Raw genomic sequence first — 121,896 nt, forward strand, 5'->3', positions numbered from 1 at the left:
CCAATCCTCTGGCTTCCCGCTACTCTTTACAAATAAATCCATTGTTTAATTGTTAAATAGGTCGGTATCGGCATTGCAACATGCTATACAGACAGGTTCTCCCAGGTTCTGAACACCTGACTTATTGACAACCCGTATACATGAACGAGCATTTGGATGAATGAATCCAGTGGGATGAATTGCCAGCTGCTGAGGGGCATCAGGCATCTTCTCGGTTGGGAGCATTATTATGTGCCTTCTCTACCCACCATCCGTCCCAGCTGCAATAACTGAGCCAAGCAGTTCTCGGATCGCCGAACAGACTCACTCCCCGAGTCAGTGAAACCGGCTAGCAGCCGCGCTTCCAGCACTTGCTCAGATCCTGAAGAAACGAAACCCATCATAACCTCGAGAGGACATGTAATAATGAAGGCATAAATTGGTCTTCAATTATATGGTCTGTTTGGAGGCCAGGTTGATGGAAACTTACGTAGGTGGTGATCCGTCTATCTGTTGTTGGCACTTGCCATTGTGCAAATAATGTGAGCATTCCTACAAACACATGTTCAGAAGTTGATAGTGGGGGTCCTACCCATCTGCATAAACATCTTGCTCCCCGGTCTCAATGACAATACCTAATCACCATCCTGCTGCCCCTCAAACATCCCAGTTCCCAGGAACCATGCCACCTTTAGTACCATCAGTAGATGTTGCTTACCTAAATTTTCAGACAGCCTTTGATAAGGTGCCACACATGAGGCTGCTAAGGAAGATGAGAGCCCATGGTATCAAAGGGCAGATGCTAGCATGGACTGCAGGTTGGCTGGATGGCAAAAGGCAAAGAGTGGCAATAAAGGGTGCTTTTTCTGGTTGTCCGCCAGTGACTAGTGTAGGTCTGCAGGGGTCGGTGCTGGGCCCGCTACTCTTCACGTTGTGTATTAATGATTTGGATGAGGGGATTGAAGGCTTTGTGGCCAAGTTTGCAAATGAAACAAAAATAGGTGCCGGGGCAGGTAGTGTGGAGAAAGCAGGGACTCTGCAGAAGGACTTGGACAGGTTGGGAGAGTGGGCAGAGAAATGGCAGATGGGATATAGTGTAGCAAAGTGTGCTGTCATGCATTTTGGTAGCAGGAATAAAGGCATAGACTATTTTCTAAATGGGGAGAGAATCCATGAATCGGAGGTGCAAAGGGACTTGGGAGTGCTGGTGCAGGATTCCAAAACGTTAATCTGCAAATTAATCATGTACATATATTTACATTGAATTTCATCAGAAAATTTTCACTCTATAATCAGGGCTAGTTTTCACTGGTGACTTATTTTAGCAGTATGAAGGATTTCAACATGTTCAGATAGCACAAAGTGACCTCTGTTATTTTTTAAAACATTCTGTTAAATTGTGAACCTGAACATTGAAACTCCAGGTTTGGAAACATACTGGAACCAGCAGAAAGGGGCAAGGGAATTTACAGATGAATCATCCTGAGGTGGCTGATTGTGGGAGTAGATCCCATGTTTGAACAAAAAAAAAATCCAAGAAACAAAATTTGAAGAAACAGAAGTGGAAGAAATTCTAAGGGGGAATAAGGATATGGCAAAGGAATTAAACAAATACTTTGTGTCTACGACTAATTCCCCTTGTGAAGTGGAGCTTATTTACAAACTTGAACTGGTTATATTTCCACAGTACAGTTGTGAAGGGGAGGAGTAGATCATTTCAAATTAATGTCAACAAAGGACCATTAATATATTTCTGGGGCAGGGTGGTGTACGCCTTGGAGTGAAGCATGCAGGTAATGATGTTCCCTTGCACGTGATGTTCCTCTCCTTCCCAGTAGCAGAGGTATCGGGTTTGGGAAGTGCTGTTGGACAGCCTCGGGGAGCAACAGAAATACGTTACGTAGATGACAGACGCTGCAGCAACTTTGTCGATGCTGGAGTCAATTAATTTTTGGGGTGTTGGATGGGGTCGTAATCAAGGGAGCTGCTTTTTGCTGCTTTTTGTGGGCAGTGTTAACATTATTGGGTGTTGGTGACCAGAAATTCAACTGGACTGGCTGGTAAAGCAGGTCAGAAGTTGATTATCCAGTGACACAGGTTTGCTAGTATTACACGGGTGTGTTTAAACTAGATTGGCAGGGGTGTGGCTATGCTTGTATACATTGGAATTTAGAAGGATGACAGGGGATCTTATCGAAACATATAAGATTATTAAGGGGTTGGACACGTTAGGGGCAGGAAACATGTTCCCAATGTTGGGGGAGTCCAGAACCAGGGGTAGGGTTTAAGAGTAAGGGGTAGGCCATTTAGAACGGAGATGAGGAAAAACTTTTTCAGTCAGAGAGTTGTAAATCTGTGGAATTCTCTGCCTCAGAAGGCAGTGGAAGCCAATTCTCTGAATGCATTCAAGAGAGAGCTTGATAGAGCTATTAAGGATAGCGGGGTCAGGGGGTATGGGGAGAAGGCAGGAATGGGGTACTGATTGAGAATGATTCAGCCATGATCACCTTGAATGGTAGTGCTGGCTCGAAGGGCCGAATGGCCTCCTCCTGCACCTATTGCCTATTATCCAGTGCAGGTGAGGCTCAAAGTTGGTATGGAAGGCGATTAAAGAAAATTCAGTGGACAGGCAGGAGCACAGTGGGATTAAATTGCATGTATTTTAATGCAGGTGGCGTAACAGACAAGATGGATGAACTCTCTCTGGATAGATATGTATGACTGGGATGTTGTAGCTGTTATGTAAACCAAGCTAAGGCAGGACTGACGGTTTAACCAGGGCGGCCCGGTGGCGCAGCGGTAGAGTTGCTGCCTTACAGCGAATGCAGCGCTGGAGATCCTGACTACGGGCGCCGTCTGTACGGAGTTTGTACGTTCTCTCCGAGATCTTCGGTTTCCTCCCACACTCCAAAGACGTACAGGTATGTAGGTTAATTGACTGGGTAAAATGTAAAAATTGTCCCTAGTGTGTATAGGATAGTGTTAATGTGCGGGGATCGTTGGGTGGCACGGACTCGGTGGGCCGAAGGGCCTGTTTCCACGCTGTATCTCTAAATCTAAATCTAAAATAATTTAACGTGCCAGGGTACAGGTGCGATGGAAGTGGAGGTTAGAAAGGAGGGATGTTGCTTTATTGATTAAGAAGAATTTCACTGTTACAATTTGTTTCGTTGGGTTGCTGTTGTTTAAATTAACTAAATTATTGCATCGTATGGGAAGTGCATTCCCAATATATAAAGATATATTGTATTGTACTGTATTGTAGTCTGAGATTATATTACCGATATCAATCAAGCTATTTGGGTGGAACTGAGAAATATAAAGGAGATGATCATCTTGTTGAGAGTGTACGATAGGCCTCCAAATAGTGGGAATTAGAAGAAAAAATATAGGCCTGGGGATTACATGCAGCTGTAAGACAAATGGGGTTGTCATAGGGGATTTAAAATTTCCCAATACAGATTGGAACTGTCATATTTAGTATGGGCAAGTGACTGATGTGTCCATGGGTGTGCCATTTGGGACCAGTGACAATCATTCTATTAGTTTTTAAATAGTTATGGAGAAGGCCACAAGTTAAAATTCTGAATTGGGGAAAGGCCAACTTTAATGGTATGAGACAGGATCTTGTTAAAGTTGATTGGAGTAGGTTGTTTGAGGGCAAAGGAAAGTGGGATGCTTTTAAAAGTGTGATGACGAGTTCAGGGCATGCATGTTCTGCTTAAGGTAAAGGGAAAGGCAGGCAGGGTTAAGCAAGATTGGATGTCGAGAAACTGAGGCTCTGGTCAGGAAAAACAAGGAAACCCGGCACAGGTAGAGACAATGGGGCACACGTGTGGCCTTGGAGGATTTTTAGGAACTGAGGAGCATAATACGTAAGGAATCAGAGGGCAAAAAAGGGGTCGGGGATGGCTCTGGCAGATAATAAGGAAAATTTGTGATGAATCAGGAATTTATTGCTAGAGATGGCAGTGGAGGCCAAGTCTTTGGGTATTTTTAAAACAGAGATTGACAGGTTCTTGATTAGTAAGGGTGTCGAAGGTTGTGGGGAGAAGGCAGGAGAATGGGGTTGAGAGGGAAAGATAGATCAGCCATGATTGAATGCCGGAGTAGACAAGAAGGGCCAAATGGCCTAATTCTGCTCCTATGTCTTATGACCCCTTATCTTATGAAAATCCTAAGAGACTTTATAAGTACGTTAAAGGAAAGAGGGTAACTAGAGAGAGAATAGGGCCCCTTGGAAATCAAAGTGGTCACCTCAATGTGGAGCTGCAGGAGTTGGGCCAGGTCGTCAATGAGTATTTCTCATTTCCGTGGAGAAAGAAATGATTGGGGAACCTAGCACAGTTAATGGAGATGTCTTGAGGCCTATCTGTATTACGGTCGAGGAGGTGTTGGATGTCTTGTGACATATGAGGGTAGATAAATCTCCTGAACCTGATCAGGTATATCAGTAGACACGGTGGGAGGCTAGAGAAGAAATTACAGGCGCCCTGGGTGAGATATATGAATCATAATTTGACGTGGATGAGGTGCCGGACGATTGGAGGGTGGCTAACATTGTGCCTCTATTTAAGAAGGGCTGCAATGAAAATCCAGAAACTATAGATCAGTGAGCCTAACATATGTGGTAGGCAAGTTACTCGAGAGGATTCTGAGGAATAAGATATATATGCATTTGGATAAACATGGGTGATTAGGGATAGTCAGTATAGTTTTGTATGTGGGTGATCGTGTTTTATTAATTTAGTTGAGTTTTTCGAAGAAGTAACCAAAAAGGTTGACAAAGGCAAAGCTGTAGGGGTGTTGCCTATATGGACTTGAGCAAGGTATTCGATAAGGTTCGCAAGGTAGGCTGCTCTGGAAGGTTAGATCGTATGGGAACCAGGGCGAACTAGCCGACTGGATAGAGAATTGGTTTCATGGAAGGAAGTGGAAAGTGATGGTTGTTTTTTCGGCCTGTGGCTGTGGGGATGTCTCGGGGATCGGTATTGGATCCATTGCTGTTGTGATTGATATCAATGATTTGGATGGAATGCAGAAGGCATGATTAGCAAGTTTGCAGATGTCATTGAAGTGGGTGGTATTGTAGATTTCGATCTACATTCCGATTTTGCCTCGCATTTTTCCGCGAAAAGAGTCGGTAATTGCAATTTGTCAATTCGGCCGCTAGAGGTTCCACGAGAAATCACAGAGTAGAGATGAAAAAAAAGGGGGGGGGGGGTTGGTAACAGCTAAAACTGGAGAATTCAAAGTTCATACCATTGGGTTGTAAGCTATCCAAGTGGAATATGAGGTGCTGTTCCTCCAGTTTGTGTGTGGCCTCACTCTGCTGAACTTTCTAAGCCTCTGAAGGAAGTAGAGACGTTAGTGTGCTTTTGTGGCCATTGCTTTGATGTGGCTGGTTCGGGATAAGTTATTGATGATATTTACTCTGAAGAACTTTAAGCTTACAACCATCTCTACTTCAGCGCCATCAATTTGAATGAATACTTTGTCACATATTACAAGTCACAGTGAAATTCTTTACTTGGGTATGCAAATAGTCGCCACATGAAAGGCACTGGCAAAGTTACAAAGTATCCCCCCCAAGTTCCTCCTTTGTTCTCCCCGCTCCGCCCCCCTCCATGCCGGGTCCTCCTTTGTTTTCCTCTCCCTCCTTCCCCTCAAAGCAGTCCCCATACCAGGGTACATGTATCACTTTGCTTGCTGAAGTCGGTCAATCTCCTTTGGCTTGCTGACATTGAGGGAAAGGTTGTTGTCTTGGCACTAGGTTACGAGGTTGTCAATCTCCTTCCTATACTCTGTCTCGTCATTATTTGGTATCTGACTCCTCTACGATGTCGTCTACAAATGAGTAAATTGAGTTGGATTTGCATTTGGCTGCGCAGTTCTAGGCGTATATGGAGTGAACAAGGGGGCCGAGGATGCCTCTTTGCGGGGCATCGGTGTTGTTGAGGATTATCGTAGAGGATGATTTGTCACATGTCCTCACTGCTTGTGATCTGTTGGCTGATAGCGAGGTTGGAAGCCAGTTGACTCCAACTTCCACGAGTTTGTAGATGAGCTTGAATAGGATAAAAGTATTGAAAGCAGAGCTGTTATCTACAAATAGAAATCTGATTTTCCAGATGGTTAGGTAGATGCCATATTGTGTCTGTACTGAAACAGCCTGGCTAAACATGCAACCAGTTCTGGTAAAGATTTCACCCACTACATGCAGATTGTTATATAAGAAAATAACTGCAGATGTTGGAAGAAATCGAAGGTATTTATTCACAAAGTGCTGGAGTAACTCAGCAGGTCGGGCAGCATCTCGGGAGAGAAGGAATGGGTGACGTTTCGGGTCGAGACCCCTCTTCAGACATGCAGATTGTTGACAGTTTCCATGTCATGAACCGAGCTGGCAAAGCCTAAGGCGCACTAAAGTGCTGGAGTAACTCAGCTGGTCAGGCAGCATCTCTGGAAGAAAAGCGAGATGTCGCTTGTGAAAAGAGTGAAGGTATCTCTGGAGGACGTGGATGGGCAACGTTGGATGTCCGCACCCTTGCCTTGGTCGGAAACCGTTAACGGACGGCCGCGCTCTCACTGCAGGCCTGGAGCGCGCGTGCGCGTCACGTGACGGCAGCCCCGGGTCCAGGCCAAAGGCACTAGAGGAACAAGACGGACCACTCCGTCGAAATCGCCTATACCGAAGTGCGTAGTACGCAAAGGAGCCATTTTAGTAAGCAACGCCGGCAGTCCGTCCGTTATGCCTCGCAGTTCAATCAGTGTTTTGGGGGGGAACAGTATGTGTGATGATTATACCATTAAAATGCAGAATATATCTCATCTATCAATTTCACAGATTTTTGTTATTTTTCTTTTTAAATGTTTCTGCAAGTTTCTACCTACTAAAATGGCGCCATGATATACTACGCGACACGGTTTTTAAGGTCGAGTGGTCTACATTGTTCCTGTGGTATCTTTGGTCCAGGGCGCGCGGACTTTGCTGTTGGAAGTGGTCTCGAGCAGAGGCGGTTCCTTCCTTCGTTCGTCGCCACCACCACCTGGCGCCCACCTACAGTAGCGGGCCATGATTGAGAACACCGTCACAGGGCTGGGAGAAGCAATGAAAAGGTGGCAGGGTGACCGGTATGTACAATCACGGAAACCTCGTATTATCTGCGAGCCCACCCCGAAAGACTGAGAGTGCGCAGGCACATCGAGACGGTTTTATCCTGGTTTGAAGTAGGTCGGGGCCAGCTGCTGTTCAGGTTCAGGTCAGTCACATTTCTGTACCAAAAAAATAATTTAAGTGAATTGCATTCAGTTACTAATAGCTTCATAACTTATCACCACTCACTGAGCACCTGTAGTTTCTTGCTTTTGGGTAGCCGGCCATTTCCGCCGACAGTTACATGAATTGATACACACAACATTTCATATGAGGCTGATTGAGAGACAGAGTTTTCGTTTTACTAGAAGGCAGACTCAACATCCCTTGCATTTGAATCGGTATTTCGGCTGAGAGAGATGTAACTCTGGTCTCCGGACGACAATACCCCAATTCAATTCAGCTTCGCAGCAAATTGTTGCCCCGCATGATGCAGGACCTCAGTAACATTCAGGAATGGACTGACAGGTGGCATATAATATTTGTGCTGCCAAAGTGTTGGAAAATAAGAGAGTCTAACTTCCTGAGACTATTTTGCTGATCAATATCAGCACCATCAATATCCTGCCATCATGATTTGACCAGAAATTCAACTGGACTGGCTGGTAAAGCAGGTTAGAAGTTGATTATCCAGTGACACAGGTTTGCTAGTATTACACGGGCGTGTTTAAACTAGATTGGCAGGGGTGTGGCTATGCTTGTATACATTGGAATTTAGAAGGATGACAGGGGATCTTATCGAAACATATAAGATTATTAAGGGGCTGGACACGTTAGAGGCAGGAAACATGTTCCCAATGTTGGGGGAGTCCAGAACCAGGGGCCACAGTTTAAGAGTAAGGGGTAGGCCATTTAGAATGGAGATGAGGAAAAACTTTTTCAGTCAGAGAGTTGTAAATCTGTGGAATTCTCTGCCTCAGAAGGCAGTGGAGGCCAATTCTCTGAATGCATTCAAGAGAGAGCTTAGAGCTCTTAAGGATTGCGGTGTCAGGGGGTATGGGGAGAAGGCAGGAACGGGGTACTGATTGAGAATGATCAGCCATGATCACATTGAATGGTAGTGCTGGCTCGAAGGGCCGAATGGCCTACTCCTGCACATATTGTCTATTGTCCAGTGCAGGTGAGAGGCTCAAAGTTGGTATGGAAGTCGATTAAAGAAAATCCAGTGGACAGGCAGGAGCACAATGGGGTAAATTGCATGTATTTTAATGCAGGTTGCGTAACAGACAAGATGGATGAACTCTCATAGAAACATAGAAAATAGGTGCAGGAGTAGGCCATTCGGCCCTTCGAGCCTGCACCGCCATTCAATATGATCATGGCTGATCATCCAGCTCAGTAAACTGTACCTGCCTTCTCTCCATACCCCCTGATCCCTTTAGCAAAAAGGGCCACATCTAACTCCCTCTTAAATATAGCCAATGAACTGGCCTCAACTACCTTCTGTGGCAGAGAATTCCACAGACTCACCACTCTCTGTGTGAAGAAATGTTTTCTCATCTCGGTCCTAAAAGACTTCCCCCTTATCCTTAAGCTGTGACCCCTGGTTCTGGACTCCCCCAACATCGGGAACAATCTTCCCGCATCTAGCCTCTCCAACCCCTTAAGAATTTTATATGTTTCTATAAGATCCCCCCTCAGTCTTCTAAATTCCAGCGAGTACAAGCCTAGTCTATCCAGTCTTTCTTCATATGAAAGTCCCGCCATCCCAGGGATCAATCTAGTGAACCTTCTCTGTACTCCCTCTCTCTGGATAGGTATGTGTGACTGGGATGTTGTAGCTGTTATGTAAACCAAGCTAAGGCAGGACCGGCGGTTTAACCAGGGCGGCACGGTGGCACAGCGGTAGAGTTGTTGCCTTACAGCGAATGCAGCGCCGGAGACTCAGGTTCGATCCTGACTACAGGCGCCATCTACGGAGTTTGTACGTTCTCCCCGTGACCTGCGTGGGTTTTCTCCGAGATCTTCAGTTTCCTCCCACACTCCAAAGACGTACAGGTATGTAGGTTAATTGACTGAGTAAAATGTAAAAATTGTCCCTAGTGTGTGTAGGATAGTGTTAATGTGTGGGGATCGCTGGGCGGCGCGGACTCGGTGGGCCGAAGGGCCTGTTTCCGCGCTGTATCTCTAAATTTAATTTTTTTTTAAATGTAACGTTCCAGGGTACAGGTGCGATGGAAGCGGAGGTTAGAGAGGAGGGGTGTTGCTTTATTGATTAAGAAGAATTTCACGGCAGTAGTCTGAGACGATATTATCGATATCAATCAAGCTATTTGTGTGGAACTGAGAAATATAAAGGAGATGATCATCTTGTTGAGAGTATACGATAGGCCTCCAAATAGTGGGAATTAGAAGAAAAAATATAGGCCTGGGGATTACATGCAGCTGTAAGACAAATGGGGTTGTCATAGGGCATTTAAAATTTCCCAATACAGATTGGAACTGTCATATTTAGTATGGGCAAGTGACTGATGTGTCCATGGGTGTGCCATTTGGGACCAGTGACAATCATTGTATTAGTTTTTAAATAGTAATGGAGAAGGCCACAAGTTAAAATTCCAAATTGGGGAAAGGCCAACTTTAATGATATGAGACAGCATCTTGTTAAACTTGATTGGAGTAGGTTGTTTGAAGGCAAAGGAAAATGGGATGCTTTTAAAAGTGTGATGACGAGTTCAGGGCATGCATGTTCTGCTCAAGGGAAAGGCAGGCAGGACGTCGAGAGAAATTGAGGCTCTGGTCAGGAAAAACAAGGAAGTCCGGGACAGGTAGAGACAGTGGGGCACACGTGTGTCCTTGGAGGATTTTTGGGAACTGAGGAGCATACGTAAGGAATCGGAGGGCACAAAAGGGGTCGGGGATGGCTCTGGCAGATAATAAGGAAAATTTGTGAAGAATCTGGAATTTATTGCTAGAGATGGCAGTGGAGGCCAAGTCTTTGGGTATTTTTAAAGCCGAGGTTCTTGATTAGTAAGGGTGTCAAAGGTTGTGGGGAGAAGGCAGAAGAATGGGGTTGAGAGGGAAAGATAGATCAGCCATGATTGAATGCTGGAGTAGACAAGAAGGGCCAAATGGCCTAATTCTGCTCCTATGTCTTATGACCCCTTATCTTATGAAAACGCTAAGAAACTTTATAAGTACGTTAAAGGAAAGAGGGTAACTAGAGAGAGAATAGGGCCCCTTGGAAATCAAAGTGGTCACCTCAATGTGGAGCTACAGGAGTTGGGCCAGGTCGTCAATGAGTATTTCTCATTTCTCATTGCCGTGGAGAAAAAAATGATTGGGGAACCTAGCACAGTTAATGGAGATGTCTTGAGGCCTATCTGTATTTCGGTCGAGGAGGTGTTGGATGTCTTGAGACATATGAGGGTAGATAAATCTCCTGAACCTGAACAGGTATATCAGTGGACACGGTGGAGGCTGGAGAAGAAATTGCAGGCGCCCTGAGTGAGATATATGACTCATCATTTGACGTGGATGAGGTGCTGGAAGATTGGAGGGTGGCTAACATTGTGCCTCTATTTAAGAAGGGCTGCAATGAAAATCCAGAAACTATAGATCAGTGAGCCTAACATCTGTGGTAGGCAAGTTACCCGAGAGGATTCTGAGGAATAAGATATATGCATTTGGATAAACATGGGTGATTAGGGATAGTCAGTATGGTTTTGTATGTGGGTGATCGTGTTTTATTAATCTAGTTGAGTTTTTCGAAGAAGTAACCAAAAAGGTTAACAAAGGAAAAGCTGTAGGGGTGTTGCCTATATGGACTTGAGCAAGGTATTCGATAAGGTTCGCAGGGTAGGCTGCTCTGGAAGGTTAGATCGTATGGGAACCAGGGCGAACTAGCCGACTGGATAGAGAATTGGTTTCATGGAAGGAAGTGGAAAGTGATGGTTGTTTTTTTGGCCTGTGGCTGTGGGGATGTCTCGGGGAACGGTATTGGATCCATTGCTGTTGTGATTGATATCAATGATTTGGATGGAATGCAGAAGGCATGATTAGCAAGTTTGCAGATGTCATTGAAGTGGGTGGTATTGTAGATAGTGAAGATGGTTGTCAAAAAATCATGGCAGGATCACGATCATCTGGGCAAGTGGGCTGAGGAATGCACCCCTCACAACCCTTCCGAATTTGGCAGAAAGTTTCCGCTTTCATATTCCATATCCCCATTCCGATTTTGCCTCACATTTTTCCGCAAAAACAGTCGATAATTGCAATTTGTCAATTCGGCCGCTAGAGGTCGTTAGGGGTTCCACGAGAAATCCACCCCGCCCTGGAAGTCTCCCCGAAAATGTGGCACCTAGGCTGGGCAAGGCAACCAATCTCGACCTCATCGGGACTTCCATTGCCAATTTGTCAATTTGGCTGCTAGAGGTCGCTAGGGGTTCCACGAGAAATCCCCTCACCCTGGAAGTCTCCCAAAAAATGTGGCACCTAGGCTGGGCAAGGCAGCCAATCTCGACCTCATCGGGGCTTCCATGGCTGATCGGAAGGTTGAATTTGCAACCTGCGGCCGGGGCTCTGGAACTCCAGCCCAGCAGGAGCCAGCACATCTATCCCCATAGCCGACTTCCTCGGCCAGCTGGATAAACCAGCAAAGCTCTTGAACCAAGATTGCCAGAAAATCCGTGGTGGAACTGTAATGAGTAAATATTAAATTTAAGTGCAAGATTATATAACTATATCAATAACTATATCAGTCAGTAAAGGTCGGGAGTGCAGCAGCAAAGAAGACCGTTGGCTGAGAGAAAGTAAGTTAATTGCAGGTTAAAGTCCGTTTAAAAAGAGCGCCAAAAGGACGCTAGCAGGCAATCAGTGAAGCGCATACCTCCAAACTCGTCAGTGGAAGGCAGGATAGAAGTGAGTAAATGGATTGGCTGATCAATTAAATTAGAAGTTTGGTAAATTGGCCAATTAGGCAATTTAGTGACTGATATAAACAAGGCTTGCACAAGCGGTGCGGCCCTGTCGAGGAAAGTGCCCTGTCGAGGAAAGTGCCCTGTCGAGAAAAGTGCGAGTCTTTGGCTGCGAGTCTTTGGCAAGGAGGCTGAGGTGAGAAGGTTACAGTTGTGTTTGAGCCTGATTTGTTTTTAGACAATAAAGTAATGGCCGATAAGTTGGTGCAGTGTGTTTCCTGCAGGATGTGGGAAGGTAGGGACACAGCTGGAGCTTCTGGGAGCAACACCTGCAAGAACTGTGTCCAGGTGCAGCTCCTGAATGGACGTGTGGTGGAGTTGGAAAAGCAGCTGGATGACCTCAGGGCCATCCGGGAATGTGAGAGTTTCCTAGACAGGACCTACTGTGAGGCTGTCACGCCAAGGGTCCAGGTTGAGCGAAGGTGGGAGACCATTTCAAGGGGGAGTGAACGTGGACTGCAGGAGACCCCGGTGGCTGTGCCTATTGCAAACAGGTACACCCTCTTGGGAGCTGTTAGGGCAGAAGATGCTTCCAGTCCGAGCAGCGGACAGGTTGGTGGCTCTAATCCAGGCAAGGAGACTCGACCGGGGAGACCGAAGTCAGGAAGAGCCATAGTAGTAGGTGACTCCATTGTCCGAGGTCCGGACAGTAGATTCTGTGGCGGCAGGCGGGACTTGAGGATGATCTGTTGCCTCCCTGGTGCCAGGGTTCAAGACATCACGGACCGGCTTCAGAACATCCTAGCGAGGGAAGGCGATCAACCGGAGGTATTTGTGCACGTGGGCACGAACGACATCGGGAGGAAGAGGAAGGAGATACTGCAACGTGAGTTTAGAGTTAGGAAGAAGACTGAGAAGTAGGACGTCGAGGGTGGTTATCTCTGGACTGTTCGTGCTGGTGAGGGCAGTAACAGAGAGATCAGGGATATGAATGTATGGCTGAGGGGCTGGTGCAGGGAACAGGGATTTAGATTTCTAGACCACTGGGATCTCTTCTGGGGTAGGGGTGACCTGTACAAAAGGGACGGGTTGCACCTTAACAGCAGGGGGACCAACATTCTGGCAGGCAGGTTTGCTAGTGCTACACGTGTGGCTTTAAACTAAGTAGTGGGGGGGAGGGGTTGACAAATTGGGAATATGAAGATGGAGTTAAAGGGGAAGCGAATACAGGAGAAATTGCAAAGGACTCTAGATGGGATAAGAGAGTAAGGTCAGGGCAGATTGTGACCGGTGTGAGAGGGGAGGTGAATACCGAAGTGAAAGTGTTGTATTTAAATGCGCAAAGTATGAAAAATAAAGTGGATGAGCTTGAGGCTCAGTTAGACATTGGCAAGTATGATGTTGTGGGAATCACAGAGACATGGCTACAAGAGGACCAGGGCTGGGAACTGAATATTCAGGGGTACACAACGTATAGAAAAGACAGACAGGTGGGCAGAGGGGGTGGGGTCGCTCCATTGGTAAGGAATGATATTCACTCCCTTACAAGGGGTGACATAGAATCAGGAGATGTAGAATCAGTATGGATAGAAATGAGGAATTGTAAGGGTAAAAAGACCCTAATGGGAGTTATCTATAGGCCCCCAAACAGTAGTCTCGACATAAGGTGCAAGTTGAATCAAGAGCTAAAATTGGCATGTCGCAAATGTAATGCCACGGTGGTTGTGGGAGATTTCAACATGCAGGTAGACTGGGAAAATCAGGTTGGTAATGGACCCCAGGAAGGAGAGTTTCTGGAGTGCCTCTGAGATGGATTCTTTGAACAGCTTGTACTGGAGCCTACCAGGGAGAAGGCAATTCTGGATTTAGTGTTGTGTAATGAACCTGATAAGATAAGGGGACTCGAGGTAAAAGAGCCATTAGGATGCAGTGATCACAATATGATAAGTTTTACTCTACAAATTGAAAGGGAGAAGGGAAAATCGGAAGTGTCAATATTACAGTATAGCAAAGGGGATTACAGAGGCAGGAGCTGGCCAGTTTTGACTGGAAGGAGGCCCTAGCAGGGAAGATGGTGGAACAGCAATGGCAGGTATTCCTGGGAACAATGCAGAAGTTGCAGGATCAATTTATCCCAAAGAGGAGGAAAGATTCTAAGGGGAGTAAGAGGCACCCGTGGCTGACAAGGGCAGTCAAGGACAGCATAAAAATAAAAGAGAAGTATAACATAGCAAAGAAGAGTGGGAAGCCAGATGATTGGGACACTTTTAAAGAGCAACAGAAGATAACTAAAAAGGCAATACGGGGAGAAAAGATGAGGTACGAGGGTAAGCTAGCCAATAATATAGAGGAGGATAGTAAAAGCTTTTTTAGGTATGTGAAGAGGAAAAAAATAGTCAAGGCAAATGTGGGGCTCTTGAAGTCAGAAGCAGGGGAATCTATTATGGGGAACAAGGAAATGGCAGACGAGTTGAACCGGTACTTTGTTTGTATCTTCCGTAGTGAAGACAGATCCAATCTCCCAGATGTTCTAGTGGCCAGAGATCCTAGGGTGACGGAGGAACTGAAGGAGATTCACATTAAGCAGGAAATGGTGCTGGGTAGACTGATGGGACTGAAGGCTGATAAATCCCCAGGGCCTGATGGTCTGCATCCCAGGGTACTTAAGGAGGTGGCTCTAGAAATTGTGGACGCATTGGTGATCATTTTCCAATGTTCTATAGATTCAGGATCAGTTTCTGTGGATTGGAGGGTAGCTAATGTTATCCCACTTTTTAAGAAAGGAGGGAGAGAGAAAACGGGAAATTATAGACCAGTTAGTCTGACATCAGTGGTGGGGAAGATGCTGGAGTCAATTATAAAAGACGAAATTGCGGAGCATTTGGATAGCAGTAACAGGATTGTTCCGAGTCAGCATACATTTACGATGGGGAAATCATGCTTGACTAATCTGTAATTTTTTGAGGATGTAACTAGGAAAATTGACAGGGGATGCCGGTGGATGTGGTGTACCTCGACTTACAGAAAGCCTTCGACAAGGTCCCACATAGATTATTGGGCAAAATTAGAGCACATGGTATTGGGGGTAGGGTACTTACATGGATAGAAAATTGGTTGACAGACAGAAAGCAAAGAGTGGGGATAAATGGCAGGCAGTGACTAGTGGGGTACCGCAAGGCTCGGTGCTGGGACCGCAGCTATATACAATATACATTAATGACTTGGATGAAGGGATTAAAAGTACCATTAGCAAATTTGCAGATGATACAAAGCTGGGGGGTAGTGTGAGGTGTGAGGAAGATGCTATGAGGTTGCAGGGTGACTTGGACAGGTTGTGTGAGTGGGCAGATGCTTGGCAGATGCAGTTTAATGTGGATAAGTGTGAGGTTATCCACTTTAGTGGTAAGAATAAGAAGGCAGTGTGGCGGATCAGGCCACTCCTTGGGTCAGCCCCCTCGTTACGTGACGGACAGGCGTAAGGGGTTAAAAGCCAGACCATGGGGAGGCGTGGCTCATCCCTAGGTGGACTACGCTGTGGGCAGGAGCTCATTATCTGAATGGTGTCAAGTTAGGAAAAGGGGCTGTACAACGAGATCTGGGTGTCCTAGTGCATCAGTCACTGAAAGTAAGCATGCAGGTACAGCAGGCAGTGAAGAAAGCCAATGGAATGTTGGCCTTCATAACAAGAGGAGTTGAGTATAGGAGCAAAGAGGTCCTTCTGCAGTTGTATAGGGCCCGTGTGAGACCGCACCTGGAGTACTGTGCAGTTTTGGTCTCCAAATTTGAGGAAGGATATTCTTGCTATTGAGGGCGTGCAGCGTAGGTTTACTAGGTTAATTCCCGGAATGGCGGGACTGTCATATGTTGAAAGACTGGAGCGGCTAGGCTTGTATACACGGAATTTAGAAGGATGAGAGGGGATCTTATCGAAAAGTATAAGATTATTAAGGGGCTCGACACGTTAGAGGCAGGAAACATGTTCCCAATGTTGGGGGAGTCCAGAACAAGGGGCCACAGTTTAAGAATAAGGGATAGGCCATTTAGAACGGAGATGAGGAAGAACTTTTTCAGTCAGAGAGTGGTGAAGGTGTGGAATTCTCTGCCTCAGAAGGCAGTGGAGGCAAGTTCGTTGGATGCTTTCAAGAGAGAGCTGGATAGAGCTCTTAAGGATAGCAGAGTGAGGGGGTATGGAGAGAAGGCAGGAACGGGGTACTGATTGAGAGTGATCAGCCATGATCGCATTGAATGGCGGTGCTGGCTCGAAATCCGTTTGTTATACTTTGTAATCGAATATTGCTGCCGCAATAAACTTCTTTAACAAAGAACAAGCTTCTGGACTCGCCAGAGGGTTAAAATATAAAGCACAGCAGAAAAGCTAATTACCACCTTTTTGGGATGATTATCATTTAATGTGCAAATTTACTTCAAGTACTTCTGTATGCTTGGTCGAGTCGCATATATCAACTTTTTCTTCATAACTTAGTCATACATTTATGACCATTGTTCTTTTAGTCAATACCAAGAGAATTGGGATGTGTAAGGAAAAAGTAAAATAGAATAAACAAAACAATTTTTTCTTTGTTGCAAAAAGTATCTCTGTTCAATAACCTTTCTATAAATAGCAAAATATACATATGGTAGGTCTGACATTGTACATTTAGTCCAAAAACTACAGACTGTTGGAAATAATAGTTGTTTTTCACACATGAATGTAGCACAACATGTATGCGCATTTGGTGTGCATACATTTTTTGGCTGAAAAGTTGCAATATCATGAATTTTGATGTAAAATTCTGAATTTTGGACATAAATTATGAATTTGCAAAATCAAATGTTGGGAGATCTGGGAATGGTTTATGGAGTTTATTGTGGATAAGTGCGAGGTGTTGCATTTTGGGAAATCAAATCTGGGCAGGAGTTTCACTATGAATGGCAAGTCTCCGAGTGTGGTGGAGCAGAGGGATCTAGGAATGCAGGTATATAGTTCCTGAAAATGGTGTGGATGGAGTGGTCATGAAGGCTTTCATCCGTCATGGTATTAAGTATACGCATTGGGTTATTATGTTACAATTACATTGATGAGGCCACATTTGGAGTATTTTGTTCAGTTTTGGTCACCCTGCTATAGCCAGGATGTCGTTAAGCTAGAAATAGTGCAGAGAAGATTTACAAGGATGTTGCCAGGACTGAGCTATAGGACGAAGTTGGGCAGGCCAGGACTTTATTCCTTGGAGTGCAGGAGGCTGAGAGGTGATCCTATAGAGGTTTATAAAATCATGTGAAGACTAGATAGGGTGAATGCACAGTGTCTTTTACCCAGAGTAGGGGAAATCATGAACCAGAGGACATGGGTGAAAGAGTTTTAGAACTGAAAGGGTTAAGGGTGTACATTGCAGAGGAATGACTCGGGCAAGAAATATGTGGAAACAAGATAAAATGCTGTGATTAGCTGAAATTGCGATGTCAGACAATTGTGGTGCATGACAAAAAAAAACTGATTCAAGGTGTTGTGACTAAAAAGATAAGACGCCTGACCGATTGTTAAGTAAAACCAGACAGAAAGACAAGTCTCATCCAGCCAAGATAAGAACTGGTGCAGAAAAGATAAGAACTAACAGAGGAATGTGCTGAGGAATGTACTGACTGTGATAAACTACCCGTGAATACTCGGGTATTAATGTACTGTTTATGCACAATTCAACTGAGTGGGACCATGAGGGACAGCGAGTATGTTGCCATACTCGGGGTTGCTCTCCCACTCCTGCATGCGTGAATAAAAATGTATTGTTTCATTCTTAAGGTGACTAATGTAGTTTGTTGTCTGATAGCGCCGATAGAACTTTAACATGGGTTTAAGGTGGGATGGGAAATACTTACCTGTGGCATTGTTTAAGTCATTTGGTCTATTTTCATTGTCACATTATTCTTTCCTTTACTAGATAATGAAATATGTTTGGATACTGCAATTCGTGAGAGGCAGCTATTGTAGTAATTCCTACAAAATAAAACCAACTATTAGAAGACTGCTCACTTCAGGTACAGTATTGTATGGTACAACTTCACCTTTTTGAACTAATGAAAAATGATATATGGTTTGTTAATTTTTTTAAGCTATTTAATGACATCTTGCAACATAATCAATTTTAATTAATAAATCCGCTAAAAGGAATGAGAAGACGCTGTTAAACCATCCACAATTTTCACTGTTCATTTACACCCCTCCCAACCCTTCTGAATTTGGCGGAAAGTTTCCACTTTCTTATTTCATTTCCGCCATTCCGATTTCGCTTCACATTTTTCCGCAAAACAGTCGGTAATTGCAATTTGTCAACTCAGCCGCTAGAGGTTGCTAGGAGTTTTGCGAGAAATCCCCCCCGCCCTGGAAGTCTCCCCGAAAATGTGGCACTTAGGCTGGGCAAGGCAGCCAATCTCGGCCTCATTGGGACTTCCACAGCTAATCGGTGGATTGAATTTGCAACCTGCGGCCTGGGCTCTGGAACTCCAGCCCAGCTGGAGCCAACACATCTATCCCCATAGTCGACTTCCTTGGCTGGCTGGATAAACCAGCAAAGCTCTGGAACCAAAAGTGCCAGAGAATCAGTGGTGGAACTGTAATGAGTAAATATTAAATTTAAGTGCAAGATTATATAACTAAATTAATTAAAATAAAGAAAATGTTATTAGTATACAGTGACATATTCACATTATTTTGTAATGGCTATTTTTTGAAATGCAGTAAAAGAGGCTTGAAACAGGTAATTTTGTGTAATTTTTCAGATTTTTGATCCCGCAAGCGCGCGGCTCTTTTCCTCTTTTTTTACCTCACTCAGAGCTGTCATTTGGGAAAAGGCACATCGTAAATGTAAGGTGCTGCAGACTAGCTTATTGTTTGTAATGTACACAAATGTAATTATGCTATTGAGTTAGAATCTATAGTGGAAGATAATTTTTTTAATGGGTGATTTTAAAATCTATATTGTGCATGCTTAAAGGAACTATTGCTATTATATGGATATTCCCATGGATATTTGTTCTTTAAATTTAGGTAGAGCAATGAATAATCGTCCCAGTGTGGCACCGATAATTAAAGCTGAGCCAACAAGGGGGCTTGTGGATGAACCAGTCAAGCTTGAGATTGGACATTTAGTTCCAAACCAGCGGTTTACATTGCACTCGCAGCTTCTGTCTGAGGATAACGATTGGTGGATGGCATATGCCCACTACATCAGTGATTCAGAGGGGATCGTCCGAGGTTCGTACGGTTAAATGACACCATTCGCCTTTTACCCTTTTCTGAGGAATTTTGTATTGCTAATATTTGGGGGACAATGCTATGCTCAAGACAGATATTTTGAGCATAGAGAGGAAATAATATTTTTCCTGAATCCCCCTGGTTTTATCAGAGGTGGCAAGAACCTGTTTCTTTGATCTATGGTTCTTGCTTTTGCAATATTATGTAATAGATATGCAACTAAATAGATAAACATTTTTGTGATAAGCCTGGTGTGACTTCTCAGACTAAAACACTACACACAATCAAAGTAGTTTGTTCTTGTGAGTTTTATGGTGAAATGGATGAAAGATGAAGGGAGGAAAGAAAATAAGTTTTCATTTGATTTTTATCTGTTTCCAAGTCAATTTGAAAATGATCATCTGATCCTATCATTAAACTTTGTAACGTTCAACTTTGTAATACGGCCTGGCTTTGTGGAAAAAAAATAATTATTACATCAATAAATAAATCGTGTACATCCACCCAGTATAAACATTTTCATCTGGATGGAAGTGTTGTTAGTAACACTCTGGTAAGTTTTTTTTAAATGTTATTTTTGACAGTCAGCAAAGATAAATCATTGGGAGGCACCTACACTGGTCAAGAGTCAATGGGCTTAATCTGGAGCATGAAGCTTGCACCTGATAATCGTCCAGCAATGAGGTATTGTTTTTTATGATGACATAAAGGATGGAACATGGAGTTATTATGTTTATGTTTCTATACTATACTCCTTACATATTTGAAGCATAAATTCTCTACTATTATATTCAATTTTCCAAGTAATAAACAAAAATAATTGGTCAGCTTTCCTAATTATTTGCTGAAGCTGAAACTTAAGGCTTTTTAATATAATGTACAAGAATACTTGGATACCTCAGCATTTAGGTGATGTTATTTATTTTTCATAAAGATAGATAATTTTACACTTTCCAGCACAATTCTCCATTTACCAGATCTTTGTCCACTCACTTAACTTATCTTTGTAGCATCCCTGAGTACTCTTCGCAACTTATGTGCCTGTTGTGTCATCTTTAAAACTACCCACTTGTTGCATCTTGCCAATCAGAAAGAGACCTATTTATCTTGCTTTCTTTTTTCTATGAGCCAACCAATCCTCTATTTGTGCCTATATATTTTCTCTGAGACTATGACTTATTTTTTGCAATAACTTGATTATCAAATGCATTATCGAATGCCTCCTTCGAATTCAAATATAATACCTCTACTAGTTCCTTTTTATCCACAGGATATGTTACAACTTTAAGGAACGGCAAAAGAATAGTTTTATACAATTCCTCACTCGCCCTCGTTCCCATTTTAAACTTTTACTTTGATGTTCAGATACAGGTTTTATGTCTTAAATTTTCCAATTTACCTTTTAGGTTAAGGAAGAAGGATATGACCACCCCGCTTACAGTAACTGTTTCAGTACATGATGGGTGGATTTCCAGTAATTTTGACAAGGATGTAGTTCTGGCATCAGTTGTATTGGAACGCTTTTATATGGCCCCAGGCACCACCAGGTTAGAGTTCAGAGAGGGCCGTGTTGTTGGAACACTATTCTTTCCACCAGGTAATGGACAGGACAAAAATATTCCATCGTTTGTCTTTATTTCCTTTCCCCTAGCATTCCTTGTGGAATTTACTGCAATTATTCTCAAACCCTAATGTTATTTCCTTTCTTGTCGCTACCTGATTCCATACCATGAAAAATACAGAAAAAAATGATGTTATGTAGTTTAGTATGTATTCATGTATACCAAGGTGGCTTGAATTCAGTGAATTACATTGAAGGATGTTTACTAGCAAGAAATCTAGGCTGGGGAACCCTAAGTCCCTGCCATAGAAAGAGGTAAATAATGATCCCTCAAAGTGGCAACATCTTGGAGGATGCAATTTATTCTCACTAATGATTCAGATGATATACTTGTTCTCTCAAGTAAAGCTTAAGTTTCAACCTGTTTGTGGAGACACAGGCACATTGCCTCAAAATTTTGACCTCTGAAATAGTGTTGATGTACTAACTGACTATCATGCATTTTGCATTTTACCCTTATCATTCAAAATCCAGTAAAAGTTTATTCCTAGAGCAAGATTATTCTAAGCATTCAGATCTTGGAATGGAATGGAATGGAATGGAATAATTTATTGTCACATGTGACTAGGCACAGTGAAATTCTTTGCTTGCATACCCAATGTATTTTTAAAATGGGAAAGGGAGGTTGGAGAAGGATTAGTAATGTGTGATTAATTCAATTTAATTTCATATGTGTTACATTACCCCAGTATTCAGAGCTGACAGATTTCATGGCATCTGGGTCTCTATTATGGTATATTTTGTTGTGGTGTCCTCTAAAATTTCCTCTTGTTGTTTCTGAGCACATTCTTCCTCTTCCCAGGGTCCCCAATGTATTGAAATTAATGCTCTACAGAAAGCCTCATTCTTCACTCTCAATTTCCCAAGATTTCAATACCCCCAATCCGTCCTTCCTTCCTTCTGATGACACCGTATCATTTTAATGTGTATGTCTTCAGTTTTACTCTTTTCAACTTTAATATGATATTGTTTAATGAGTTTAAGTTCCTAACTTGATGAATTCATTAATATTAACGTATGTTTTCTTAACAATGTCTAACATCAAGGCTAACAAGGGTCATTCATATATTCTAAAGTGAATCCCTGTTAACAGCCATCTCAATCACCCTCTGCCCCTGGGTAATCCAAAATTGGGTGTGAAGATTTTTCAGTTCAACAAGCTTTCTGGAATGTTATAAATCAGTTCTTGGGCTTGACAGAAGTCAAAGTTTTCAATAGCTTTATAAATTGCCTTGTGATATAAAAATATGTTGTTTTTTAAAAAAAAGTACAATTGCAATGAATGGAAAAACGTGACAAAATCAATCCTGGAGATTCCAACTTAATTTTTAATTCCCTTCCAAAGTCATAAAACCCAGAACAATTAATGTAATATTTGAATGCATGATCTGGACATGTACAAAGTATTCACATAGATTATATGTTATTCATTTACTCTTTTGACTCTGATATGCTATTGCATTATAAGGTTGAGTTCTTTAGGGGATCAATGGTATTAACATACAAATTATTACAATCATTGTTTTAGTGATGTGGTCTAGTGATGTTACCTTCCATGTCCATGTTCATCTTTTCATGAATGTCACGTTTAATCCCTGCAATTGGATGTATTCTCATGCCACAGCACTGAAACATTGATGTCCTTTGTAACTTTGATAACAGTAATGTGATGCTGCCAGGAATAGATTATCCCTCTTTATTCTTCTTGACTCACCACGATTCTTCGGTCGATTTAATTACATCATTTTTATTGTTGTTCTGTTATATGAAACTGCACCCAAGATCAGAATCCCTGCATTGATTTTTATTCCAGCTCCCCCACCACACTGTTTTGGTGCCTTTAATGTCATGAGGTCTTACAGTGTGGAAACAGGCGTTTCAGCCATCTTACCCTCATCGGCCAACATGTCCCGTCTACATTGGGTCCACCTGCCTGCGTTTGGCCCATATCCCTCTAAACCTGTCCTATCCATGTACCTGTCTAAATGTTTCTTAAACATTGCAACAGCACCTGCCTCAACTACCTCCACTCTTCATCCACGTCATTGAAGGATTAATGCCTGGCCCCTTCCAAAGGCTTGCAAAACCAACAAAATGTTTCATTACAGTGATTCAACCTCATTCTCAACCCCATCATCTTTCAATTGCCCATCTGCTTGTCTGACATCCAGTCACAGACGAGCAGATATTTTCTCCAATTATTTGCAAGTCCAAAGTCACTCAACTGAGCCATCAAAGTGCTTAGAATTTGGATCACTTCATACTATCGCCTTAGAATTCTTTAAAAATGCCCGATATCAGCAAAATAGAAAACAAGCACCTGCAGATACAAAATTCGCAATACTAGGCAATAATTTTTACTTAAAAAATGTAACAGTTTTATTACATGGGAAGTAAAACCCACTAGCATGAATTACAATTCCGTCATGCAGCAATTGATGATTGAGAGCTTCTGCATGGAAATTGGCTGCAGCATTATTCATATTACAATAATTTAACTTAAACATGATTAGAGGTAGGAGGAGGCTTAAACAGCCCATGTATACTCAGTCAATCAATACATTCATGGACTTGGCTTAATTTTCCTATCTATTTTCAATAACTGATGATGTCCCTGAAAACCAAACATCTATCTTGGCCTCCAATATTTATTGGTAAAAGAGTGCCAGAAATTCAAAAACACTCAAGAAATTCCCCTTCATCTTTCTTACATGGATGCCTCTCATTCTACTTGTTTTAGATGTTGCCACCACCAGGAGAATTAATTTCTCAACATCTAATTTTTCTCTCTTTCTTCTAAACCTCTTTGAGCATAGGCCGAAGTTGCTTGACCTTTCCTCGGCACTCAGTTCCTACATCCCATTAATTGACAGTGAACCTACCCTAGACTGTCCCTATTGCACATATATTCCTCAAATCAGAAGAACAAAATTGTACAAAATATGCCATGCATACGTCTCTACTTCATACACTGAAGTATTTTAAGGTATCACAAAATGTTGGAGTAACTCAGCAGGTCAGGCATCCTCTAGGAGAGAGGGAATGGGTGACGTTTCGGGTCGAGACCCTTCTTCAGACTGCAGTATTTTAGGGCATAGGTTGAGTTATGTAAAATGTTTGGATGTTTTTCTGAAGGGTCTTTAGGTGCTATATAAATGGATGTTTTTCACTAAATTTACTTTGAGCGCAGAAATCATGATTAAGATGCTGCACACAATGTTCTATATTCGAACAATCTGTTGGCTGCATTTCAGAACTGCATATCCTAATATATTTATTAGGCCCTGGTCCATTTCCTGCAATCCTGGACATTTGGGGTGGTGGAGGAGGTCTTATTGAATACCGAGCAGCTCTACTTGCATCCAGAGGATATGCAGTGCTCGCCTTGGCATACACAGGACAAAAAGATGTTCCACCGTCAAAAGAAGTCTTTGACCCAAAACTTTCTTACTTCGAGGTAAGAAAGGTAAAATGTGGCAAAGTCAGGCACAGGCAAAGCTTGGCAGAAGTCATGTTGGCCTGTCAAGATTCCAGTATCAAAACAATTTAAGTGTTTGATGTTTACTATTGTTGGATTTGGTGATGTTGCTGTTAAATAACAAGAAACTGCAATATATTTTTCACTGACATACAGGAGGCCTTTGTTGCCTTGAATAACCATCCAAAGGTTGCCCAAGGCAAGGTTGCCCTTGTAGGGCTTTCACTTGGAGTCACAATTGCACTCTTAATGGCATCAGAGCTCACAAATATCCAGGTATGTTCATCAACAATGAAAACAACTTGCAAAAAAAAAAGTTAAGTTTTGCATCTCATTGATACTTTGTAGAAGATTGGTACAAATGACATGGGTAGAAAACGGGATGAGGTCATGCAGAGTGAGTGAGTATAGGGAATTAGGCAAAAGGTTACAAAGCAGGACCTTGAGGGTGGTCATTTCTAGATTATGCTTGGTACCAATGAGGGTAATGGCTAGGAAGAGGAAAATAAAACAAGTGTGACACTGAGGAGTTTGAGTGGCTGAGGAGTTGGCACAGATTTAGATTTTTGGACCATTAGATTTTTTTCAGGACAAGAGGAACAGATTGTTCTTGAACTGAAGGGGACCCAATATCCTTGCAGGAAGGTTGGCTAATCTACTTGGGAGGGGTTAAACTAGAGTGGCATGGGGTGGATACCTGAGCATGTCTGCAAATGGAAGGACTGACAGGAAGGTGCAGGTTTGACCAGTAAGTCTCAAAGAAGGATCGGCAGGGAGAGGTTAAGGAATATGGTGAAATTAATGGGCTGAAGTTTGTTGATTTCCACAGCATGTTGTGGGTAAAGCAGATGAACTTACAACCTGGATCAGTGCTCAGAATTGTGTAGTTGTAGCCTTTGCAGAGACTTTGTTGTGAGGGACAGGACTGATACTGAACATTCCAGGGTTTCAATGTTTCAATGTTTCAGACATGATAGTGAGGAAGGTTAAAGAGGCAGAGAAGTTTAGTTTAGAGATAGAGCATGGAAACAGACACTTTGTCCACACCACACCTGTTTGTACTAGTTCTATGTTAACCCAGTTTCATTCAGGGCAGTTTATTGAGGCCACTAAGGGCAATTTATTGATGCCAATTAACCTACAAACCTGCACGTCTTTGGAATGTGGGAGAAAACCGGAGCACCCAGAGGAATCCCACGCAGCTACAGGAAGAATGTGCAAACTCCACACGAACAGCACTCATAGTCTGGATTGACTCCCAGATCTCGGGCGCTTTGTGTCCACAGCTCTACCGTTGTGCCGCTACTAGTTCGATACTGTTCCGGGAGACTGTCACACGGCACTCAGTGAGCACCTGCTGGAGAGTTTATTCACTATGCAGGGCTCTACCACTCACTATGAATATCCTGCCCTGATTTGACTCCCCAAAGTGCAATACCGTGCGCTTCTCTTCATTAAACTCCATTAACTATTCCTCAGCCCACTTGCCCATTTGATCAAGGACCTGCTGTAAAGATCTATGATAACTGTCTTCACTATCTATGATGCCACCTAATTTAGTTTTGCATGCAAACTTACTGTTATTGAGCAAGTCGACATCTGACGTGGAAGTCGTGTTTGATCTGAGTTCAGGAATGACATGTTCCAGTGAGGAGGAGAGATAAGGTTTGCAAGTTAAGGGAACCTTGGATGATCAAAGAGGTTGTAAATTTGGTCAAAAAGAAAGGGGGAGCATATGTAAGGTTTATAAAGATGAAATCAGAAAGGACAATACAGTATTTTAAGTCTTACGGTATTTTAGGTATTATTGCGAGATCTAATCTGTTCATTATTGTTTAGAGATCCATTCCAGTTTATTTTTGAAACATAGGGCTGAATATAGTGTATGTAAGAAATTTACAGTGTTGTGGGTCAATCTGAAAATTGGTAGATTTAAATTTTCTTTCAGATTGTTTTTCTGTAGCCTTAAACTAAAATTCTATGCACTTTGAAAAGGAAATTTATTTATTAGGCCTTGCTTTTGCAAAGCAATTAAACTTCTGGCAAAAGGATATTTTCCCAATTAAATGAGACTGTCTCCTAATTCGGAGCTTGTGTGCAATGTTATTAAATGTTCTACGATCATGACTGCTCAGTGTAATTGATACCAGCAGTGGATTCATTTGCTGGAAATTGGCATTGTTCACCTGTTACTTGGCTTTGAGTTTCATTTTTTACAAAGTATAAAAATTCTTCTGCTGATGTCAATGGTTCATCCACTGCACCTCTTGCACTTTTTCTTCAGCCGAAATGCATAACTTGCATCAGTGGAAGTCATCTAAACATTATCTGGAATGGAAATATTGATCTATTTGAAGGTGGGAATGAGTAAGTTGATATAATTTCTTGGAATTTTCCTTTTATGTATAATTGTCGTTCTTTAATGGGTATTCCCTCCTGAGGGTGAAGACCATGATGTGAGTGTGGTGTATTTAAATATCAGGGAGAATTGGTTGCCTTCTGAAAAAATATTTCAAATCTTGACAGTTTACAAATGCGAATTGGCAAGTTATGTAAACCTATATTAATTTCAATAAACAAAGGGTTTTATCAGAATAAAGTATTATTTTGGGCTTTATTAACTAATCTGCTTTTTCTTTTCTCTGCTTTTTCACCTAGAGCCACAGATAAAATTAGGTTTACAGAAGATGGTGTTATGATATGGAAATACATTTCCCTTCCATTCCCGAAAGCTTCAAAGTTCATTGTGCCGGTAAAATATTTTACTAACTACAGGAATAATAAATTAGCGGTGCCATAAAATACTTAGCATAAAAATAGGTTTTACCATAAAATCAGGCAAGTTATGGATGTTGAAGGAGAGTGCTCCTTTGGAGGGGGTGATGTCAATAAATTGTATTTTATTAATGTGCCTTATTTTAGTGCAGCAATTGTATTTGTAATTCAAATGCTTAAATTTCAATAGTTTCTTCATAGGATGGCTAATGTAGAGAAAGTTCTAAGTTAAAATAATGGCAAATGGCTATTTGTAGATTTATTTCTACATGCTCATGCTTTCATAATTTTACTTTAGATAAAATTACTGATAATAAATATAAATTTATTATAAATTATAAATTTATTTATAATCATAAATTTACTAAGACGTTCTTGCCTTAGAGGGAGTACAGAGAAGGTTCACCAGATTGATCCCTGGGATGGCGGGACTTTCATATGAGGATAGACTGGGCTTGTACTCGCTGGAATTTAGAAGACTGAGGGGGGATCTTATAGAAACATATAAAATTCTTAAGGGGTTGGAGAGGCTAGATGCGGGAAGATTGTTCCCGATGTTGGAGTCCAGAACCAGGGGTCACAGATAAGGATACGGGGGAAGTCTTTTAGGACCGAGATGAGAAAACATTTCTTCACACAGAGAATGGTGAGTCTGTGGAATTCTCTGCCACAGAAGGTAGTTGAGGCCAGTTCATTGGCTATATTTAAGAGGGAGTTAGATGTGACCCTTTTTGCTAAAGGGATCAGGGGGTATGGAGAGAAGGCAGGTACAGGCTACTGAGCTGGATGATCAGCCATGATATATTGAATGGCGGTGCAGGCTTGAAGGGCCGAATGGCCTACTCCTGCACCGATTTTCTATGTTTCTATAATGTCATGTTAATTATTCACCCACATAAATTCTTGTCTTTCATTGAAAGGTTGATAAAATCAGATGCCCCTTAATGATTATCTGTGGTGAAGATGATCAAAACTGCCCTGCAGTGGAATCTGCTGATGAGGTAAGTGCATATTATCTCACGTGCATGTGAGATTTTGTGATTTTTAGCCAGAGGTGTTCGTAGGTTAAAACCTGTTTTGATTTTTTTTCTCTCAGATAAAGAAAATGATGAAGGCTGCAGGAAATGATCACTTGCTCACAACAATCTCGTATCCTCAGACTGGACATCTAATTGAGCCTCCATATAGTCCACATTTCAGGATAACCAAGTTTAAGATACAATCATTAAATAAAACAGGTGAGCTCATTAGCTGAAGTGTCACTTTATCTCATGAATCCTGATGCACATTTGCAATAATTAGACTAGAGGTGTGTTTCGTGTTGCAATATAAAGTTGTACTGGCAGTGAGCCCCTTATGAAGTTGAATATAAATTTGAATGTGCATTTCTAATCATTGAAAGATGGAACATTGATACAGTTAGAGAGCTACTCTACCGTGACCCAGATTCAGTCCTAACTTTTGGTACTATCTGATGGGTGTTTGTATCTTTCCCTGTGACTCCTTGTTTCTCCCACGTGCTTCAGTCTCCTCTCTCATCCCAAAGACCTGCAGGTTGGTAGATTAATTGATCACTATCAATTGACCCTAGTGTCTAGATGGGGAAATTGATGGAAATTTGGGGATTGCTGTTGGATTAGAATTAGTGGGTGTTTGATGTTCAGCATAGATTTGGGAGGATGTTTCCATCTTTTATAAGCGTACTTAAGCTTTTGCCTTTGGATCTATTATTTTCCATTCATGCATCTGCTGGTTCTTCAGTAACATTTGTTGGGTGTGTTATTTGAAACCAAATCTTTAGATATGTGAAAAGGAAAAGATTAGTGAAGGCAAATAAAGGCCCCTTACAGTCAGAAACAGGTGAATTTATAATGGGGAAACGAGGAAATGGCAGACCAGTTATACGAGTACTTTGGTTCTGTCTTCACAAAGGAAGACATAAACAACCTGCCAGAAATACTAGGGGACTGAGGATCTCGTGGGAGGGAGGAACTGAAGGGAATCCACATTAGTCAGGAAATTGTGTTAGATAAACTGTTGGGACTGAAGGCAGATAAATCCGCAGGGCCTGATGGTCTGCAGCCCAGAGTACTCAAGGAGGTGGCCCTAGAAATCGTAGATGCATTGGTGATCATTTTCCAATGTTCTATAGACTGGATCAGTCCCTGCAGACTGGAGGATAGCCAATGTAGCCCCTCTTTTTAAGAAAGGAGGGAGAGAGAAAATGGGGAATTATAAACCAGTTACCCGTACAACGGTTTATTCACAAAATGCTGGAGTAACTCAGCAGGTCAGGCAGCATCTCGGAGAGAAGGAATGGGTGACGTTTCGGGTCCCGTACAACGGTAGTGGGGAAGATGCTTGAGTCAATTATTAAAGATGTAATAGCAGCGCATTTGGAAGCAGTGACCGGATCGGTCAAAATTAGCATGGATTTATGAAGGGGAAATCATGCTTGACTAATTTTCTGGAATTTTTTGAGGATGTAACAAGTAGAATGGTTAAGGGAGAGCCAGTGGATATGGTGTATCCGGACTTTCAAAAGCCTTTGACAAGGTCCCACACAAGAGATAAGTGTGCAAAATTAGAGCACGTGGTATTGGGGGTAGGGTATTGACATGGATAGACAACTAGTTGGGAGGCAGGAAGCAAAGAGTAGGAATTAACGGGGCCTTTTCAGAATGGTAGGCAGTGACTAGTGGGGTGCAGCAAGGCTCAATGCTGGGATCCCAGTTATTTATAATATTAACGATCTAGACGAAGGAATTAAATGAAACATCTCCAAGTTTGTGGATGACACAAAGCTGTGGCAGAGTGAGCTGCGAGGAGGATGCTATGAGGCTGCAGGGTGACTTGGATAAGTTGGGTGAGTGGGCAGATGCATGGCAGATGTAGTATAATGTGGATAATTATGGTTATCCACTTTGGTGCCAAGAACAGGAAGTCAGATTGTTATCTGAATGGTGTCAGATTCGGAAAAGGGGAGGTGCAATGAGACCTGGTGTCCTTGTACATCAGTCGCTAAGTAAGCATGCAGGTACAGCAGGCAATGAAAAAAGCTAATGGCATGTTGGTCTTCATTGCGAGAGGATTTGAGGTCAGGAGCAAGGAGGTCCTACTGCAATTGTATAGGGCCCTGGTGAGAACACACCTAGAGTATTGTGTGTAGTTTTGGTCTCCTAATTTGAGGAAGGACATTCTTGCTATTGAGGGAGTGCAGCGTAGGTTCACCAGGTTAATTCTCAGGATAGCGGGACTGACATATGAAGAGAGAATGGGTTGACTGGGTTTGTATTCACTGGGATTTAGAAGGATTAGAGGGGATCTTAAAAAATATATAAAATTCTTAAGGGATTGGACAGGCTTATGCAGGAAAAATGTTCCCCATGTTGGGGGAGTCCAGAACCAGGGGTCACAGTTTAAGAATAAGGGGCAGGCCATTTAAGACTGAGATGAGGAAAGACATTTTGACCCAGAGAGTTGTGAATCTGTGGAATTCTCTGCCACAGAAGGCAGTGGAGGCCAATTCACTGGATGATTTCAAGAGAGTTAGATTTAGTTCTTGGGGCAAACGGAATCAATGGATATGGGAAAAAAGCAGGAACTGGGATGATCAGCCATGATCATATTGAATGGTGGTGCTGGCTCGAAGAGGTGAATGGCCTACTGCACCTATTTTTTATGTTTCTTTGTTTAATATCTGACATTTTACTTCAGGGATATTATCAAAATAAGCAATTGATTTCCTGAAAGATTTTTTGAATTATAGGTTGTATTGGATAAAATAGGAAAACATTTATTTTGCAATTTAATCCCGAAGCATGAAATCAAAAAGAATACCTTGCCCCCTAGAAGTTTCTATAATTGGCTTACAATATCTTTTGACCACTTTTATTGCATAAGGGGGCAATTTAAAAAAAAATGTAAGCCACTTGTGCACTGAAGCCTGGTACTCCACTAAATAAGATCACGCTAATCTGATTGCAACCTCATTACTATATCAGTAGCTGCTCTTCCTCCTTGTTTATCAAATATCTAACCACTTCTGCCTTAGAAATATTCAAACTTTGCTTCTACACCCTTTCAATAAGAGTTCCAAAGGCTCTCAAATTAAAATGCAGTCATCCTGAATTGGAACTTGGTCCAGTTGCTATTATGTAGATACAAGGAACTGTTATTAGTTATGTCACATATTCCAATGTGACCTTGCAGCCAACAAATGTCAGTTTGTTTTCATTGTGTGCTTTCATTGTTAAAACATTGTTAAAAACACATCAGTGCTTTCATTGTTAAAACTAGCATTGCTACCACCATCAAACACCTCCACTTTGTGGGCAGAATGTGATAGGAGGGGAAATCAGTTGTGAGGCTTTGAGCCCAGCTAATTTAAAAAAAAAAAATTATTTGGGGTATTTTTCCTTGCATTCCCTCCATCGGTGTTGTTATGTAAAGCCTGCTGCCAAAATCCCTCCCTGCCCCTTTCAGTGTCATGTACTTCCCTCCAACATCATTTGAAAGGCACAAAGAAAATGAATATAGTCTTGTGTACATTTAAAACCATAATTCCTAAATATGCAAGTAATGTGCATCACTTTACAGTTTTTGGTTGTTTCATTCTCACCTGTATAGAGAAATCTGCACGTTTAAAAAAAAATGTTCCTGGTATCTGAACTTCCCTGGCAAAGCCTCATTTATTGTTGATCTCAGGTTAGCGTTGCAAGGTATGATCTTCACTGGCAAATCCTGATTGCCAATCTCAAATTGGCATGACAGAAAAATAGGCCTGCCTGTATTGTCATATCCCATTACATTTCATGATAAGTGTGTTGTATGCTTTTTGAGTTGAAGTTTGGTGATAATCCCTTATGCACCCAAGCCTCTCCCTATCAGCACGAAAAAAGGCTCTTTCAATTTGTTACTGACCTGTTTCTGTAAAGTTTACATGGGAAGGCGATAAGGAGCGACGAGGAAGGAAAGTGAGATTTTTTTAAATGAGTTTAGATCAGCTTGTACTTGTAGATTGGCAGTTCTGAAACTCCAGTACTCGTATCTCTTTCATCTAAATGAGACCTGCCTTGTTGTTTCGGGGGACAATTGGGAAAATCTAGAAAATTAGGTTGGCTTGTTTAATTAATTGATGACAGATTGAGGATCTATTCTAGGAATCATTAATTATTACTTAATTCTTCGCACCATCTTAATTCAATGGTACAGAAATATGGATAGAATGAACCATTATGTAGAATTGAGTAGAGAGCACTCAAAATGTTTGCTTTCTTGGCAGCCTTGTGAAAGCTGCTACTTTGCAGATAGAATGAACAGAAATTGACCAAATTTCAGGAAGTTGTTTTGCTCTGTTCATGAACGAAGGGTTATTTTCTAATAAATTGTGAGAATTGCACGAATTGAGCTGTTGGACTCAAGCAGTAATGTAGAGTTGGAAATGATACTTAATCTAATTTTTTTTTTTGTAATGCCTTTTCTTCTTGCAGTTAGATTTTTGTGGGGAGGAACAACTAAACCTCATGCAGATGCTCAGGAGGATTCCTGGAAAAAGATTCTTGCATTTTTAGAAAAGCATCTTGTAAATGAACACCCTGCTGTAATCCAGTCCAATCAGTAATTTTCTGCAAAATTACCAATCGTGCCTTCAAAAGAAGCAACTTTGTTGCCTACCTTTTTTAGTACAGTTAATTAATACCTGAGGTTGGATGATAAAGCTGTGAATGGAAGGGGACGTTTCAAGCCTTTAATCCCCAGGATCAAACATTTAAAACAAGAGATGGATAAATGCATTAAAGATTTATGAATCAATGTTTTTTTTCCCCAGAAGGCTGTTGGTATTTGGCCATTGAGAATATTTCTTGCTAACTGTAATGATATAACACTATATTCTGTACTCCTGTATTTTTCTCTTTGCATTACCTGTTGTACATGTATACGAATTGATTGTACTCGTGTATAGTATGATTTTAACTGTATTGCACGCAAACAAGGTTTTTCACTATTTGTTAGTACAAGTGATAATAATAAACCAATATATTCATGAATCAGGTCAAAATAATTTAGTTTCATAAGATGTTGCTCAGGAAAGTACACATTTTTGTCATTTGGGTGGCAAGCTGGGTAAAGATTTAACTCTTGTTTCAGTGAATAAAGACTACTTGCCAGTAGTGTTCCACAAGGATTGGTGCCAATCCTTTGCTTTCTATGTTTTTTTTAAAAAAAAGTGATTTAGATTAAAATGTTGAAGCCATATTTATTTTGTAGATGATGGAAAAATTAGTTGCATTGGAATATGAGTAAAAAACCTGCAGTGGAGCAGATACTTATACTGCATTTAGTGTTAAACATTTTATAGCATATCTGCTGTTCTTAAGTATGGTTTTGAGGTATCTTTCAAAATACTGTAACAAAAATGTTGTGTGAAAAAGTTGCCACTCTTTCTCATTCCATCTTAAACCCATGCATTCAAGTTCTTGATTCCCATCCACTGAGGAGCTCTCCAAGTGGGCAGAAAGAGCCAGAAACATCTAGGAGGAAGTTTCAGAAGCATGTACGAGGAAAGGGATCGTTACAACTCAATAGGCCATAGATTTGATTTTGATACGAGGTCTTGATCTTAAAGCATTTTGTTCCTTGCCAATTCAAAGGCTGTGCTCTCATGACTTTTCCAGTGCCTCATCTGACTCGTTTATTGTTGAAAGGCTGTTTTACAGTAGGCAATTGTTGGGAAGGGATCATTGTTTTATGGCTCTTTAGGGTAAAGCCTATTCTCTTACTTTAGTAACTTGATGATTTGAAGCTCAGCCTCTGGCTGTAAACAAATGTCATATGCTATTGGAGTATAACAGCAAGCTGGAGCGATGTGGGTTCTGCAGTGAATATATTGTGGTTTAAATGGTTTCCCAAGTGTGTAGATTGGCTCCATAGAAGCAGGAGTTAGTGCATCAAGTGCATCAAAATTGAGATGAGTTCAACCAATACCACAGCTGTGCTCTGTATTCAAAAGGAATTTCAAGGCCCAACTTACAGGAATGATGCAGGATGGGCTAGTGGCAGATTTATAATGCAATGGTGCCACCTAGTGCTGGCAGACTCCATTCTTGGATATAAACCAGTCAATAAATTCAGTTGGAGACACAAACTGCAAATGCTGTATTCTTGAACAAAAATAAACGTGCTCAAGGAACTCTGGGTCAGTCAATATCTTTGGACAGAATGGACAAACAATGTTTTGGAGCTGGATCCTCCTTCAGTCCATCTATCCATTACTGCCACAGATGCTTCACCCACTAAATTCCTCCAACACTTTGTTTTTTGCTCAATAAATTCAGCTTCCCACTACATTTCTCACCTTTGAGAGGAATTAGTTTTTTAGAGGGGGAGTGGTGGCAAAAGGAGTTGAGCAATATCCCTGTACTTATTGCACATCTTAATTGGCTTTAAGACAATGGTCATGAGCCACCTTGAGCCACAGAGGTTTACATAACGCAGGTGTTAGGTTGTTCCGGAATTTTGACCCAACAAAGAGGGAGATTGTTCTATTTCCAAGCTGGAATCACATGAGACCTGGAGAGAAGTTTGGAGAAGTTGGCCAGATAGAGGAAATTACATGGTTGGCCATCCATCAACGACATGCTTTGACCACTGTTTGGTGGGGGGTGGAGGTGGGGAGATGGTTGAGGCGATAGTGATGTGTGGAGTAAAGTAAGGGAAGCAATGGGTGTTGGTTAGTGGGTTCAGAGGGAGGAAACTAGCTGCAACTGCTGTGATGGTGGCATTGATGCCTTTAATGTAATTTTAGAAAAAATGCATATTGAACCTGCTGTGCAAGGCAAGCTTGATTTTTTATTCTTTGAGATTGCAGCTCTGAATGATGTTAGATGCCAGAAACTCGATGTGAGTGACAAGAATTTATGGACGGAACTGATCGAATGCCAGCCTTGTTTTATTACGAACTAAAATTAACTGAAACTATTCCTGTTTCATAAAATGTTTGAAGTTAGCTAAAAATGTTGCTGGTATTCCATTCTAAGAACAACAAATGTAATGTACCTTCTCTAAGAGCACAATCAATGCAGTCAGCTCTTTATTCAATGTGTTGGATTTTTTTTCACGACCAAATTCAAGTTTTGCTGTGTGTTACACACTGCTAGTAAGAAATATTTAGGAGAGTTTCAAAATATTTTTTAAACTTGTAATGCAAAAAAGTATTTATGAAATGATAGCAATTTGTACACCACCCCATCTCTGCTTTCTCCAAATTCTACCTCTGGTTCAGAGGTACGACAGATGTAGAATAACATTAAAATTCGGATAATATGGCACCCTTGGAGCCAACAGGTTTGCTGGACTATTGTTTTCTACTTGTATTAATTAATACCCAAATATTTTCATTTTACTTAACATGTAGTCTCTTTTTTGCTCTGGTTCTAAACTTCCACATGTTTAGGAAGTAATGTTGTATCCTTATTGTTTTGATGTGGTTATGCTTTATTCTTAATTGTTAACTATATGTTTGTGTTGTCATTTGTGAGCAGAGCACCAAGGCACATTCCTTGTATATGCATACTTGGCTAATAAACTTATTCATTCATTCATTGAAGGATCTGCTGCTAATGTTTTGGTCCAGATACCGCAGGCCACCTTCAGGGGTCTTGGAGACTCCGAGCCTCGGCGGGTCGGCGCTGTTTTGGCGGCACACGGAGGACCAACAGCATATTTGGCAGGTGGTCAGAAGATTTAGGGTGTATGTAAATTAGTCATTTCATCTTCGGGAAACAAATATACAATTGCCAATGTTCAAGATGGTTTGAAATTAAAGTAAGAGCAAACAAGTTGGTAACCCACATCAATCTCTTCATGTCCATTCAACACAAGCAGTACTAACAACAGTAGATTCACATCAATTTTGCCAGGATTCAATTTAAGTGGTACATTTAATGCAATTCACAACACATGAATTTACACAAAAAATCAAAGAACGCAATGCTGGAAGAACTCAGTGGGTCAAGCAGCATCAGCGGATGCAAAAGGTGTAAGTTCACATTTTGGCTGAATCAGGACTGATTCAGGGTCTCAACAATGCTGACTTACATTGTTCCTCCACGGATGTTGCTTGACCACTGACTTCATGCATACCATTTTTAGATTTAGAGATACAGCGCGGAAACAGGCCCTTCGGCCCACTGAGACCGCGCCGCCCAGCGATCCCCGCATATTAACACTATCCTACACACACTAGGGACAATTTTTACATTTGCCCAGCCAATTAACCTACATACCTGTACGTCTTTGGAGTGTGGGAGGAAACTGAAGATCTCGGAGAAAACCCACGCAGGTCACGGGGAGAACGTACAAACTCCGTACAGACGGCACCCGTAGTCAGGATCGAACCTGAATCTCCGGCGCTGCATTGGCTGTAAGGCAGCAACTCTACCGCTGCGCCACACTGCCGCGAAGGTTGTGGGCTAACCTTCACATGCAGAATCTTTTTGTTCAGACAGGCATAAACCATTTAAACTGGAGTCTTGCCAAATTGTCCCCCAGAAAAGACAATCAGACTGATAAGTTTACACAAAACCACCATAACTTGTACCCCAGTAACTGTGTTGATTTAACCATCCATCCATTTAAAAGCAGCTAGGAAGAGTTGGAAGAAATTTGAAAAAGATTCTGTTTGGGATCTGGAGTAGCACTTTGTATGAATTACTCCCCATTACTTTTAGAACACTTCTGTTTCCCCCCCGTTCCTAGTGGTGGTGAACACTTGTGATAATTCTTTGCACAAGGGTGGCAGAATTCATTTTTGTTGTAGGAATCCCATTGTGCTTTCTGAAGGAAAAAGAAGAGTTGGAGTATAATCAGGTATGAAATTTCTTAAAGGAATAGTTGAGTGTCTCACCACCTGCATTCTTTCAAATTACATCAGGTCGAGTTGTATCACATTGCATTCAAATCAACTCCGATATAGGACAAAATACTGGAAGAATTCAGTCAAATCTGCATCGTCCTCAGAACAGTTCACATGTTGTTTAACTTGTAGAGTTCTTCCAGCATTTCTGTTTTGCATATACAGTTTTATTTGTTTTCCAAAGCAGATCAGTTCAGTCTAATTCCAATATGATACTTTATTATCCTTTGCAAAGGATACGTATAAAGGAAATGGATTTTCCTCGCATCTAACTCATGCATTATAACATTCACTTTGTTTGTCCTTCAACAAGAATGAGTTGTTAGCTGCTCCATGTTTGCTTGTAACTCCAATCTTGCTCTCTTTACGTATAATTTTTGACAAGATAATACTTGCCTTAACGACGTTGCATTTATATCCTATTTTTAAAACAAGAAATGTCCCCTCTAAATGTAGGATAAATAAATAGATTGAAATGCATTTTGAGTTTTAAAATGGACTAGGATTTTTTTTGACATTACATAGTTAATTTCATTTAAGCTGAACTCTGAGGTGTGGCTGCAAAGTGTACAACAGGTTTGAATATAAAGATGTGGTGAACCAATCAACTTGAACTCTGGCCTGACTCATAGATAACGTTGAGAAGACTGAGGTACCTGAAGGAACATGGAGGCTAATGATGAAGCTGATAAGATGTATTTTTGAAAGTGCATTTGGTGATCTTAACCTCGTTAACCACTGAGTATAGAAGTAGGGAGATCATGTTGTAGTTGTATAAGACGTTGGTGAGGCCACATTTAGAGTATTGTTTTCAGTTCTGGGCACCATGTTATACAGTGCATTCAGGAAGTATTCAGACCCCTTCACTTTTTCCACATTTTGTTATGTTACAGCCTTATTTTAAAATGGATTTTAAAAAAAATTATCACAGACTACCCCAGAATAAAGAAGGGAAAACATGTGTTTCGAAATTTTTGCAAAGTAATTAAAAAGAAATAACTGAAATATCATATTTACATAAGTATTCAGACCCTTTGCTATGACACTCAAAATTGAGCTAATGTTCATCCTGTTTCCATTGATTATCCTTGAGATGTTTCTACAACTTGATTGGAGTCCACCAGTAGTAAATTAAATTGATTGGACATGATTTGGAAAGGCACACACCTGTCTACATAAGGTCCCACAGTTGACAGTGCATGTCAGAGCAAAAACCAAGCTCTGAAGACAAAGGAATTGTCCGTAGACCTCCAAGACAGGATTGTGTTGAGACACAGATCTGTGGAAGAGTATAAAATAATTTCTGGAGCATTGCAGGTCCTGAAGAGCACAGTGGCCCCCGTCATTCTTCAATGGAAGAACTTTGGAACCACCAGGACTCTTCATAGAGCTGGCCGCCCGGCCAAACTGAACAATCGGGGGAGAAGGACCTTGGTCAGGGAAGTGACCAAGAACCCGATGGTCTCTCTGACAGAGCTCCAGAGTTCCTCTGTGAAGATGGGAGAACCTTCCAGAAGGACAACTATATCTGCAGCACTCCACCAATCAGGCCTTTATGGTAGAGTGGCCAGACGGAAGCCACTCCTCAGTAAAAAGCACATGACAGCCCGCTTGTAGTTTGCCAAAAGGTACTTAAAGGACTCTTGGACCATGAGAAACATGATTATCTGGTCTGATGAAACCAAGATTGAACTCTTTGGCCTGAATGCCAAGCGGCACTGCTTATCACATGGCCAATACCATACCTATGGTGAAGCATGGTGGTGGCAGTATCATGCTGTGGGGATGTTTTTCGGTGGCAGGATCAGGGAGACTAGTCTGGCTGGAAGGGCCGAATGGCCTACTCCTGCACCTATTGTCTATTGTCTAAGAGATGCAGCTCAATATTAGATTATGGGTGCTGGCAGTAAGATCAGTCCACAAAGTGGTAGCCTTGAAGCCCGGAATCTCCAGCATTCATTTTTAATCTGCTTATGTGGGCCATTGAATTTACCCTTTGAAATCTCACTTTTACTTGTTTTTATGCCAGTTTATTAGGCTTATATGATTGGAAAATCAGGCTTCCTCTTTTAAATTCATTTACCCCATCACTGATGCCTGGAAATTCCAATATTATCGTTTCCTCATGTATCTGTGATGGAACAACGTACAACATTCAACTAGTTGATTGGGGAAAGTTTACATGCTGTACAGACTAAGCTTTTAAGGTTGTGAAAATGCCTGAGGTCTTTAAACAAAACAACAACAGCAGAATTATCACTGTCCACAATTATACATAGTTTTGTGATATTCCACCATGTTGTTCTTTAGTGAGGAAGGAGACAAGGCAAGCAGATTTTGTATCTATATATGTAAACTGGAATTGAAAATGTAATCAGGTAGATCTATTAGTGGCATTTAAGAGGCTTTAAGATTGGCACATGGACATGCAGGGAATGGAGAGATGTTGTGTGCTTGCAGGCTAAGGAGATTAGCATGACTTGGCATCATGTTTACCATGGACATTGTGGGGTGAAGGGCCTGCCCCTGTGATGGATTGCTCCATGTTCTGTAACCACAATTTCTGAAGCAATGACAATAATTCCAACTGGCAGCAAAATAAGCTTGAAACTGCCATGTAAAAGCTCCAGAATTCCCCAAACCTAGACAAGCTTCATTAAAATGCTGGTTCTGTGAATTACCAAGTGCTATCAGCTGCACAGAAGCATGAAAGGGCAAAAACAATAAAACCGTTTTGAAAGTTAAATCCAGTACCTTAAAACGCAAATTTAAGCCAAGTATTCTGTTTCCACAATCAGTTTTTACATGTATACAATAAACTAAATGGTGGATGACTAATTTAACTTCCAAACTACTCTTGCAGTGCAAGTGAGGTGAGGAGAGAAGGCCACAAATAGTTTAGTTTAATTTAGTTTAGTTTAGTTTATTGTCACGTGTACTGAGGTATAGAAAATCTTTTGTTGCATGCTAACTAGTCAGCAGAAAGACAATGCATGATTACAATCGAGCCACTGAGACCACTGAAGTTTTGGATATAATTAGAAATTGTGCTCTTGCAGGTAACTAAGGACAGAAGATATCTCAGTCATACAACATACTGCATACAACATCACTTACCTGGACTAAATGTGAAGCAAAAGTAAAAAATGAATATCTGTTGAATCAAAATGTTCAACATTCTATGTGATATCTTTAATCTCCTGCAGGAGATATGCAACAGAAGGATAATAAAAATGATAATTCTTCAAAGTGAGGATGCATTATCACCTGACATGTGGATAGCATCCATCAGGATAAATATGTACTTCATATTCTCTCGTTATGAAGGCCAACATGCCAATAGTTTTCTTCGCTGCCTGCTGTACCTGCACGCTTACTTTCAGTGACTGGTGTACAAGGACACCCGGGTCTCGTTGCACTTCCCCTTTACCTAATCTGACACCATTGAGATAATCATCTGCTTCCTTATTTTTGCCGCCAAAGTGGATAGATAACCTCACATTTATCTACATTATACTGCATCTGCCTTGCATCAGCCCACTCACTCAACCTGTCTAAGTCACCCTGCAACCTCCTAACATCCTCTTCGCAGTTCACACTGCCACCCAGCTTTGTGTCATCTGCAAACTTGCTAGTTCTTGCAAGCCCTCTTGCAAACCCTCTCCTTGCAAACTTGCAAACCCTCTCCTTCGACAAACACATCAAACACATCACCAAGACAGCCTTCTTCCACCTCAAAAACATCGCCCGTCTCCGTCCGTCCCTCTCCTTCACAGCTGCAGAAACCCTCATCCACGCCTTCATCACCTCCCGTCTGGACTACTGTAACAGCCTCCTCTATGGTTCACCCTCAAAAAATCATCAATAAACTCCAATACATCCAGAACTCCACTGCCCGTCTACTCACCCACTCCCCGACCCGTGACCATATCACCCCTGTCCTTTACAAGCTCCACTGGCTCCCCATCCCCCAGAGAATCCAGTACAAAATCCTCCTCATGACCTACAAAGCCCTCCATAACCTGGCCCCATCCTACCTGACTGACCTCCTCCACAGACACACTCCCACCCGTACCCTCCGCTCTGCTGCTGCTAACCTCCTGTCCCGTCCCCCCATCCGGACCAAACTCAGATCCTGGGGGACAGGGCTTTCTCCATCGCTGCTCCCACCGTCTGGAACTCACTACTTCAAACCATCAGAGACTCCTCCTCACTCACCACATTCAAAACATCACTGAAGTCTCACCTGTTCAACACTGCCTTCAACCACTGACCGTCACCTCACCTTATTTTTCCTTTTCTGTTTGTTTACTTATTTATCTAATTTTTTCTATGTTTTTGTAAACCCTGTAAAGCGTCTTTGAGTTTTTAGAAAAGCGCTATACAAATGTAATGCATTATTATTATTATTAGTGTTACTTCTAATTCCATCATCCAAATCATTTATATTGTAAATAATTGCAGCCCCAGCACCGAGCCTTGCAGCACTCCACTCGCCACTGCCTGCATTCTGAAAAGGCCCTGTTTATTCCTACTCTTTGCTTCCTGTCTGCTAACCAATTCTCTATCAATGTCAATACCCTGCCCCCAATACCATGTGCTCTAATTTTGCTCACCAATCTCCCATGTGGGACCATGTCAAAGGCTTTCTGAGTCTAGATACACTACATCCACTGGCTCTCCTTCATCCATTTTACTTGTCACATCCTCAAAAAATTCCAGATTAGTCAAGCAGGATTTCCCCTTCATAAATCTATGCTGACTTGGACCAATCCTTTTACTGCTATCCAAATGCGCCATTATTACCTCTTTAATAATTGACTCCAGCATCTTCCCCACCACCGATGTCAGGCTAACTGTTCTATAATTCCCCGTTTTCTCACTTTCGCTCCTTTCTTGAAAAGTGGGATATCATTAGCTACCCTCCAATCCACAGGAACTGAACCTGAATCTATTGAATATTGGAAAATGATCACCAATGCGTGCACGATTTCTCAAGGCACCTCCTAGAATACCCTGGGATTCAGACCATCAGGCTCTGGGGATTTATCAGCCTTCAGTCTACCCAATACTATTTCTCGCCTAATGCAAATTTCTTTCAGTTCCTCTGTCTCACTAGATCCTCTGGGAGATTGTTTGTGTCATCCGTAGTGAAGACAGATCCGAAGTACTTATTCAACTCTTCTGCCATTTCCTTGTTACCCATAATAATTTCCCTCATTTCTGCCTTCAAGGGACCCACATTTGCCTTTACTAATCGTTTTCTCTTAACATACGTAAAGAAGCTTTTACTGTCCTTCTTTATACTCTTGGCCAGCTTCCCCTCGTACTTCATCTTTTCAGCCCGTATTGCCCTTTTTGTTACCTTCTGTTGTCCTTTGAATGTTTCCAATCCTCTGGCTTCCCGCTACTCTTTACAAATAAATCCATTGTTTAATTGTTAAATGGGTCAGTATCGGCATTGCAACATGTTATACAGACAGGTTCTCCCAGGTTCTGAACACCTGACTTATTGACAACCCGTATACATGAACGAGCATTTGGATGAATGAATCCAGTGGGATGAATTGCCAGCTGCTGAGGGGCATCAGGCATCTTCTCGGTTGGGAGCATTATTATGTGCCTTCTCTACCCACCATCCGTCCCAGCTGCAATAACTGAGCCAAGCAGTTCTCGGATCGCCGAACAGACTCACTCCCCGAGTCAGTGAAACCGGCTAGCAGCCGCGCTTCCAGCACTCGCTCAGATCCTGAAGAATGGAAACCCATCATAACCTCGAGAGGACATGTAATAGTGAAGGCATAAATTGGTCTTCAATTATATGGTCTGTTTGGAGGCCAGGTTGATGGAAACTTACGTAGGTGGTGATCCGTCTAGCTGTTGTTGGCACTTGCCATTGTGCAAATAATGTGAGCATTCCTACAAACACATGTTCAGAAGATGATAGTGGGGGTCCCACCCATCTGCATAAACATCTTGCTCCCCGGTCTCAATGACAATACCTAATCACCATCCTGCTGCCCCTCAAACATCCCAGTTCCCAGGAACCATGCCACCTTTAGTACCATCAGTAGATGTTGCTTACCTAAATTTTCAGACAGCCTTTGATAAGGTGCCACACATGAGGCTGCTAAGGAAGATGAGAGCCCATGGTATAAAAGGGCAGATGCTAGCATGGACTGCAGGTTGGCTGGATGGCAAAAGGCAAAGAGTGGCAATAAAGGGTGCTTTTTCTGGTTGTCCGCCAGTGACTAGTGTAGGTCTGCAGGGGTCGGTGCTGGGCCCGCTACTCTTCACGTTGTGTATTAATGATTTGGATGAGGGGATTGAAAGCTTTGTGGCCAAGTTTGCAAATGAAATGAAAATAGGTGCCGGGGCAGGTAGTGTGGAGAAAGCAGGGACTCTGCAGAAGGACTTGGACAGGTTGGGAGAGTGGGCAGAGAAATGGCAGATGGAATATAGTGTAGCAAAGTGTGCAGTCATGCATTTTGGTAGCAGGAATAAAGGCATAGACTATTTTCTAAATAGGGAGAGAACCCATGAATCGGACTTGGGAGTGCTTGGTACCCATGCAAAGGGACTTGGGAGTGCTGGTACAGGATTCCAAAACGTTAAACTGCAAATTAATCATGTACATATATTTACATTGAATTTCATCAGAAAACTTTCACTCTATAATCAGGGCTAGTTTTCACTGGTGACTTATTTTAGCAGTATGAAGGATTTCAACATGTTCAGATAACACAAAGTGACCTCTGTTATTTTAAAAAACATTCTGTTAAATTGTGAACCTGAACATTGAAACTCCAGGTTTGGAAACGTACTGGAACCAGCAGAAAGGGGCAAGGGAATTTACAGATGAATCATCCTGAGGTGGCTGATTGTGGGAGTAGATCCCATGTTTGAACAAAAAAAAAATCCAAGAAACAGAATTTGAAGAAACAGAAGTGGAAGAAATTCTAAGGGGGAATAAGGATATGGCAAAGGAATTAAACAAATACTTTGTGTCTACGACTAATTCCCCTTGTGAAGTGGAGCTTATTTACAAACTTGAACTGGTTATATTTCCACAGTACAGTTGTGAAGGGGAGGAGTAGATCATTTCAAATTAATGTCAACAAAGGACCATTAATATATTTCTGGGGCAGGATGGTGTACGCCTTGGAGTGAAGCATGCAGGTAATGATGTTCCCTTGCACGTGATGCTCCTCTCCTTCCCAGTAGCAGAGTTATCGGGTTTGGGAAGTGCTGTTGGACAGCCTCGGGGAGCAACAGAAATACGTTACGTAGATGACACACGCTGCAGCAACTTTGTCGATGCTGGAGTCAATTAATTTTCGTAATCAAGGGAGCTGGTTTTTGTGGGCAGTGTTAACATTATTGGGTGTTGGTGGAACTGCCGTCATCAAGACAAGTGGAGAGTATTCCATCACATATATCTGACATGTCTTCCAGATGGTGGAAAAACTTTGTCATGCTATTGTAACCACAGTATTTTTATGACCAAATCATTTTAGTTACTGGTAGGTAGTAATCGCGAGGAGGTTGATGGTAAGCCACTCAGCAATGGGAAAATCAATGGTAAATAATTGGAACCTCTTGCTGAAGAACACAATGGACTTGCACTTTTGGCACAAATGTTACTTGCACTCATCAGTTTATGTCTAATGTTGCTCAGATTTGCAGCATGCAGGCATGGACTAATTCACTTGTCAGGAAGCTGTGAATGAAATTGTAAATTGTATGACCAGAAGGGAACATCCTCACCTCTGAGCTTGTCATGGAAGGAAAATATTTGCTGAAGCAGCTGATGATGGGACTAGGACACAGACTTGAGGAACATCTGCACTGTTGACTTCAATTTTACTAGAGCTCGTAGTTCCCACATTCAGTAAAATGCTGTCTTGATATTAAGGGTGAAGATAGATACAAAAGGCTGGAGTAACTCAGCATCTCTTGGAGAAAAGGAATAGGTGACGTTTCAGGTCGAGACCCTTCTTCAGATATTAAGGGCTGTCACTTATACCCTGATGCATATAATTTAGATCTTTGGGTTATGTTTTGATCAAAGACTGGAGACAACTGTTTCAGTTAAACTTAAATTTGGATGAAGTGAGATGGCATTTGGAGAGTAACTGTGCTTGATTAAAAAAGACACAAAGTGCTGGAGCAACTCAGTGTATTTTTGGTAACATAGATATGTGATGTTTCAGGTTGGGACCCTTATTCAGACTGATTTTGGAATGAGTTAGGGGAGGTGGGGGAAAAAAACTGGAAGAGAGGAAGAGCATGGCAAATGATAGGTGGATACAGGTGAGGAGGGATTTGGATAGGCAGATGACTGGACAAAGGCCAGAGATAATAAGTCTAAAGGTGTGAGGTAGGAATTACAAATTGTGAAGCCACAAGCAGGAATGTAGGTGGAAGGGGAGGGGAATGGGGAGAAAAAAAGTGTGAGTCCAGGTAAAGCACAGGGTAGAGAGGAAAAAAAAAAGGGGGGGGGGTTGGTAACAGCTAAAACTGGAGAATTCAAAGTTCATACCATTGGGTTGTAAGCTATCCAAGTGGAATATGAGGTGCTGTTCCTCCAGTTTGTGTGTGGCCTCACTCTGCTGAACTTTCTAAGCCTCCGAAGGAAGTAGAGACGTTAGTGTGCTTTTGTGGCCATTGCTTTGATGTGGCTGGTCCGGGATAAGTTATTGATGATATTTACTCTGAAGAACTTTAAGCTTACAACCATCTCTACTTCAGCGCCATCAATTTGAATGAATACTTTGACACATATGACAAGTCACAGTGAAATTCTTTACTTGGGTATGCAAATAGTCGCCACATGAAAGGCACTGGCAAAGTTACAAAGTATCCCGCCCAAGTTCCTCCTTTGTTCTCCCCCCTCCGCCCCCCTCCATGCCGGGTCCTCCTTTGTTTTCCTCTCCCTCCTTCCCCTCACACCAGTCCCCATACTGATGGTGGATACAGGTGAGGAGGATGGCGGCGCGCACGGACGCAGCGGCTCACAGCTCTCCCTTTCGGTGTGTTTTATGTGTGTTATCCGTGTTATGTCTGTTAGTCAATTTTAGTCATGCAAATCAGGCAAATCCTACTTACAACCGCAAGGATCTTCTGATCATAGGATTCCAGTGCAATCGGGACCTTATGCGCGAATTTCCACACCCGCAAAATATACCGGAACAGATAGCCAGGACACCGGGCTCTCTGTGGATAGTTGTCGGCGCGAACATGCGTCGCAGGCGGAGGAGAAACAGGAAGCAAAAGCGAGGACGCCGGTCCGGTATACTTGCCAAGCTAAAGAGACAGCCACACAAACCACCGCTACCTAGCATGTTTCTCACCAACGCCAGATCCATCATCAACAAAATGGACGAATTAAAACTACAGATATCAGCAAACAAACTCGTGGAGGACTGTTGCATTCTCTTAGTAACAGAGACATGGCTTCATCCACTTATCCCAGACGGAGCCATTGAGCTAGCCGGGCATACAGCGTTTCGTTGGGACAGAAACATCGACTCCGGTAAGAGCAAGGGGGGGGGGGGGGGGGGGGTTATGCATTTACGTGCACAACAACTGGTGCACTAACATCCAAATCATGGATAGCCATTGTTCTCCTGATCTGGAGTTCCTAACAGTTAAATGCAGGCCTTTTTACCTTCCCCGTGAATTTACAGGGGTTATAGTAACAGCAGTCTACATCCCACCGAATGCTAACGCTAGCACAGCTTTAGGCTACCTGCTCGGTGCAATAAACTCACAACAGAGCACATATCCAGAAGCAGCCCACATCATAGCCGGGGACTTCAATCATGCAGACCTAAAGTCAGTTCTCCCGAAACTTGAACAACACATAAGATGTGCTACCAGGGGGAAAAACACACTAGACAAGGTTTATTCAAATATTAAGAAGGGTTTCAGGTCAGCACCACTACCACACCTGGGGCAGTCAGATCACCTGTCCATATTCTTAACTCCAGCATACACCCCACTCAGGAGGAAAGCTCCAGTCACCATAAAGACTGTTAAGACATGGCCTGAAGGAGCTTCCTCGCAGCTGCAGGATTGCTTCGAAAGGACCAACTGGGATATTTTTGAGGATCAGGACTTAGAGGAGTATACATCAACTGTACTCTGCTACATCCAAAACTGTGTTGACAATGTCACCGTCGACAAACGTATCCGGTTGTATCCCAATTAGAAGCCCTGGATGACAAAGGATGTCAGGTCTCTCCTCAAGGACCGTAACACTGCCTTCAGGTCTAGTGATAGAGCTCTATACAGTGCTGCTAGAACCAACCTGAAGAGAGGCATCAAGGATGCCAAAGCGTCCTACAAGAGGAAGATTGAGGACCACTTTACCAACAATGACCCACGGTGGGTATGGCAAGGCATCCAGCACATCACCAACTACAAGACCAGCAACCGCACGACTGCCGACGGCGACGCCTCGCTGGCAGAGGAACTTAACTGTTTCTTTGCTCGTTTCGAGGTGAAAGCTGCAGTGGCAGACATAACACCCTCTCCAGCACCTGACAGCAACACCTTCACTGTGCAGGAGTATGATGTTAAGCGCGTGCTCAGAGCAGTGAATCCCAGGAAAGCTGCAGGCCCCGATGGTGTGACGGGCAGAGTGCTGAGGGAATGTGCAGACCAATTATCTGAGGTCTTCACAAAAATCTTCAACCTGTCCCTTTTAAAATCCACCATCCCTCCCTGCCTGAAGTCCGCCACAATCATCCCACTGCTGAAAAAGTCTGTCATCAGCGGCCTTAACGACTACCGTCCGGTAGCACTCACACCGGTCATCACAAAGTGCTTCGAGAGACTGGTCCTGCAGCACATCAAAGCCAGCCTCCCACCCACCTTCGACCCACACCAGTTTGCCTACAGAGCAAATAGGTCTACAGGGGATGCCATCGACACTGCTCTTCACACTGCACTGACCCACCTTGAACACCAGGGGAGCTACGTGAGGATGCTCTTCCTCGACTTCAGCTCTGCCTTTAACACGGTCATCCCGAGCAGGCTGGTCACCAAACTTTCTGACCTTGGATTTTCCCAAACCATCTGCCAATGGATCAAGGACTTCCTGACCAACCGCCCCCAGACCGTCAAAATAGGCCCTCACCTCTCCTCCACCATTACACTGAGCACCGGCTCACCACAGGGCTGTGTGTTGAGCCCCATCCTTTACTCCCTCTACACTCACGACTGCGCCCCCACCCATCCCACCAACACCATCATCAAGTTCGCGGATGACACGACTGTGGTTGGACTCATCTCAGAAGGAGATGAGACAGCCTATAGGGATGAAATCCAAAGGCTGGCAGCATGGTGTTCAGTGAACAATCTTGTCCTGAACTCCTCCAAAACAAAGGAACTTATAATTGACTTCAGGAAAACCAGTGTAGAATACGACCCACTCTACATCAATGGGGTCTGTGTGGAAAGGGTACCCGCTTTCAGGTTCCTGGGTACGTACATCGCAGAGGATCTTACCTGGTCTACCAACACCATCACCACAGTAAAGAAGGCACAGCAGAGACTCCACTTCCTGAGGATCCTCAGGAAAACCAACCTGCAGGAGAAGCTCATGATGTCCTTCTATCGCTGCTCCATCGAGAGTGTGCTGGCATACTGTATAACCACATGGTATGCCAGCTGCTCAGAAAAGGACAGGAAGGCCCTTCAGAGGGTCATCACAACGGCCCAGAAGATCATCGGCTGCTCACTGCCCTCCCTGGAGCACCTGTTCAGCCTACGCTGCCTCAGTAGAGCAGGCAAAATAATAAAAGATCCATCCCACCCCGGCCACCGTCTGTTTGTTCATCTGCCCTCTGGTCGACGTTTCAGGTCGATCAAATCCCGAACAAACAGACTTAAGAACAGTTTTTACCCCAGGGCCATACGAGAACTGAACACTACCTTCTGCACTACGCAACACTGTTAAAAATTCTTTGTACTTAATATAATTGTATTTATTTGTTTTTGCATTTATTGCATATATGTTTGTACGCACCGTCAGGATTGGCTATTTTTTAATTTCGTTGTACTCGTTGCAATGACAATAAATGAATATTATTATTATTATTATACCAGGGTATATGTATCACTTTGCTTGCTGAAGTCGGTCAATCTCCTTTGGCTTGCTGACATTGAGGGAAAGGTTGTTGTCTTGGCACTAGGTTACGAGGTTGTCAATCTCCTTCCTATACTCTGTCTCGTCATTATTTGGTATCTGACTCCTCTACGATGTCGTCTACAAATGAGTAAATTGAGTTGGATTTGCATTTGGCTGCGCAGTTCTAGGCGTATATGGAGTGAACAAGGGGGCCGAGGATGCCTCTTTGCGGGGCATCGGTGTTGTTGAGGATTATCGTAGAGGATGATTTGTCACATGTCCTCACTGCTTGTGATCTGTTGGCTGATAGCGAGGTTGGAAGCCAGTTGACTCCAACTTCCACGAGTTTGTAATTGAGCTTGAATAGGATAAAGGTATTGAAAGCGGAACTGTTGTCTACAAATAGAAATCTGATTTTCCAGATGGTTAGGTAGATGCCATATTGTGTCTGTACAGAAACAGCCTGGCTAAACATGTGACCAGTTCTGAAGTAAAGATTTCACCCACTACATGCAGATTGTTATATAAGAAAATAACTGCAGATGTTGGTAGAAATCGAAGGTATTTATTCACAAAGTGCTGGAGTAACTCAGCAGGTCGGGCAGCATCTCGGGAGAGAAGGAATGGGTGACGTTTCGGGTCGAGACCCCTCTTCAGACATGCAGATTGTTGACAGTTTCCATGTCATGAACCGAGCTGGCAAAGCCTAAGGCGCACTAAAGTGCTGGAGTAACTCAGCTGGTCAGGCAGCATCTCTGGAAGAAAAGCGAGATGTCGCTTGTGAAAAGAGTGAAGGTATCTCTGGAGGACGTGGATGGGCAACGTTGGATGTCTGCACCCTTGCCTTGGTCGGAAACAGTTAACGGACGGCCGCGCTCTCACTGCAGGCCTGGAGCGCGCGGGCGCGTCACGTGACGGCCGCCCCGGGTCCAGGCCAAAGGCACTAGAGGAACAAGACGGACCACTCCGTCGAAATCGCCTATACCGAAGTGCGTAGTACGCAAAGGAGCCATTTTAGTAAGCAACGCCGGCCGTCCGTCCGTTATGCCTCTCGCAGTTCAATCAGTGTTTTGGGGGGGGGGAACAGTATGTGTGATGATTATACCATTAAAATGCAGAATATATCTCATCTATCAATTTCACAGATTTTTGTTATTTTTCTTTTTAAATGTTTCTGCAAGTTTCTACCTACTAAAATGGCGCCATGATATACTACGCGACACGGTTTTTAAGGTCGAGTGGTCTACATTGTTCCTGTGGTATCTTTGGTCCAGGGCGCGCGGACTTTGCTGTTGGAAGTGGTCTCGAGCAGAGGCGGTTCCTTCCTTCCTTCGTTCGTCGCCGCCACCACCCGGCGCCCACCTACAGTAGCGGGCCATGATTGAGAACACCGTCACAGGGCTGGGAGAAGCAATGAAAAGGTGGCAGGGTGCCCGGTATGTACAATCACGGAAACCTCGTATTATCTGCGAGCCCACCCCGAAAGACTGAGAGTGCGCAGGCACATCGAGACGGTTTTATCCTGGTTTGAAGTCGGTCGGGGCCAGCTGCTGTAAGGGGAGGTTCAGGTCAGTCACATTTCTGTACCAAAAAAATAATTTAAGTGAATTGTATTCAGTTACTAATAGCTTCATAACTTATCACCACTCACTGAGCACCTGTAGTTTCTTGCTTTTGGGTAGCCGGCCATTTCCGCCGACAGTTACATGAATTGATACACACAACATTTCATATGAGGCTGATTGAGAGACAGAGTTTTCGTTTTACTAGAAGGCAGACTCAACATCCCTTGCATTTGAATCGGTATTTCGGCTGAGAGAGATGTAACTCTGGTCTCCGGACGACAATACCCCAATTCAATTCAGCTTCGCAGCAAATTGTTGCCCCGCATGATGCAGGACCTCAGTAACATTCAGGAATGGGCTGACAGGTGGCATATAATATTTGTGCTGCCAAAGTGTTGGAAAATAAGAGAGTCTAACTTCCTGAGACTATTTTTCTGATCAATATCAGCACCATCAATATCCTGCCATCATGATTTGACCAGAAATTCAACTGGACTGGCTGGTAAAGCAGGTTAGAAGTTGATTATCCAGTGACACAGGTTTGCTAGTGTGAGATGCAAATGTGAGTGCTCACAATCACGATGCTCGAGACAATCTAGAGAAACAAGTATAGTTTATTTGCAAGTCTATAGAGTTTGGTGTCTCCCCTGTCGAGACACACCAAGGTCGGGAAAATACCCTCTTTTTATTCACTTCATTTTACAATTGTTACACCTGTAATTCCTCCCCTTCGGGCTCCTTCCAATCGGAGCACTGAGGTGCACAATCTACCGTCACAGCCCCTGTTGTCTACCACATCATACAGTAATATTCATTTATTTCATTTGGCAAGCACAGTACAGAGTAGTTCATGCCCTCCCCCTCTCCTAGCTCTCTGATTATTTTGGCCTTCCTCCCAGTTCCCTGATTATCTTCTAACACTTGTCCTTGGTCTGTCACTATTTGTTCTTACGGTTTTTTTTCTAGCCGAGCACTGTCTGGTCAGTTATTTCTCAGGGTCGTATTGTCGAGTCAGCTATTTCTCAGGATCCTTAGTCTAAATCAATGATCCCTTTTTACCCCTTTCTCACAATCCACCCTTTTTCTTATGCTACGCTACTTTGATTTATACTATTTCCTCCTTTTCTAGTGCCAGCAGCAGAGCCTTTGCCTCTCTATATTCCTCCTGCTGGTCATGCTGTGCTCTAAAGGCCATCATGGCAATGTCGTTCTTTGTCAGAGCTGCCTCTATCAATCTCTGAGACAACCCCCGTATGCAGGGAATGATGCAACATCCGAATAGACACAGCAACCCCATCATAACTATCACTGATGTTAGGGCTGATGTAAAGATGTGCTTCCATTTCCCAAACCAGGAGTCTAGAAACTTGGTCCAGGAGGTGTCTACTCCTGAGTTCTCGGCCAATTCGATAGACAAGGAGGTGAGACTCGTTAGGGCCCTTGACACGGACCCATCAGGAGCAGTGTTGTTGGGGATGTAGGTGCAACATTGTTCCCCAAACATTACGCACACCCCCCCTTTTTGTTGTGTAAGGGTACAGGTTCCTGTCCATGACTCTGGTAGCCGGGGCCACAGGGTATCCTCTCCGCACCACCACCAGACATCGGCTCTACTGACTATCTGCTTTATCAGCCAGGAGCTACTGAACAGTGACCCCTGTTCCTCAGCTGTTATGTTATACGTCTGATTGCAGTTTAGCACCTCCCCCATTTCCTGGCCATCTAGGTTATATCTTGTATAGCACTCAAATCCCTCCTCCCCTAGGGGAATGGTGAATGGGGGAGGTCGAGGGTCTTTCCTTTGACCCTTCGTGTTGATATTGCTAGCCGGGAATAGGTAATGGTAGCTCTGGCAGGTCTCATTCTTTGGTAGTATGGGATTCGTGAATAGTTGTAGTATACATGACATAGCCCCAGGTGTCCTACTCCAATTCAGGGGAAATGGTACTGGGACCAGCTGAGACTTAGCTCCGGCGCAGGCGTAGCAATTGGTTTGTTGCATACTTCTGGCCGTGTACATCATCCAGGTAAGCCAGGTGTTGGTTCCCTTTTCCCCTGTTGGTATTCCCTCCTCATATAATTGCCTTAATTCTATCTCTCCTGTTACTATCATTATCTTCAAATCCTTAGGCTCATATACCGTGGTGACATTGCTGACTACCGGTGGTGCTGGGGTTGCCCAGGTATCCCTACTCTGACTGTCATCTATCTGGAACATTTCCCCCTTATCCTCATATTTTACTATATATCCGTCCCGGTCTACCTCTATTTCAAACCTCAGGCATGCATCCTTCCCTGTTCTGTCTGCACATATCCAATACCTACCACTTTCCTTTATTTGAACCCTCTGTATGCTTACATATACACGTCCTGGCAATCCCTTGTTTGGGTTTTGATATACTCTCCACCTATCAGTTTGATAGGTGGACTTTTGCCACCCTTCTCTGGATGAAGTGAATACCTCGCGCCAATTTTTACAGGGATGGGTGCATACATACATTCTATAACCACACCATGATTTTCCTTTACATACATCAAATGGGATGGTGGTGGCCCTTCTATTCTGTGGTATAGTGATTTTTATACATGCTACATTACTCACAAGCTGGGTAACCACCCAGCACCCGATCCACCAGCACGAAGTCTTCATTTTCCGTGCGGGGTCTTGGTGAATACCAAAGTCAATGGTTCCTTTCCTCCACGTACCGTCCACGGGCTGATATTGTCTGGTGGGGCCTCCACGGGACCCTTAAATCGACTTGCGTGTGTCCACCCTTTTTCTTTTGTTCGTACTGCTGTCTCGGTGGTTAATAACACAAGGTAGGGTCCAGTCCATCTAGGTTGCAACTTTTCTTCCTTCCACGTTTTTATTAGTACCCAGTCTCCAGCCTTGACTGAGTGAATCGGAAAATCCAGTGGCGGGCTCTGGGCCAGTAATCCTTTAGTTTTTAGTTCTGCAAGAGATTGGGATACTGCCAGTAAATAGTTTCTTAGGAACACGTCGTTCCCTGGTATTGTTGGGATCCCTTCTATCTTTCCTAAGTACGGGAGCCCGAATAACATCTCATATGGTGATACCCCTATGTCTTTCCGAGGTGCCGTTCGGATTCTTAACAAGGCTATCGGAAGGCACTTAGTCCAGGGGAGTCTCGTTTCCTCTATTAACTTGGTGATTTGGGTTTTCAAGGTGCCATTCATTCTTTCCACCTTTCCGGAACTATGAGGAAAGACTAGATAGACTGGGCTTGTACTCGCTGGAATTTAGAAGACTGAGGGGGGATCTTATAGAAACATATAAAATTCTTAAGGGGTTGGAGAGGCTAGATGCGGGAAAATTGTTCCCGATGTTGGGGGAGTCCAGAACCAGGGGTCACAGCTTAAGGATAAGGGGGAAGTCTTTTAGGACCGAGATGAGAAAACATTTCTTCACACAGAGAGTGGTGAGTCTGTGGAATTCTCTGCCACAGAAGGTAGTTGAGGCCAGTTCATTGGCTATATTTAAGAGGGAGTTAGATGTGGCCCTTTTTGCTAAAGGGATCAGGGGGTATGGAGTGAAGGCAGGTACAGGCTACTGAGCTGAGTGATCAGCCATGATCATATTGAATGGCGGTGCAGGCTCGAAGGGCCGAATGGCCTACTCCTGCACCTATTTTCTATGTTTCTAACTCTGGGGATGCCATGGTGTATGCAATTTCCATTCTATCCCTAATGCTTCACATATCATTTTATGTGTTTTGGAGGCAAAATGGGTCCCTCTATCTGAGTCTATTGTTTCCACAATCCCATATCTGGGTATAATTTGCTCCAATAATACCTTGGCTCCCGACTGTGAGGTGGCAGTTACTGTAGGGAATGCTTCTACCCATCTAGTGAAATGGTCCACTACCACTAACAGGTATTTCCATCTCTGTATTTGGGGCAACTCGGTGAAGTCTATCTGTATTCTTTGGAAGGGCCTTATTGCTAATGGTTGTCCTCCTCCTGGGACTGCTCTCATGATTTTTTTGTTGATTTGCTGACATATTACACAACCCCCTATGACTTGTTTGGCCATGGTATACATCCCACGGCAAGCGTAGGTCCTGAGGAGGGTATCACAGAGGGCTTGGGTTCCCCAATGGCTTTGCCCGTGCAGCCTCCCTAATAACTCCCTCATAATTTCTTTGTTCAATAGCTGCTTTCCATCCGGTGTCCACCATTTCCCATTTGGGGTACGCCGGGCTCCCATTTCTCTCATGTGTTCCTGCTCTTTTTCACCAAAGATAGGTATCTTTTCCTCTGGTTCCCTTAAAGGTATCTGACATCATTTCTACCGTCTGATCTGTGGCCGCTCTCTTTGCCACCTCATCCGCTGTCCTATTTCCTCGGGCTTCCAGGGTGTTACCCTTCTGATGCCCTGACACATGTGCTATGGCTACCCGTTCTGGTTTCTGCAAGGCCTCCAGTGTCTGTCCTATCAATTGCTCATGCGCTAATTCTTTCCCCCGAGCTGTTATCATTCCTCGCTCTTTCCGGATCTTCCCAAAGGTGTGTACCACCCCAAAGGCGTATTTTGAGTCGGTATACACTGTTCCTTCCTTTCCCTCCAATAGTTCCAAAGCTCTCATTATTACGTATAATTCACAAGATTGGGCTGACCAACTACCAGGCAGCCTGCCACTTTCAATTTCCTCCATAGTTTCCCCATTCACTATACCGTATCCACTATGTCTTTTTCCATCTATACATCTGGAGGACCCGTCTGTAAACCACCGGCTACCCTCAGCCAGAGGTTGTTCTTCCAAGTCTTCTCTACTTTTTGTCTGTAAATCTATTATATCACTACAGCAGTGTTCTGGCTTCCCTGTCTCGTTTTCTCTTTCTTCGGGCGGGTACAGAAACTGAGATGGGTTTAAATTTTTGTCTGTAATCATGGTCAAATCGTCCTTTTCCAACAGGATAGCTTCATATTTTAAAATTCTAGAGTCCGTTAACCATCTGTTGGATTTCTGAGCCAATATTGTTCTCACCGTATGTGGGGTGGAGACCACCAAAACCCCCCCAAAGGTCAATTTCCTGCTCTCCTCTACTAGGACCGCCGTGGCTGCCACTGCCTGTATACAAGAGGGGATGTTCAACGAGATCTGGGTGTCCTAGTGCATCAGTCACTAGTGCATGCAGGTACAACAGGCAATGAAGAAAGCCAATGGAATGTTGGCCTTCATAACAAGAGGAGTTGAGTATAGGAGCAAAGAGGTCCTTCTACAGTTGTACCGGGCCCTGGTGAGACCGCACCTGGAGAACTGTGTGCAGTTTTGGTCTCCAAATTAGGGGATTGGGCACATTAGAGGCAGGAAACATGTTCCCAATGTTGGGGGAGTCCAGAACAAGGGGCCACAGGTTAAGAATAAGGGGTAGGCCATTTAAAACGGAGATGAGGAAGAACTTTTTCAGTCAGAGAGTGGTGAAGGTGTGGAATTCTCTGCCTCAGAAGGCAGTGGAGGCCAGTTCGTTGGATGCTTTCAAGAGAGAGCTGGATAGAGCTCTTAAGGATAGCGGAGTGAGGGGGTATGGGGAGAAGGCAGGAACGGGGTACTGATTGAGAGTGATCAGCCATGATCACATTGAATGGCGGTGCTGGCTCGAAGGGCTGAATGGCCTACTCCTGCACCTATTGCCTATTGTCTACAGACAGGCCATCCTCGTGACACTGGGTCCAATATTTTTGATAAAAATGCCACGGGCTGCCGGTTTCCCCCCTCCTTTGAGTCAATATCCCGAAGGCTATCCCATTTTCCGCATTTACAAACAGATGTTGGGCAAGGCGTTTCTCAGCCCCTCTAGGTCTCGGGTCGCCCAAGGAATATACTGGGTTTGTCCTGCCTTTTTCAAAAGTAATGGCATCATTCTCCCCCTCAGCTCCTGTCTCTCGTTCACCATCTCCTGTTGTGGTTCTATCTGTATACTTTCCCACCTCATTCTTCTCTGGGCGTACCCCTGGCTTTCCTTTCTTTTCTTTCCATATCTTTTTCCATCCCCCTTATCTCTATCTCTAAGCGCTTTATGGATGCCTCTATTTCCCTTCTACACTCCCTTGTTCTTTCCCCATCACTTTCTAATTCTGCTTCATTCTCACAGTTTTGCCTTATCTCTGATGCCTGCTGATTACTCGCCTGTGTTTCTGTGTTGCTGTTTCCCTCATACTCCTCATTTGCTGCCTGACGGGTCCCATAAATCTTGAGGTCCCTGAGGTCCTGCAGCCTTTTGATGTCTGCTTCTAGTTCCCGTGCTTCTTGCTTCATCCTTTCCTTTTCTCGCTGCCCCCTTCTCTGTCTATATTCCTTTATGTCTTGCTCATCGTTCCAAGTTGTGACTTCTCCCTCTATCTCCACTATTCCCTTTTACCAAAGGGCACTGCTTTGTTCCGTCCTGGCCGGAATAGGGAGGGGGATACCCAGGGTCCCATAGGCTGGGGTACAGAGTTGATTTTTTTCTCCTGAAGCTCCTGACTTTCATGCTGTTTTGGGGGTCTTTCACCCTTGTTTGGGGTGGTATTCTTTTCCTGCTATGCTTTCCTCAGCCTTTCTCCTTCTATTCTAAACAATTTAAGTACGTCTAGTTCTTTTTCCTTTTTCGTTACTCGGGTTTCTGATTTATCCTTAGGCTTATAGTTCTTAATTAACACTCCCATTTCATCACACATGTTTATATCAAAATTTATATCATATTTATATCATTTCGTGGGCCATTTCGTAACCAATTTTTTTCATCCTTTTTTTTCCCCATTTCTTAGAGTGTTTTTTTTAATATCCTCTTTGGATACGGGGAACTTCCTACTTAGTAGTTCAACTGCAGTTATTTTAATAATAATAATAATAATAATGCATTACATTTATATAGCGCTTTTCAAACACTCAAAGACGCTTTACAGGGATTTCTAGAACATAGAGAAGTGAATAAATAGATAAATAAGTAAACGAACAGAGAAAGGAGACAGAAGGTGAGGTGACCTTCAGTGGTTGAAGGCAATGCTGTATTATTCATTGTATTCGTCTTATGTTATGTTAGTGCACTTGGTCAGTCAGTTTAAGTGCAGTTTTTTGTTTTCTCCAATCCCTGGGTTTTTCCCTGCCCCCAGTGGCTCAGCATTCGCCCCAACGGACTATCAGGCGGAATGCGGGGGTCGGGCTTACCGTCCTTCCCCTCCCCTTTGGGCTTTCCGTTTTCACTGCCCATCCTCCCGATCGGAAATTCCCCTCCGATCTTATCCCGATCGGAATTCCTTATTATTTTTTATTTTTATTTTTTTTTTTTTTATTCCCTCCGATCTTAGCTGTAATCGCCCGAGTAGTACTTAATAGTCAGTTTTCTTACCCGGGTCCTGTGCACAAGAATCACTCGATTTAGCTCCTCGCGATTTCCTGGTCCTCCCACTTGTTTCTCGAGTCTCTGGTCCAGGTATCACTCGCTCAAACCGCTGACGGCAAGCAAGGAGTCTGAGACCGCTGAACTCAGCGGGGTGCACCTTCCCTTCTTCCGTATACTCCCGTCAGCCGGCCGGAGTGGCGATCCCGGACGAGCCCCCAAGTTTGTGAGATGCAAATGTGAGTGCTCACAATCACGATGCTCGAGACAATCTAGAGAAACAAGTATAGTTTATTTGCAAGTCTATAGAGTTGGGTGTCTCCCCTGTCGAGACACACCGATGTCGGGAAAATACCCTCTTTTTATTCACTTCATTTTACAATTGTTACACCTGTAATTCCTCCCCTTCGGGCTCCTTCCAATCGGAGCACTGAGGTGCACAATCTACCGTCACCGCCCCTGTTGCCTTCCACATCATACAGTAATATTCATTTATTTCATTAGGCAAGCACAGTACAGAGTAGTTCATGCCCTCCCCCTCTCCTAGCTCTCTGATTATTTTGGCCTTCCTCCCAGTTCTCTGATTATCTTCTAACACTTGTCCTTGGTCTGTCACTATTTGTTCTTACGGTTTTTTTTCTAGCCGAGCACTGTCTGGTCAGTTATTTCTCAGGGTCGTATTGTCGAGTCAGCTATTTCTCAGAATCCTTAGTCTAAATCAATTATCCCTTTTTACCCCTTTCTCACACTAGTATTACACGGGTGTGTTTAAACTAGATTGGCAGGGGTGTGGCTATGCTTGTATACATTGGAATTTAGAAGGATGACTGGGGATCTTATCGAAACATATAAGATTATTAAGGGGTTGGACACGTTAGAGGCAGGAAACATGTTCCCAATGTTGGGGGAGTCCAGAACCAGGGGCCACAGTTTAAGAGTAAGGGGTAGGCCATTTAGAATGGAGATGAGGAAAAACTTTTTCAGTCAGAGAGTTGTAAATCTGTGGAATTCTCTGCCTCAGAAGATAGTGGAGGCCAATTCTCTGAATGCATTCAAGAGAGAGCTTGATAGAGCTATTAAGCTCTTCCACTGCTTCGCCGATGATATCCAGCTCCTCATCTCCACCAAGTCAATCTCCACCACCACACACTCTACACTGACAAACTGCATCACTGAAATAAAATCTTGGCTTCAATCAAATTTCCTCAAACTCAACTGCAACAAATCTGAAATCATCATCATAGGTCCAAAAACGCTCACCAAATCCACCCAAAACTTCATCCTCAATATTGATGGTCTCCCAGTATCCACCTCCCCTCACATCCGGAATCTTGGAATCATCTTTGATCAAACCCTCTCCTTCGACAAACACATCAAACACATCACAAAGACAGCCTTCTTCCACCTCAAAAACATCGCCCGTCTCCGTCCATCCCTCTCCTCCACAGCTGCAGAAACCCTCATCCACGCCTTCATCACCTCCCGTCTGGACTACTGCAACAGCCTCCTCTATGGCTCACCCTCAAAAATCATCAGTAAACTTCAATACATTCAAAACTCCGCTGCCCGTCTACTCACCCACTCCCCGATCCGTGACCATATCACCCCCGTCCTTTACAAGCTCCACTGGCTCCCCATCCCCCACAGAATCCAGTACAAAATCCTCCTCATGACCTACAAAGCCCTCCATAACCTGGCCCCATCCTATCTGACTGACCTCCTCCACAGGCACACTCCCACCTGCACCCTCCGCTCTACTGCTGCCAACCTCCTGTCCCCCCCCATCCGGACCAAACTCAGATCCTGGGGGGACAGGGCTATCTCCATCGCTGCTCCCACCCTCTGGAACTCACTACCCCAAACCGTCAGAGACTCCTCCTCACTCACCACATTCAAAACATCACTGAAGTCTCACCTGTTCAGCACTGCCTTCAACCACTGACCGTCACCTCACCTTCTGTCTCCTTTTTCTGTTCGTTTACTTATTTATCCATTTATTTTCTTCTCTATGTTCTAGTAATCCCTGTAAAGCGTCTTTGAGTGTATGAAAAGCGCTATATAAATGTAATGCATTATTATTATTATTATTAAGGATAGCGGAGTCAGGGGGTATGGGGAGAAGGCAGGAATGGGGTACTGATTGAGAATGATTCAGCCATAATCACATTGAATGGTAGTGCTGGCTCGAAGGGCCGAATGGCCTCCTCCTGCACCTATTGTCTATTGTCTATTATCCAGTGCAGGTGAGAGGCCCAAAGTTGGTATGGAAGGCGATTAAAGAAAATTCAGTGGACAGGCAGGAGCACAGTGGGATTAAATTGCATGTATTTTAATGCAGGTGGAGTAACAGACAAGATGGATGAACTCTCTCTGGATAGGTATGTGTGACTGGGATGTTGTAGCTGTTATGTAAACCAAGCTAAGGCAGGACTGGCGGTTTAACCAGGGCGGCACGGTGGCGCAGCGGTAGAGTTGCTGCCTTACAGCGAATGCAGCGCTGGAGATCCTGACTATGGGCGCCGTCTGTTCGGAGTTTGTACGTTCTCCCCGTGACCTGCGTGGGGTTTCTCCAAGATCTTCGGTTTCCTCCCACACTCCAAAGACGTACAGGTATGTAGGTTAATTGACTGGGTAAAATGTAAAAATTGTCCCTAGTGTGTATAGGATAGTGTTAATGTGCGGGGATCGCTGGGCGGCACGGACTCGGTGGGCCGAAGGGCCTGTTTCCACGCTGTATATCTAAATCTAAAATAATTTAACGTGCCAGGGTACAGGTGCGATGGAAGTGGAGGTTAGAAAGGAGGGGTGTTGCTTTATTGATTAAGAAGAATGTCACTGTTACAATTTGTTTCGTTGGGTTGCTGTTGTTTAAATTAACTAAATTATTGCATCGTATGGGAGGCGCATTCCCAATATATAAAGATATATTGTATTGTACTGTATTGTAGTCTGAGATTATATTACCGATATCAATCAAGCTATTTGGGTAGAACTGAGAAATATAAAGGAGATGATCATCTTGTTGAGAGTGTACGATAGGCCTCCAAATAGTGGGAATTAGAAGAAAAAATATAGGCCTGGGGATTACATGCAACTGTAAGACAAATGGGGTTGTCATAGGGGATTTAAAATTCCCCAATACAGATTGGAACTGTCATATTTAGTATGGGCAAGTGACTGATGTGTCCATGGGTGTGCCATTTGGGACCAGTGACAATCATTCTATTAGTTTTTAAATAGTTATGGAGAAGGCCACAAGTTAAAATTCTGAATTGGGGAAAGGCCAACTTTAATGGTATGAGACAGGATCTTGTTAAAGTTGATTGGAGTAGGTTGTTTGAGGGCAAAGGAAAGTGGGATGCTTTTAAAAGTGTGATGACGAGTTCAGGGCATGCATGTTCTGCTTAAGGTAAAGGGAAAGGCAGGCAGGATTAAGCACGCTTGGATGTCGAGAAACTGAAGCTCTGGTCAGGAAAAACAAGGAAACCCGGCACAGGTAGAGACAGTGGGGCACACGTGTGTCCTTGGAGGATTTTTAGGAACTGAGGAGCATAATACGTAAGGAATCAGAGGGCAAAAAAGGGGTCGGGGATGGCTCTGGCAGATAATAAGGAAAATTTGTGATGAATCAGGAATTTATTGCTAGAGATGGCAGTGGAGGCCAAGTCTTTGGGTATTTTTAAAACAGAGATTGACAGGTTCTTGATTAGTAAGGGTGTCGGTTGTGGGGAGAAGGCAGGAGAATGGGGTTGAGAGGGAAAGATAGATCAGCCATGATTGAATGCCGGAGTAGACAAGAAGGGCCAAATGGCCTAATTCTGCTCCTATGTCTTATGACCCCTTATCTTATGAAAACCCTAAGAGACTTTATAAGTACGTTAAAGGAAAGAGGGTAACTAGAGAGAGAATAGGGCCCCTTGGAAATCAAAGTGGTCACCTCAATGTGGAGCTGCAGGAGTTGGGCCAGGTCGTCAATGAGTATTTCTCATTTCCGTGGAGAAAGAAGTGATTGGGGAACCTAGCACAGTTAATGGAGATGTCTTGAGGCCTATCTGTATTACGGTCGAGGAGGTGTTGGATGTCTTGAGACATATGAGGGTAGATAAATCTCCTGAACCTGATCAGGTATATCAGTATATCAGGGAGGCTAGAGAAGAAATTACAGGCGCCCTGGGTGAGATATATGAATCATAATTTGACGTGGATGAGGTGCCGGACGATTGGAGGGTGGCTAACATTGTGCCTCTATTTAAGAAGGGCTGCAATGAAAATCCAGAAACTATAGATCAGTGAGCCTAACATATGTGGTAGGCAAGTTACTCGAGAGGATTCTGAGGAATAAGATATATATGCATTTGGATAAACATGGGTGATTAGGGATAGTCAGTATGGTTTTGTATGTGGGTGATCGTGTTTTATTAATTTAGTTGAGTTTTTCGAAGAAGTAACCAAAAAGGTTGACAAAGGCAAAGCTGTAGGGGTGTTGCCTATATGGACTTGAGCAAGGTATTCGATAAGGTTCGCAGGGGAGGCTGCTCTGGAAGGTTAGATCGTATGGGAACCAGGGCGAACTAGCCGACTGGATAGAGAATTGGTTTCATGGAAGGAAGTGGAAAGTGATGGTTGTTTTTTTGGCCTGTGGCTGTGGGGATGTCTCGGGGATCGGTATTGGATCCATTGCTGTTGTGATTGATATCAATGATTTGGATGGAATGCAGAAGGCATGATTAGCAAGTTTGCAGATGTCATTGAAGTGGGTGGTATTGTAGATTTCGATCTACATTCCGATTTTGCCTCGCATTTGTCCGCGAAAACAGTCGGTAATTGCAATTTGTCAATTCGGCCGCTAGAGGTTCCACGAGAAATCAACCCCGCCCTGGAAGTCTCCCTGAAAATGTGGCACCTAGGCTGGGCAAGGCAGCCAATCTCGACCTCATTGGGACTTCCAGGGCCAATTTGTCTATTTGGCTGCTAGAGGTCGCTAGGGGTTCCACGAGAAATCCCCCCGCCCCGGAAGTCTCACAAAAAATGTGGCACCTAGGCTGGGCAACGTAGCCAATCTCGACCTCATCGGGACTTCCATGGCTGATCGGAGGGTTGAATTTTCAACCTGCGGCCGGGGCTCTGGAACTCCAGCCCAGCAGGAGCCAGCACATCTATCCCCATAGCCGACTTCCTTGGCCAGCTGGATAAACCAGCAAAGCTCTGGAACCAAGATTGCCAGAAAATCCGTGGTGGAACTGTAATGAGTAAATATTAAATTTAAGTGCAAGATTATATAACTATATCAGTCGAGTAAAGGTCGGGAGTGCAGCAGCAAAGAAGACTGTTGGCTGAGAGAAAGTAAGTGTTAATTGCAGGTTAAAGTCCGTTTAAAAAGAGCGCCAAAAGGACGCTAGCAGGCAATCAGTGAAGCGCATACCTCCAAGCTTGTCAGTGGAAGGCAGGATAGAAGTGAGTACATGGATTGGCTGATCAATTAAAGTAGAAGTTTGGTAAATTGGCCAATTAGGCAATTTAGTGACGGATATAAACAAGGCTTGCACAAGGGGTGGGGCCCTGTCGAGGGAAGTGCCCTGTGAGAAAAGTGCGAGTCTTTGGCTGCAAGTCTCAAGTGCCCTGTGAGAAAAGTGCGAATCTTTGGTTGCGAGTCTTTGGTTGCGAGTCTTTGGTTGCGAGTCTTTGGTTGCGAGTCTTTGGTTGCGAGTCTTTGGTTGCGAGTCTTTGGTTGCGAGTCTTTGGTTGCGAGTCTTTGGTTGCGAGTCTTTGGCTGCGAGTCTTTGGCGAGGAGGCTGAGGTGAGAAGGTTACAGTTGTTTTTGAGCCTGATTTGTTTTTAGACAATAAAGTAATGGCTGATAAGTTGGTGCAGTGTGTTTCCTGCAGGATGTGGGAAGGTAGGGACACAGCTGGAGCTTCTGGGAGCAACACCTGCAAGAACTGTGTCCAGGTGCAGCTCCTGAATGGACGTGTGGTGGAGTTGGAAAAGCAGCTGGATGACCTCAGGGCCATCCGGGAATGTGAGAGTTTCCTGGACAGGACCTACTGTGAGGCTGTCACGCCAAGGGTCCAGGTTGAGCGAAGGTGGGAGACCATTTCAAGGGGGAGTGAACGTGGACTGCAGGAGACCCCGGTGGCTGTGCTTATTGCAAACAGGTACACCCTCTTGGGAGCTGTTGGGGCAGAAGGTGCTTCCAGTCCGAGCAGCGGACAGGTTGGTGGCTTTAATCCAGGCAAGGAGACTCGACCGGGGAGACCGAAGTCAGGAAGAGCCATAGTAGTAGGTGACTCCATTGTCCGAGGTACAGACAGTAGATTCTGTGGCGGCAGGCGGGACTTGAAGATGATCAGTTGCCTCCCTGGTGCCAGGGGTCAAGGCATCACGGACCGGCTTCAGAACATCCTAGCGAGGGAAGGCGATCGACCGGAGGTATTTGTGCACGTGGGCACGAACGACATCGGGAGGAAGAGGAAGGAGATACTGCAACGTGAGTTTAGAGTTAGGAAGAAGACTGAGAAGTAGGACGTCGAGGGTGGTTATCTCTGGACTGTTCGTGCTGGTGAGGGCAGTAACAGAGAGATCAGGGATATGAATGTATGGCTGAGGGGCTGGTGCAGGGAACAGGGATTTAGATTTCTAGACCACTGGGATCTCTTCTGGGGTAGGGGTGACCTGTACAAAAGGGACGGGTTGCACCTTAACAGCAGGGGGACCAACATTCTGGCAGGCAGGTTTGCTAGTGCTACACGTGTGGCTTTAAACTAAGTAGTGGGGGGGAGGGTTTGACAAATTGGGAATATGAAGATGGAGTTAAAGGGGAAGCGAATACAGGAGAAATTGCAAAGGACTCTAGATGGGATAAGAGAGTAAGGTCAGGGCCAATTGTGATCGGTGTGAGAGGGGAGGTGAATACCGAAGTGAAAGTGTTGTATTTAAATGCGCAAAGTATGAAAAATAAAGTGGATGAGCTTGAGGCTCAGTTAGACATTGGCAAGTATGATGTTGTGGGAATCACAGAGACATGGCTACAAGAGGACCAGGGCTGGGAACTGAATATTCAGGGGTACACAACGTATAGAAAAGACAGAGGTGGGCAGAGGGGGTGGGGTCGCTCCGTTGGTAAGGAATGATATTCACTCCCTTACAAGGGGTGACATAGAATCAGGAGATGTAGAATCAGTATGGATAGAAATGAGGAATTGTAAGGGTAAAAAGACCCTAATGGGAGTTATCTATAGGCCCCCAAACAGTAGTCTCGACATAAGGTGCAAGTGGAATCAAGAGCTAAAATTGGCATGTCGCAAATGTAATGCCACGATGGTTGTGGGAGATTTCAACATGCAGGTAGACTGGGAAAATCAGGTTGGTAATGGACCCCAGGAAAGAGAGTTTCTGGAGTGCCTCTGAGATGGATTCTTTGAACAGCTTGTACTGGAGCCTACCAGGGAGAAGGCAATTCTGGATTTAGTGTTGTGTAATGAACCTGATCTGATAAGGGGACTCAAGGTAAAAGAGCCATTAGGATGCAGTGATCATAATATGATAAGTTTTACTCTACAAATTGAGAGGGAGAAGGGAAAATCGGAAGTGTTAATATTACAGTATAGCAAAGGGGATTACAGAGGCAGGAGCTGGCCAGATTTGACTGGAAGGAGGCCCTAGCAGGGAAGATGGTGGAACAGCAATGGCAGGTATTCCTGGGAACAATGCAGAAGTTGCAGGATCAATTTATCCCAAAGAGGAGGAAAGATTCTAAGGGGAGTAAAAGGCACCCGTGGCTGACAAGGGCAGTCAAGGACAGTATAAAAATAAAAGAGAAGTATAACATAGCAAAGAAGAGTAGGAAGCCAGATGATTGGGACTCTTTTAAAGAGTAACAGAAGATAACTAAAAAGGCAATACGGGGAGAAAAGATGAGGTACGAGGGTAAGCTAGCCAATAATATAAAGGAGGATAGTAAAAGCTTTTTTAGGTATGTGAAGAGGAAAGAAATAGTCAAGGCGAATGTGGGTCTCTTGAAGTCAGAAGCAGGGGAATCTATTATGGGGAACAAGGAAATGGCAGACGAGTTGAACCGGTACTTTGTTTGTATCTTCCGTAGTGAAGACAGATCCAATCTCCCAAATGTTCTAGTGGCCAGAGATCCTAGGGTGACGGAGGAACTGAAGGAGATTCACATTAGGCAGGAAATGGTGCTGGGTAGACTGATGGGACTGAAGGCTGATAAATCCCCAGGGCCTGATGGTCTGCATCCCAGGGTACAAGGAGGTGGCTCTAGGAAATTGTGGACGCATTGGTGATCATTTTCCAATGTTCTATAGATTCAGGATCAGTTCCTGTGGATTGGAGGGTAGCTAATGTTATCCCACTTTTTAAGAAAGGAGGGAGAGAGAAAACGGAAAATTATAGACCAGTGAGTCTGACATCAGTGGTGGGGAAGATGCTGGAGTCAATTATAAAAGACGAAATTGCGGAGCATTTGGATAGCAGTAACAGGATTGTTCCGAGTCAGCATGCATTTACGATGGGGAAATCATGCTTGACTAATCTTCTGGAATTTTTTGAGGATGTAACTAGGAAAATTGACAGGGGAGAGCTGGTGGATGTGGTGTACCTCGACTTACAGAAAGCCTTCGACAAGGTCCCACATAGATTAGTGGGCAAAATTAAAGCACATGGTATTGGGGGTAGGGTACTTACATGGATAGAAAATTGGTTGACAGACAGAAAGCAAAGAGTGGGGATAAATGGCAGGCAGACTAGTGGGGTACCGCAAGGCTCGGTGCTGGGACCGCAGCTATTTACAATATACATTAATGACTTGGATGAAGGGATTAAAAGTACCATTAGCAAATTTGCAGATGATTCAAAGCTGGGGGGTAGTGTGAGGTGTGAGGAAGATGCTATGAGGTTGCAGGGTGACTTGGACAGGTTGTTTGAGTGGGCAGATGCTTGGCAGATGCAGTTTAATGTGGATAAGTGTGAGGTTATCCACTTTAGTGGTAAGAATAAGAAGGCAGATTATTATCTGAATGGTGTCAAGTTAGGAAAAGGGAACGTACAACGAGATCTGGGTGTCCTAGTGCATCGGTCACTGAAAGTAAGCATGCAGGTACAGCAGGCATTGAAGAAAGCCAATGGAATGTTGGCCTTCATAACAAGAGGAGTTGAGTATAGGAGCAAAGAGGTTCTTCTGCAGTTGTATAGGGCCCGTGTGAGACCGCACCTGGAGTACTGTGTGCAGTTTTGGTCTCCAAATTTGAGGAAGGATATTCTTGCTATTGAGGGCGTGCAGCGTAGGTTTACTAGGTTAATTCCCGGAATGGCGGGACTGTCATATGTTGAAAGACTGGAGCGGCTAGGCTTGTATACACTGAATTTAGAAGGATGAGAGGGGATCTTATCGAAACGTATAAGATTATTAAGGGGCTGGACACGTTAGAGGCAGGAAACATGTTCCTAATGTTGGGGGAGTCCAGAACAAGGGGCCACAGTTTAAGAATAAGGGGTAGGCCATTTAGAACGGAGATGAGGAAAAATGTTTTCAGTCAGAGAGTTGTAAATCTGAGGAATTCATTGCCTCAGAAGGCAGTGGAGGCCAATTCTCTGAATGCATTCAAGAGAGAGCTAGATAGAGCTCTTAAGGATAGCGGAGTCAGGGGGTATGGGGAGAAGGCAGGAACGGGGTACTGATTGAGAATGATCAGCCATGATCACATTGAATGATGGTGCTGGTTCAAAGGGCTGAATGGCCTACTCCTGCACCTATTGTCTATTGTCTAATTAATTAAGATGGGGTTGTAGCCTCGGATTGGCCAGCTGGGTCAGGTGGTGGTTTTGGCACCCAAAACCAGTCAGTGGGAAGAGAACTTCGAAGCGGACAGTTTGATTTAATGGTTGTCTGTAAATCTGTTTGTTATACTTTGTAATCGAATATTGCTGCCGCAATAAACTTCTTTAACAAAGAACAAGCTTCCAGACTCGCCATAGGGTTAAAATATAAAGCACAGCAGAAAAGCTAATTACCACCTTTTTGGGATGATTATCAATTAATGTTCAAATTTACTTCAAGTACTTCTGTAAGCTTGGTCGAGTCGCATATATCAACTTTTTCTTCATAACTTAGTCATACATTTATGACCATTGTTCTTTTAGTCAATACCAAGAGAATTGGGATGTGTAAGGAAAAAGTAAAATAGAAAAAACAAAACAATTTTTTCTTTGTTGCAAAAAGTATCTCTGTTCAATAACCTTTCTATAAATAGCAAAATATACATATGGTAGGTCTGACATTGTACATTTAGTCCAAGAACTACGGACTGTTGGAAATAATAGTTGTTTTTCACACATGAATGTAGCACAACATGTATGCGCATTTGGTGTGCATACACTTTTTTGGCTGAAAAGTTGCAATATCATGGATTTTGATGTAAAATTCTGAATTTTGGACATATATTATGAATTTGCAAAATCAAATGTTGGGAGATCTGGGAATGGTTTATGGAGTTTATTGTGGATAAGTGCGAGGTGTTGCATTTTGGGAAATCAAATCTGGGCAGGAGTTTCACTATGAATGGCAAGTCTCCGAGTGTGGTGGAGCAGAGGGATCTAGGAATGCAGGTATATAGTTCCTGAAAATGGTGTGGATGGAGTGGTCATGAAGGCTTTAAGTACATGGGCTTTCGTCCGTCATGGTATTAAGTATACGCATTGGGTTATTATGTTACAATTACATTGATGAGGCCACATTTGGAGTATTGTGTTCAGTTTTGGTCACCCTGCTATAGCCAGGATGTCGTTGAGCTAGAAAGAGTGCAGAGAAGATTTACAAGGAAGCATCAAGATTCAAGCTGAAATTAGAACCATAGAGAGCAGCTACGTTTATAAAATGTCAAAGCTTAATGCTCTATCTGAATGCATGTGGCGTTTGGAACAAGATAGACAAGTTGAGGGCATTATTAGAAATAAATGAGTTTTATTTTATAGCAATTACAGAGAGTTGGATTACCATGGTTACCAGAATAGCTAACTCAATGTTCCAGTTCATTTGATAGCCCAAAAACAAAAATAGGAGGTTTGGCATTGTCACTTGATAAAGGAATAATTATGGGTAGTGAGTAAAGATTATAGTGCAGTGGATTGGGATTGGTTGATTATTGTTATGTGCATCAGGGTACAGTGAGAAACCTCTGTTTGCGTGCAATCCAATTAAATCAGACTATACTATACGTGGGTACAATCAAACCTTAGACAAGTATACCAGGCATTACCAATAGGCATTGAAGAGTGGACGGGGAGAATAAGCAAATGATATTGAAACAGCAAGAGGTTTTTTTTTTTTTAAAGGAAGAGGCTAGTGAAATTTGGGATGCCTGGAAAAACACACACTTGGGGGCCCCTATATTCATCTAATATTTTGAGTAATCTCTCACTTTCCATTCTTTATTGCACCTACCCAAACACAGAACATAAGAATACGCACACATGGCCACGGACCTAGTGCTGGAAGAGGGCATTGCGCTGGATAATCTATTGACTGGCGCAGAGCCTACATTTTGTTGTAATTTTTAAATGATTCCATGAAAGGATGAGGAGAAGAGCAAAGAAGTGATGTTGGAAGACAGGAAGGAATTGGTGTCTAAAGGAATTATGGTGTAATATGAAAGATGGTTAATGGCACAAATCAAGAAAGAAATGTCTAGACGAGGTAGGTTGGAATAGCAGAATCATAATTTGTATTGAAGTCTTGATTATCAAAAAAGTACTGTCCTTCAACTTGTGGAAGACAACGGCTAAGAAGTCAAAATGGGAGTAGCAATGAGATCAAAAATGAAAGCAAAAGGCAGGTCGCAATGCAGGCTGAATAGAGATGTTCTGCTGAATGCTTTTCCCCTGGCATTGAGGAAATGATACAGGAGGTAACATGTAGACAACTAACTTGAAAGAAGTATAAATAAAGTGTTTTCATGTGGAAAACATATTTGGACTTTGAATAATGTGGCTCGGTGTTTAGCTTAATTGGTAATGATTGAATGGCTGAAACGAGGTAGATTCGTAGATGAGTAATTCATCCTTGGCATGAACTTAGTTGAAGAGTCTGATAACAATGGAAAGAGGTTGTTCTTAAATCTGGTAGAACATGGTTTTGTATCTTCTGCCCAATAGGGGTGAAGAGAGAATTTCTGGGGTATGAGTGGTTCTTGAATATGTTGGTTACTTTCCCAAGGCAGTGTGAAGTGTAGACGGAGATGGAGTTTAATGCTGATAAGTGTGAGGTGCTGCATTTTGGTAGGACAAATCAAAATAGGACGTACAGGGTAAATGGTAGGGAATTGAGGAATGCAGTGGAACAGAGGGATCTGGGAATAACTGTGCATTGTTCCCTGAAGGTGGAATCTCATGTGGATAGGGTGGTGAAGAAGGCGTTTGGTATGCTTGCCTTTATAAATCAGAGCATCGAGTATAGAAGTTGGGATGTAATGTTGAAATTGTACAGGGCATTGGTGAGGCCGAATCTGGAGTATGGTGTGCAGTTCTGATCGCCAAATTATAGGAAGGATGTCGACAAAATGGAGAGGGTACAGAGGAGATTTACTAGAATGTTGCCTGGGTTTCAGCACTTAGGCTACAGAGAGAGGTTGAACAGGTTGGGTCTTTATTCTTTGGAGCGTAGAAGGTTGAGGGGGGACTTGATAGAGGTTTTTAAAATTTTGAGAGGGACGGACAGAGTTGACGTGGGTAGGCTTTTCCCTTTGAGAGTGGGGAAGATTCCAACAAGGGGACATAGCTTCAGAATTGAGGGACAAAGGTTTAGGGGTAACATGAGGGGGAACTTCTTTACTCAGAGGGTTGTGGCTGTATGGAATGGGCTTCCGGTGGAAGTGGTGGAGGCTGGCTCGATTTTATTATTTAAGAGTAAATTGGATAGGTATATGGATAAGAGGGGATTAGAGGGTTATGGTCTGAGTGCAGGTAGATGAGACTAGGTCAGGGAGAATGGTCGGCGTGGACTGGTAGGGCCGGACAGGCCTGTTTCCATGCTGTAGTTGTTATATGTTATATGTTCAAGACCCCTTTGAGACTGACATTCCATGGATTTTGCAAATACATATTCAATGTTATATGTTATATGCTGGTTTGTGTGATGGCCAGGGATGTGATCATGCCTCTCTGTATTTTCTTGCAGTCTTGGGTAGAGAAGTGGCCACATCAAACTGTGATCCGACAGCACAGTGTACCTGTAGAGGTAGACTCATTGGAGACATGCTAAATTTCCTTAGCCTTCTGAGGAAGGAGGCGCATTGGTGTGCGTTCATGACTGCAGCATCAATGCGTTTTGCACCAGGACAAATTATTTACCCCTAGGAGCTTGAAGCTCTCAACCATTTCTACCTCAGCACCATCGATGCTGATTAGGGAGTGCATTCCATCCCACTTTCTGAAATCGATGAGCATCTCCTTCATGTTGATGATGTTGATTATTGTTTGATACCTTCTTCCAGTACCCCAATTTGTCATTGGTTGAGTTCCAACCCGCTACAGTGGTATCATATGCAAACTTGTAAATGGAGTTAAAGCATAATTTAGCTGTATAGTCATAAGTGTATAGGGAATATAATGGGCTGATTACACAGCTTTGTGGGACACCAGTGTTGAGAATTATCATGGAGGAGTGTCACCTATCCTTGCTAATTACAGCCCGTGGAACAGGAAATCAAGAATCCAGTTGCAGAGGGCAGTGCTGTGCCTGGGCCCAAGGAGTTTGGAGATTAGTTTGGTTGGAATTATTGTGTTGAAGACAGAACTAGTCATTGAGTCATAGAGTGATACAGTGTGGAAACAGGCCCTTCGGCTCAACTTGCCCACACCGGCCAACATGTCCCAGCTACACTAGTCCCACCTGCTTGCGCTTAGTCCATATCCCTCCAAACCTGTCCTATCCATGTACCTGTCTTAACTGTTTCTTAAACGTTGGGATTGTCCCAGCCTCAACTGCATCCTCTGGCAGCCTGTTCCATACACCCACCACTCTTTGTGTGAAAAAGTTACCCCTCAGATTCCTATTAAACCTTTTCCCCTTCATCTTGAATCTATGTCCTCTAGAAACAATAAAGTCTGGCATAGGCCAGATGTTCCACGGATGAGTGTAGGACCAGGGAGGTGGCATCTGCTCTATACTTGCTGCAGTGGTGGGTAAATTGCAGTGAGATTAAGGCTGCCTAGGAAGCTGGAGTTGATGTTTTCCATGACCAACCTCTCAAAGCACTTGATAATGACGGATGTCAGAGCTGTCATTTGGGAAAAGGCACATCGTAAATGTAAGGTGCTGCAGACTAGCTTATTGTTTGTAATGTACACAAATGTAATTACGCTATTGAGTTAGAATCTATAGTGGAAGATAATTTTTTTTAATGGGTGATTTTAAAATCTATATTGTGCATGTTTAATGGAACTATTGCTATTATATGGATATTCCCATTGATATTTTTTCTTTAAATTTAGGTAGAGCAATGAATAATCGTCCCAGTGTGGCACCGATAATTAAAGCTGAGCCAACAAGGGGGCTTGTGGATGAACCAGTCAAGCTTGAGATTGGACATTTAGTTCCAAACCAGCGGGTTACATTGCACTCACAGCTTCTGTCTGAGGATGACGATAGGTGGATGGCATATGCCCACTACATCAGTGATTCAGAGGGGATCGTCCGAGGTTCGTACAGTTAAATTACACCATTCACCTTTTACCCTTTTCTGAGGAATTTTGTATTGCTAATATTTGGGGGACAATGCTATGTTCAAGACAGATATTTTGAGCATAGAGAGGAAATAATATGTTTCCTAAATCCCCCTGGTTTTATCAGAGGTGGCAAGAACCTGTTTCTCTGATCTATGGTTCTTGTTTTTGCAATATTATGTAATAGATATGCAACTAAATAGATAAACATTTTTGTGATAAGCCTGGTGTGACTTCTCAGACAAAACACTACACACAATCAAAGTAGTTTGTTCTTGTGAGTTTTATGGTGAAATGGATGAAAGATGAAGGGAGGAAAGAAAATAAGTTTTCATTTGATTTTTATCTGTTTCCAAGTCAATTTGAAAATGATCATCTAATCCTATCATTAAACTTTGTAACGTTAAACTTTGTAATACGGCCTGGCTTTGTGGAAAAAAAAATATTATTACATCAATAAATAAATCGTGTACATCCACCCAGTATAAACATTTTCATCTGAATGGAAGTGTTGTTAGTAACACTTTGGTAAGTTTTTTAAAATGTTATTTTTGACAGTCAGCAAAGATAAATCATTGGGAGGCACCTACACTGGTCAAGAGTCAATGGGCTTAATCTGGAGCATGAAGCTTGCACCTGATAATCGTCCAGCAATGAGGTATTGTTTTTTATGATGAAGTAATGGATGGAACATGGAGTTATTATGTTTATGTTTCTATACTATACTCCTTGCATATTTGAAGCATAAATTCTCTATTATTCTATTCAATTTTCCAAGTAATAAACAAAAATAATTGGTCAGCTTTCCTAATTATTTGCTGGAGCTGAAACTTAAGGCTTTTTAATATAATGTACAAGAATACTTGGATACCTCAGCATTTAGGTAATGTTATTTATTTTTCATAAAGATGGATAATTTTACACTTTCCAGCACAATTCTCCATTTACCAGATCTTTGTCCACTCACTTAACTTATCTATATCTTTGTAGCATCCCTGCGTACTCTTCGCAACTTATGTGCCTGTTGTGTCATCTTTAAAACTATCCACTTATTGCATCTTGCCAATCAGAAAAAGACCTATTTATCTTGCTTTCTTTTTTCTCTGAGCCAACCAATCCTCTATTTGTGCCTATATATTTTCTCTGAGACTATGACTTATTTTTTGCAATAACTGGACTATCAAATGCATTATCGAATACCTCCTTCGAATTCAAATATAATACCTCTACTAGTTCCTTTTTATCCACAGGATATGTTACAACTTTAAGGAACGGCAAAAGAATAGTTTTATACAATTCCTCACTCACCCTCGTTCCCATTTTAAACTTTTACTTTGATGTTCAGATACAGGTCTTATGTCTTAAATTTTCCAATTTACCTTTTAGGTTAAGGAAGAAGGATATGACCACCCCGCTTACAGTAACTGTTTCAGTACATGATGGGTGGATTTCCAGTAATTTTGACAAGAATGTAGTTCTGGCATCAGTTGTATTGGAACGCTTTTATATGGCCCCAGGCACCACCAGGTTAGAGTTCAGAGAGGGCCGTGTTGTTGGAACACTATTCTTTCCACCAGGTAATGGAATGCAGTGCTGTAGAGTGATAATATTCCATCATTTATCTTTATTTCCTTTCCTCTAGCATTCCTCGTGGAATTTACTGCAATTATTCTCAAACCTTTATGTTATTTTCTTTCTTGTCGCTACCTGATTCCATATCATGAAAAATACAGGAAAAAATGATGTTATGTAGTTTAGTATGTATTCATGTATACCAAGGTGGCTTGAATTCAGTGAATTACATTGAAGGATGTTTACTGTTATTTAGGAAAATGCATCAAACAGTTCTTCTATAGCAAGATCGTGTGTTCAGATTTTTGTATTTTTTGGCCAAAATGTTTCTGTTGGTGATGCAGCCTAGCAAGAAATCTAGGCTGGGGAACCCTAAGTCCCAGCCATAGAAAGAGGTAAATAATGATCCCTCAAAGTGGCAACATCTTGGAGGTTGCAATTTATTCTCACTAATGATTCAGATGATATACTTCTTGTTCTCTCAAGTAAAGCTTAGGTTTCAACCTGTTTGTGGAGACACGGGTGCATTGCCTCAAATTTTTGACCTCTGAAATAGTGTTGATGTACTAACTGACTATCATGCATTTTGCATTTTACCCTTATCATTCAAAATCCAGTAAAAGTTTATTCCTAGAGCAAGATTATTCTAAGCATTCCGTTCTTGGAATGGAATGGAATAATTTATTGTCACATGTGACTAGGCACAGTGAAATTCTTTGCTTGCATACCCAATGTATTTTTTAAATGGGAAAGGGAGGTTGGAGAAGGATTAGTAATGTGTGATTAATTCAATTAATTTCATATGCGTTACATTACCCCAGTATTCAGAGTTGACAGATTTCATGGCATCTTGGTCTCTATTATGGTATATTTTGTTGTGGTGTCCTCTAAAAAATTCCTCTTGTTGTTTCTGAGCTCCAGAAAGAGCCATCAGCACATTCTTCCTCTTCCCAGGGTCCCCAATGTATTGAAATTAATGCTCTACAGAAAGCCTCATTCTTCACTCTCAATTTCCCAAGATTTCAATACCCCCAATCCGTCCTTCCTTCCTTCTGATGACACCGTATCATTTTAATGTGTATGTCTTCAGTTTTACTCTTTTCAACTTTAATATGATATTGTTTAATTTTAAGTTCCTAACTTGATGAATTCATTAATATTAACGTATGTTTTCTTAACAATGTCTAACATCAAGGCTAACAAGGGTCATTCATATATTCTAAAGTGAATCCCTGTTAACAGCCATCTCAATCACCCTCTGCCCCTGGGTAATCCAAAATTGGGTGTGAAGATTTTTCAGCTCAACAAGCTTTCTGGAATGTTATAAATCAGTTCTTGGGCTTGACAGAAGTCAAAGTTTTCAATAGCTTTATAAATTGCCTTGTGATATAAAAATATGTTTGTTTTTTTAAAAAGTACAATTGCAATGAATGGAAAAACGTGACAAAATCAATCCTGGAGATTCCAACTTAATTTTTAATTCCCTTCCAAAGTCATAAAACCCAGAACAATTAATGTAATATTTGAATGCATGATCTGGACATGTACAAAGTATTCACATAGATTATATGTTATTCATTTACTCTTTTGACTCTGATATGCTATTGCATTATAAGGTTGAGTTCTTTAGGGGATCAATGGTATTAACATACAAATTATTACAATCATTGTTTTAGTGATGTGGTCTAGTGATGTTACCTTCCATGTCCATGTTCATCTTTTCATGAATGTCACGTTTAATCCCTGCAATTGGATGTATTCTCATGCCACAGCACTGAAACATTGATGTCCTTTGTAACTTTGATAACAGTAATGTGATGCTGCCAGGAATAGATTATCCCTCTTTATTCTTCTTGACTCACCACGATTCTTCGGTCGATTTAATTACATCATTTTTATTGTTGTTCTGTTATATGAAACTGCACCCAAGATCAGAATCCCTGCATTGATTTTTATTCCAGCTCCCCCACCACACTGTTTTGGTGCCTTTAATGTCATGAGGTCTTACAGTGTGGAAACAGGCGTTTCAGCCCATCTTACCCTCATCGGCCAACATGTCCCATCTACATTGGGTCCACCTGCCTGCGTTTGGCCCATATCCCTCTAAACCTGTCCTATCCATGTACCTGTCTAAATGTTTCTTAAACATTGCAACAGCACCTGCCTCAACTGCCTCCATTCTTCATCCATGTCATTGAAGGATTAATGCCTGGCCCCTTCCAAAGGCTTGCAAAACCAACAAAACGTTTCATTACAGTGATTCAACCTCATTCTCAACCCCATCATCTTTCAATTGCCCATCTGCTTGTCTGACATCCAGTCACAGACGAGCAGATATTTTCTCCAATTATTTGCAAGTCCAAAGTCACTCAACTGAGCCATCAAAGTGCTTAGAATTTGGATCACTTCATACTATCGCCTTAGAATTCTTTAAAAATGCCCGATATCAGCAAAATAGAAAACAAGCACCTGCAGATGCAAAATTAGCAATACTAGGCAATAATTTTTACTTAAAAAATGTAACAGTTTTATTACATGGGAAGTAAAACCCACCAGCATGAATTACAATTCCGTCATGCAGCAATTGATGATTGAGAGCTGCTGCATGGAAATTGGCTGCAGCAATATTCATATTACAATAATTTAACTTAAACATGATTAGAGGTAGGAGGAGGCTTATACAGCCCATGTATACTCAGTCAATCAATACATTCATGGACTTGGCTTAATTTTCCTATCTATTTCCAATAACTGATGATGTCCCTGAAAACCAAACATCTATCTTGGCCTCCAATATTTATCGGTAAGAGTGCCAGAAATTCAAAAACACTCAAGAAATTCCCCTTCATCTTTCTTACATGGATGCCTCTCATTCTACTTGTTTTAGATGTTGCCACCACCAGGAGAATTAATTTCTCAACATCTAATTTTCCTCTCTTTCTTCTAAACCTCTTTGAGCATAGGCCGAAGTTGCTTGACCTTTCCTCGGCACTCAGTTCCTACATCCCATTAATTGACAGTGAACCTACCCTAGACTGTCTCTATTGCACATATATTCCTCAAATCAGAACAAAATTGTACAAAATATGCCATGCATACGTCTCTACTTCATACACTGAAGTATTTTAAGGTATCACAAAATGCTGGAGTAACTCAGCAGGTCAGGCATCATCTAGGAGAGAGGGAATGGGTGACGTTTCGGGTCGAGACCCTTCAGACTGCAGTATTTTAGGGCATAGGTTGAGTTATGTAAAATGTTTGGATGTTTTTCTGAAGGGTCTTTAGGTGCTATATAAATGGATGTTTTTCACTAAATTTACTTTGAGCGCAGAAATCATGATTAAGATGCTGCACACAATGTTCTATATTCGAACAATCTGTTGGCTGCATTTCAGAACTGCATATCCTAATGTATTTATTAGGCCCTGGTCCATTTCCTGCAATCCTGGACATGTGGGGTGGTGGAGGAGGTCTTATTGAATACCGAGCAGCTCTATTTGCATCCAGAGGATATGCAGTGCTCGCCTTGGCATACACAGGACAAAAAGATGTTCCACCGTCAAAAGAAGTATTTGACCCAAAACTTTCTTACTTCGAGGTAAGAAAGGTAAAATGTGGCAAAGTCAGGCACAGGCAAAGCTTGGCAGAAGTCATGTTGGCCTGTCAAGATTCCAGGATCAAAACAATTTAAGTGTTTGATGTTTACTATTGTTGGATTTGGTGATGTTGCTGTTAAATAACAAGAAACTGCAATATATTTTTCACTGACATACAGGAGGCCTTTGTTGCCTTGAATAACCATCCAAAGGTTGCCCAAGGCAAGGTTGCCCTTGTAGGGCTTTCACTTGGAGTCACAATTGCACTCTTAATGGCATCAGAGCTCACAAATATTCAGGTATGTTCATCAACAATGAAAACAACTTGCAAAAAAAAAGTTTTGCATCTCATTGATACTTTGTATTGGTACAAATGACATGGGTAGAAAACGGGATGAGGTCATGCAGAGTGAGTATAGGGAATTAGGCAAAAGGTTACAAAGCAGGACCTTGAGGGTGGTCATTTCTAGATTATGCTGGGTACCAATGAGGGTAATGGCTAGGAAGAGGAAAATAAAACAAGTGTGACACTGAGGAGTTTGAGTGGCTGAGGAGTTGGCACAGATTTTTGGACCATTAGGTTTTTTTCAGGACAAGAGGAACAGATTGTTCTTGAACTGAAGGGGACCCAATATCCTTGCAGGAAGGTTGGCTAATGCTACTTGGGAGGGTTTAAACTAGAGTGGCATGGGGTGGGAACCTGAGCAGGTCAGCAAATGGAAGGACTGACAGGAAGGTACAGGTTTGACCAGTAAGTCTCAAAGAAGGATCGGCAGGGAGAGGTTAAGGAATATGGTGAAATTAATGGGCTGGTTTGTTGATTTCCACAGCATGTTGTGGGTAAAGCAGATGAACTTACAACCTGGATCAGTGCTCAGAATTGTGTAGTTGTAGCCTTTGCAGAGACTTGGTTGTGAGGGACAGGACTGATACTGAACATTCCAGGGTTTCAATGTTTCAGACATGATAGTGAGGAAGGTTAAAGAGGCAGAGAAGTTTAGTTTAGAGATAGAGCATGGAAACAGACACTTTGCCCACACCAACCAACGATCACCTGTTTGTACTAGTTCTATGTTAACCCAGTTTCATTCAGGGCAGTTTATTGAGGCCACTAAGGGCAATTTATTGATGCCAATTAACCTACAAACCTGCACGTCTTTGGAATGTGGGAGAAAACCGGAGCACCCAGAGGAATCCCACGCAGTTACAGGAAGAATGTGCAAACTCCACACGGACAGCACTCATAGTCTGGATTGACCCCCGGATCTCGGGCGCTTTGTGGCCACAGCTCTACCGTTGTGCCGCTGCTAGCTGCTTTACTGTTCCGGGAGACTGTCACACGGCACTCAGTGAGCACCTGCTGGAGAGTTTATTCACTATGCAGGGCTCTACCATTCACTATGAATATCCTGCCCTGATTTGACTTCCCAAAGTGCAATACCTTGCGCTTCTCTTCATTAAACTCCATTAACTATTCCTCAGCCCACTTGCCCATTTGATCAAGGACCTGCTGTAAAAATCTATGATAATCATCTTCACTATCTATGATGCCACCTAATTTAGTTTTGCATGCAAACTTGCTGTTATTGAGCAAGTCGACATCTGACGTGGAAGTCGTATTTGATCAGAGTTCAGGAATGACATGTTCCAGTGAGGAGGAGAGATGAGGTTTGCAAGTTAAGGGAACCTTGGATGATCAAAGAGGTTGTAAATTTGGTCAAAAAGAAAGGGGGAGCATATGTAAGGTTTATAAAGATGAAATCAGAAAGGACAATACAGTATTTTAAGTCTTACGGTATTTTAAGTATTATTGCGAGATCTAATCTGTTCACTATTGTTTAGAGATCCATTCCAGTTTATTTTTGAAACATAGGGCTGAATATAGTGTACGTAAGAAATTTGCAGTGTTGTGGGTCAATCTGAAAATTGGTAGATTTAAATTTTCTTTCAGATTGTTTTTCTGTAGCCTTAAACAAAAATTCTATGCACTTTGAAAAGGAGATTTATTTATTAGGCCTTGCTTTTGCAAAGCAATTAAACTTCTGGCAAAAGGTTATTTTCCCAATTAAATGAGATTGTCTCCTAATTCGGAGCTTGTGTGCAATGTTATTAAATGTTCTACGGTCATGACTGCTCAGTGTAATTGATACCAGCAGTGGATTCATTTGCTGGAAATTGGCATTGTTCACCTGTTACTTGGCTTTGAGTTTCATTTTTTACAAAGTATAAAAATTCTTCTGCTGATATCAGTGGTTCATCCACTGCACCTCTTGCACTTTTTCTTCAGCCGAAATGCATAACTTGCATCAGTGGAAGTCATCTAAACATTATCTGGAATGGAAATGGTGATCTATTTGAAGATGGGAATGAGTAAGTTGACATAATTTCTTGGAATTTTCCTTTTATGTATAATTGTTGTTCTCTAATGGGTATTCCCTCCTGAGGGTGAAGACCATGATGTGAGTGTGGAGTATTTAAATATCAGGGAGAATTGGTTGTCTTCTGAAAAAATATTTCAATTCTTGATAGTTTACAAATGCGAATTGGCAAGTTTTCAATAAACAAAGGGTTAATGGATTTAACAATCTGAATAAAATATTATTTTGGGCTTTATTAACTAATCTGCTTTTTCTTTTCTCTGCTTTTTCACCTAGAGCCACAGATAAAATTAGGTTTACAGAAGATGGTGTTATGATATGGAAATACATTTCCTTTCCATTCCCGAATGCTTCAAAGTTCATTTTGCCGGTAAAATATTTTACTAACTACAGGAATAATTTACTAACTACAGGAATAATAAATTAGCAGTGCCATAAAATACTTACCATAAAATTAGGTTTTACCATGAAATCAGACAAGTTATGGATGTTGAAGGAGAGTGCTCCTTTGGAGGGGGTGATGTCAATAAATTGTATTTTATTAATGTGCCTTATTTTAGTGCAGCAATTGTATTTGTAATTCAAATGCTTACATTTCAATAGTTTCTTCATAGGATGGCTAATGTAGAGAAAGTTCTAAGTTAAAATAATGGCAAATGGCTATTTGTAGATTTATTTCTACATGCTCATGCTTTCATAGTTTTACTTTAGATAATGTCATGCACACAATTAACTGTTGTTAATTTTTCACCCACATAAATTCTTGTCTTTCATTGAAAGGTTGATAAAATCAGATGCCCCTTAATGATTATCTGTGGTGAAGATGATCAAAACTGCCCTGCAGTGGAATCTGCTGATGAGGTAAGTGCATATTATCTCACTTGCATGTGAGATTTTGTGATTCTTGGCTAGAGGTGTTTGTAGGTTAAAACCTGTTTTGATTTTTTTTCTCTCAGATAAAGAAGATGATGAAGGCTGCAGGAAATGATCACTTGCTCACAACAATCTCGTATCCTCAGACTGGACATCTAATTGAGCCTCCATATAGTCCACATTTCAGGATAACCAAGTTTAAGATACAATCATTAAATAAAACAGGTGAGCTCATTAGCTGAAGTGTCACTTTATCTCATGAATCCTGATGCACATTTGCAATAATTAGATTAGAGGTGTGTTTCGTGTTGCAATATAAAGTTGTACTGGCAGTGAGCCCCTTATGAAGTTGAATATAAATTTGAATATATATTTTTCATTTCTAATCATTGAAAGATGGAACATTGATACAGTTAGAGAGCTACTCTACCGTGACCCAGATTCAGTCCTAACTTTTGGTACTATCTGATGGGTGTTTGTATGTTTCCCTGTGACTCCTTGTTTCTCCCACGTGCTTCAGTCTCCTCTCTCATCCCAAAGACCTGCAGGTTGGTAGATTAATTGATCACTATCAATTGACCCTAGTGTCTAGATGGGGAAGTTGATGGAAATTTGGGGATTGCTGTTGGATTAGAATTAGTGGGTGTTTGATGTTCAGCATGGATTTGGGAGGATGTTTCCATCTTTTATAAGCGTACTTATGCTTTTGCCTTTGGATCTATTATTTTCCATTCATGCATCTGCTGGTTCTTCAGTAACATTTGCTGGGTGTGTTATTTGAAACCAAATCTTTAGATATGTGAAAAGGAAAAGATTAGTGAAGGCAAATAAAGGACCCTTCCAGTCAGAAACAGGTGAATTTATAATGGTGAAACGAGGAAATGGTAGACCAGTTAAATGAGTACTTTGGTTCTGTCTTCACAAAGGAGGACATAAACAATCTCCCAGAAATACTAGGGGACCGAGGATCTAGTGGGAGGGAGGAACTGAAGGGAATCCACATTAGTCAGGAAATTGTGTTAGATAAACTGTTCGGACTGAAGGCAGATAAATCCGCAGGGCCTGATGGTCTGCAACCCTGAGTACTCAAGGAGGTGGCCCTAGAAATCGTAGATGCATTGGTGATCATTTTCCAATGTTCTATGGACTGGATCAGTCCCTGCAGACTGGAGGATAGCCAATGTAGCCCCACTTTTTAAGAAAGGAGGGAGAGAGAAAATGGGGAATTATAAACCAGTTACCCTTACAACGGTAGTGGGGAAGATGCTTGAGTCAATTATTATAGATGTAATAGCAGCACATTTGGAAGCAGTGGATCGGTCAAAATTAGCATGGATGAAGGGGAAATCATGCTTGACTAATCTTCTGGAATTTTTTGAGGATGTAACAAGTAGAATGGATAAGGGAGAGCCAGTGGATGTGGTGTATCTGGACTTTCAAAAGCCTTTGACAAGGTCCCACACAAGAGATAAGTGTGCAAAATTAGAGCACATGGTATTGGGGGTAGGGTATTGACATGGAGAGACAACTAGTTGGGAGACAGGAAGCAAAGAGTAGGAATTAACGGGGCCTTTTCAGAATGGTAGGCAGTGACTAGTGGGGTGCCGCAAGGCTCAATGCTGGGATCCCAGTTTTTTATAATATTAACGATTTAGACGAAGGAATTAAATGAAACGTCTCCAAGATTGTGGATGATACAAAGCTGTGGCAGAGTGAGCTGCGAGGAGGATGCTATGAGGCTGCAGGGTGACTTGGATAAGTTGGGTGAGTGGGCAGATGCAGTATGATGTGGATAAATATGAAGTTATCCACTTTGGTGGCAAGAACAGGAAGTCAGATTATTATCTGAATGGTGTCAGATTCGGAAAAGGGGAGGTGCAATGAGACCTGGCGTCCTTGTACATCAGTCACTAAGTAAGCATGCAGGTACAGCAGGCAATGAAAAAAGCTAATGGCATGTTGGCCTTCATTGCGAGAGGATTTGAGGTTAGGAACAAGGAGGTCCTACTGCAGTTGTATAGGGCCCTGGTGAGACCACACCTAGAGTATTGTGTGTAGTTTTGGTCTCCCAATTTGAGGAAGGACATTCTTGCTATTGAGGGAGTGCAGCGTAGGTTCACCAGGTTAATTCTTGGGATGGCGGGACTGACATATGAAGAGAGAATGGATGGACTGGGTTTGTATTTACTGGGATTTAGAAGGATTAGAGGGGATCTTAAAAAATATATAAAATTCTTAAGGGATTGGACAGGCTAGATGCAGGAAAAATGTTCCCCATGTTGGGGGAGTCCAGAACCAGGGGTCACAGTTTAAGAATAAGGGGCAGGCCATTTAAGACTGAGATGAGGAAAGACTTTTTGACCCAGAGAGTTGTGAATCTGTGGAATTCTCTGCCACAGAAGGCAGTGGAGGCCAATTCATTGGATAATTTCAAAAGAGTTAGATTTAGTTCTTGGGGCTAACAGAATCAATGGATATGAGGAAAAAGCAGGAACTGGGTACTGATTTTGGATGATCAGCCATGATCATATTGAATGGTGGTGCTGGCTCGAAGAGGTGAATGGCCTACTGCACCTATTTTTTATGTTTCTTTGTTTAATATCTGACATTTTACTTCAGGGATATTATCAAAGTAAGCAATTGATTTCCTGAAAGAATTTTTGAATTATAGGTTGTATTGGATAAAGTAGGAAAACATTTATTTTGCAATTTAATCCCGAAGCATGAAATCAAAAAGGATACTTTACCCCCTAGAAGTTTCCATAATTGGCTTACAATATCTTTTGACTGCTTTTATTGCATAGGGGGGCAATTTAAAAAAAATGTAAGCCACTTGTGCACTGAAGCCTGGTACTCCACTAAATAAGATCACGCTAATCTGATTGCAACCTCATTACTATATCAGTAGCTGCTCTTCCTCTCCTTGTTTATCAAATATCTAACCACTTCTGCCTTAGAAATATTCAAACTTTGCTTCTACACCCTTTCAATAAGAGTACCAAAGGCTCTCAAATTAAAATGCAGTCATCCTGAATTGGAACTTGGTCCAGTTGCTATTATGTAGACACAAGGAACTGCTATTAGTTATGCCACATATTGCCAGTTTGTTTTCATTGTGTGCTTTCATTGTTAAAACATTGTTAAAAGCACATCAGTGCTTTCATTATTAAAACTAGCATCGCTACCACCATCAAACACCTCCACTTTGTGAGCAGAATGATAGGAGGGGAAATCAGCTGTGAGGCTTTGAGCCCAGCTAATTAAATTTTTTAAAATTATTTGGGGTATTTTTCCTTGCATTCCCTCCATCGATGTTGTTATGTAAAGCCTGCTGCCAAAATCCCTCCCTGCCCCTTTCAGTGTCATGTACTTCCCTCCAACATCATTTGAAAGGCACAAAGAAAATGAATATAGTCTTGTGTACATTTAAAACCATAATTCATAAATATGCAAGTAATGTGCATCCACTTTACAGTTTTTGGTTGTTTCATTCTCACCTGTATAGAGAACTCTGCACGTTTAAAAAAAAATGTTCCTGGTATCTGAACTTCCCTGGCAAAGCCTCATTTATTGTTGATCTCAGGTTAGCGTTGCAAGGTATGAACTTCACTGGCAAATCCTGATTGCCAATCTCAAATTGGCATGACAGAAAAATAGGCCAGCCTGTATTGTCATATCCCATTACATTTCATGATAAGTGTGTTGTATGCTTTTTGAGTTGAAGTTTGGTGATATTCCCTTATGCACCCAAGCCTCTCACTATCAGCACGAAAAAAGCTCTCCCTTTCAATTTGTTACTGACCTGTTTCTGTAAAGTTTACATGGGAAGGCGATGAGGAGCAACGAGGAAGGAAAGTGAGATTTAAAAAAATGAGTTTAGACCAGCATGTACTTGTAGATTGGCTGTTCTGAAACTCCAGTACTCGTATCTCTTTCATCTAAATGAGACCTGCCTTGTTTCGGGGGACAATTGGGGAAAATCTAGAAAATTGGGTTGGCTTGTTTAATTGATGACAGATTGAGGATCTATTCTAGGAATCATTAATTATTACTTAATTCTTCGCACCATCTTAATTCAATGGTACAGAAATATGGATAGAATGAACCATTATGTAGAATTGAGTAGAGAGCACTCAAAATGTTTGCTTTCTCGGCAGCCTTGTGAAAGCTGCTACTTTGCAGATAGAATGAACAGAAATTGACCACATTTCAGGAAGTTGTTTTGCTCTGTGCATGAACGAAGGGTTATTTTCTAATAAATTGTGAGAATTGCACGAATTGAGCTGTTGGACTCGAGCAGTAATGTAGAGTTGGAAATGATACTTAATCTAATATTTTTTTTTGTAATGCCTTTTCTTCTTGCAGTTAGAGTTTTGTGGGGAGGAACAACTAAACCTCATGCAGATGCTCAGGAGGATTCCTGGAAAAAGATTCTTGCATTTTTAGAAAAGCATCTTGTAAATGAACACCCTGCTGGAATGCAATCCAATCTGTAATTTTTTGCAAAATTACCAATCGTGCCTTCAAAAGAAGCAACTTTGTTACCTACCTTTTTTAGTACAGTTAATTAATACCTGAGGTTGGATGATAAAGCTGTGAATGGAAGGGGACGTTTCAAGCCTTTAATCCCCAGGATCAAACATTTAAAACAATAGATGGATAAATGCATTAAAGATTTATGAATCAATGTTTTTTTTCCCCAGAAGGCTGTTGGTATTTGGCCATTGAGAATATTTCTTGCTAACTGTAATGCTATAACACTATATTCTGTACTCCAGTATTTTTCTCTTTGCATTACCTGTTGTACATGTATACGGATTGATTGTACTCGTGTATAGTATGATTTTAACTGTATTGCACGCAGCAAGGTTTTTCACTATTTCTTAGTACAAGTGATAATAATAACCCAATATATTCATGAATCATAGGTAATGTATATATTCATGAATCATGTGGCAAGCTGGGTAAAGATTTAACTCTTGTTTCAGTGAATAAAGACTACTTGCCAGTAGTGTTCCACAAGGATTGGTGCCAATCCTTTGCTTTCTATGATTTAAAAAAAAAAAGTGATTTAGATTAAAATGTTGAAGCCATATTTATTTTGTAGATGATGGAAAAATTAGTTGCATTGGAATATGAGTAAAAAACCTGCAGTGGAGCAGATACTTATACTGCATTTAGTGTTAAACATTTTCGCATATCTGCTGTTCTTAAGTAGTATCATGATATGGTGTCTTTATACCCATTAAAGTTGGTGATTTGTCTTCTCAAAATGTATGTTTTCTTATGAAAATATCCAATATATTCAATTATCTCATTTACTGTGAAATTATGCATTGAATAAATTATTTCTCGAAATCATATTCTTAAGTATTGTGCTCTGTTATATGTGTAGTTATTGTAAAATCACCAACGCCATGGTTTTGAGGTATCTCAAAATACTGTAACAAAAATGTTGTGTGAAAAAGTTGCCACTCTTTCTCATTCCATCTTAAACCCATGCATTCGAGTTCTTGATTGCCATCCACTGAGGAGTTCTCCAAGTGGGCAGAAAGAGCCAGAAACATCTAGGAGGAAGTTTCAGAAGCATGTATGAGGAAAGGGATCGTTACAACTCAATAGGCCATAGATTTGATTTTGATACGAGGTCTCGATCTTAAAGCATTTTTTTCCTTGGCTATTCAAAGGCTGTGCTCTCATGACTTTTCCAGTGCCTCATCTGACTCGTTTATTGTTGAAAGGCTGTTTTACAGTAGGCAATTGTTGGGAAGGGATCATTGTTTTATGGCTCTTTAGGGTAAAGCCTATTCTCTTACTTTAGTAACTTGATGATTTGAAGCTCAGCCTCTGGCTGTAAACAAATGTCATATGCTATTGGAGTATAACAGCAAGCTGGAGCGATGTGGGTTCTGCAGTGAATATATTGTGGTTTAAATGGTTTCCCAAGTGTGTAGATTGGCTCCATAGAAGCAGGAGTTAGTGCATCAAGTGCATCAAAATTGAGATGAGTTCAACCAATACCACAGCTGTGCTCTGTATTCAAAAGGAATTTCAAGGCCCAACTTACAGGAATGATGCAGGATGGGCTAGTGGCAGATTTATAATGCAATGCTGCCACCTAGTGCTGGCAGACTCCATTCTTGGATATAAACCAGTCAATAAATTCAGTTGGAGACACAAACTGCAAATGCTGTATTCTTGAACAAAAAATAAACGTGCTGGAGGAACTCTGGGTCAGTCAATATCTTTGGACAGAATGGACAAACAATGTTTTGGAGCTGGATCTTCCTTCAGTCCATCTATCCATTACTGCCACAGATGCTTCACCCACTAAATTCCTCCAACACTTTGTTTTTTGCTCAATAAATTCAGCTTCCCACTACATTTCTCACCTTTGAGAGGAATTAGTTTTTTAGAGGGGGAGTGGTGGCAAAAGGAGTTGAGCAATATCCCTGTACTTATTGCACATCTTAATTGGCTTTAAGACAATGGTCATGAGCCACCTTGAGCCACAGAGGTTTACATAACGCAGGTGTTAGGTTGTTCCGGAATTTTGACCCAACAAAGAGGGAGATTGTTCTATTTCCAAGCTGGAATCACATGAGACCTGGAGAGAAGTTTGGAGAAGTTGGCCAGATAGAGGAAATTACATGGTTGGCCACCCATCAACGACATGCTTTGACCACTGTTTGGTGGGGGGTGGAGGTGGGGAGATGGTTGAGGCGATAGTGATGTGTGGAGTAGAGTAAGGGAAGCAATGGGTGTTGGTTAGTGGGTTCAGAGGGAGGAAACTAGCTGCAACTGCTGTGATGGTGGCATTGATGCCTTGAATGTAATTTTAGAAAAAAATGCATATTGAACCTGCTGTGCAAGGCAAGCTTGATCTTTTATTCTTTGAGATTGCAGCTCTGAATGATGTTAGATGCCAGAAACTCAGGATGTGAGTGACAAGAATTTATGGACGGAACTGATCGAATGCCAGCCTTGTTTTATTACGAACTAAAATTAACTGAAACTATTCCTGTTTCATAAAATGTTTGAAGTTAGCTAAAAATGTTGCTGGTATTCCATTCTAAGAACAACAAATGTAATGTACCTTCTCTAAGAGCACAATCAATGCAGTCAGCTCTTTATTCAATGTGTTGGATTTTTTTTCACGACCAAATTCAAGTTTTGCTGTGTGTTACACACTGCTAGTAAGAAATATTTAGGAGAGTTTCAAAATATTTATTAAACTTGTAATGCAAAAAAGTATTTATGAAATGATAGCAATTTGTACACCACCCCATCTCTGCTTTCTCTAAATTCCACCTCTGGTTCAGAGGTACGACAGATGTAGAATAACATTAAAATTCGGATAATATGGCACCCTTGGAGCCAACAGGCTTGCTGGACTATTGTTTTCTACTTGTATTAATTAATACCCAAATATTTTCATTTTACTTAACATGTAGTCTCTTTTTTGCTCTGGTTTATTTTCACCCACATGTTCAGGAAGTAATGTTGTATCCTTATTGTTTTGATGTGGTTATGCTTTATTCTTAATTGTTAACTATATGTTTGTGTTGTCATTTGTGAGCAGAGCACCAAGGCACATTCCTTGTATATGCATACTTGGCCAATAAACTTGTTTATTCATTCATTGAAGGATCTGTTGCTAATGTTTTGGTCCAGATACCGCAGGCCACCTTCAGGGGTCTGGGAGACTCCGAGCCTCGGCGGGTCGGCGCTGTTTTGGCGGCACACGGAGGACCAACAGCATATTTGGCAGGTGGTCAGAAGATTTTGGGTGATCGGTGTATGTACATTAGTCATTTCAACTTCGGGAAACAAATATACAATTGCCAATGTTCAAGATGGTTTGAAATTAAAGTAAGAGCAAACAAGTTGGTAACCCACATCAATCTCTTCATGTCCATTCAACGCAAGCAGTACTAACAACAGTAGATTCACATCAATTTTGCCAGGATTCAATTTAAGTGGTACATTTAATGCAATTCACAACACATGAATTTACACAAAAAATCAAAGAACGCAATGCTGGAAGAACTCAGTGGGTCAAGCAGCATCAGCGGATGCAAAAGGTGTAAGTTCACATTTTGGCTGAATCAGGACTGATTCAGGGTCTCAACAATGCTGACTTACATTGTTCCTCCACGGATGTTGCTTGACCACTGACTTCATGCATACCATTTTTAGATTTAGAGATACAGCGCGGAAACAGGCCCTTCGGCCCACTGAGACCGCGCCGCCCAGCGATCCCCGCATATTAACACTATCCTACACACACTAGGGACAATTTTTACATTTGCCCAGCCAATTAACCTACATACCTGTACGTCTTTGGAGTGTGGGAGGAAACTGAAGATCTCGGAGAAAACCCACGCAGGTCACGGGGAGAACGTACAAACTCCGTACAGACGGCACCCGTAGTCAGGATCGAACCTGAATCTCCGGCGCTGGATTGGCTGTAAGGCAGCAACTCTACCGCTGCGCCACTGCCGCGAAGGTTGTGGGCTAACCTTCACATGCAGAATCTTTTTGTTCAGACAGGCATAAACCATTTAAACCGGAGTCTTGCCAAATTGTCCCCCAGAAAAGACAATCAGACTGATAAGTTTACACAAAACCACCATAACTTGTATCCCAGTAACTGTTGATTTAACCATCCATCCATTTAAAAGCAGCTAGGAAGAGTTGGAAGAAATTTGAAAAAGATTCTGTTTGGGATCTGGAGTAGCACTTTGTATGAATTACTCCCCATTACTTTTAGAACACTTCTGTTTCCCCCCCTGTTCCTAGTGGTGGTGAACACCTGTGATAATTCTTTGCACAAGGGTGGCAGAATTCATTTTTGTTGTAGGAATCCCATTGTGCTTTCTGAACGAAAAAGAAGAGTTGGAGTATAATCAGGTATGAAATTTCTTAAAGGAATAGTTGAGTGTCTCACCACCTGCATTCTTTCAAATTACATCAGGTCGAGTTGTATCACATTGCATTCAAATCAACTCCGATATAGGACAAAATACTGGAAGAATTCAGTCAAATCTGCATCGTCCTCAGAACAGTTCACATGTTGTTTAACTTGTAGAGTTCTTCCAGCATTTCTGTTTTGCATATACAGTTTTATTTGTTTTCCAAAGCAGATCAGTTCAGTCTAATTCCAATATGATACTTTATTATCCTTTGCAAAGGATACGTATAAAGGAAATTGAATTTTCCTCGCATCTAACTCATGCATTATAACATTCACTTTGTTTGTCCTTCAACAAGAATGAGTTGTTAGCTGCTCCATGTTTGCTTGTAACTCCAATCTTGCTCTCTTTACGTACAATTTGTGACAAGATAATACTTGCCTTAACAAAGTTGCATTTATATCCTATTTTTAAAACAGGAAATGTCCCCTCTAAATGTAGGATAAATAAATAGATTGAAATGCATTTTGAGTTTTAAAATGGACTAGGATTTTTTTTTACATTACATAGTTAATTTCATTTAAGTTGAACTCTGGGAGGTGTGGCTGCAAAGTGTACAACAGGTTTGAATGTAAAGATGTGGTGAACCTATCAACTTGAACTCTGTGGCCTGACTCATATTGTCAACATTTAGATAATGTTGACAAGACTGAGGTACCTGAAGGAACATGGAGGCTAATGATGAAGCTGATAAGATGTATTTTTGAAGGTGCATTTGGTGATCTTAACCTCGTTAACCACTGAGTATAGAAGTAGGGAGATCATGTTGTAGTTGTATAAGACATTGGTGAGGCCACATTAGAGTATTGTTTTCAGTTCTGGGCACCATGTTATACAGTGCATTCAGGAAGTATTCAGACCCCTTCACTTTTTCCACATTTTGTTACGTTACAGCCTTATTTTAAAATGGATTTAATTTTTTTTATCATCAATCTACACACAATACCCCAGAATGAAGAAGGGAAAACAGGTGTTTCGAAATTCTTGCAAAGTAATTAAAAAGAAATAACTGAAATATCACATTTACATAAGTATTCAGACCCTTTGCTATGACACTCAAAATTGAGCTAATGTTCATCCTGTTTCCATTGATTATCCTTGAGATGTTTCTACAACTTGATTGGAGTCCACCAGTAGTAAATTAAATTGATTGGACATGATTTGGAAAGGCACACACCTGTCTACATAAGGTCCCACAGTTGACAGTGCATGTCAGAGCAAAAACCAAGCTATGAAGACAAAGGAATTGTCCGTAGACCTCCGAGACAGGATTGTGTTGAGACACAGATCTGTGGAAGAGTATAAAATAATTTCTGGAGCATTGCAGGTCCTGAAGAGCACAGTGGCCCCCGTCATACTTCAATGGAAGAACTTTGGAACCACCAGGACTCTTCATAGAGCTGGCCGCCCGGCCAAACTGAACAATCGGGGGAGAAGGACCTTGGTCAGGGAGGTGACCAAGAACCCGATGGTCTCTCTGACAGAGCTCCAGAGTTCCTCTGTGAAGATGGGAGAACCTTCCAGAAGGACAACTATATCTGCAGCACTCCACCAATCAGGCCTTTATGGTAGAGTGGCCAGACGGAAGCCACTCCTCAGTAAAAAGCACATGACAGCCTGCTTGGAGTTTGCCAAAAGGCACTTAAAGGACTCTCAGATCATGAGAAACATGATTATCTGGTCTGATGAAACCAAGATTGAACTCTTTGGCCTGAATGCCAAGCGGCACTGCTTATCACATGGCCAATACCATACCTATGGTGAAGCATGGTGGTGGCAGTATCATGCTGTGGGGATGTTTTTCGGTGGCAGGATCAGGGAGACTAGTCTGGCTCAAAGGGCCGAATGGCCTACTCCTGCACCTATTGTCTATTGTCTAAGAGATGCAGCCCAATATTAGATTATAGATGCTGGCAGTAAGATCAGTCCGCAAAGTGGTAGCCATAAAGCCCGGAATCTCCAGCATTCATTTTTAATCTGCTTATGTGGGCCATTGAATTTACCCTTTGAAATCTCACTTTTACTTGTTTTTATGCCAGTTTATTAGGCTTGTATTATTGGAAAATCAGGCTTCCTCTTTTAAATTCATTTACCCCATCACTGATGCCTGGAAGTTCCAATATTATCGTTTCCTTGTGTATCTGTGATGGAACAAGGTACAACATTCAACTAGTTGATTGGGGAAAGTTTACGTGCGGTACAGACTAAGCTTTTAAAGTTGTGAAAATGCCAGAGTTCTTTAAACAAAACAACAACAGCAGAATTATCACTGTCCACAATTATACATAGTTTTGTGATATTCCACCATGTTGTTCTTTAGTGAGGAAGGAGACAAGGCAAGCAGATTTTGTATCTAACTCAGATCCTGGGGGGACAAGGCTTTCTCCATCGCTGCTCCCACCCTATGGAACTCACTACCCCAAACCGTCAGAGACTCCTCCTCACTCACCACATTCAAAACATCACTGAAGTCTCACCTGTTCAGCACTGCCTTCAACCACTGAAGGTCACCTCACCTTCTGTCTCCTTTTTCTGTTTGTTTACTTATTTATCTATTTATTCACTTCTCTATGTTCTAGAAATCCCTGTAAAGCGTCTTTGAGTGTTTGAAAAGCGCTATATAAATGTAATGCATTATTATTATTATTATTATTATATATGTAAACTGGAATTGAAAATGTAATCAGGTAGATCTATTAATGGCATTTAAGAGGCTTTACGATTGGCACATGGACATGCAGGGAATGGAGAGATGTGTGCTTGCAGGCTAAGGAGACTTGGCATCATGTTTACCATGGACATTGTGGGGTGAAGGGCCTGCCCCTGTGATGGATTGCTCCATGTTCTGTAGCCACAATTTCTGAAGCAATGACAATAATTCCAACTGGCAGCAAAATAAGCTTGAAACTGCCATGTAAAAGCTCCAGAATTCCCCAAAACTAGACAAGCTTCATTAAAATGCTGGTTCTGTGAATTACCAAGTGCTATCAGCTGCACAGAAGCATGAAAGGGCAAAAACAATAAAACAGTTTTGAAAGTTAAATCCAGTACCTTAAAACGCAAATTTAAGCAAAGTAGTCTGTTTCCACAATCAGCTTTTACATGTATACAATAAACTAAATGGTGGATGGCTAATTTAACTTCCAAACTACTCTTGCAGTGCAAATGAGGTGAGGAGAGAAGGCCAAAAATAGTTTAGTTTAATTTAGTTTAGTTTAGTTTATTGTCAGGTGTACCGAGGTATAGAAAATCTTTTGTTGCATGCTAACTAGTCAGCAGAAAGACAATGCATGATTACAATCGAACCACTGAGACCACTGAAGTCTTGGATATAATCAGAAATTGTGCTCTTGCAGGTAACTAAGGACAGAAGATATCTCAGTCATGCAACATCATACAACATACTGCATACAACATCACTTACCTGGGCTAAATGTGAAGCAAAAGTAAAAAATGAATATGTATTGAATCAAAATGTTCAACATTCTATGTGATATCTTTAATCTCCCGCAGAAGATATGCAACAGATGGATAATAAAAATGATAATTCTTCAAAGTGAGGATGCATTATCACCTGACATGTGGATAGCATCCATCAGGATAAATATGTACTTCAATGGGTTTAAGACAGTTAATTAGGTTTTCACATTGATCTGTGCTTGAGTAGAGGCAACCAAAGTCAGCATTAGGTAAATCTGCTTTGGAAAGTACAGGAACCCACTGAGTTGGAAACTGATGCAACATCACAGTGTTCATCCAGTGTAGACACAAAATGCTGGAGTAACTCAGCGGGTCAGGCAGCATCTCGGGAGAGAAGGAATGGGTGACGTTTCGTGTCGAGACCCTTCTTCAGACTGATGTCAGGGAAGGGAGTGGGACAAAGATAGGGTGTAGTCAGAGACAGGAAGACTAGTGGGAGAACTGGGAAGGGGAGGGGATAGAGAGGGGAAGCAGGGACTACCAGAAGTTAGAGAAGTCAATGTTCATACCGTTGTGGTGTAAATTGCCCAAGCAAAATATGAGGTGCTGTTCCTCCAGTTTGCGCTAGTATGCCTCACTCTGCCAATGGAGGAGGCCCAGAACCTTATCTATTGTATCCGCTGTTCCAGATTTCAACTTCTCTACATTGGCGAGACCAAGCGCAGGCTCAGCGATCGTTTCGCTCAACCTCCGTCTCAACCAACCTGATCTCCCGGTGGCTCAGCACTTCAACTCCCCCTCCCATTGCCAATCTGAACTTTCTATCCTGGGCCTCCTCCATTGTCAGAGTGAGGCCCAGCGCAAATTGGAGGAACAGCACCTCATATTTCGCTTGGGTAGTTTACACCCCAAGAAAGAGATAAAATTGCTGGGGTAATTCAGTGTCAGGCAGCAGCTCTGGAAAACATGGATAAATAATGTTTCGGGTCAGGATCCTTCTACAAACTGATGGGGGGGGGGGGAAGAAAATGCTGGAAGGGAGGAAGGGCAGGACAAAGCCTGGCAAGTGATGGGTGGATACAGGTGAGGCTGGTTTTTCGATATGTAGGTAGTTGGACAAAAGCCAGAGATGAAAAGACAAAATCCTTGTGAAATAAGGATAGAATAATTGTGAAGCTAGAGGAAGGAATATAGGTGGAAGGGAGATATGTGTGTGAGTGCAGGTGGTGCATTGGGAAGGGAGTGACGGATTTAAAGTTAACTAAAATTGGAAAATTCGACATTCATACCATTAGGTTGTAAGCTACCCAAGTGGAATAGGAGGTGCGGTTCCTCCAGTTTGCATGTAGCCTCACTATGGTAATGGAGGAGGCCCAGAACAGAAAGATCTGCATGGGAATGGGAAGAAGAGTTAAATTGTTAGCAGCCAGGAGATCAAGAAGGCTTTGGCAGACCGAGCGCAAGTGTTCTGCCAAATGATGGCCAATGTAAAGGAGCAGTAGATGAGGTTCTCACCTTCCACCCCATCAGCCAGCGTATCCAACAAATTATCCTCCAACATTTCCATCACCTCCAACGGGACCCCACTACTGGCCACATCTTCCCATCACCTCCCCTTTCTGCGTTCCGCAGAGACCGTTCCCTCTGTAACTCCCTGGTCCACTCGTCCCTTCCTACCCAAACCAGCCCCTCCCCAGGCACTTTCCCCTGCAACCGCAGGAGATGCAACATCTGTCCCTTTACCTCCCCCCTCGACTCCATCCAAGGACCCAAACAGTCTTTCCAGATGAGACAAAGGTTCACCTGCACCTCCTCCAACCTCATCTATTGTATCCGCTGTTCCAGATGTCAACTTCTCTACATCGGTGAGGCCAAACGCAGGCTCGGCAATCGTTTCGCTCAACACCTTCGCTCAGTCCGCCTTAACCAACCTGATCTCCTGGTGGCTGAGCATTTCAACTCCCCCTCCCACTCTCAGTCTGATCTTTCTGTCATGGGCCTCCTCCAGTGTCATAATGAGGCCCACCGCAAATTGGAGGAACAGCACCTCATATTTCGCTTGGGCAGGTTACAGCCCAGTGGTATGAACATTGACTTCTCTAACTTTAGATAGTTCCTCTGTCCCTCTCTTCTCCTCCCCCTTCCCAATTCTCCCACTGTCTTCCTGTCTCCACCTATATCCTTTCTTTGTCCCCCCCCGACATCAGTCTGAAGAAGGGTCTCGACCCGAAACGTCACTCATTCCTTCTCTCCAGAGGTGCTGCCTGACCTGCTGAGTTACTCCAGCATTTTGTGAAACTATCATTACCTTTTCATCATTCCAGAGGGAACATTCCTTCTGCATCTCCCTGGTTTACTCTTCCATATGCACCTTTCTTGTAGCACCTCTTCCATCATCCAGGAACAAGATTGCACCTTCCCATCATCCAGGCATAATCAGTCTGAAGAAGGGTCTCAACCCGAAATGTCACCTATCCATGTTTTTCAGAGATGCTGCTTGACCTGCTGAGTTACTCCAGAACTTTGTGTCCTCTTGTGTATAAACCGGCATCTGTAGTTCCTTGTTTCCACATAATTGTACCTTCTCAGTTTTCCTCTTCCATCCAGTTTAACATGCTCCATTCAGGCTGGTGATACAGTCTCCTCTGCAGAGCAGAAACCAACATAATTTGGATGATTATTTTGTTGTACGCCCTATTTCAGTCTGCAGAGATGATCCTGAGCTTTTAATTACCTGTTTTTGTAATTCTCCATTCCACTCTTGCCCTAAACACTTTGGTCTTTTGCACTATTCCTGTGAAATCCAGTGTAAGCTGCAAAATAACATCTCTCAACAAGATACATTATAGTTTTCGGGAGTCAACATTGAATTGAACAATTTTAGAAAACAGTTTAGGTCAGTTCTGATTAACAGTTATCAACCTTCAACATTAATTCAATACACTTTCTCAACACAGATGCTGCCTAACCTGCTAATTCCAGCATTCTCTTTCATTTCATATACTTGGCAGCCTTAGTGTTTTCTATCTCATATTTCAAAATATTTCTCCTCTTCTCTTCTGATTCAACCTTTTTCTAACATACTTAAGATCAATTAACAAGCTTTTGCCACCCTTTATCAGTCAGCTCCAATTGACATTTCTGACATTTAATTCCACCTTCTTACACACATGCCCTTTTTCCCCCCAATCCATCACCTTTCCTTGGAACTTTAGTTTAGTCCAGAGATACAGCGTGGAAACAGGCCCTTCGGCCCACCAAGTCCGCGCCGACCTGCGATCCCTGCACACTAACACTATCCTACACATTAGGGACAATTTACACTTATACCAAGCCAATTAACCTAGAAACCAGTACGTTCTTGGAGCGTGGGAGGAAACCGAAGATCTCGGAGAAAACCCACGGAGAGAACGTACAAACTCCGCACAGACAATACCCGGCTTTGCAATCCTAGCCCCGTCTGTCCCGTGTGGAAAAGACTCGCAAAATATTTCCTTCCCATCAGAATATTGGCACTTATTGAAACAATGCCAGTAGAAAAAAACTGTTTGCCTCAGTAGTTCTGTTTAAAATATAATCCAGAAGATTCTTCATGTGTTAAATATTTTGCCACAAATTCATGCACTTAGATCATGTAATATTTTCAGATTATAAACGATGCAGTATGTCACTTGTCGAAAGTAAACATATCTCAAGAAGGAGTATTTAATTTTAATCATAACATTATTTGACTAATTCGGTATATTTTCGTTGTCACAATACTCTTTGCTTCACTTGATAATGAAATATTTTTGGATGCGGCGATTGGTGAGAAGCATCTTTTCTGGTAATTTCTATAAAATGAAGCCATCCATTGGAAGATCGCTCACTTCAGGTACAGTAATGCACAGTATGAACTTGCATCTTTTCGTTCTTATGGAAAATAATAGATTTCTTAATTTTTTAATTTGTAGTCTGCTTGACAATTATTTTGGAGGATGCACTGGTCTGACTAAACAAATTATCGGAATTCCAGTTTGGTGGAATTATAGACTTGGACTTTTAACATTACCAAAGAAGAGATAGGAGCTGCTTTTTAAAATGTTTAGTTTAGTTTAGAGATACAGCACGGAAACAGGCCCTTCGGCCCACCGAGTCCATGCCGACCAGTGATTCCTGTACAGTAGCACTATTCCATGTACTGGAGACAATTTACAATCTGAAAGCCTATCAGCCTGCAAACCTGCACGTCTGTGGAATGTGGGCGGAAATGAAGCACCCGTGGAAAATCCACGCGGTCATGGGGAGATAGTACAAACTCTGTACAGACAGAACCGAAGTCAGGATCGAACCCGGGTCTCTCGGCTCTAATGCAGCAAGTCTACCGCTGTGCCACCATGCCGCCCATGTTTCACTCCCACTTCAAAGCACTTGAGAAGGTTGGATGGCAGCTGTCAGGTGGTAAAAGGCACTACATAAATGCAAGGTGTTGCAGACTAGCTTATTGTTTGTAATTATGCTATTAATACGGAGAACGGAGATGAGGAAAAACTTTTTCAGTCAGAGAGTTGTGAATCTGTGGAATTCTCTGCCTCAGAAGGCAGTGGAGGCCAATTCTCTGAATGCATTCAAGAGAGAGCCAGATAGAGCTCTTAAGGATAGCGGAGTCAGGGGGTATGGGGAGAAGGCAGGAACGGGGTACTGATTGAGAATGATCAGCCATGATCACATTGAATGGTGGTGCTGGCTCAAAGAGCCGAATGGCCTACTCCTGCACCTATTGTCTATTGTCTATTGTCTAATTTAGACTCTATGGTCTAATGGTCTATGGTTTTAATGTTAAATTGTTTTCAATTGCTGATTTAAAAATCTATATTGTGCATGTGTAAAGGAACTATTGCTCTTTTATATGGATATTGCCATGGATATTTGTTCTTTAAATTTAGGTAGAGCAATGAATACTCGTCCCAGTGTGGCACCGATAATCAAAAATGAGCCAACAAGGGGGCTTGTGGATGAACCAGTCAAGCTTGAGATTGGACATTTAGTTCCAGACCAGCGGGTTACATTGCACTCACAGCTTCTGTCTGAGGATGACGATAGGTGGATGGCATATGCCCATTACATCAGTGATTCGGAGGGGATCGTCCCAGGTTCGTACAGTTAAATGACACCATTCACCTTTTACCCTTTTCTGAGGAACTTTGTATTGCTAATACTTGGGGGACAATGCTATGTTCAAGACAGATATTTTGAGAGAGAGAATAAATAATATTTTCCTAAATCCCCCTGGTTTTATCAGAGCTGGCAAGTGATCAATCTATTCTCAGAAGGCAGATCAAATAAGTTTTAAAAACACTTAAGGAGGCATCGTATCTACTTTATATATAGTTTGAGGCAGCTCAAGCTGTACAGAGTTGTACGTACAAGCTGTACGTATGGAGTTTGTACGTTCTCTCCTTGACCTGCGTGGGTTTTCTTCGGGTGCTCCGGTTTCCTCCCACATTCCAAAGATGCACAGGTTTGTAGGTTAATTGGCTTTGTGTAACTGTAAATTGTCCCTAGTGTGTGCAGGATAGTGTTAGTGTGCGGGTATCACTGGTCGGCACGGACTCGATGGGTCGAAGGGCCTGTTTCCGAGCTGTATCGGCAGTGTCGTGTGATCACCATGCACAACCAGAGGTAATAACCCAATTATTTCCACTGATTGTTCTATAGCAAACTAGACCAAGTGGACCCGTTGGGCCCAAGCCTCTCCTGCATTGGTGCAGCACCCTCTCCTCCCGCACTCCCCCCCCTCCCTCCTCCTCCCTCCCTCCCCTTCCCCTCCCACTCCCCCCTTCCCCTCCTCCCACTCCATCCCCCTCAACCCCCCTAATCCTCCCTCCTCCCTCCCTCCCTCCCTCCCTTCCCCTCCCTCCCTAGGAGATAGATTTAAACTTTAAAATGTGAATAACTTAAAAAATATAACTCCGATTTCAATGAAACTTCTTCCATTAGCACCAAAGTGAGTAAGGTGGGCCTAAAATTGTCACGCTATCGTGTACCATTTTGGCTGTAGTTCAGAAACAAACAAGAGTTTTAGTATATAGATGTCACTTTATGTAACCTTCTGAGAAGCATGATTCAATATTTGTCTACAGTGAAGTTCCAGTGAGATTTTATTTTCTATATTGGGAGAGAATACTGTTGCATTGAGTATAATTTAAAGATTTGGTAAAATGGACAGAGACGAGGCAGATGGAGTGTTGCAGTGAAAGAACTATATCTTTCATTATAATTCTTATTTTACCAATACTATGCAACAGTTATGCAACTAAATAGATAAGCTTTGTCATGATCAGCCTGGTGTGCCTTCTCAGTGTATCAGTAAATGGCTAAAACACTACAGACAAGCAAAGTAGCTTGTCTTGTGATTTTTATGGTGCAATAAGGTGATGGGAGGGAAAACAAATGTTTTCATTTGATATCATCTGCTTCCAAATCAATTTGGAAATGAACATTTAATCCTATTTTTAAACTTTGTAATATAGCTTGTCTTTGGAAAAAAAACATTATTAAATCACAATCAGTATCAAACTTTTCATCTGGATGGAAATGTGACAAGTAAAAGCCTTTAGTAAGTTTTTGATGTTATTTTTGGCAGTCATCCATGATAACTCATTGGGAGGCACCTACACTGGCCAGGAGCCATTGGGCTTAATTTGGAGCATGAAGCTTGCACCTGATAATCGTCAAGAAATGAGGTACAATTTTTAAAGAAAAAATAATGGACATGTAAATTATAATTATTTTTCTATAATATTTTTTAAATGTTTTGTAGTCTTGTAGGCTGTTACTTCATTTTCTGAATCCACTCTTAGAATGGGGAGATTGTGATGGGGAAAGCATTTAATGCATCATTTTTAATGGCATAAAATCATACAGGACGGAACCAGCCCCTTTGGTCCAACTTGACCATGCCGACCATTATGCCCCATCTACATTAGTCCAAGCTTGTCCAACCTCTCCCTATAGCTCAGGCTATCAAGCCCTGGCGACATCCTCGTAAATCTTCTCTGCATTCTTTCCATCTTAAAAACATCCTTCCTAATGCAGGGTGTACAACTGTAACATAACATCTCAACTTCTGTACTTGGTAAACTGACTGATGACCCTTGCACCAAAAGCCTTCTTGGCCATCCTCTCTACCTGTGAGGCCACTTTCAAGGAACTATGTACTGTACTTGCACTCCTAGGTCCCTCTGATCTGCAATGCTCCCCAGGGCCCTGAATTTAACTGCGATGGTCCTGCCCTGGTTTAACTTCCAAAATGCAACACCACTATCTGCATTAAACTTTGTTATCTATTCCTCAGCCCACTTGCCTAATTGATCAAAATCCTGATGTAATTTTTAATGATCTTCTTTGCTATCGATGATACCACCCACTTTAGTACCATCTACCTCGCTCCCCCTTCTCCCCGTTTGGGTACAGGTTTTATGTCTTAAATTTTCCAATTTACGGAAGAAGGATATGACCACCCCGCTTACAGTAACTGTTTCAGTACATGATGGGTGGATTTCCAGTAATTTTGACATGGATGTAGTTCTGGCATCAGTTGTATTGGAATGCTTTTATATGGCCCCAGGCACCGCCAGGTTAGAGTTCAGAGAGGGCCGTGTTGTTGGAACACTATTCTTTCCACCAGGTAATGGACAGGACAAAAATATTCCACCGTTTGTCTTTATTTCCTTTCATTTAGTGTGCCTCGTGGAGTTTATTATTCTCAATCGCTTTGATGTCATTTTCTTTCTTGTCCCTACCTGTTCCATAAATTTCCCAAAAGGTATTTTGGTGTGTATTCATGAAAACAGAGGCGGCTTGAATTCAGTGAATTACGTGAAGGATGTTTACTGTTATTTAGGAAAATGCACCAAGCAGTTCTTGTATAGCAAGATCCTGTATTCAGATTTTTGATTAATGGCCAAAATGTTTCTGTTCGTGGTGTAAGCCGAGCAAGACATTTAGTGTAGGAAGGAATGCAGATGCTGGTTTATAACAATGATTATCTCAAAATGCTGGAGTAACTCAGCAGGTCAGGCAGCATCTCGGGGGAGAAGGAATGGGTGACGTTTCGGGTCGAGACCCTTCTTCAGACTGATGTCAGGGGGGCGGGACAAAGGACCCGGGACATCAGTCTGAAGAAGGGTCTCGACCCGAAACGTCACCCATTCCTTCTTTCCAGAGATGCTGCCTGACCTGCTGAGTTACTCCAGCATTTTGTGAATAAATACCTTCGATTAAGAGGAAGATAATGATCCATCAAAGTGGCAATGTCTTGGAGAATATAATTTATTCTCACCATTGGTTCACATGATATACTTATTCTCCGGAGTGAAGCTTAAGTTCAACCTGTTTAGTGAGTCAGGGGCACACCACCTCTCCTTTTGGATCTCTCTGTAATGTTGTTGATGTACTACCTCACTATCATGCATCTTGCATTTTAGCCTTGTCATTCATAATGCAGTGCATTCCCAGAGCAAGGCTATTCTAAGTATTACTATCTTTTAAATAGGAAACGGAGATGGAGAGGGATTAGTAATGTGTGGGATAGAGATGTCAAGGTTTGTTTTTATGAGAGGAGTAAAGAAATTAATGGCAAAGAGACAACATTGGAGGTGACAACACTAACATTAGCAGCAGCCGAGAATTGGGCTCAGGGGGCAAGGTAGTTAACATTTTGGAGGAAGTTGAATTTGAAGGAGCAAGAGTTTCATAAAAATAGTCGTTTTTCATATCATTTACTTCCCTCTTCAATAAATTTCACAGGCGTTACATTACCCCCCATATTTCAGATGACAGATTTCATGTCATCTTGATCTCTATTATGGTATATTTTGTTGTAGTACTGTTCTTCAAAATGTCCTCTTGTTGTTTCTCAGCTTCAAAGAGACCCAGCAACACATTCTCCCTCTTCCTAGGATCCCCAATGTATTGAAATTAATGCTCTACAGAAAGCCTCATTCTTCACTCTCAATTTCCCAAATCTTCAATTCACTGCGTGTCCTACCCCCAATTCTTCCTTCCTTCCTTCTGATGACTCCGGCTTCACACCTTATCATTGTAATGTGTACATCTTCTGTTTTACTTTATGCAACTTTGATATGATATTGTTTAATGGGTTTGGATTCCTAACTTAATGACTTCAATAATCAATAATATTTGCGTATGTTTTCTTAGCACGGTCATATTGTTCTAATGACACGACAAACAAGAGTCATTCCTATATTCCAAAGTGAATCCCTGGGGAAACCACCATTTGTTGACCCTCTCTGTCACATGGAAATCCAAAATTGAGCATGAAGATTTTTCAACTCAACAAGCTTTGTTGAATGTTACAAATCAGTTCTTGGTTTTGACCGAAGTCAAAAGTTTCAATAGCTTTCTAAATTGCTTTGTGATAAAAAAAAATGTAGCTTAAAAAATACAATTTCAAATCAAGAGAAAAATGTTCCAAAATAAATCCTGAAGATTCCAACTCGATTTTTAATTCCTTTCCAAAATCAATATAACCCAAAACATTTAATGTGATACTTCAATACATGATCTGGAGATACACAAGATATTCTCATAGATTATATGTTATTACTTTACTCTTTTCAACTTTGATATGGTATTGTGTGTTATAGATTTACCTCCTCCCTAAATAATAGGAGGACAATTGTAAACAGTATTCCATGTAGAGTCTATACTCCATTCCAGTAATTTGGAACATACTGAGGCTGAGTTATGTAAAATGTTTGGATGTTTTTCTGAAGGGTCTATAGGTACGATATAAATGGATGTCTTTCACAAAATTTACTTTGAGTGAGTGCTAAAATCACGATTAGGATGCTGTACACAATGTTCCATATTCGAACAATCTGTGGGCTGAATTTCAGAACTGCATATCCTGATGTATTTTTTAGGCCCTGGACCATTTCCTGCAATCCTGGACATGTGGGGTGGTGGAGGAGGTCTTTTTGAATACCGAGCAGCTCTACTTGCATCCAGAGGATATGCAGTGCTCGCCTTGGCATTCACAGGACATAAAGACATTCCACAGTCAAAGGAAGTCTTTGACCTAAAATTTTCTTACTTCGAGGTAAAGAATATTTCATTGAATTTAAATATTTCAAGTACTTTTGCATTTGGAAGTTGGATAATTGATCACTGGCAAGGAGATGGAGACAGTTCTTCTTTGCACTTTCAAAGCAGGCAGCTAAGTGGTGTGTAAAATACTTCTCCACAACTGATTCTACCCATTGTATAAACGTGCCAAAGTCAGGCAAAGCTTGGCAGAAGTCCTGTCCTGTCAGGATCAAAGACAATTTAAGTGTTTGATGTTTACTATTGTTGGATTTGGTGATTTTGCTGTTAAATAACAAGTTATTGCAATATATTGTTCACTGACATACAGGAGGCCTTTGATGCCTTGAATAACCATCCAAAGGTTGCCAAAGGCAGGGTTGCCCTTTTAGGGATTTCACTCGGATTCACAATTGCATTTACAATAGCTTCAGAGGTCCCAAATATTCAGGTAAGTTTATCAACAATGAAAACTACTCGCAAAAAAAGAATGTTAAGTTTTGCATCTCATGGATACTTTGTAGAAGATTGGCACAAATGACATGGATGGGAAAGGGGATGAGGTCCTGTAGAGTGAATACCAGTTAGAAAGGTTAGAAAGTAGGACCTTCAGGGTGATAACCTCTGCATTACTTTCAGTGTCAAGTGTAAGTGAGGGTAGAAATAGGGAAATAGGACAGATGAATGCATGGCTGAGGAGTTGGGCAGGGACATGGATTCAGATTTTTGGATTTTGGGGATTTCTTCAGGGGCAAAGGTGACCTGAACAAGAGCAACGGATTGCAGCTGAACCGAAGGGGAAATAATATCCTAGCAGGGAGTTTAGCAAGTGCTACTCGGGAGGGTTTAAACTAGAGTGGCAGGGGAGTCGGAACAAGAGCAGAAGGGCAACAAATGGAAGAACTAATGGGAAGGTAGAGGTTATGACCAGTAAGTCTCAAAGGAAGGACAAGCAGGCAGAGGTTAAGGAATATAGTGAGGCTAATGGGCTGAAGTATGTTGATTTCAATGCTTGGTTATGAGAGGGATAAGACCTCCAGGGTTTCAATGTTTCAGACGTGATAATGAGAAAGGTAAAAGAGGAGGAGGAATTGCTTTACTAACCGTGGAGATTGTCATGTTAGCACTCAATGAGGACCTACTGGAGGGTTCGTCCACTGAAGCAATATAGGTAGAGTTCAAAAATAAGAAAGGTGTAATCACTGTAATGGGATTATATTATAGGTCTTCCAATAGCCAGCGGGAGATGGAGGAACAGATTATTTAAAGTTGCAAAAGCAACACGGTTGTCATAGTGGGCGACTGTAACTTCCCCAATGTTGACTGAGAATTAATCGGTAGAAAAGACTTAGTCGGGGCAGAACTTGTTAGGAGTATCCAAGAGAATTCCAGAAACATTATGTGAATAGTCCCACTCAAAGAGGGACCATGAGAAACGAGCCCAGACAGTGAAAGAGTATTTTGGACACAGTGATCACAATGCCATATGTTTTAAAATGGTGCTAAATTTATTATTGTCACGTGTACCAGGGTACAGTGAAAAGCTTTTGTTCACGTGCTATCCAGTCGAAGAAAAGACTGTGTACATTTGGCCCATATCCGTCTAAACCTTTCTTATCCATGGACCCATCCAAGTGTCTTTTAAATGCTATTATAGTATCTGTCTCAACTACCTCCTTTGGCAGCACGTTCCAAACACCACCACCCTCTGAGTGGAAAAGTTGCCCCTCAAGTTCATATTAAATTCTGTCCCTCTCGCATTAAATGAGAGGGGCAGAATTTTTTATTCCTCTATCTTAAATGAAAGTATCTGTGCATTCACCTTATATATTCACCGTATGATTTTATACATCTCTATAAGATCACCCCTTGGCCTCCTGAGCTCCAAGGAATAAAGTCCTAGGATGTCCAACCTCTCTCTATTACGCAACAAGTTCTGGCAACATCCTTGTAGATCTTCTCTGCACTCTTTCCAGCTTAATGACATCCTTCTTCTAGCAAAGTGAACAAAACTGAACATACTGCAGTATGCCAAGTGTGGCCTCACCAATGTCTAGTACAATTTTAACAGAATGTCCCAACTTCTATACTTAGTACCAAGACTGATGAAGGCCAATGTACCAAAAGCTTTCTTGACCTCTCTATCTACCTGTGATGCCACGTTCAGGGAGCTATATACCTGTACTCCTATGCTCTACAACACTACCCAGGGCCGTACTATTCACGGTGAATGTCCTGCATTGGTTTGACTTCCCAAAACCTAACACATCATACACATCTGCATTAAAATCCATTAACCATTCCTGAGCCCACTTGCCTGGCTGATCAAGAACCTGCTGTAAATTTTGATAACGGGAAATTGGCATTGTTCACCTTCTCAGCTTCTAGTTTTCATTTTTATAAAGTACACAAATTCTTCTGCTGATGTTAATGGATCACCCATTGCATCTCTTGCACTTTTTCTTTAGCCAAAATGCTTAATCGGCATCAATGGGACTCATTTAAACAATGTCCACGGTGGAAAAGCTGATCTAATTGAAGACGAGGAAGAGTAAGTTCATCTAATATCTTGGAATTTTCCTTTTATGTATAATTGTTGTTCTTCAATGGGTATTCCCTCCCGAGGTGAAGCCCATAGTGTGGGTATGGTGTATTTAAATATCAGGGAGAAATGGTTGCCTTCTGAAAAAATATTTCAAATCTAGAGTGGATGTGGAGAGGATGTTTCTACTAGTGGGAGAGTCTAGGACCAGAGGTCACAGCCTCCGAATTAAAGGACGTTCCATTAGGAAGGAGATGAAGAGGAATTTCTTTAGTCAGAGGGTGGTAAATCTGTGGAATTCTTTGCCACAGAAGTCTGTGGCGGCTGATATTTTTAGATATTTTTAAGGAAGACATAGATAGATCCTTTATCAGTACAGGTGTTAGGGGTTATGGGGAGAAGGCAGGAGAATAGGGTTAGGGGAGAGAGATAGATCAGCCTTGATTGAATGGCGGAGTAGACTTAATGGGCCCCATGGCCTAATTCTGCTCCTATCATGAATTTATGAAAACATGAAATCTGGACAGTTTACAAATGTGAATTGGTGGGTTATGTAAGCCTATATTAATTACAAAAAACAAAGGGTTAATGGATTAACAATCAGAATAAAATATTATTTGGTGTTTCTTTAACTACTCTGCTTTTTCTCTTTTCTGTTTTTTCACCTAGTCTCAGACGGAAAGTTAAGTTTACGGAAGATGGTGCTATGATATGGAAACACATTAGCTTCCCAATCACGAATTATTCAAAACCCATCGTTCAGGTAAAAGATTTCAGTAACTATAGGACTAATAGGTTAGCAATGGGCCAAAAAATATTTTGCATGTGTACTTGCTATAAAATCAAGTTTTACCATAAAATCAGGCAAGTCATGGACGTTGAAAGAGAATGCGACCCATTTGGAGGAGGTGGTGTCAATAAATTTTATTCTACTAATGTGCCTCATTTTAGTGCAGCAATTGTATTTGAAAATGTTTAAATTCCATTAAAAAAAAAAATAAGGCTAATGTAGGGAATGTTCTAAGTTAAAATAATGACAAATTTCTGTTTGAATATTTGTAGATCATTTATTTCTACTTGTTCATGCCTTCAACATTTTCCTTTAGATAATTTGGTGCGCACAATCTACTGTTGTTAACATTCACAATATAATTTCTCGTCTTTCATTGAAAGGTTGATAAAATCAGATGCCGTTTCATGATAATCTGTGGTGAAGATGATCAAAACTGCCCTGTAGCTGAATCTGCTGATGAGGTAAGTGCATATTATCCAACTTGCATGTAAGATTGAGGTTCTTGACTCTAAATATTTGTAGGTTAAAACCTGATTGATTTTTTTCTTTCTCTCAGTTAAGGAAGATGATGAAGGCTGCAGGAAATAATCACTTACTCACAACAATCTCGTATCCTCAGACTGGACATCTAATTGAGCCTCCATATAGTCCACATTTCAGGATAAGCAAGCTTAAGATAAATTCATTAAATAAAACAGGTGAGCTCATTAGCTGAAGTGTCACTTTATCTCACTAATCCTGATGCACATTTGCAATAATTAGATGAAAGATGTGTTTGGTGTTACAATATAAAGTTGTACGGCAGTGAGCATTCTAATCCCTTATGAAGTTGAATATAAATTTGAATGTGTATTTTTTCATTTCTAATCATTGAAAGATGGACCATTGACACAGATAGAGATGTAGTCTCGCAACACCAGCAACCCAGATTGAGTCCTAACTTTTGTTACTATCTGATGGGTGTTTGTATGTTTCCTTGTGACTCCCCATATTTCTCTCAGGTGCTTCAGTTTCCCCTCTCATTCCAAAGACCTGTAGGTTGGTAGATTAATTGATCACTATCAATTGACTCGAGTGTCTAGATGGGGAAGTTGATGGAAATCTGGGAATTGCTGTTGAATTAGAGTTATTGGTTGTTTGATGGTCAGCATGGACCTCGTGGGCTGAAGGGCCAGTTTCCATGTTTAATAAGCATACTTGCATTTTTGCCTTCAAATCCATTATTTTCCATGTATGCATATTCTGGTTCTTCAATAACATATACAAGACGTGCTATTTGAAGCAAAATCCTACACTTTTCTTTATTTAAATATCTATCAAAATTTTTATAACCTACCATACAATACAATACAATACAATATATCTTTATTGTCATTGTACAGGGGTACAACGAGATTGGGAATGCGCCTCCCATACGATGCAATAATTTAATTAGCTAGTCAGTATTCATTTAAACAACCCAATGAAACAAATTGTAACAGTTTTAAAACAGAATAAAGTGCAAGTCGATCTGTGCTGGATCACTGTGCGATGTGACCATCCGGCTCAGCAGGACCGGTTCATAGCAGCTATGGCCCTAGGGATGAAGCTGTTCCTGAGTCTGGAGGTGCGGGCGTAGAAGGCCTTGTATCGTCTGCCCGATGGTAAAAGTTCAAACAGACTGTTGCAGGGGTGTGAAGAGTCTTTGTGGATGCTGGTGGCTTTTCTGAGGCATCGTGTGTTGTAGATGCCCTCCAAGGCTGGTAGCTGTGTTCCGATGGTCCTCTGAGCTCTATGGACTACCCGCTGAAGAGCTTTCCTCTCTGCCTCTGTGCAGCTGAGGTACCACACAGGGATGCCATGTCATGTGTTCTAGTATTTGTTTTATCTCATATTCTTTTTTTTCCTTCCTTATTAATCATTATCAGTTTTCTTTATAAATCCCATCCAATTTCACCTTAAATGTGTGCCTTTCATCTAAATTTACTAATGGTTAATCTAATTTGCCAGGTCCCTTTAGCTGGTTTTACTTTCATACTCTGATTTTGCTCAGTTTTGTTTGGTTTAGTTTCGAGATGCAGGGCAGAAACAGGCCCTTCAGCCCACCAAATCCGTGCCGACCAGTGATCACCCTGTACACTAGCACTATCCTACACACACTAGGGACAATTTACATTTATACCAAACCAATTAACCTACAAACCTGTACGTCTTTGGAGTGTGGAAGGAAACCCAAGATCTCGGAGAAAACCCACGCTGTCAAGGGGAGAATGTACACACTCCACACAGACAGCACCTGTAGTCGGGATCGAAGCCGGGTCTCTGGCGCTGTAAGGCAGCAACTCTACCGCTGTGCCACCGTTTGTTTAAAATAGTTGTCTTAGACCCACCCCTTGGTTAATTTAGAAGCATTGAGCCCTGTTAATTTAAAATTCCAAGTTATTTGGGGTATTTTTCTTTGCATACTTTTCAAGTGTCATTATGTGAAGCCTGAAGACTGAAAAAGGGTCTCGACCTGAAACGTCACCTATTCCTTTTCTCCAGAGATGCTGTCTGACCCGCTGAGTTCCTCCAGTTTTTGTGTCGATCTTCTGCCAACATTCCTCCCTGCCCCTTTCAGATTTCATTTACAACATTCCAAAGTGTAATGTACTTCTTCCCTCCATCATAATTTGAAAGGTACAAAGAAAATTAATGTACATTTATATCCATGGTTCATAAATGTGTAAGTAATGTACGTCCACTTTATAGTTTCTGGATGTTTCGTTCTCACCTGGTATAGAGAAGTCTGTATGTTTTAAAAAAATGTTCCTGGTATATGAACTTCCCTGGCAAAGCCTCATTTATTGCTGATCTCAAGTTTGCGTGGCAAGAAAATAAGCTTGCTTGTATTGTCATAGTCCATTAAATTTCATGATAAAGGTGTTGTATGCTTTTATGTTAAAGTTTGTGATATTCTCTTCTGCATCCAAGCCTCTCCCTATTAGCATCAACAAATGTTCTTTCAATGTAATACTTACCACTTTACCTGTGTCTGTGAAGTTTATGTGGAAAGGCGACGAGGAAAGGCAAGGAAGGAAACTGGGATACAAACTGAGTGATTTGTTTTATTCTGCAGATGTGCCAACATTATTTGGATAGATCTTTGTATGCCTCCCGTGGATTAAAACAATACTTCAAACCTCCATATTATGTTCAGAAACTTGAATTTAGAGCAGCTCCTTCTTGTAGTTTGGCAGTTCGGAAAGCATCCCTACGTCTCTTTACAACCAAAAGAGCTATGTCAGTTGCTTCAGGGTACATTTAGGAAATACTTGAAAATTGGGTTGGTTGGTTGGTTTAATTGATTAATGACAGACTGAAGATCTATTCTTGGAATTAATTATTGTTTAATTCTTCACACCATTATAACTCAAAGGTACAAAAATATGGATAGAATTAACCATTATATAGATTCGAGTGGAGAGCACTCAAAATGGTTGCTTTCTTGGCAGCTTTGTGAAAGCTACTGCTTTGCAGATAGAATGAACAGGAATGGACCAGATTTCAGGAAACTGTTTTGCTCATGAACAAGGGGTTATTTTTTCTAAACTTTGCAAGAGTTGGACTCCAGCAGTAATATAGACTTGGAAACTATACCTACCTCGATCTAATATTGAACTTGTTTTTGTAATGCCTTTTTTTTCTTACAGTTAGAGTTTTGTGGGGAGGAACAACTAAACCCCATGCAGATGCACAGGAGGATTCCTGGAAAAAGATTCTCGCATTTCTAGAAAGGCATCTTATACAAGAACACCCTGCCGTAATCCAGTCCAATCCGTAATTTTCCGTGTGTGAAATTACCAATTGCCCATTCAAAAGAAGCAACTTTGTTACTCTATCTGTTTGGTTGATAAAGTTGGATGGTAAAGCTATGAATGGTTGAGGATGTTTCAAGCCTTTCATCCTGTTTAAAAAAGAGTTAAGGATAAATTTGTTAGAGATTTGTGAATGCATGATTTTTTCCCCCAGAAGGCTGTTACTGTTTGGTCATTGAGAACATTTCTCGCTAACTGTAATGCAATTACACTATATTCTGTACTCTGGTATTTTTATCTTTGCATTACCTGTTGTACATGTGTATGGATAGATGGTGCTCACGTATAGTATGATTTGTTTCATAGGATGTTGCTCAGGAAAGAAGAAATCTTTGAGATCTAGGGGAAAGTGGTAAGCTTGGTTAAAAAGTTAACTTATTGTGTTTCAGTGAATGAAGACTGCTTGCAATGGCATGCCACAGGGATTGGTGCCAGTCATTTGCTTGCTATGGTTTAAAAAAAAAGTGATTTAGATTTAAGTGTTGAAGCCATGATTATTCTATAGATTATACAAAATTTGGTTGTGTTGGATGATGGGTAAGAAAGCTGCAGTGGAGCAGAAACGTATGCCCCATTTAAAATGTTTTTGTGTTGAGGACTTGATGTGTTGTAACCTACAAGGCTATTGACTAAGAGCAAGAACATGGAATCAAGAACATGGATGATTCTTTCACCCAACATGACTATAATGGGCCAAATATTATATCTATGATGATATGGGGATCAGGATGAAAGGTAGATTTGTGATAATCAGCCTGGTATTGAATGGTGAGGCAGTCATTTATTGGTCAATACTTTAGATGAACAAATATTTTATAATGCATCTCCTATTCTTAATTAATGTCTTATGGTGTCTTTAAACCCATTAATGTATATGATTTGTCTTCTCTCAATGTATGTTCTCATGAGAATATTCAATTTTCATCTGATTTACGATTGAATTACTCATTGAATAAATTACACCCTGCAACAGTATTCTTAAGTATTTTGGTTGTGCTCTTTTTTACGTGCAGTTATTGCAAAATCGCTGTGTAGTTTTGAGGTATCTTTCAAAATAATTGTTAAAAATTCTGTGTGAAAACATTGCCACTCTTTTCTTCTCATCTTAAACCTATGCCTTCTAGTTCTTGATTCCCCTACTCTGGGCATTCACCTTATCTGTGGTCCACTTTTTTTTTTTACACCTTTGTAAAATTGTTCCTCAGTCTCCTGACCTCCAAGGAATAAAGTCCTTGCCTGCTCAACCTCTCCTTATAGTTCAGGCCTCACCTCTGCAATCTTTCCAGCTCAACGGTATATTTCCTGCAACAAGGTGACCAAAACCAAGCACGATACTCCGTGCAGCCTCACCAACGCCTTTTCCACTGTAACATAACTTCCCAACGTCTATACTCAATTTTCTGCTAGATGAAGGCCAGCAAGCAATTTTGTGTTCCTTAGCAAAGGAACGAAATATAGTGCCCTGCCAAATGCTCCCTCTCCATTTTGAGTAGTCAAGTGCCAATGATTCCCCATATGACAGTTACACTTTTGCAAGGGGCCTTTGAGAACATCCTTTTTCTGCCCACTTGGCAATCTCTTGCCATGTTGGAGCTCAAAGTAGACCGCCTATTTCAATAGTTTGGTCTCAGTCATGCAAATGATTAGGCCTGCCTATTGGGGCCACTGTGTGTAGAGCATGTATATTGGGGATGTTGGCTTAGAAAAGGACACTATCTTTGAGTTGCTTATCTTGCCAAGTGAATTCAGAATTGTATTGAAGAATATTGGTGGCATCTCCATTGCTTTGAGATGTAGGTAGTCTAATAATGCCAATATCATCTTAATTGACTTTAAGGTGGTGTTGAGCCACAGATGTATGCATAAAGCAGCTGTTAGGCTGTTCAGGAATTTTGTCCCAGCAAAGAGGGAGGAGGGTGGAGAAGGTGGCACTCCCACCAATTGTCTGTTCTTCTAGATAGAGGAAGTTACAGGTTTGGCTCCCAGTGGAGGGAAGGTTGTCAACCCACCAATGACATGCTCTGACTACATTGTTTGGGGGGGGGGGGTGGGGTTGGAGGTAGTTGTGGTGACTGGTGTGCAGAGCAGAGCAAGGGAAACAATGGGTAGTGGTTAAATTGATGAAAAATCAGTGAGTTCAGAGGAAAGAAACTAACTTCAACTCTCCAATGGTTACCTTGAATGTAATTTTTTTTTAAATTGAGCATGTTGCACAAGACAAGCTTGATCTTTTATTCTTTAATACTTCAGCTCTGAATGATCTTAGATATCAAAAACATAGGATGTAAGTAACAAGAATTTAAGTAACTTTAATTTTACTTCTTTGAAAAACATGTTACATAGTAGTATAATACATTCTACAACAAACCAAATGACATGATGGGAAACAGTATACATGTAGTCAGGACACTGGCTCTGGCTGCAAACATTCCTGGCAGTTAGTGTTCTGAATCCCAACAGGCTCCAGTAATACACCCAGCCCACTGTCCAGATTCCAACCCCAGCAACACTCTAGATCATCGGCTCTGGTTGAACAATTGGCTTACACTCTGAACTCCTGAATCACATGCAGGACTTATGAGCAGGTCAGACACTGGACAATCACATGAGGAGCAGCGCCTCGTATTTCACTTGGGCAGCTTACAACCCAGCGGTATGAATATTGATTCCTCTAACTTCGTGTAACCCTTGCTCTCCTTCTCTCCCTCCATCCCTCCCCCATCCTAGTTCTCCGACCAGTCTGATTGTCCTCTGGATTACATTTTATCTTTATATGCCTCTGTCACCTTCCCTTAGCCAACAATGATCTATTCTAATTTTCCTTGAACCTCTCCCCTTTGATATCTCGTTTTCACACCTTACCCTTCCTTATCTCTGTGTCTCCCTCTTCCCTGACTCTCAGACTGAAGAAGGGTCTTGACCCGAAACTTCACCCATTCCTTCTATCCAGAGATGCTGCCTGTCTCGCTGAGTTACTCCAGCATTTTGTGTCTTTCTCCAGTGTGAACCAGCATCTGCAGTTCCTTTCCACACACTTTCTAAACAATTGGATACCAGTATCGAGAGCTGTACATATATTCAACTGCATCAGAATGGTGATCCAGCATCACCGGGACTGCCAGAATTTGAACTGTTAACAAGGCAATGCATTAATTTCTACTCGCCAACAATCAATCTTCTTTCAACATTAAATGCTGCCTCACAGCTACTCCTATTACATTATCAGTTCTCAAGCTGCCAATGTCTGCTATAGGAGGCAGAATTCAATTGTAGGGCAGGAACAGTACCGGGAGATCACCGAAGTACAGCAGGATCAAAATTCAGCAGGTGCCAGAGTGAAATGCTGGGCTGGATAAAACTCCTGCCCACCAAATGTATAAAGATTCTTCAACATTTTCATCAGATGTCTATAGTTCTAGCATATTGAAATAGAACTAGCTTTGCTAGTTTTCCATATTCTCCAGGCATGCTGCCTGACACACTGCATTACTCCAGCATTTCATGTCTTTCCTTGGTAGACCAGTGGAAAGGATCTGTGGTTCCTTGTTCCTAGCCCACAGCCCTGCTCCTCAATGAACACAGATAAAGGATGTCAGGACAGGAGGGGAAAACAGACTGGGGCATTTTGGGCAAGACTAGATCATGGCAGTTGATAGGAGCAGCGGAGGCCTCTGGTGTATATTAAAACAGGGCAGGGAACAGCTGGATGATTTGATCACACCAAACAGTTCTCCGAGAAGACGTTAAACCCAAATGATGAGTTTGAGAGGAATTTGAAGGGAGAAAATGTCCATGCACCTTCAGCATTGAATGGTTCATATAAAAAGGCTTTGTTAAATTCCAAAGACTTAACTTTATTTTCCCCAAAACAATTTAAAAGTATTCTCAAAACACAGATAAAGCCATTCAGCAGCACTGTTCAAAGTACTCTCACCCTGATTATAAAATACATTAAATAAAAAGATACTTAAGTCTCTTGTGCCATCTCTGTCTCAGTAATCACACTCCTGCTCATGTATATAAAGCATTGGCATCTGGGAACTGGACAAAGGCAACCAAAATTCAGAAACTGTGGCTGTTTATCCATCTGATTTTTAAAGCCTTTGCCATCACTAGGCCAGGCATAAGGGGACAGAAAGGAATGGTCATCAACAGTACTCTCAGTAGAATTGCAGCCAGCAATGCAGGCGTTCACTTTATGTCACTTTCCTCCGAACTCTGATTTGCAAGTTCTATTACACCATCCTCAGCATCAGATGTAGTCACACGCCTTCCACCGGGATTTTCATCCTCGAGGCAATTCAGTTCTTGGCTTGTGTCTCCATTCTCCAGGTCACTAACCTCAGGCTCCGAGCCCGAGCTAACGCTAGGCTCGTTATCCTGCACCGCCATCAAATCAAGACCCTCTTCAGATAACACCCTGTCCCCAGCGTCCATCAAGCTGCTGCGGCTTGGAACAAAGCTGCAGATCAAACCGCCTCTACGTGTGAAATCATTTTCCTTGATCTTCAAGTACTCTATCCTCCCTGTATGAAAAAAATCACCATAACAAGTTGTTACAAAATATTTGGGGGGGAGGGGGGGAGGAGAGGCTGCATCTGGCAAGAAGGTTTAAGTCACATTCCAAAGCTATGAGCGCAAAGTCTAGACTAACTGGACAGAGTATAGATACAATAGTGGCATTTGGAGAATTTTTGGATTGGCATATAGATATGAAGAAAATGGAGGGACATGGATCGTGTGCAGGCAGAGATTAATTTAACTTGGTATCAAATTCCATATGGACATTGTGGGCAACAGGGCCTGTTCCTGTGCTGCACTATGTTCTATGAGACAATGGTGTTCGATTACTGCGGAGAGGTTACATGGAAATATTTATTTCCCCCGTGTACTGTAGCATCTATATCCAAGATGACTTTTCTTCTGCTTGCCAATTTCCAAAGGAACTTTTAAGTGGTTCTTTAGTTCCCAATCAAAATCATATTCCAACTAATTTGGACTGTGTAATGCAAATAATGTTCCCTAATTCATCACTTGCATTATATCCAATTCATATTATGGAAAGCTGCATTAGAGCAGAGTTACCTGTACCCTGCATTACTTTGATTTCAGCCTAGGACACTTGGCTCTGGCTGAGCAAGGTAATAGAGTGCAGGGTCAGGCTATTCAGCCCACAATCTCTGTGCCAGACATGATGCCAAGATAAATTAATCTCATCTGCCTGCAGATGATACATATCCCAGGGACTGTGCAAAAATGAGCCAGATTGAACAGCCACAGTTGGAATGTACAGTATTGGGAAGGATAAAGAACGGGTCAGCAGGAAGTAAAGGTGCGGTTCAAGCAGAGAGCTGACACTCATTGCACTGGCGAACACAGGAGAGGACAAACAGTGATGGCTGATCAGAGAGCCATTTAGTTTGCATAACTATTTAAACATATTAAACTATTTAAACATATTAAACTATTTACCTTCCAAGGAAAGGCATCAGGAAAAAATAAATTCAAACCTGTGTTCTCCTCTCCTTCCTTCTTCTCACTCAAGAAGGTTCTCTTCATCAGCAACTTTTTTACTGTGTGACATTTGTACTGGAGCAACAATTTATCCTCCATCTCTGGATCTGCAACGCAACAATTATGGAACATTACACTTTGCTGTGCTACTGACTCTCTGCCAGACGCTCAATGTCCCAGTCACCAACCAAATGAAGGAACAGGCAAATTACTGGTTAACATAAAGCAAGTTAACACATTGCAATATCACCAGAAATGTGTGATCTGTCACATCTTTGAACCGGCCTTGGACCGTGTCACGAAGGGTGCCATGTGATTGCCAACAGGTCACCACCCGGGGGCGCACTTTACTGTGTACTCTGGGTTTGCGAGTGCATTTGCGGATATACGAGTCTGTGTGCCTTATTTGGTAGTGTAATAAAATACCTTACAAAACACTTTAATTCTTCCTATTCTTACACAGACCTTTCTGTCCTCGGTTTCCTCCTTTGTCAGAGTGAGGCCAAACCAAAATTGGAGGAACAGCATCTCATATTTTGCTTGGGCAGCTTACAGCTCAGTGGTATGATAGTTGATTTCTCTCACTTCAGGTAGCCCCGGCATTCCCTCTCTCTCTCTATCCCTCCCCCACCCAAATCGCTCTAGTTTCTCATTTTCACCCTACAAACAGCTTACAATGGCCTGTTTCCTTTATCATCGTTACCTTTTTGCTTTATGTGGATGCTTTATCTCTTCACATCACCATCTATATCTCTCGTTTCCCTTCTCCCTAACCAGTCTGAAGAAGGGTCTCTACCCGAAACGTCACCCATTCCTTCTCTCCAGAGATGCTGCCTGTCCTGCTAAGTTACTCCAACTTTTTGTGTCTACCTTGCTATACAAACTCTTGTCTAAATCCGGTTATTTATCAAACACAACGAGTCAAAAGATAATGGATTCAAGGTGCAATGCAGACATCTGAGAATTAATTCCAAAAGAAACTGTAGCACAGCCCTAAATGAGCGCTATGTTGTTGATGGAGCACTTCTTTCCTCCAGATAAGTTATTAAACCTAAACTCCTTTTCATCTCTTCTTATTTATTCTTCAATCAATAATTAAGGATACGTCATCCACCTACCTAAGGGCAGGCGCAGTGGCGCAGCGGTAGAGCTCCTGCCTTACAGCGCCAGAGACCCGGGTTCCATCCCAACTACAGGTGCTTGTCTGTACGGAGTTTGTACATTCTCCCTGTGACCTGCATGAGTTTTCTGAGATTTTCGTTTTCCTCCCACACTCCAAAGATGTACAGGTTTGTGGGTTAATTGGCTTGGTATAAATGTTAAATTGTTCCTAGTGTGTGTGTGTGTGTGTGTGTGTGTGTGTGTGTGTGTAGGATAGTGTTAATGTGTGGGGACGGTGGACAGTGCGGACTTGGTGGGCTGAAGGGCCTGTTTCCGTGCCGTATCTCTAAACTAAAATAAACTGAATCCCCAACAGCCTTTCCTACCCTGGCTAAGTAACTTGCTCTGCATAAATTAGTCACCACAGGTAAACTACATTATACAACCAAAGATTTCAAGAGCGAGTGGCATTTGGAATATTTCACAATACAGAGTGGGTCAAAAACATTAGGTCTATTTGTCCGATTGAAATATAGAAATACATTAGAAGTATAGCTTTAATAAATCAAACAAGTTTTTTTTCATCCTGACGGTTATTTTGCCTTTAGGGTCTTCTCTGAAGCTTTCTGTCCATCCTCTCAACAAAAGACCCAATGGGCCTTCTCAAAGGCCATTAGGAAAAAATAATCAAAGATGTCCTTGCTGGGAATGGCAAAATCCTATGCAGAAAACTTTTTTTTTTAATGTACATCGCGTAAACTACAGATGCTGGTTTCCAAAAAAAGACAATGCTGGAGTAACTCAGTGGCTCAGGCAGCATCTCTGGAGAACGTTTTTAAAACAAGCCACACTCACCTGGCTCAGCAGTCTCTTCAAATATCACGCATGTACCCAGGACATCTGTAACGAAATACGCAGTGCAAATTAGTAGCTATTCAGCGATTGATAGGGGCATGCACACAGCACATTAAAACCTTAGTTTGTTTTTTGGTGCATACTTTCCCAGGCAGTTACCATGAATTCATCTCCCTTCAACAATCCGTTGTTTTATACAATAAACAAATTAAGCAGAAACCCTGATGCTGTGTTACCCTCAGAAAAGAGACATAATAGGAAATTGAAGCAATTGCTTGAGGTCTTTCCATTCTTTATTAAACAACCCATGCATGGCAATCCTCACAGCTGAACTGCTCCACTTTGGATTCTCTCCAGATGCTGGATGTCAGCTAAAACACCCTTCAACTCTTCCTTACGTGATAGCAAGACACCATTTACAGTCCTTCTCCATAACCCACCTGTTTGCAGTACTTTATTGTGAAGCTATTCCCATTTGGCCGTAGGATAGGATGCACCAATGTTCAAAGTCAGAAAATGCTATTGATCATGCTCAGGATTTTCCTGGTATTTAGGACCTGACCATGTGACATATTCATCCATACCACCAGGCAATGCAGTGATATCCACACTCTGCCACAGAAACACAAAGTAGTAAAATACTGGCCTTCATACTCTCCAGCAAAAACACATCTGTCCACTTGCATGATAGGTTGCTCGGTATCTATACCCTGGAGAGAGAAAAGGAAAGGTCAAATGCTTGAGATGAATTAGAAATTGTTTAAGTAAACCCAATTGAGCAGACTACATAAAACATGAATCTACTTAACAGTCACAGGACTACAAGACATTAGAAACAATGCTTTTCAAAAATAAAATATAAAAAAATAAACAAAAATAAACAAAAATAATAAAATCCATCTAGCTAGTTTTGTAGTGTCCCATGTATTACTCAATTTAACAGCAGTGACATAATGAACTAATGACAGCAATGCTATCCTTTTTCCACAACACAAGCAGACATGACCAGTAAACTCCACAAGCTTGAGCCTTGGAGCACTGGACGAAATACACCTGCTCTCTCATCTGGGTCGATAATCCCCGACAGTTCCACTACCACCAGATATTGCTTTAAATTGCAGAATTCAAATGTTCATACTGTTGGGATGTAAGCTACCAAAGAAGAATACAATGTGCTGTTCCTCTAGTTTGTGTGCAACAAAGAAGGCCAAGGCCAGAAAGTTTGGTTTGGAAATGGGAGTTTAAACGATTAGCATCCAAGAGATCCAGAAGGTCTTGGCAGACAGTAAGTAAGTATTCACTGACATGGTTGCCTGGTCTATGTTTGGTCTTACTGATGTAAATGTCATCCAGCAAGGTTTAAAGCACCAGTACTTATCACCCACTTACCACAATTTTGCATTCATTCCTACACTTCAAAAGGAAATCTGGGTCGATAATCCCTGACAGTTCCACTACCACCAGTTGTTCCTGTGGAGATTGGAAAGGAATAGTTAGACACTCGACAGTGACACCAATATCAAGTAAAGAGGGGCTACCTTTAAGGGTAGAGGAGAAATGTTTAAAAGAGATGTGAGGAGCAAGTATTTTTTTACACTGAGAGTGGTGGGTGCCTGGAATACCCTGCCAGGTGTGATAGTGCAGGATGATACAATAGTGACATTCAGGAGATTTTTAGATAGGAAAATGGTTATGCAGGAAATGGATGGATATAGATCACATGCAGGCAGCAGAGATTAGTTTGACTTGGCATCATGTTTGGCACAGATAGTGTCCCTTCATTATGGCATTCAAGCCTGTGGAATAAGATTTAAACCCATAACCTACTGACCCCAAAACATTGTACTCTGGCTCTTCTTATGATGAAGATGCATGACCCAAAGGCTTAAATTACAAAAGGGGAAAGAGAGCAGAAGATTCCATGAATATAATTGAGACAATAACTAATCAATACATCTCGCGGCACCGTATGTCAGATATACTGGCAGCAAAGCCCGAACCGTTACCAATACGTGGTTTCTAGATATGCCGTCTCAACACATGTTTTGCAAGACAAAGTGTGGGAAGGAACACTTTGCTGGTTTACACCGACGATTGACACAAAAAGCTGGAGTGACTCAGCGCGTCAGACAGCATCTCTGGAGAAAGGGAATAGATGATGTTTCAGGTCGAGACCCCCGAGTCAGGGGAGAGGACAACGAGAGATTAGAAAAGCTACATAGAACAAATGAACGAAAGATGTGTAACAGGACAAATCTAGGACCGGCTCTTGTCCTCCCGCCGCGGGGTTTGAACCAAATCTGAGGCCAATTTCCCCGGCTGACTCCACGAAGCCAAGAGTCCCGACCCGAAACCTCGCCTGTCCGTTCCCCCCACAGGCAGCCGCTGCCCGACCCGCGAGTTCCTCCAGCACTTTAGTGTTTTGTCCACGATGGGAATCTCCCACTGGTATCAATGACAGGGGAACCAGCCCGGGGCTCAGAGTCTGCATTTAATCGTCAACACGCCTCACCTCCTCTTCCCAGTCAACGTCCTCCGGCGGCAGCGCCTTCCCAACGACCTGCGCCGCCATCTTGCTTCTATTCCTCCAGCGCGACCAATCGATCCCCGACCCACTCCTCCAGCGCCGCTAATCAATCGTCGATCTGCACCTCCAATCTCCCCGATTGTGTCCAGGAGACCAGTCGCGCTCTTGTCCTTTCCTCCAGGGATGCAAATCAAACGTCGATCGAATTATTCGATCAGACCCCAAATTCAGGGACGAGTCCACAAATTAAACAGTGGCAAACGCAACCCGACCATTTAAAAGAGGAGAGACAGTTGGCGATTTCGTTCAGCCCGCCTGAACCCATCTGATCTCCCGGTTGCCGGACAATAGACAATAGGTGCAGGAGGAGGCCATTCGGCCCTTCGAGCCAGCACCGCCATTCAATGTGATCATGGCTGATCATTCTCAATAGACAATAGGTGCAGGAGGAGGCCATTCAGCCCTTCGAGCCAGCACCGCCATTCAATGCGATCATGGCTGATCACTATCAATCAGTACCCCGTTCCTGCCTTCTCCCCATACCCCCTCACTCCGCTATCCTTAAGAGCTCTATCCAGCTCTCTCTTGAAAGCATCCAACGAACTGGCCTCCACTGCCTTCTGAGGCAGAGAATTCCACACCTTCACCACCCTCTGACTGAAAAAGTTCTTCCTCATCTCCGTTCTAAATGGCCTACCCCTTATTCTTAAACTGTGGCCCCTTGTTCTGGACTCCCCCAACATTGGGAACATGTTATCTGCCTCTAATGTGTCCAATCCCCTAATTATCTTATATGTTTCAATAAGATCCCCCCTCATCCTTCTAAATTCCAGTGTATACAAGCCCAATCGCTCCAGCCTTTCAACATATGACAGTCCCGCCATTCCGGGAATTAACCTAGTAAACCTACGTTGCACGCCCTCAATAGCAAGAATATCCTTCCTCAAATTTGGAGACCAAAACTGCACACAGTACTCCAGGTGCGGTCTCACTAGGGCCCGGTACAACTGCAGA

At 42.1% G+C, this 121,896-nt stretch overlaps 4 protein-coding genes across 13 annotated transcripts; 3 read left to right on the plus strand and 1 right to left on the minus strand.

The window, feature by feature from the left end:
• Nucleotides 1-6,605: 6,605 nt before the first annotated feature.
• Nucleotides 6,606-35,720, plus strand: LOC144604841 (bile acid-CoA:amino acid N-acyltransferase-like). 6 transcript variants are annotated; one of them, XM_078419583.1, is made up of 14 exons: nt 6,606-6,703; nt 6,956-7,241; nt 8,893-9,133; nt 17,931-18,027; nt 19,037-19,243; nt 19,828-19,927; nt 20,650-20,840; nt 24,146-24,321; nt 24,499-24,618; nt 26,627-26,709; nt 27,001-27,094; nt 28,038-28,118; nt 28,214-28,355; nt 32,610-35,720. In XM_078419583.1, the coding sequence occupies exons 4-14, from the start codon at nt 17,934-17,936 to the stop codon at nt 32,738-32,740; spliced, it is 1,419 nt and encodes a 472-aa protein (XP_078275709.1). In that variant the 5' UTR covers nt 6,606-6,703; nt 6,956-7,241; nt 8,893-9,133; nt 17,931-17,933; the 3' UTR covers nt 32,741-35,720. The 6 variants fall into 6 exon arrangements, with proteins under 6 accessions (XP_078275709.1, XP_078275708.1, XP_078275707.1 ...); XM_078419582.1 differs by lacking the exon at nt 6,606-6,703 and adding an exon at nt 12,759-12,877 and having other exon boundaries at nt 6,776-7,241; XM_078419581.1 differs by lacking the exon at nt 6,606-6,703 and having other exon boundaries at nt 6,777-7,241.
• Nucleotides 35,721-50,165: 14,445 nt separating this feature from the next.
• LOC144604843 (bile acid-CoA:amino acid N-acyltransferase-like) lies at nt 50,166-88,872 on the plus strand. Of its 5 annotated transcripts, XM_078419589.1 has the most exons (13): nt 50,166-50,186; nt 50,444-50,737; nt 60,417-60,456; nt 72,581-72,787; nt 73,370-73,469; nt 74,198-74,388; nt 77,806-77,981; nt 78,159-78,278; nt 80,267-80,349; nt 80,634-80,727; nt 81,138-81,218; nt 81,314-81,455; nt 85,596-88,872. In XM_078419589.1, the coding sequence occupies exons 3-13, from the start codon at nt 60,438-60,440 to the stop codon at nt 85,724-85,726; spliced, it is 1,344 nt and encodes a 447-aa protein (XP_078275715.1). In that variant the 5' UTR covers nt 50,166-50,186; nt 50,444-50,737; nt 60,417-60,437; the 3' UTR covers nt 85,727-88,872. The 5 variants fall into 5 exon arrangements, with proteins under 5 accessions (XP_078275715.1, XP_078275713.1, XP_078275717.1 ...); XM_078419587.1 differs by lacking the exon at nt 50,166-50,186 and having other exon boundaries at nt 50,275-50,737; XM_078419591.1 differs by lacking the exons at nt 50,166-50,186; nt 60,417-60,456 and having other exon boundaries at nt 50,276-50,605.
• Nucleotides 88,873-97,405: 8,533 nt separating this feature from the next.
• On the plus strand, nt 97,406-110,851 carry LOC144604757 (bile acid-CoA:amino acid N-acyltransferase-like). The gene is made up of 11 exons (XM_078419388.1): nt 97,406-97,499; nt 98,551-98,757; nt 100,251-100,355; nt 101,109-101,294; nt 103,555-103,730; nt 104,046-104,165; nt 106,183-106,265; nt 106,926-107,019; nt 107,430-107,510; nt 107,606-107,747; nt 110,721-110,851. The coding sequence occupies exons 1-11, from the start codon at nt 97,406-97,408 to the stop codon at nt 110,849-110,851; spliced, it is 1,419 nt and encodes a 472-aa protein (XP_078275514.1).
• Nucleotides 110,852-113,209: 2,358 nt separating this feature from the next.
• Nucleotides 113,210-120,964, minus strand: gtf3c6 (general transcription factor IIIC, polypeptide 6, alpha). Its single transcript, XM_078420122.1, has 6 exons — nt 120,868-120,964; nt 119,745-119,825; nt 119,002-119,065; nt 118,356-118,400; nt 116,396-116,506; nt 113,210-115,411 (listed from the first exon to the last, which is right to left on the minus strand). The coding sequence occupies exons 1-6, from the start codon at nt 120,925-120,927 to the stop codon at nt 115,077-115,079; spliced, it is 696 nt and encodes a 231-aa protein (XP_078276248.1). The 5' UTR covers nt 120,928-120,964; the 3' UTR covers nt 113,210-115,076.
• Between the last annotated feature and the right edge of the window lie 932 nt (nt 120,965-121,896).

This window comes from Rhinoraja longicauda, chromosome 23 (assembly GCF_053455715.1).
Source record: "Rhinoraja longicauda isolate Sanriku21f chromosome 23, sRhiLon1.1, whole genome shotgun sequence".
Lineage (NCBI taxonomy): Eukaryota > Metazoa > Chordata > Chondrichthyes > Rajiformes > Arhynchobatidae > Rhinoraja > Rhinoraja longicauda.

Bases quoted from the DNA above. Each gene is read 5' to 3' on its own strand.
- LOC144604841 (XM_078419583.1), top strand. From the start codon at position 17,934: ATGAAATATGTTTGGATACTGCAATTCGTGAGAGGCAGCTATTGTAGT. The intron at 19,244-19,827 runs GTTCGTACGGTT...TATTTTTGACAG, and splicing joins TTCAGAGGGGATCGTCCGAG to TCAGCAAAGATAAATCATTG. The intron at 19,928-20,649 runs GTATTGTTTTTT...TTTACCTTTTAG, and splicing joins GATAATCGTCCAGCAATGAG to GTTAAGGAAGAAGGATATGA.
- LOC144604843 (XM_078419589.1), top strand. The intron at 72,788-73,369 runs GTTCGTACAGTT...TATTTTTGACAG, and splicing joins TTCAGAGGGGATCGTCCGAG to TCAGCAAAGATAAATCATTG. The intron at 80,350-80,633 runs GTAAGTTGACAT...TTTTTCACCTAG, and splicing joins CTATTTGAAGATGGGAATGA to AGCCACAGATAAAATTAGGT.
- LOC144604757 (XM_078419388.1), top strand. From the start codon at position 97,406: ATGAAATATTTTTGGATGCGGCGATTGGTGAGAAGCATCTTTTCTGGT. The intron at 104,166-106,182 runs GTAAGTTTATCA...CTTTTTCTTTAG, and splicing joins CAGAGGTCCCAAATATTCAG to CCAAAATGCTTAATCGGCAT. The intron at 107,511-107,605 runs GTAAGTGCATAT...TCTTTCTCTCAG, and splicing joins TAGCTGAATCTGCTGATGAG to TTAAGGAAGATGATGAAGGC.
- gtf3c6 (XM_078420122.1), bottom strand. From the start codon at position 120,927: ATGGCGGCGCAGGTCGTTGGGAAGGCGCTGCCGCCGGAGGACGTTGAC. The intron at 119,826-120,867 runs GTGAGGCGTGTT...CAATCTCCACAG, and splicing joins ACGTTGACTGGGAAGAGGAG to GAACAACTGGTGGTAGTGGA. The intron at 115,412-116,395 runs GTTTGAATTTAT...TTTTTCATACAG, and splicing joins GGAAGGAGAGGAGAACACAG to GGAGGATAGAGTACTTGAAG.